Source organism: Acipenser ruthenus, chromosome 2 (genome assembly GCF_902713425.1).
Source record: "Acipenser ruthenus chromosome 2, fAciRut3.2 maternal haplotype, whole genome shotgun sequence".
NCBI lineage: Eukaryota > Metazoa > Chordata > Actinopteri > Acipenseriformes > Acipenseridae > Acipenser > Acipenser ruthenus.
Genome location: NC_081190.1, coordinates 52,866,393 through 53,010,571, shown reverse-complemented (window position 1 = coordinate 53,010,571; position 144,179 = coordinate 52,866,393).

Here is a 144,179-nt window from a genome sequence, read left to right as displayed (position 1 = left end):
AAACAAAGGTGTTGTTCTATAAATGAAATCTATCTATCTATATCAATTTATCTGTCTATCTGACTCTATCATTACATCTTTTGTTTCAGGTGACAAACATACTAGTTACATCTAAGTAGTTTTGTATTTCCTTTAAAATATAATTCTTACCATTTAAAGAAGCAATTTCATTTTAGTATTGGTTATAATTTAAAAGACTTTCACATATGATCATGTCATATTTTATGTATCAATATTTGTAGTGCCAAATTGAATCCCTATACTATGCATTTTGTCCATGCTAACTTAATACACGCCAAATATATCAATTAAACAATAAGAAATGTTGTACCTGAATCAGAGTTCAGTTAAATGCGCAGACATACGAAATTTCATAAGTATCTTATATGTAGACATTTACCATATATGTATCCTTATGTATCCCTGGCAATACACATAAAAGTACAATATAAGCCTTAATTGATACACATATGTTTTATAATAGCCATTCAGAAACTTATATGAAACATATATATATTTTTTCCATATGGGTAGTGTTGACCACTTTCTTCCTGCAGAAAGAGTTTGATAGGTTCAAGGCAAGCAACAAAGTGTTTGAGCAGATTTCCTCAATCAGTGCGGAGAATCCATGACATTCAAATCGCCTGTGTGTCAAAGAAGAGCGGGCAAAGTTTAACAAATCCAACTATTTTGCCCACCATTGCAGGTGCGCCATCAGTAGTGCTCCATGAACAATACTTTCATAGCATTAAGTATGTCTGTACCCGTGGTTATGGAATGCATAGCAGTCAAAGAAAACACTTCTTCCTGAACATTCCCAGAGATACAGTAGCGAACAATTATGGCAAGATGTGGGGAATTGTTAATGTCCGTGCTTTTGTCCAGTGCAAGGCTCATCACATCACATGCTTGCAGGTCTTGAGTCACCTGTTTTCTAACATCAATTGCCATTTCATCTATTCGCCTTTGAACAGTCCTGACCGACCGCAGCATTTCTTGAATACAAGCAATGATGTCTTTCCTATTGGCAAAATCATGAGAACAGTTCATCAGCACAATTTACGAACGTGTCCTTTATATATTCCCCATCAGTAAAACATTTACCTTTCTGGGCAATGGCTAGTGCTGCTACATAACTTGCCCGTGTGGGAAGCGCATTATTAGATAAAAACTTAGAAAAGCTGGCTGTCTGTTTTTCAAATGCATCAACATTTTTTTCTCATGTAGTCGCGCTTGTCTGCTTCATCAACCCTACTAAATTTACCTTCATGTTTCGATGCAAAATGCTGCTGCGGGATACAACACTTTCAGGCAACAAACAACATCATCCCCTTCACATGATCCCCTTTCTTCACAAAACCATATTCCTTTTCCCATGCCGGCTGAAAATTTCGAATATTTAATTTTGCTTTTTTATGATCCATAATTTTAGCACATACATTCAGTAGTACTGTAAAACTTCCAAATTAAATATTATGCCTGTTTTTTTTTCTGTTGTACTGCACGAATGCTCACACGTTTCATATTTATTTTCATTAAACAAAATGTATATATATTTGCATAAACTACATTTGTCACTTTATTATGGAAATCAATGATTGTGTTTTTTTTTTCTCTAGCTTTCATAATAAAATTAAATATGATTTAAATGAATACAATTAACCACTTCCAGAGGTTAAAGTTCAACACAAATAACAGCAGATGATTCGCTGCTTTAGGCATGCATCATCCAGTCACTTGCTAGATGTGGAGAAAATGATCTGCAAAACGCACATATCTATCTGAATAGAAGTGCAATGCAGTGTTTGAGTAGGGATAAACACAGTTTGATTTCAGACTGACACTTCCTTTTTCTTGTAGTATTACGTTCATTTTATTTATTAAGATTAATCTGGCACATTTTTGTGACATTAGACAGCTCGAAAAAAAATCTTGAGTCTGAGATTAGGAGTTTGAAAAGTGTTTGGCGTGCCAAGCAAAGGGGCTTCATGTGATATCTGTAAATCAATTAGAGATATCTAAAAATGAAATAAAGATATCTCAAATTGATTTCAGGTATCTTAAAATAATATGGAAACCCTGTGGATTTTTCTAGCATGGCACGCCAAACAAACACAAAAAATGTGTTTTTTAAAGATCTCTCTAAATTGTTTAAATATATTTCTAAATTAATTCCTGTCCATTTAAAGATATCTCTAACTCATTTGAAGATATCTCAAAATAACCTCCTGCTAAAAGTAAATGAGGGAAAATATTTTATTAACTCCAGTAAAGAGTACAGAGGGGCAGCGTCATAACCAGAGCTGACATTCTACCAAGGTCAAACTTAGGTTTCAAGTTATAGCTGGCAGTATTTATATGAGTGCTCGGTATTTAATTTTCAACCTCCAAATCTATGTTACACGGAAAAACCAACAGAGAAAATGAAGGAGTCTTTTGTACTTTACCAGAACTGAGGATGGCCTCATAGCTAGTTACGGCCATACCGAGGGGGCAAAGGCACTATGGCTCATCGTGAAACACTACCAACAACTCTTGGAACAATTAAAAATACACTCAGCACAGTTGAAAGACATTTTCAAGACAGTTCTATTGAAATTGGAAACAATTATAGACTGTTACAAAATGCAAAAAAACTTTGATAGAATAATTACAATTCTGAACTGATAAATTTTTAAATGGCTTCTGCTATCTGTTGTGTTTAGGAAAAGCAGATAATTCTGCATGCGAAAAAGATAACAAGTTGGGATAAATAAAAATAAAAAAACCTAAGGTAAAACACTGGCAAAAAAAAGTACTAAAACACAATAAATTCCCCAACAACAGAGTGCTCTAGTCATGCCTCTCAAACTATTTTTTCACGCTTTTTCGTCACGCATTTTCAACCAATAAAATGATCGGAAAATGTTCCAGCCCCATCCCATGTTTCATTTGTTGCAGGAAAGGGTCCCAATCACCGCAAGCTTTTTTAAATGGTGAAAAAAAGACAGTAGCTTTTCAGGGCACCTCGAAGAGTTGGACGTACCAGGAACGTCCTAAGAGCACTTTAGCGACATATTTTTAGGATGTGCCAGGTACGTCCTAAGGGCACTGCAGTGGTTAATCAACAGTTTGCTACAATTTCACCAGAATATAACACAACACTAGAAAATCTACAAAAGTTTAAAATATTTTTAATGACAATCAATCAGAAAGACTTGTATAAAATGTATAAACACTCAATTCAATATAACCACCAATAGGAAAGAGAAATAACAAGTTACAGTTACATATAATTAATACAGAAATACACAAGAAGGACCATGTGAGACCACATAATCAGATATATTAATGCACGTGTCTTAATGTAAGTTGACATATATCATAAAAAGGACTTAAGGTCGAATTCAACATTCATTCCATTAGGAACCATAGTTTTTAAATAATAAATCCCAAAAGCTTCTCTTTGTAAAAGTAAAGAATCTAAATTACCCCTCCTAGGTGGTTTAACCTTCTCTATCCCTAAATAACGAAGAGAAGAAACTGGATATTGGACTTCACAAAAATGAGCAGCTATTGGATAGACTATATTTCTGCACCTAATTGTATTATACTACTATGTTAAGCAATTATAGATTTAAGAGCTTGTTTAGTTTTACCTATATAAGATTTACCACAGGGAAATTGAATCATATAAATTACGCCTTGAGTTGTACAAGAGATTATCCTCTTAATGGGAATTACTTTTCCAGTAAGTGGGTTCTTATGAGAGTGACATTTAAAAGTGCTTTTGCATTGTGCGCAAGAACCACATTTATAATTGCCATCACGTATGGGAGCTAAAAGAGACCCAGCTGGAATGGGAGCTGGAGGTAAATCAGCTCTCCCTTAAGTTACCTCCTCGTCTAAATGCTAGTAAAGGTGGTACAGCAAATGAACTTGAGATAGAAAGGTCTGATTTCAAAATATAGCAATGTCTTTTTATAATTCCTTTTATTTTCTCTGCACATGTGGAGTATTTTGTAACATAAATTGCAGAACTATGTTTGAATGTATTAATTTTATAGTCTGTACCTGCTTTTGATTAAACTTTTTGAATAGCAGCATTAAGACATTTTTCTTTATATCCATGAACTTCAAATCTAGCCCCTATGTCAGACAAATTGTAAGACAAATCCGATTCTGGTTTGCAAATATGTTTAATTCTACAAAACTGACTGTAAGGTAGACTATTGTTTAATGGAAGCGGTCAGCAACGCATTCTGGTCCGTATGGTATACAGAGGAGGACCCTCTTTAACAATCCATAAATCAAGGAAATTAATCTTTTCAAAATCAGATTCCATGGTAAATTGAAGATGTTCATTACAAGAATTCAAGAAATCATGAAATAAATAGTAAAAAGTTTGTGAGCATTTCCCTTCCACAAGACATAAATATCGTCAATGTATCTTTTCCAAAGAACAATATAAGATAAGTGCACATTTCAATTCCAGCCACTATTGGTTGGCCAGGAGGGGTCAATCAGACATTTATGAATTTTGGGAAGAGTATAAAGAACAGGCATCTTTGGATATTTAACAACTAAATACTCATATTCCTTTCTTTGTAATTTCACCTTGATCCAACAAAGATTTGAGAACTAATCCTGTGTCATTCTTGCATATTCGTGTAGGATCAGATTCCAATTTTAAATAACAAGTGGAACCTGAAAGTTGTCTATAAATGTCCCGGGTGTAGTTATCTTTATTCTGAATAACTACCCCCCACCTTTATCTGCTGATTTAATAGCAATTCTTTCTTCTTTTTTCAGATTGTAAAATTATCTATGTTGATGTTTATTTTTAAGTAAAACATCAACATCTTTCTCCACAAGCCTACAATAGGTTTCAATAGAGGCATTTCTATTGCTAGAAGGTATAAATGTACTTGTTCCTCTAAAAGGTGTCTATATACGGGAGGGCGTTTCAATAGAAGATAGATTATCAGAGCCAGAGACTGCAACTGGTAGATTGGAATTATTAGCAAAAAACTCTCTAATACAAATATTCCTAAGAAATTTAAACATATCAACTTCAGTCTCAAAATCATTCATTTTGGAAGTAGGGACAAATTTTAACCCCTTATCTAAAATGCTTAATTGTAAAGAAGACAGAATCTAAACACGTTCAGTTTGTCAGTTCGTTGGTATAGGCACATAAATGCATTAATTTTGAGTACACGTTTGTCCCAATTTGGCACAATGGCTTGTATGTATTTATTTAAACTCTGAATCAGAACTATACAACAATTCTCAAAAATGAATCTGCCATATATTTTTTTAATGGAAAGAATGTTGGAATAGATTAGGATCTCATGAAGAATCTTACCCTCAAAGTCACATTCTTCAGGAGATGGTACTAAAAGGTCAGAATCTTCATGTGTATAATTAGCTGGGTCATTCACTTGTGTTGAGGGTAGGTCGTATAATTAAATTGTGACAAAGTGTGGGTCATAATCTTCACTTGTGCCAACAGGAGGTCAGGTCCATAGATTATTGTCATTCCAAAGGGCAAAAAAGTGACCTAAATAAGGTTTAACAGGTTTAACAAATCAGGAGGCACTTTTTTACACAGAGAATTGTAAGGGTCTGGAACCAACTCCCCGGTAATGTTGTTGAAGCTGACACCCGGGGATCCTTCAAGAAGCTGCTTGATGAGATTCTGGGATCAATAAGCTACTAACAACCAAATGAGAAAGATGGGCTGAATGGCCTCCTCTCGTTTGTAAACTTTCTTATGTTCTTGTGTTCTTATGTATCATGTAAAGACCCTGGTCACCCACACCTGTGATGTAAAACACTGGATGCACAGGCCTGTTGTGGTGTTCGTGGAGCCACTTTGTGCTGAGCCAGGAGGAGAATTTGAATCTTGCTGGGAACAAGCTGACTTATTAGATATGGATTGGATGCTATAGAATGAAATACATTGCTAATAGTAATGTTATATGATTCTGTATTTTGTATCCTTTTGAATCCGTCTCTGTAGGTCTGGAAAAGAGAGCTCCTGGTATCAAAAGGTCAGGCCGACCTGCTGAAAGTTCCAAGCCTCCCTTATCGGGCAAAAGCATCTTTTTTTATTAGACTCAGAGCCTCAAAACATTCTGATCCAGCGAGAGCAGAATGGCAAACTCTATGGAACAGAGTTAATATGCCAGAAGCAATCCAACTAGTTTCGATTATAGTAAGAAAAAACAAAAGTATTTAAATAAATAAGAAACCTAATATAATAACATTAAATAAATGTATGAGCAGTCCTAAGTTTTAACCCTTTGCAGTCCTATGTCGGACCACATCCGACATTACAATTTTCCCTTTCTGGTCCAGGGTCCGACATCATCAAAAAGACGTAAAACACAGGACTCGAGTCATTTTTTTTCTCTGGAAAAAGCCAAGAAAACCATTCAATGGCCGAGTGAGACCGATAGGAGCTGAGAGAAGCCAGAAATAAAAGGGGGCGGATCTGAGCAATACACATAGCACCGACACCACAGAGATAATACGGACATAAACTGAGATAGCTGCTTCTGCATCCAGCGCTCAAAGAATATCACGGACATTTGCAGAGCTTTTTGAGATGTTATGGTAATAAAATAATGACTTGGATCACATTATTGAGAAGTTTGGAGATAAAATGAGTGATCAGGAGATGATTTATCGGTATGCACAACTATGAAGAGGTATGTGAAAAATACAGCGAACAAGGGGTGGGGTGGGGCTGGAGATGCAGTACTGAGTGTCCTGTTGATATGCAGTGTCTTTTAAACCTGTTTAACTGTGAAAAAAATACTTTTAAACAGTACTTCTAAAATAAACTGCGCGTGTGAAAATAAATTGGACCTGACGTGCCTGAGATGCGCTGAATAAATGGTCCGCTAAGGGTTAATACCCTTAAAGAGGAAATCCAACTTGAAGGAGACTAGAGACAAATATTCACATTCACTGGACATGCGAAGAGGAAGACACCTCGGGAATTGATAATAGGAGATGTGTTTTATGACTTAGAGATGAGTCTCCAAGTCTGGGAAGCAACCAATACTTACCCCAATGCGGATCTAGAGGTGAGAAAATGGGAAGATGACAGTGTTAGATAGATTAGGCTAGGGGTCCCCCTTCTGGCGTGAACCTTCCCCCATGGAGGACGAAGTCAGTGGCGGCTGGACTTCAAAGGTTGGGAAGTGAGCTTCACTTACCCCCAAAAGAGGACAAATCAGCACCCTGCAACTGCACCACCTATGCAAAACAATGAAAATTGAAAATAAAATAGATATATATTTTTTCTTTTTTTTTGATAGGGCAATTTAAGACTAATCTCACCGGTCAGTGGAGAGGAAAAACACCTTTATTTTGAGAGGAAACCTCTGGTGGTCCCATCAGAGAGATGGCCCCCACTCTGGGCAATCTAACAAACTAAGTTGGGCATAAGATATATCTTGAGCAAAGATATATCAGGGAGGAGAACAAACACACGATTCCGCTGCAGTGGAAGACCTGTTGACCTTGACTGCTGCATCTATATGGAAGGAATACCTACTATGTTTAAATTGAGAAATCTTCAAATAGATATTTTAAGACTATGAAATGCTGTGAATGAGCTGACTGGAAAGCTGAAGAGGAACATGGGAGACCTCTAGCGGCAGAAACCGGCAACTGTTTGACTTGCGACTTGACTTGTTTTTACACATGTTGTTGTCTTGAGAGTTCTTCACTAGGTTTAAAGGAGTTTTTAGGGGATACAAAACTATGTCTCATTTTTACTAGAATGTCTTCTTTACTGACTTGTTGCTGCATGAGTTCTTTCCCTGTCATAACCATTAATTGTATAACTATTGTATTCTTATGCCTGTGTTAGCATAGCCAAACATTGTGTTTCACCATTGCAAAAACAAAGCAAATTGTAGCAAACAAAACTGAAGCACAAGAAGAAAAAAGCTGAACTGAAAAATCACTGTACTTTCTCTTTCAAATGAATTAAAAATAAAAAAACACCTTACAAATAATAAGAAATTCAATACTTTACATTCAGTACATTTATAATCGGCTGATGCAGTAAGTGGGAGAAGTGGCAGGTTCTCAAAGGCCTTGAGTTACACGTGATCTCAGCAAAAGCAATACAGAGACGCAAAGATTTGCATCTGTCAGAACATAACGCTGATATTAATATTAATTCATGGAACAGGAGCAAAGGCTGCAAGGAATAGAGATAATGTGTTTTCCCCTTGGCTCGTGGAAGGCCTCCAAGGCTGGGAAGCAAGCTTTGCTTTCCCCCCAAGGGGAACATGAAGAGAAGGAAAGAGCATACATTTGAGAAGACTACTAGTCGACCCTGACTAACAAGGAAAGCCTACGCAGAGCTTTGTGGGGCAACAGAAATTCTGAAAGAGAAAATGAAATGAACATAAAAATGAAAAAAACATGCAATGAACAAGCGGCCAGAAAGGAACACTGGCATAGTTGAAGCAAGTTGTTAGTGAAGGAGACAGGGTTTCCCCCTGGCTCAGGGAGCATGCATGCTGGCCTCAGGAGGAACAAGAGATAGAAAATGGAGAGCATGTATGCTGCCCCCCAGGGGGGACCTGCAATGATAGAGGTCCCCCTCAATGATAACGTTGCTTGCCCCCAAATGAGGACCCCCAGCTCCCCGCATCTGTGCCACCAATGCAAAAAATAAATACAATTTAAAATAAGGTTACTAAAAGAACATAGGTTAATAAGTGACAATCAATACTGGAGGATTTTTTTTCTTCTTTTTTTTGGGAGGAAACCTCTGGTTGTCCCAGCGGAGAGATGGCCCCCACTCTGGGCAATATTTTAGGAAGTGAAGAACAAATAATTTTATATATGTGTGATTCTCCCATAGGGGACGTATCAGATATCAGATATACAAGGAAAGGATATCAGAAAAGTGGGGAACCTGATATCCTCTCCTTGAACCCATACGGAAAATAAAAATATTTTTAATATATGGAATTATATATTTTTTAATCCTGAAATGTATTTATAATATATTTTCTTAAACATGACATGTTGCTTAAATATATTTATAATATACTATAAATGGATTTTGTAAATCAACATATTCACATTTATACATTTTATTTTTCTAAATTATATTCAAAATACATTGTAAAATATGTTCTAAATAAATATATTCACATTAATATATTTAAAAGTGTATGCAGTGTTTTCAAACAATATATTTATATATTGCATATAATGGGAGACTGCGATGGTCATGCAGCACTAAATTTAAAACAAGAAGGCTTCATAAGTTTATCCATGTACAGCAGATAAAAACACAGACACTGTGATTTTAATTTGGTAAATAAGTTTATTCTTGACAGAGCAAATACGGTCGTTAATCAATCTTTCTGCAGATACCGAAGTGTTACAGATACCTCATAAAAAATAACTGGGCTAAGCCTAGTATTTAGAAGAAGAAAAAAGAGAGGTCAATAACAATCAAGGACACAATAGGCTGTTCATATTTTAAGTCACCTTATATTTAAACTGTATGCCCACCAATATGAAACAAAATGAAATTGTAACAATGTATTTCCAGTTTATTAGTGTTTTTTTTTTACTTTCATAGCTCTATTTTCAGCAACAATTACATAGCTATTAATGAATTTTTAATTGGAAGCAGCAGTTTTTTGTAACGTCTCATAGTTTCAGAAGAACAATGTTAGCAGGTCTACAGAGAAGCAGCCCAAACACCTGTTGTAATGCAAACAGCCTTTTAGCATATGTTGAAAGCTTTTCATTTTTGTACTTGAGTGTTTTATATACACTGAATTTTTTTACAAAATGTTGATATATTCCGTTATGTTTAAAGATAGTAGTTATTTTTAAGTGAAATTGCGGAATTCCATTCCTTTCTTATTTATTTGCTTCATATCTGTTTGGTGGAACACATGCAAAATATGGTGTGTGTCCAGGCACTTTTACAAAAACACATTTCTGTAAAATTACTTGAGCATCAATTGCTACCAGACGATCATCTTTATTAACTGGAATAATGTGTTCCAGTGAGAGCTGAACAATTTGACTTCTACAGAAAATGTATTGAATTGGCTTTAGAAAGTGACCCAAAGCAAAACACTTGGGTCCTTCTCCAAAATCAGTTGCAACAAACTTATCGATGCTAAAGAAATCTCCATCAACTAACCTAACTCCATCAACGAACAAAACATCTAAAGAACCTCTCACAATGAGCAAGTTTCTCTGAATCAATACTTTCACCTAGCAGAATAGCAATTCCTTCAACTAAGAGGCACCAGTGAACATAATACTTCTCAGGCAAAAGACCTTTCAGAATTGGTACACTGTAGAACAATTGCCAAGCCTGCCATTCACATGCTTTCCAGTACTTGCGTATGGTGACTGAGCGTGGTGCACGAGAGATGTTGCATGGTGGCTTGATAGAAAGAAGTATTCTATCAATCATGCAAACCATACTTCCAAGATAATATTTTTCATTGTGGTATTGAGTGTCAAACCACAATTTTGCCATTTGCCTAGTTACTCCTAACAATACGCAGTGCATATAGTCAGGTATAAAATTATCAATAAGGTCAAAACTGGGTATAACAGAGAGTAAACTTGGATCTTTCACACCATTGACTGGCTTTCCTTCCTTGAGAGCATGTTCGGCATTTTCCAATGTTTCCGCAGTGGTTCTTACATAACTGTCCCTGTTGTATGGATAAACTCTTGCATTGCCTTTTCCCTTTGAGACTACTTTACCACTGTCTTGGCAGAAGCCACAACCATACAGACCATTATATTGCACCATGTTCTGAAGCATAGGATGTGCTACACTGTCACAAATAGCTGCAGTTGTAAGAACATTTGAAAATATTTTCTTGCCAGTTGACTGATCTGTCCAACTCATGCCTTCAGTTGAAAGGTTTTTACATTCATCTACAAAAGGCTGGAGGAACACTGTCATATCAGGTTTTTTGCTCCCAAACCACAGTGATGCCAGTAAAATGTGGCTAAACCTTTCTTTGGGAGGAATTTCATTTATTACACAGAGAACAGGCCACACACTGAAAGAGGATGAATTAAATACAGGAATACCATCACAACTGAAACTAAGTGAGATTACATTGCAAGAATCTGGAAGAGTTGAATATGAGGTACGATATTTAGCTCCATCAATTATATCATGCATGGTGTTATCTGAAAATCTATCTTTACAAGATAACACACCACAAGCTATATTGGGATCTAAAAGGAGGCTTTTTAGCTGTTCTGTCATTGGTAAATAGAAAAAGAAATTCCCATTCTTTATACTTTCATTTTCATTTCACTCTTCTGCACAGAAGCAGCATTTTCCGGAACATTCAGTGCCAATGTATGAGTCGCACAGTTTGCAAACATGATGAATCTCAATTACACTTGTAATATTTTCAAATTGCTTTTGAAACATGTAAAGAGTTGGAGGAAGTGTTTTTATACTTATTACTTTTAACACTCTCATTATATCCAGCACAGCATCATTTGTAAGTTTATGCTTCAGCTTCAAGGCCATCAGCAAAAGTCCACTCTGTTCCTGTGCATCCACTTCTCCATCCTAATGGAAATAAAAGCAACATTTGTTATCTGGCCTTAAATGGAAGGGTTACTTTAAAAAACTTTAGATCATGGTTTGCCAGTATTTCTCAGTTTCATATCACATTCAATTATTCAATCACATTCAACTGGTTATTATTTGGTTTGTTTATATTCCCTTATTAGCCATCCTAGCACTGTGGAAAACTACCAGGAAGTAAACAAGGTGGAATGCCACAAGTTTTCTGTGTCAAGAAATTACATCCTTTGCTTAGCAGAATCAATATTATCTTTACATTGTTTGTTGCCGTTGCTTGGATTTCGGGAATCCTGTTTATAGCCAAGGACTGCAGTGCCTCGTGTTGATATAGGCTTTTAGTATTTAACATATCATTAACTTTTCTAATTGATGTTCCTTATTTGGATAGTTTATGAATACTATCTACTGCACATGTGCTTATTAGTTTTGTATTAATGGGCATAGTGTATTATGTATTTCTAAGCTATAGTTTACACCTTTAAATCCAGTCATTTTTTAACCATGCTATATATTTCAAGTAATACTGTACCTCAGATAAAGCTGCACACAAGATTTCTTCAGAATTTTCTTTATTGTCTATGGTTGTGGCAACAGTTCCCATATCTTCATTCTCCTGCTTAAGTATATAAAGCAAAGACACATGTAAAATAGTTTTTATTTATACTTTTTAATGCTTAAGGCATATGATATTAACAAATAAAAATAGAAAATTGCCAAGCTCATCTGTGACAACACTGATGAAGGGCTTCATTCAGCTCTTGTGCTGAACTTTTTAGTGAAATTCATTTTTCTAAATAAAGTATGGAAGCATGATTGCTAGTGTTTTGTGAGTGCTCGGTCATTTTCTACATTTTATGTTTTCAATTTGACCCATTATTAATCCAGTGCTAAAACTGCCCCATGTGATATCCTGCCATTGTGTGGTACACATGGGTATCACTCACCTTAACAGTAACATCATCATCATCATCATCACCATCACCACCATCTGTACTGTGCTGCTGTTCACTCTCTCCAAAATCATGCTCTTGAACAGTTTCAGTAAAAACATGGGATTCTTCTTTACAATCACAGTGTGAGACATCTGAATGCTGAGGAGAAAAAAAGTAAGATGATTTCTAACATCTAAAAAACCTAATCTCTTACATCTACATATTGTAATTTTGTCAAAGTGCTAAACTTAAGCATGTGTAGTAATTTCAAATTAAACTACAAAACTGATTCAAATAATTTAAATATATAGTAATTAACCATTACTATTGCGTGACTAGGGGTAATGACATTAAATTGCTTGCTTATGCTATCCAAATAGATATATGTTTACACTATTTGTAAAAAGAAAACGAAAAGGCAAACATGAACACAAAAACAAACTGATTATTGACCGAAACCTTTAAGAGTTTGACTCTATAAAGCAAGATTCATATCTCAGGTTCTGCTGCAAAAGGAATGTAATATTTTCAGTTAAAATTGTAACAAACCAATTTGTATCAATTAGTCTGTGAAAGAATAAGTTAACTGTTTTCTAAAAGATCGAGTTTTATAAGAAGGAAAATAATTAGCAAAGCATGAGCAACTGTATGATGTTAAAATAAGAACTTGATTGATTGATTTACCTGTTCATTTGCTTGTTCTTGTTCCTCTGTAGAACTGTTTTGTGTTCTTTCTTTGTCATCAACCAGCCTATAAATGAACAGCATGTTTGTAAAGTTATTCAGTGATTATTTATCTACTTTACCACTAAATTCGGTATGCTTGTGCGTGGATGTTGTGTCCTCAAATTTACTATTTTTAATAAAACTAAGCATTTTTGTAAAATAATTTTATTTACCAAGTATGCTGTAAAATGTATTTGTATCACTAAGTAATTTATTTGTATAGCATAATTCATATATGCAGAAATGTAGTTTGAAATCTCACGTAGTTGTAATGTAGGCCTATTGGACATAAGATGGCTTCTGAGATTCATATAAATAGTACTGCTGTTAAATAGATTGAAATAAAACAGTAATTTACCTCATTTTCTTCCATTTCGATCTTGTTCTTCTTGGGATCCTAATTTCCAGATCACTCAAGTATCGTTTATATTTTACGGCCTCAGAAAACCGATGCTGGCGCTCCATCTTTTCAACAGAGACGCTTCCTTGGCGCCCAGTGACGTTTTTCTCGTTATTCTGCCCAACTCTAATGTGCGTTCAGGTCAGGCAGAAGGCATTGTGTAATTTATTTATGTGAATTCGTTGAAATGTATGTTTTAGTTAAGTGGAAAGGAGGAAACGACGTTGGGAAGCTGAGTGTCATACCAGCAACCTGGGTGAAAAATTTCAACGAGAAGGAATTCAAAGAGGACGGGGATGAAGATGAAAAGCATTATGTTGCAGAATGGAGAGCTGGAAAAAAGGAGCCACGTGGAGGATGGGCCGTTTATGACTGTGAAGTACTGAACATGTCTGGTAAGTAAATTAATTATTTAAGTAAGTTAAAATAACTAAAACTATAATTAACATAATAATTATTGTAAAATATTTTGTGCGGAAAGTTACTACAGCAGTTACTATTCTTGGTTTTTTTTTTTTGTCGGCCCACATTTGATTCAAAACGTTATTTCAGTCAGACTTAGCTGTAGAGTTGTAGCGTTACTGTGTAATTTAAAAATAAAATAGTATCTTAACTGTTTTTATTTCCCTTAGTCAGTTTTTACAAGGCAAACATTGCATCTTTGTCTTGCTTGAACTACGGTCTTCTCCACCTATATAACTACGTACAGATACAAATCGGTAGACTTGCAGCATATTGCTTAAGAGTGATTTTATGTACAGTATAACTTCGGTTTTTATTTTGGTCACGTAATGTCCCTTTAAAGTTATATTGAGCCGATTGTGAAACAGGATTACTTTAGTTTTTTTCTCCCATAGCTGGATTGAGACAGAAAAACAGAAAAAAGTCAGCTCCTTATTTAATTCAAAACGAACACAAAAAGCGAGTTCATTTAAGTTACTTTTCCAGGACTGAAACTATGAACGCCTCGTTGCAAAAATGTTATAACGTGTTTTGCAAATAATAGTTTCCTCTTAATTACGATTTAATTAAATCAATTTAACTTCACCGGCTGTTTGCATTCGGTTTGAATTAAAAATAAGGAGCTGCTTTGTTTTTACATTATCGATGAAACACAATCATATCAATCAAAAACTAAAGTGAACATGTTTCACAATCAACACTTTTTGTTCAAGAGTTTAATAGAACGGAGTCAGCTTTAAAAAAAAAAATGGGGGGAGGGGAGGGGGGGGGGGGTCAAAAATTCAAACCGAAAACGAAGTGTATAACTTATGGTCATCTAGAAATAATGCCTTCAACGCGCAAACAGCAAATACACAGTAATTATTTAACACTTTTTTTTTTAAAATGCAAAACATCCATCTTATTTGACAAAGATACGAGATCAGAAAACTATAAATCCTGAGCCTCCTGTTGCTTGTAAACGTATTCCTCAGAAAAACAGAAAGTATGAAGGCAGCTCCAGTGAGACCTGCGTTAGTTCTGACTTGGACACCACAGTAAGTACATTAAGGTTTTGTTTATTGCTCAGGTACATAAAATAACTGTCTCTGTATTATTATTATTATTATTATTATTATTATTATTATTATTATTATTATTATTATTATTAAAAACTGGTTAAGCAGGTTTCATGCATTACGATTTTTTGTACTATTTTGTTAGGATAAAAAGACAAAACCAGCTGAGGCTAAAAGAGCACGGTACTTAAAAATCCATGATGAGGTGAAGAAAAATCAAGAAGATGATGAAAAAAATGATCTCAGGAACAGAATTACAAAGTTAGAGGGAGAAAATACTCAACTTAAGGAACGAATTGTGAGAGGTGAAAGATAATTTAAATTAAATGTTTAATATTTTTGTATTTGTTTTCAAGCTAACTTGTCTGTAAGACAGTTATTTTGAATTTTAAAATAAATTAAATAGGCATGTCATCATCTTAATGTGGCAGTGGCCTTAATGAGTGAAACAGCTGGGTGCTCATCAGTATTTTAACATATATATTTATAGTTTATACTACAGTGTAATGTTAATCTATTTTGAACATCACAGACAGTTAATACCTTGCAAGTGCATCTCATTCCCATCCACCCATTTGGCACCCATTCTCAGGCCTCTCAACAGACTTTGTGCTAAAATTGGTGGTAGTTTGTGATGTGCACAAATGCCAATGTGTAGATAAGTTGAGCTATGAGATGTAACTTTAACCTGGCCAGGCTTCCTAAAGTGGAAACATGAAACATCAGTGATTTAGCACACTGTTCTGCTTGAAGCCATTTTAAAGTGAGTTACTAAGTTTTACTTTTTTTCAGATATCACATCAATACTGTTGAAAATTGACACTCTCCTAGCACAACAGAAGCAAAGATGTGGAGGGTGTGTCTCTCCTCAAAGCAGCACAAGTACAGCAGGCATGTCTACACCCACCACACCTGAACTGGTGACATCACAGCCTGCCACACCAGAGTTCTCAAAGCCATGCTACAACAGTTCCACTGCAAAGGTAACATTCAGTTCCTGAAGAAATATAGGCCTAACTTTTTTTTTCCTTCCAGCATTGATTTTTGCACCATTTTTGTGAGCAAATGAAAAAAAAGTGATAGCACTATATTAGAAAACTAACACAATACACATTTGGTGCATAGAGGGTCAAGAGTTTCACATTTAATTGTGTTCTTTAATGCTTTTGTTTTAGGTGGAAATTTTTGCAGGAAGTGGTGTTTATGGACAAATTGTCTTGGGCAATGGTGAATAAGTGCTCATCAAGCACTTCATTCATCAGGTCTATTACTCTGGCACTTTTTGATGTGGAGACTCTTATTCGCAGTAATTTAAGAGGTGGTGCTAGCAAACACAAGTCAGATGCTGAAAAGAGAGAGGCCCTTGATCCTCAGAAACTCAATGCACTTTATGGTAAGACTTCCATCTTTTTCATTATCAACTAAATCAGAATTTAAAACATTTAACTGTTCTAATTAAGTTTAAAATTTATCAAAATTTTTCATACTTCTGCCCTATTAAGTAAAAAAAACTCTACTATGAAAAGTTGCGCTGTGCTACTTTATCTTTATAGGATCTCTTTCAGGATTGTATGTTGAGATAAGGCCATATATTTTAAACTCATGAAACTGAGCTTTAGCACAACCAATTCAGATTGTGAGAAAACACCAAAAGCCCAGTATGAATAATTTATTTATGTTTTTCAGCTTTTTTTGCATACTAATTATGTCTTTAATTAGGTTAACAGTGGGGGAAAGACAATCATCAAATTTGATTACAGGGTTTTGATGCATAAATAGAAAACAAGGAACGTCCACTATTGGTAGTAATTCTGGTTCAATTTTGGTTCAGTTAACCCTTTGCAGTCCATTGTCGGACCCTGTCTGACATCATCAAAAAAACGCAAAAAACAGGTTTCTAGTCATTTTTTCTCCAGAAAAAGCCGAGAAAGCCATTCAATGGCCGAGTGGGAGCGACGAGCCGAGACAAGCCGTCTCCCATTCTCAAAGACTATGAGTTTTATATGAATAATATGTTTACAAAAATATATTTAAAATATATATTTTTTTAGTATGGGAAACCAAAAGCTAAAGGGAACCATTATCCATATTTGGGCTGTAGGAGTAGGAACTTAATTTCCCAGGATCCTCTGGGGTATAATCAGGTGATTGATTACACAGGGACTGGGGTATATAAGGAAGTGAAACAGTCCTAATGGGAGAGTAGACTGGAGTGGAAACAGTTGTGTGTTGGATTAGAAAGACAAGTACAATTAATATTGGACAAAGAAGAGTATTCGTGATTGTTGGAGGGATTACTACTGTTACATTTCCAAGGTAACCCTGGAGGGGTGGACTATGAAAACGTAAAGGTTTACAATCATTGTCATGCTGGGGGAAATACCTCTGGGGTCAACAGGGGAATGGAAAATCTAAATAAAGCACAGAAGAATACACCAGGAGTTGTGAGTAACAAACACTGGTTTTTATTATTGTTCAGCCAGAAGCTTCTGGAACACTTATTATTGGGTGCTGTAGTCACCTGTGGAATATAAAGTACTGAGTAATAAGGACTGTGTTAACTTACCTGTTGGAATACCGTGTGGAGCATGCAATCTACTTTGCTTTGACCAATAAATATTATAGCCTTGAACACCAAGCCTGGACGGCGCGGTGTTGTAGCGAGACTGTGACCGGTGCATCTTACACCATAAAATAAGATTGTTGTTGTTAGTGTTAAATATAAAGATAACATCTACACCAACAGCATATAAGATTGGACTGTGTACAGTACACAGCGGTGTGTGTAAAAGAGTGTTTAAACTGCACAGGGCTGTGAGTACTGGCGCACTAATTGAGTTGGCAGGCTGCCAGACAAGGGACTGTATATTAGGGTTACCATATGGCTCCAGATTAACCGGACGCTTTGAGACAGACCGGGATTTCAAAATTCCCCCTAAATTGAAAGTAATTCACGTATAAATGAGCTCCACCTTTGCTGAGATTAATCCTGCTGTGGTGGAATTGCTTGGGCGCAGCAAACAATTCACACTGATCAGCTGCTTCTGATCAGATCTTAATGAACGAATAGCTAATTTATCGATAGAGCAACGAGATGATGATGAAATTGTATTTGCAGAATAATATGGGCGATTGAATTTTAACAAACAGAAAAAAAATAGCGTCTGGCTGCAATTCATTCTTGGTATAATACAATTATTTGACGCGCATGCGGGTATTTAAGCACCATTATTAATTGTAGCTAAGGATGGTTCATTTACACCTTCATTTATTTCAATTTAGGGGCAAGTTTGAAATCCGGTTCTGTCTGACAGCGTCCGGTTAATCTGGAGCCACATGGTAACCCTATGTATATAAAGTGCAGAGCTTGGGTAAAAACACACCCTAAGCGTACCCTTGGTTAGGGACGGTCTAAAAATGACCCAGACTGGGCACAAACTCACAGCCTGTGGAAAAGTCGCTGTGCAGTTCCACCGAGAGCCAAACTGTAGTCAGCCTGGAATAAGAACATGATCCCTTTTCTATTTCTCCCTGGAGGAGCTTAACCGAGGGCAGGATCATCAGGTTCACAGCAGGAAGGAAAAGACCTTGGGACCTCAATCTGGTCTTCTTACTACTGTTCTCTAGAATCAGCCCGGCGATGGTAAACCAGGCCTAGGTCCTTGGAAGTATAACTTCTACACAGAACCTGGTCGATTTAGAAAAACAAGTGACTGGCAATACTTACCTGGAAACCAACCATCCAACAGAAAGGGGTCAGCGTATCGGGAGCCAAGCAAGATTGCTGGAAAATCCTGAAACGGAGTTTCAGGGACTACACGGGAGTGTAGTAAATTTACCACAGAATACTGCAGACTGTAGTAGTGATCGTATTTCACTTACCTGGAGTTTACCTCGGGTAAGGCTGAGTCAGGGCAACTGAAGAAGTGAAAGTTAGCGCCCAGAGTGGCAGGTTTTGTTTTATTTTGAGTACACTCCATTGGAGTTTTTGATTTAATAAAACTTTGCTCTTTAACTTTACATTCTGTTGTCCTGAGTGCTCTCTCCGTCTGTCAGTTGGCTACCACATTTTTCAAGTAGAACAAATAGTTCACTATATATATATATATATATATATATATATATATAGTAAACCGTCCATATTCTAAATATGACCCAGCACACAGAAAATTGAGTTTTTATGTGCTGACGTGCTATTTTTTAAATATATATATATATATATATATACAGTGCCTATAGAAAGTCTACACCCCCTTTCAAAATTCTCACCATTTGTTGTCTTATAGCCTGGAATTAAAATGCAGTAAAACATTTTTTTTTTCATTTATCTACACATCCTACCCCACAACTTCCAAGTGAAAAAAATATTCTTGAAATTTGTAGAAAATTAATTAAAAATAAAAACTGAAATAGCTTGGTTGGATAAGTGTCCACCCCCCTTGTAATAGCAATCCTAAATCAGCTCAGGTGTAACAAATCGCCTTCAAATGCTACACCGTGTTAAATTGTAGTGATTCACATGATTTCAGGATAAATTCAGCAGTTCCTGTAGGTTCCCTCTGCTGGGTAGTGCATTTCAAAGCAAAGACTCAACCATGAGCACCAAGGCATTTTCAAAAGAACTCTGGGACAAAGTTGTTGAAAGGCATAGACCAGGGGATGGGTATAAAAAAATATAAAATGAATGGAGCAAAGTACAGAGAAGTCCTTGAGGAAAACCTGCTGCCCTCTGCAAGAAAGCTGAAACTGGGACGGAGGTTCACATTTCAGCATGACAATGACCCAAAGCACATAGCCAAAGCTACACTGGAGTGGCTAAGGAACAAAAAGGTCAATGTCCTTGAGTGGCCCAGTCAGAGCCCCGACCTAAATCCAATCGAAAATTTGTGGCATGACTTGAAGATTGCTGTCAATCAACGCTCCCCAAGGAACTTGACAGAGCTTGAACAGTTTTGTAAAGAAGAATGGTCAAATATTGCCTAATCTAGGTGTGCAAAGTTGGTAGAGACCTATCCCAACAGACTCACAGCTGTAATTGCTGCCAAAGGTGCTTCCACCAAGTATTAACTCAGGGGGGTGGAGTCCCAATATCCGCCCTGCTCTGTGTTACATCATGACTGTGTTGGTTCTGTCTACATTAATTGTGGCAGCATGTATTCACGACTATCTATATATATATATATATATATATATATATATATATATATATATATATATATATAAATATATATATTGGGACTGTATGGCTGCTGCTGAATGAGACAAAGAATGTTGCTAAATGAATTGTCTAGTCAAGCTGCAGCAGCTTGCATAGGGAGGTATTATAAGAACGTGGTGGCATGAGTGTGAAATATTAGCAGCTGCACAGCCGGGCGAACGCGGACAAATCATGGATAGGACCAACAAGCCCATGATTCAATGCACGTATCCCTACAGGTGCCATTATTGGGGCCCACTCAGAGGTGTGGGTGACAAAGCATTGCCACTCCATAATGATTGAACATCAGGATTGAATATCAGGATTGAACAAACAAGTGTACTCATAAGCACACAGCAAGCAGGATAGGACAGACAATCCCACAATTCAGTGTTGCCCCCCCTCCCCCCCTCCCCCCCTGAAGCTGGAGGTAAATAAGCATTTAGACAGACAGCTGAAACTGACCTTTTAACATTTGAACAGAAACAGACCTTTTAATTCTAACCTTGAAAGACAACCCACCGCCAAATTTGCACAGGGAATCACTGGAAGACAGAACGCGAAGGAGTCGTGAATGTATGCTGCCACAATTAATGTAGACAGAACCAACACAGTCATGACTATAATGTAACACAGAGCAGGGCGGAGAGTACACGGATCCAAACAGACAAATATAAATTAAAACAAACCATGGGAACCGCTGCTATAAAATAGTTTAACAACCAAAGCACAAAAAAACAAATATAAACAAAAAACAAAACGCAAACAAATGAAATTAAATTAGGGTGAAACACTCCTATCAAATGTCCTCACAACCAAAGCACAGAAAATGTAACATATAACATGTGACACATAAGGAAATATGGAGCATGGATGGCAGAAATGAAAACAACTAGGGGGGTCTGCAGCGCTGCGGGACAATATGCAAAAGCAAACAAAAACAGACCAAGAATGAGTGTTCGACCCAGGTCTTAAATAGGGGGTTAAATAATTGGTTAATTTACATATTGCTATATTGCTTGGTTAATTAAGAAGAAGCCCTTGCATCTGACCAATGAACAACACATAATGGTTACAATAATGTTCGTCTTGGAGAACGAATATCCCCACACATAATGTGATCTGCAGATACTTAAGACAGGAAACATTTTAACTGCATGTGTTGTAAGCCTGACTTGGATCGCAGAATTTGACAATTTTAATCGACAATACAATCAGCATACTCATTGCTAAGCTTTGCACACATAGCACATTTTGGTGATATCTGTTGTGACCGGGGTTCTGTCTGAATTTTCGTACACATGAATGGTACATTACGGTACCATATTGTGCGCTTTCCCTGAGTCAGGAGTACCAACAGTGACACAAATACCCGTTGACTCATATGTGTTTTTAAAAAGTGCATTATATTGTATGTTTTACCATTTTTTTAATCACCTTGGAAAAGCTACTTAACAAAAATGGGCTTTGTAGCACCGGTATTTGTCATTGTTTTCTTGTCTTTGAAGTGTGATTTTCTGAACTCGTACCATAAGGTATGAAAATTGTATCTTAATTGTGAATTTTCAAAAAAATTACTAATGACGGTTGTTTTATTAGTCATAGAGAAGGGATATGTTGACGCTTACAAAACAGACCACAGCAGCCAGCGCACTGAGTTTCACTTAATTTGAGCTGCTAATCTGTTGACTTGTACATTTAGTTTCATTTATAGCTCGCACTGAGTATCTGCTACTTACTATCACAGCGACACACCTACTGTACCCTTGCGTACCACACTCTCATAAGAACCATGTTGTCTGAAAAATTCACAGCATTTCCAATGTAAATGCAAGTAAATACATAGATTGGCATATGACTTGACAGTCCGGTCAAAATGTACTTGCGGTCCGGATTCGGACCAGTGTCTACCTATTGAGTGCCCCTGCTAGAGAGTTTTCTAACAATACCTCTAATTGCTATCTATGGGGACTCCCCAGTGACTCACCTAGCAACGCAGTGAATCATACAATCAGGAGGCTGCTGTTATGGTGAAGAGATTGAGCATATGCTTAGATTGGGCACTCAGGGGTAAAAATAATATAGCGGACTACCTGGACATAGGTTAGCATCATCAGGAACAGTGATGTGAGTATTTTCTGAGATGTAAACTTTCTAAATATGCTACTTAAAAAAATTTATTGCAATGAAAAACAAATAATCAAACCATTCCATTTTGTTGTAATATGATCATACTGGAACTTAAGTTTTCAAGACACAGTACAGCAGAATATTGTACTTTTTAACCTCCAATTCAGGAAGCTTGTTTTCTATGACTGCCTAGGTGTGGCTGGGGCAAATTAAGTTGATTCATGATTTGGTCATGAGTTACACCTATTATAAGGGTGTCTAGAAACAACAAGTGAATCTAGAACTGTGTAGTTGTGTAAGCTGGAGGGAATCCTGACAGTATGAAATGACAGCTTAGTTAACCCTTTGCGGTCCATTTAGTCAGTGCCTGTCAGGTCCAATTTATTTTACACGTACTGTTTAAAAGTCATTTTATTCAAAGTAAAACAGGTTTAAAAGGCACTGCATATCAACAGGACACTCAATACTGCATCTCCAGCCTCGCCCCACCCCTTGTTCGCTGTATTTTTAAAATACCTCTTAATAATAGTACATACTGATAAATAATCTCTTGATCACTCGTTTTATCACCAAACTCCTCAATAATGCGATCCAAGTCGTTATTTTATTACTATAACATCTAAAAAAAGCTCTGCAAATGTCTGTGATATTCTTTGAGCGCTGGATGCGGAAGCAGCTATCTTGTTTGTTTATGTCAGTGTTATCTATGTGATGCCGGGTCTATCAGTATTCATGAGATACGCCCTTTTTTTCGGTTTCTCTCGGCTTCTATTGGTCTCACTCGGCCATTGAATGGTTTTCTCGGCTTTTTCCGGAGAAAAAACAACTAGAGACCTGCTTTTTGCGGAAAGGGAAAATTGCGATGTCGGACCAGGTCCGACATAGGACCGCAAAGGAAAATCGGTTCCCATTAAATGCTTGGTGGTCATAGTCACCTCTGATAAATACTTTGATATAATTTGCCCAGTCCAATATGAAGGCAGGACACATTGTATTTATAACATATATATATATGTAAGTCGCCCTGGATAAGGGCGTCTGCTAAGAAATAAATAATAATAATAATAATAACACTAAACTGTATTTAAATTCTTCTTTGTATTTATAACTGTAGCAGGGTGGTAGAAAGCACTGCTGTTTAAATTTATTTATTTATTTTTTGAACAGTTTCCCCCTCCGCCCCTGTGTTATTTTGTATTTGTGTATTATGATTTATTTATTCTTGTAAGTGTATTTATTGACGGCGTAGCCTAGTGTTTGTTATTGTTTATTTGTATTTATTTAAAAATGTATTGACGGCGTAGCCGTGCGTTTTGTTTGTTATTGTTTTGTTTTCATTTAAAATGTGTCCTGGCAGAGGCAAGATTAGTGCTTGTCCTCTGCCAGGAATAATTAAAAAACCTTGTGCAGAAGGTGGCCATCTCCCAAGTTAAGTGATTAATTTGTTGCTAATCCGGAGATGGTCACCTGTATATAAACCTGCAGCTCTCTACCCTCAGGGTGGTTGTTCAGAGGAGGAACGAGAGCGAGCGAGGAGTGAGAGAGAAACTAAAGTAAAATGATATACAGGAACAGTGACAGCAATTGCCCTTCCTGACCTGTATTGTTTTTATTATTATTTATTATTTGTTTATTTAGCAGACGCCTTTATCCAAGGCGACTTACAGAGACTCGGGTGTGTGAACTATGCATCAGCTGCAGAGTCACTTACAATTACATCTCACCCGAAAGACGGAGCACAAGGAGGTTAAGTGACTTGCTCAGGGTCACACAATGAGTCAGTGGCATGAGGTGGGATTTGAACCGGGGACCTCCTGGTTACAAGCCCTTTTCTTTAACCACTGGACCACACAGCCTCCTATATTTTTTTGTGTTGGTGATTTTGTTTTGTTTAAATATTTATTTTGCTCTGTGAGCACTGTTTTTCTGTTTAAACCTTTTATTTATTTTTGTTATTTAAATAAACGGCGCGCAGCGTCTCTTTGACTGCAGTATCTGTCAGTGTTTTTTCTTTCCTGACTCTGGCCTGACGTCACCACTGGGTTATTAAATTAGGTTATAGTTTTGCTGAATTTTCTCATTTTAGGCTAAAACAAATTTCTGCAATAATATTTCTGCTTGTTTAACCACTTCAGCTCCAGATGTAAAAATGAAACCTCTTTCCAGGCACCAGATTTTGAAAATAATAATAATAATGTTTTCAGACCTGTAATTGCTGTAAAATGTTAACATATGATGAATAAAACACAAATAAATGACTTAAACTGTGTTTTTCATGAACCCTTTATGCTACTGTGGACTACATACCCATATTCAATATAGAGATAAAAATGTTTTTTTTTTTTTTTTTTAACAATGAAAACAAAAACACTGCTAATAACGATAATAACAATAATAATCAGTAAACCGTAATTATCAAATAAAAATCAAACAACATCAAAACGTGTGCCAGTATCGACTTGCTCTGTGCCATTTATTGAAATGTTCAATACAACAGAACCCGGGGTTGCCTTCGCAACCACTGCACATTTTTCTTTTGTCTTTTCTTTTGTTTTCATTTTCGTAGCAGACCCTGTACCTTTTTTACGGTGTATGCTTCGCTTGTGTTGGAGGGATAGTCACAAATGCATGTACACAGCTACTTTGCGCAGGAATTGTGATGGATCTGGCTGCCGCATTGCCTGTACCCAGTGCTGTGTTTTGATAGTATTTCGTCACAGCACTGCCATTTCAAACCAAACAGCTTCCCGTTTGCAGCTGGCTTACCTGTAAAGTAACTGCATGCTCTTCTGTTCGTACAGTTTGTATTGTTCTTGGCTCCACATCCTCTTCATCATAATCACTGAGTGATAAGTCAGCATCACTGTCGCTGGTATTGAAATCCTCCGAACCAACTTCACTCCCGTTGCTCATTATAGAAAGACCACGTACGTTGCCATATTTAGCTTTCGCTAAAAACTATATAAACTATAACTAAACAAGTAAAACTAATAATAAATAAAAAAATAATAATTTAAAACACTATATATATATATATATATATATATATATATATATATATATATATATATATATATATATATATACACTTGTAAAAGCTGAATGGCTTCCTGCAATATATCACAGCCTTCTAAATGCCCACAGTTAGATTGCAATCGCTACATGACACGCAATTGGATAAAAATGTCACCTGACCTTCCCCCAAATTTCATTGCACATTCCACAGTACTAGCACTGCATTAGAGAATGAATGAAACCTGAAACGCTAGACTGAGAAACCGATCATAGAATAGAATGGGAAACTTGACGTACGCAGGTACGGCATGGTACTGTAAGTGGGTTTGCAATTGACGTACGTGCGTACGCCATGGTGTTGAAGTGGTTAACAATTTCTATACCAGTACAGAGTTTTACAATATGATAATATTATTGCCCAGAATAGTTACTTTTAACAATGGTCTTTTAACACTAGCACCGCCATAGCCGCTTTTTGAACGGCTATTGCAATTCAAATTGAAATATCTCTGCATTTCTGAATATCTTGTGCATGTCCGTTGTACTAAATATTTGAATTAAATACCCATACGGTGTTTCAGCTGCAGAATCGTAAAAATGAATAAGTTATATATGGTGTGGATATACTGGATGAAATGGCACAGCTGTATTCTGTCAAAAGTGGTACTCGCAGATGGCCTGTGGCTGTTTTTTATAACGTTTTGGACCTGGCAGCCATCACCGCTTTGGTTTTGTACAAGGAGTGCACCGGCAACACAATCTCCCAGAGGGACTTCATTTTGCAGCTAACCCTGGAGCTACGGCAGAAACATTTTGATAAGAGACACGAAAGCCGGCTGGCAAATGCCCCTCAACCTTCAGCCCACTGGCACACGGAATAAAACACAATGCCAGGTTGCTAAATGTGGCAAATGCACTGGTACAGTTAAAAAGCGTGTTTTCTACGTAGATTATACTTAGAAAGCTGTAATAGAACTCTGAACAGACAGACAGAGCCTTTAAACTCTGTTTCACTCCAAGCACTTTCACATTGCACTTTGTTATGTTATATTTTTGTTTTATGCTATTTTATAACTATGTTTTATGATTTTATATGTGCATACAGCTTTCTACACTTGTTTACACAGACGTTTATTGTGTAAAGTCTATTTTATTACAGTTTTTCATGTTTATGTACTGTATATGTGCTCTTTTTGAAAAAAATAAGAAAAAAGTTTAATGTTCAATGTAAATACAGTGTTTCTGCTAGGAAAATGTTATGTTTGATGTTCATAAATAAAACTATCGAGTTGTATCCGATTGTTTGTTTTTTCTTTTCATGTCGAAGCCGTTTTAAAATGGAGCCGCACATTTTGCGGGTGTGGCGGTTGTATGTAGTCCGGAATATCGGCGGTTCTAGTGTTAATCACAGTGTCCAGTTTGCATCCAGAATATCAGAGTGCTCCCAGCAGGATTGGAAATCTTTGTCCAGTTCTGCTCTCAGTGGTTCTGTAAAAGCCACCACAGGGTCTGGAATCCAGCGCTGAGCATCCCAAGTGTGTGTGACAGTTTTAAACACCTGATATCTGCAAAAAACCCTGCTAGCAGACTTCCCATCTTTGCATTTTAATTTTCAAAAGATGAGCCCACTTTACATGATGATCTGTATCACACACCATACATTCAATTCTCTTCACATTGCCTGGTTCAACATTCAAATGAGAAAATGGATATCCTTGTACATCATTACATTCAAACATTTATTTGCAATGCTTCACCATATGGGTACATGCAGTACATTGTTGGGAAAATGTATGTTTATTTGTATTGCTCATAAAAGAATGCTGTGGGCTACAGCAAAATTAAAAACTTAGCGCTAAGCAAAGCTCTCCTTACACTTTTATCATTGTCCACACACACCCTTGTAGTGATGTCATTTATGACCCCTCCTCTCTCTCTGCTTCCTGTTTACTAGTGGCTTATTCTGCCTAGTAACCCAGTCAAACCTACACAAAGACATCTGTAATCTATGAGATTCACCCTCCCCCTACTATATGCAGAGGCCTCCTTTGCACCTCAAGCACCACACCCAACTTCTCATTTTGTTTCCTGTAGAAAATAACATTTACAAATAAATAGTTGTTTTAATACAAAAAAAATACATAATTCCTACATGTTGTTGGTTCTGCTTGTGGCAGCCCAGTTCTACACTTCTGACATACACACTTTAAGCTGGATACATGCCTGTCTTTTCAGCTTTTCAGATTGATGTAATGATTCTGGGCTGATTTATGTTGATTATTATGTTCATGCATTTCAATTTGATCACAGAGGTCTGTTTTATTAGGTATACCTTCCATCCAAAATATCTGAGTTGGCCAGAATTCACTATGTTTCATATCAATGGGTTCCCAAGCCTCATTATCATCTCCATCATTAGTGGGGAACCCCCCAAGAAATGAAGTTGGTTCTGTCGAAGGACCATATACTTTTGCACCATAAGCCTTCCATTGAAAAGGAGCTAGCACCTTATACAAGAGAGAAGGCAGGGTTCGACATTAACCATGGCCCGGCAGCCCAGGACCGGTAGAGATCACAGTTTGGCCGGTAGTTATGAAGCGCCACAGGCACGACTGGGCCGGTTACATTTTTAACTGTGTAATAGTATACACAGTGCACATGGCTTGCGTTTCATGAACCCAGGAAAATGGGCCAGTGTGCCAAAAAGCTGAAAAAAAATTTACAAACCTATTTTTTAAAACATAACCCCACCCTCTCCCCTCCCAAACACAGCGTAATTGAACCAATCCGAACGTTCCAAATTTGTTGTACAGTCAGAATCTGAGATTATATACCGAAGTGCTGTTGGTAAGACTCGTTCCCTCGACATGGCAAATTTGTACAGTTCTTGTTTTCTACAACTAAGCAAGCAACTGCACCAATAAGTCAAAAGGAAAGCACTGAAATAATAATAATAATCTTTATTTTTAATATTGCACCTTTCACAATAAAAATTGCTGCAAAGCAATTCACATGAATAAAAACATTGACAAATATTAATAAAAGAATGCAAGAAAAGTAATAAGCAACCTGGCATTCTGTGATCTTATTGGGCGTCTAGGAATATATGGTACTAAAAGATCATTTAAATACGATGGTGCAATGCCATTTAATGCCTTATAAGTTAAAAGCAACACCTTTAAATCTATCCTGAATCGGACCGGAAGCCAGTGCAGAGATCTCATCTCTTAGTACTGGTTAAAATTTTAGCTGCAGCATTTTGTATAAGTTGCAGTCACAATATAACATGGCTATGAGTACCAGAGAATAGGGCATTACAATAATCAATTCAAGAAGATCTTGACGATATTTCTTGATAGATGATAAAGATACATTTTAGTAATATTCCTGATGTGTGTCTGTGACGGGGTGCCCACTCCTTGTGTGGCGTCCGTCTCAGACATGGTAGCCGTAGTAATGAATTACTTGGCTGCCGAGATGGGACTGCCAAACAGGTCCACTTCCGGGCAGGTAACTATGGCTGGAGGAAGACTGCCTGCAGCTTCCACCTCCACTGCCAGAGGGAGTCTATCTACAGCTCCCACCTCTATCACCAGGGGAAGAAGTGGAGCTCCCGCTCCCGCTTGCGTGGCTGGGGGCTCCCCTCCCACTGTTGCTTCCCGAAGGTCCGCTTCGGAGGGCTCTGCTTTGCCTGGGGTCGCCAGCTCTGCCTCGCCTGTGGTCGCCTGCTCGCCGTCGCCTGGGGTAGCTTACTCGCCGTTGCCTGGGGACGTCTGCACGCCTCTGCCGGGGAACGCCGCCTGCGTGCCACTGGCCAGAGTTGCCAGTGTTCCACGGCCCGAGTTGCCACGGGGGGGCCAGAGGAAGCCTCCGTTCCTACCCCAGAACTTTAACAGAGACTTTGGGGGATTTTAAGGGGGGAGGTGGCCATTGGGCCATGTGTGCTGTGCACAAGGCGTGGCGAATGTGATGGGGTGCCCACAGCTTGTGTATATTTATTTATTTATGTATATGTATTATTTTTATTGCAATACTGCTATTAGGCTTCCAGGCCCATATTGCTGGGAAGCCTATTGTTATTGTTGTGTTTATTATTATTATTATTGTTATTATTATTATTATTATTATTATTATTATTATTATTATTATTATTATTATTATTATTATTGTGGTTGGAGCCTTAATAAGGTAATTATTTGATTAATAGGTAATTAAGGCTCCAGCCTCATTGAGTAGAAGAACTTAGGAGAGCTTGAGAGCGCTTAGAAGATGGAAGTAAATATATGTCAGCAAGGCAAATTTAAATTATGTAAAGTAAAAGACAAAGTAAAATTATGTCAGCAAGACAGGTGCCCAAAACATTTACAACCGAGGTGTCACCCTGTTTCAGGGATAAATATAGCTGTGTATCATCAGCGTAACAATGAGAATTAACCCCATAGCTACACATAATACTGCCCATAGGCAGCATATACACAGACAACAGAGTTGGGCCAAGAATTGAGTCCTGTGGGACCTTGCAACCCTGTAACCTTTGACAAAAAATAGGTCTCCTCCTCTCTTTTAACAAATTACAACCAGTTTGAGAGATAGGATTGAAACCAAGACAGAACCCAACCTGACAGTCCTGCAGATTTTCAAGGCGATCAATTAAAACCGAATGATCAATAGTGTCAAATGCAGCAATTAAATCTAATAGAATAAGAACCGAAGGTGTGCCCGTGCCAGAGGATAACAACACATCATAAACCACTCTAATAAGCGCTGTCTCGATGCTATGATAGGGCCGAAACCCAGACTGAAATGTGTCATATATGTTATGACTGCAAGAAATGTGTTAAGTTGCTCGGCAACCACTTTCTAAAACTTTAAATAGGCCTGTAGTTATTAAGAACATTGTGATCTAAGGTAGATTTCTTGAGCAGAGATTTTACTATTGCAGTCCTGAAATAGTTAGGAACAATACCTGATAAAAGGGAACTATTAACAATAATTAATTCTGTGGTATTTATTTTGGAGAATACGTCTTCAAAAAGTGGAGCAGGGATAGGATCTAACGCACATGTAGTGGATTTCATTTCCCTAACTATATTAGCCAGATCCATTTCACTAATCGAAGAAAAATGTGCAGGTAGCATAGTTTGATGACACATCTAAATTTTGGTACGCTGTTGAATATCTGATTCCTTAATGTCAGTAACTTTTTTGTTAAAGTGATTCATGAAGTCATTACAACTTACCAATGATAGAGTGCTTGATTGGACAGACTCTGGAGGAGGATTCGTTATTATTATTTTATTTATTATTTATTTTCTAGCAGACTGACTTATCCAGGGCGACTTACAGTCGTAAACAAAAATACATTTCAAGAATCACAGTACAAGTATTAATACAGTTAAGAGCAAGATAAAATACAATGACTTTGGTTCTAGCAAGTACAAGTATATGACAAAATACGATTCAATAACAGAACAGATAACAGTGTCAGTGATAGTTACATCAGGATATAATTACAATACAAAATACTACAGATTAAATGACACTTGACAGATTACAGTACTCTAAAGTACAGGATTAAATGCAGTAAAATAGGGAGCAGATAAGAGCAAGTAAAGCGCATTTAAAGAAGAGTGATAAGCGTCCAGAGGGAAAAGAGGAGTTCTACAAGTGCTGTCTGAAGAGGTGAGTCTTGAGGAGGCGCCGGAAGATGGTCAGGGACTGGGCAGTCCTGACATCTGTAGGAAGGTAATTCCACCACAGCGGGGCGAAGGTGGAGAAGAGCGGGCTCTGGAGGCAGGGAGCAGGGAACTGGGTGGCGTAGTTGGTGAGGAAGGGTTGGATTCTTCGTATGTTGCTCAGGAAGAATCGGCAAGTGCGTGCCAGAGTGGAGATGTGCTGGGAATAAGAGAGGCAGGGGTCCAGGGTGACTCCGAGGTTCTTAGCTGAGGAGGAGGGAGAGTGTGTGGTAGATTCCAGAGGAACAGAGATAGAGAGATCAGAGGAGGGGGAGGAGGAGGGAAAGAAAAGGAGGTCAGATTTAGAGAGGTTGAGTTTGAGGTGATGTGAGTGCATCCAGGAGGAGATAGCAGACAGACAGGTAGAGGTACGGGAGGGGATGGTGGAGTCAGAGGTGGGGAAGGAAAGGAAAATCTGAGTATCATCAGCATAGAAATGGTATGAGAAACCATAGGATGCGATGAGGGGGCCCAGGGAGCGGGTGTAGAGAGAGAACAGGAGAGGACCCAAGACCCTTGGGGGACTCCTGTTGAGAGAGGGCAAGGTGTGGAGGTTGCTCCACGCCAGGATACCTGGTAAGTGTGGTTGGAGAGGTAGGAGGAGAACCAGGCCAGAACAGTGCCAGAGATTCCCAGGTCAGTGAGAGAGGATAATAGAATAGAGTGATCAACAGTGTCAAAGGCAGCAGAGAGGTTGAGGAGAATTAGGACAGAGGAGAGAGAGGCAGCTCGGGCAGAGTTTAGTGAGTTAGTGACAGACAGGAGGGTGGTTTGAGTGGAGTGAGGAGAGCGGAAGCCAGATTGGAGAGGGTCGAGCAGAGAGCTGGCGGTGTACAGTCCGCTTGAGGGTTTTGGAGAGGAAGTGTAGGAGGGAGACAGGACGGTAGCTCTGGAGGGAGGTGGGGTCAAGGGAAGGTTTTTTGAGGAGTGGAGTGATAGAGGCTTGTTTGAAGGCAGAGGGAAAGAGACCAGAAAGGAGAGAGGTGTTGAGAAGGGAGGAGATGAAGGGAAGTAGAGCAGGAGCAGCAACTTGAAAGAGGTGAGTGGGGAGGGGGTCCAGGGCACACGTGGTGGGTTTGTGAAGGGAGAGAAGGTGGAGAAGGAGGGTGAGTTAGTAGGGGATGCAGTGGGTGTAGGGGTTGGGGTGGGAGGGGGTGGGGGTGCGGGAGAGGTGTTAAAGAGTTTGCGGATATCTGAGATTTTAGAAGAGAAGAAAGAGGCAAAGTCATTAGAGGAGATAGATGACGGAGTAGGATGGGGAGGGTTAAGGAGAGGGGAGAAGGTAGAGAATAGTTTACATGGGTTATTGGAGGCTTGGATTATAGATTGGAAATAAGAACATTTAGCAGAGGAGAGAGTAGAGGAGAAGGAGGAGAGGAGAGAGCGGTAAAGGTCTAGGGCAGCAGATCTTTTCAGCAGATCGCAGTGTGGTTCTTGCTGAGTGGAGCACAGAGGAGAGCCAGGGTTGGGGAGGGGAGGGGCGAGCAGGCTGGGAGGTGAGGGGACACAGGGAGTCGAGGGAGGAGGTGAGGGAGGAAAAGAGGGTGGAGGTAGCAGAGTCTACAGAGAGTTGGGAGAAGGAGTCGATAGGAGTGAGGTGAGAGAGAGAGAACTTAGCTATAGTCTGAAATAGAAATGTAGGATTATTCTTGCTTATTTCAATGAGATTTGAATAATACACTGATCTTGCTGAGGATAGTGCAGACCTATATTTCAAAATATTATCTTTCCAAATTAAATAATGGACCTGAAGTCTAGTCGCTCTCCATCTCCGTTCTAGGTTGCAACACATGCGTTTGTTCATACATGTTGTGTTGTTTTATAAGGTGTAATAGTATCTAAGGTGTTTGTTAGAATATTGTTATAATTTTCCACCAGCTCCAACCGATCCTGACTGAGTAAAAGATGAAGCGGACAATGCCTCCAGAACTTGTTAGTAGTTGATGAATTGAGAGATTGAATTTTAATGCATTGAACCGGGGTTTTTATAGAACCAGGTATTAATACTTCAAAAATAATAGCAGAGTGATCTGAAATTGTAATCTGAAATTGATGGCCAAGTTCTGAATGTTTAGGCCATGACAGAACTAAATCTAGACTATTGCCATGAATATGAGTAGGGCCAGTAACATGTTGAGTGAAACCAAGCAATATCATAACATCTCTTCCATGGGGATCTCGTTCTACATCAACATGCACATTAAAATCACTTAACACCACAATCATATCATGGTTAACAGCAAGTGTCGATAAAAATTCACCAAATTCAGATAAAAAAGATAATTAAGTCTTGGAAGACAATAAATAACTACAACCTAAATAGGAATTTGGCTACAAACTGCAAACGCAAAAATTTAGAATGATGCATAACCGTCCATATTCTCATTCTTAAGAGCAAACTCCTGACCGTAAATGGCAGCAATACCACTGCCTTGTCCTCTAGGATGTGCCGCCTTATAAAAAGAGAACCCATTTGGAGAAGCCTCTACTATCGGGGCATTTTCATCCTGTTTCAATCACATCTCACCCAAAGAAAAAGCAAAACAATAGGCAAGTGTATGTTAATAAACTATAATAATAAAGTAACAGACAAACTAACATTAATAAAACTAAAGCAAAACAACACAGTCAAAAAGCTTTTTTTTTTTTTTCTTACGCTCTTTTTTCAAAAAATCTCTAAAATCAACACCGTTGCACGGAAACTCACAAAACTTGGTAGGGTAGAAGGCACCTAAGGGAAGTTGTGTCAGAGCAAAACTGAAGGTCATAGGTCACATGGTTTGGCAGCCATATTGGATTTTTCGTGAATATTGGCCAATTTAACAAAATCTTCTCCAAAACCTCTTATCGTACAGATGTGAAACTTGGGGCACGTACTACCCGTATGGCCTATATTTAGATTTGTTCAACACAAGTCAATTGGTCACACGGTTCAGCAGCCATATTGGATTTGTCAAAAATATTCAAACGTCGTCTTCTCTGAAACCGTTATGCCGATTGAAGCCAAACTTTGCATATATAGTCTTGGCTAGGTTGTCTATCAAGTTTGTGCAAAGCAACTCGCTACATAAAAAAACATGACCGCCATGAGCCAATCAAATTTCAGCTATGGTGAAATTGCACAGATTTGCACATATTACCTTGCTAAAGCTCAAATGCAAAACTTGTTCAGAACTCCTTTGAGAGTTTAGACAGTGTCATAGTTACTATAGAATACACAAATTAACCCATATATGCTTGATTCAAAAATTAAGTTGAGCGTGACCTTTGACCTGCCCTTAAGATCAAATACAAAACTGACTTATAACTCCTTACAGAGTGCAGATAGGCTCATGGTTACTATGGAACACATATAGGAACAAGAATGCCTTGGAATCCGTCAAGTTGCTTGCAACTTCTAGTTTATTTAGTTTATTATTATTATTATTATTATTATTATTATTATTATTATTATTATTATTTAATTGTGCATTTATCTCTTTATTTGAGTGAGTCTTCCACCCTTAAGGGCTCAGCATATATTGCAATTGGCCGATATCCACAGTGTCAAAGGTATCCCAATATATGCTTCTGTTGCACACATTAAATGGTGATTTCTTGATTCTTTGAAAATATATTTATTCAGGGCTACAAAAGCACAACACAAACAAAGTAGTATGTAACTGTAACAAGCTGAACTGACAGTTTTTGGTTTTAGTTTTAACATTTTTTTATATTAGAAAACAGAAGAATAGGGGGGTTTAGGAATGTACCATCTAGATTTACCATAAATAAATAGGGGTGTTTATAGGAATATACTATATACATGTATTCAACATTAATTGTAGGGTGTTACACTTTCACAAATTAGGGTTTACAAACTTTGGATGACCACTGTATACGCACACATACACGGTATAATTCCTGGTAAGTGACATGTTTGTGTCTTCTGGGAATTGAATTGTAGTTCAGCGTGTGCAGTCGCTGTAATGGTCAGCGCTGTAATGTCTGGCGCTGTAATGTCGTAGCGCTGTTATGGGCAGTCGCTGTAATGGTCAGCGCTGTAATATCCGGCGCGGTGATGTCGTAGCGCTGTTATGGGCAGTCGCTGTAATGGTCAGCGCTGTAATGTCCGGCGCGGTGATGTCGTAGCGCTGTTATGGGCAGTCGCTGTAATGGTCGGCGCTATAATGCCGTAGCGCTGTTACGGGCAGTCACTATAATGGTCAGCGCTGTAATGTCCGACGCGGTGATGTCGTAGCGCTGTTATGGGCAGTCGCTGTAATGTCCGTCGCGGTGATGTCGTAGCGCTGTTATGGGCAGTCGCTGTAATGGTCGCCGCTGTAATGTCCCTCGCAGTGATGTCTGCACGGTCTTGGACTCGCGGTGATGTTGTAATACGGATGGGCATAGCAGTGGATATAGTGCGCATTTCGGTATCTGTCTTGCACTTTTCTTCAGACCCCCCCCAGTTTCACCCTGTATCACATTGGCACCGCCATAGCTTTGAGCAATCACCTTTTCCTTGTCAGATTGTTCGGGGAAAACCACGTCCAGTTGTTCAAGCAATGCTCCAGCATTTGATTTTGCACAGGAGTCTTGTAGCTGACTGAAATACTTTTTCACGACTGCAAATGAGAAGCAGCACATAATTGTTCATTCCAAAAGTTTCTAAGGTGTCTGCTGGAAAAAATTACATCACTTTATTTATGCTTCCTGTCTGCATTGGTTCCATATCCATCTCACAGTGAATCTACACTGTGTAGAAAACATTAGGAACACCTTCCTAATATTGAGTTGCACCCCCTTTTGCCCTCAGAACAGCCTCAGTTCATCGGGGCATGGACTCTACAAGGTGTCGAAAGCGTTCCACAGGGATGCTGGCCCATGTTGACTCCAATGCTTCCCACAGTTGTGTCAAGTTGGCTGGGAGTGGATCTCTACTCCGAATAGCTTATTCCAGCTCATCCCACAGTTGCTCAATTGGATTGAGATCTGGTGACTGGGCAGGCCACTGCAGTAAGCTGAATTCACTGTCATGTTCGTGGAACCATTCCTGGACAATCCTAGCCTTGTGGCATGGGGCATTATCATGCTGAAAAAATCCATTAGCAGATGGATACACTGCTGCCATGAAGGGATGCACCTGATTGGCAATGATGTTCAGATATTCTGTGGCATTCAAACGTTGCTCCACTTTTATCAAGGGGCCCAATGTGTGCCATGAAAACACACCCCACACCATCACACCACCACCACCAGCCTGCAATGTTGACACGCAGCATGATGGATGCATGTACTCATGTGGTTTTCTCCATACCCTAGTCCTCCCATCAGTGTGAAACAGCAGGAACCGGGATTCATCAGACCAGGCAATGTTTTTCCAATCCTCCAGTGTCCAGTGTTTTCGTTCCTTAGCCCACTGCAACCACAGTTTCTTGTGTTTTGCTGAAAGAAGTGGAACTCTGTTAGGTCGTCGGCTGCCATACCCCATTCGTGTCAAGGTACGACGAGTTGTGCATTCTTTTATGGGTCTTTCGGCACCAATGTTGTACTGGACTGTCAGTTGACTAACTGTAGCCCGTCTGTTGCTCTGCACAATTCGTGTCAGCCTCCTTTGGCCTCTTTCATCAATGAGCCCCTAGTACCACTGGCCTGCCGTTGGCTGGATGTCCTTTGGGTGGTGGACCATCCTTGATACACACAGGAAACTGTTGAACGTGAAAAACCCAGCAGCATTGCAATTCTTGACACACTCAAACCGGTGCGCCTGGCACCTACTACCATACCCTGTTCAAAGGCACTTAAATCTTTTGTCTTGCCCATTTACCCTCTGAACGGCACACATGCACAATCCATGTCTCAATTGTGTCAAGGCTTAAAAATCCTTCTTTAACCTGTCTCTCCTTCATCTACACTGATTGAAGTGGATTTAACAGGTTACATCAATAAGGGATCATAGCTTTCACCTGGATTCACCTCGGCAGTCTATTTCATGGAAAGAGCAGGTGTTCCTAATGTTTTGTACACTCAGTGTATTAATCACTAATAACTGAATAACCTGATACCTCTGATTGGCCAGCTGCAATTGGTTCATTTTCCAAGCAGTCAGCCTCAAATAGTTCATCACTGTCCAGAATCTCAGTCTATGTGAAAAGAAATGCATCCTTTGTGTAATAATAATAATAATAATAATAATAATACATTTATTTTGTATAGCGCTTTTCATTACAATTATCTCAAAGCGCTTTACAGGTCAAATAAAAACAATTAACACATATTAAAACAACAACAAACTACAAAAAAGCCAATCGATAAAAATAAGTCTTTAGACCAGATTTAAAAGCCTCAATAGCCTCACAATCCTTCAAATGTCTCTGCAAATCATTCCAGAGGCGAGGAGCCACAGAACAAAAAGCCTGATCGCCCATCGTGCACAGCCTTGTCTTAGGCACAGTTAGCTTGGCACTACTGGCAAATCACAAATTGCGCTTGGGCACACAGTGACAAAGCATATCCTTCAAGTAAGGTGGACCCAAGCCATGTAAAGACTTGAAAGTAAGCAGCAATATCAATTCTGTATTAGAACTGTGCTCACTGCTTAAACATGAACATTTCTGCAAGTATGTTTGCCCCTCAGAGAAATGTTTTTTGGCAGCTCATTTCAGATACAACACTAATTGTCAGGAGCCAGAAATTACTTTGAGATATTAGAGGTGCTGAAACTGTTTCTGTCTAAAATGTCATTTGCCTTAGAAATTTGTTTACAGCACCTAAGTAACATATTTCTCTTACCAGCACAAATATTGCACACACAAATTAAATTAATGCAATTATTAATGTTGTGTTACATACAGTAGGTGTCATAAAACAGCTACATATAAAGACCTGAGGCCTTATTGCAGAACAATTTCCTAACTGGCTTTCCTATCTTATCTTTCATGGCTAGGATAGGATTTTTCCTAACTTGGTATTACAAAAGCATTTCCTAAGTCAGCAGCGTCTACAATTTCCTAAGTGTCTCATCCTATCCTAGCATAGTTAGGAAATCCTATCTAACGCCAATCTTATCCGTAAATGACTGATCGAGTCTGAACAGAGCAGGTTTCAGCTCGAGCTTCAGGAAACTGTCACCAGAATGTACACGTTTTGAATTTATGGCGTCTAAACTCGATTGCAGTTGTTGCAAAGAAGCGTGGGGCTCTCAATTTTACTCTGGAAGAAAATAAGGTTTTGATCGCTGGTGTGAAGGAAAATCTAAAAATGATATTTGGAATATTTTCCACAAGCGTTTCTTTAGAAGCAAAAGAGAAGGCATGGGTTGACATTGCAATGGCCGTTTCAGCTGTCTTTAATAATTCTTGGGCAGCTTATATGGTAAGAAAAACAAAACTTAATCCTTCTTGAGCGAAACCTAAAGGGGCAATGCTGAAAACGGAAAGAGGGAGAACCAGAGAAGGTCCATCCTCAATAACCCCCCTGAAAAAACTGTAAGAAAGGATCCAATTGGTCCTGTGTATACTGAAGGTACATTCAGAGAAAAATCTACAATAAAATCTAGTTAACAACAATAAATAAATGCCGGTATTTTCTATTTTTTTTTTTTTTAAATGAAGCAATACTTATTCATTTGCAGTCATAAACACCACTTTATTTTAATTAGGAATACCGACACACAACAATATCTCACAGGCTAAAATAAAGCTAAAAATAAGAAAAGTACTGTGATGTTTGTGCTTCCGGTGTGAAAGAAAGTGTGTAATATAATTTTGTACATTAAAACTTCCCAAACTTGTATTTTACGAGTTACATTACATATATGAGCCGCTGGTTACAGTTCCTGGAGTGTCTCGCTGTGTAATACAATAACACGACAGAATCAACACAGAATACTTCATATCTTATTCCTCAGTAAAAATGATCATAATGACTGACAGTAACTTGTGAGCGTGTCTAACTCCAACTCCATGCTGTTCCATACATAAAATGAACCACCTTCTCTCACGGCAGGTGGGGCTAAATCTAGATGTTGCACGTAGTTTACTGTTAAAGGTACACATCCCAAAATATACTAATGGATCATTATGGTTCACAATAGAATATGCATAAATGCCCAGAAATATCGGTGCATGTGGCAGGATGACAGAGGTTTGAGGCTCAGAGACAGTGGAAGGGGCAAAATAATGATCTTTATTAAACAAAAAAATAATCAAATAAACAGGCACAAGGGCCAACAAAAAGGTTCAAACAAAATACAGAAATGTAGGCTGGGCATTCGCCTTCACTACAGTTTCTTTTTCAACACTAAACAGCACAGCACACCAACAAACAAACTCACCCCAAAAAAAAAAACTCCTCTCTCACAAAAGGGTTTCACCTGCCCTTTTATAGTCTGTGGCTGGAGCCCAATTAACTAATAATTAACAATTAAACACTTAAGGCTCCAGCCACATTCTCACATGTATTTTACAGGGAGGAATTTAACCCCCTCCCTGCCAATCCAAAACAAAACAAGAATCACAAAAACATAATGAAAACAGTAAAACTAACAATAACAACAAACACATATTTATAGGGGCGAGCTAGCACCCCATCACAGTGCAATACAAAACTTAAAATCTAAAGCATAATAACAATAGATGTACCGTATTTTCTCGAGTAAAAGTTGACCTTGTGTATAAGTCAACCGCCCCCCATTGTGAGGACGAGATTCGGGTATACATTTTTTTTCCCCTCAATATATGTATTAGATATCCTGACGCCGTTTGAACAGCAGATTTGCAAAAATAACAATTTTATAAGCACTTCTACCTAGAACCGCTAGAGTGTTTTTTTTGTATAGCCTGCAATAGTATTATTTTAGAATACAAGCCCCATCCCCACTTCCTTCCTAGCCCACAAAGAAGTGAAGTATGTATTTAAATGGAATGTGGGGGGTGGTGTGGTCTTGCTGTAATTCAATGAAACTGTGTCTGTGTTTTACGTGACAGCTCCTGGATGTAAACAAACCTGGGATTATTTTTTTTTGTATATAGACAATGTCACAGAATTGTTTTTGCCAAGTCTTGAGATTTGCCAAGTCAAGTCGTTTTGATTTGAGAGAAATTAGAAGCATTTACTCTGGCAACGAGGGCAACAAGGAGGTGCTGCTGTTTCTCACAGACGCACTATGCTGCAAGGTCACACAATAGAAAAGGTAACATTGTTGTTGTTGTTGTTGTTACTGTTATGCCCCTTTCCCTCTCTCTGAGTGGTTGAGAGCCGGGCCTTGGGGGATTGCTCGGCCCATAACAACTGCACTTGGTTGTGCATTCGGATGGCCATGACAGGTAAAACCCAGTGACACTAGCTGAGGAAGCGAGCGTAAACAAACACCAGGCAGGAACGCCAGTGGTAGGAGCGAGAGAATAAAATCAGGCAGGCACGGCTGAGGAAGACAGCCAGCCTTAAATAAACTATTTATTAAAATATATGGTTACGTACCCGTGGGGACGTGTGTAGTGATAGGGGAACCTTGGCCACCCCAGTGTATAGTGCACAGCGAAGCATAGGACGGTGACCCGAGCTGACCGGCACAGTGGCAGTGGGGGCACTGCGTAAGCAGCACTTTTGTTTTGTAGTTTTATTACTGTGTTTTATTTTCCCTTTTCATTTCGTCTTTGGTTTTCTTTATTATTTTTGAGGACCTGTGAATGCGCCTGCATTTACCTGTGTTAGCAACCTGTGGTCCTGATTACCATTGCCGGTATACAGCCCTGTGCGGTGTTTTCAAGTACAATCTTCTGTCTCCCGTGTCAGTGAATACCCCCACCCTTCCACACCCCTCCATAGCGTTCATGCTGCCGTTGGTCATCGCAATCAGTAAATATAGGCTTTTACTATAAATTACAGATCAGTTCATACTGTATGTTTGCTCGTCTATTAGTCGATTTTCTGTAATATCAACTCTACTAAAATCAGCACTAAATCGTAGCACACCAAACCGACTAGACAAGAGCTTTGCAAACACTAAGATACTACATACATAAGGCCCTGTGAAAATCACGATTTCACGGGCTATGCGGAAATCGTGACATTCTTAAGAATAATTTCATAATCACATTAACGATACTGTACAGCACTGCTATGTGCCTGCGTGTAATATTCGCCATGCATACAGTGCTGTGCAGTGATTATGCCATGTCACTATACGCAATCTAAGTGGGAAATTAAAATACTACACACTGTAAACAAGAAAATTGATGTCTCTAAAAAGGCTAAAAATGTGTCTGCAGCAGATCACGTAAAGCAGTATCTAGCAGGAGTTTTACACAGCAATGGAGATTAGCTTTACTGTATGTCCTGCAACGTTACTGTAGATCACCACCGAAACTCGTCTGTTGACAGGCATTTAGATTCAAGTATTCACTGAAACAGAAATGCGGAAATTCAGAGCAGTACTTATTAAATTTTGACCTGACAGAGGGGTTTGTTCGCGCAAATGTCCCTTTTGAAAAATTGGACAACCAAAAGTTACAGAAATTCTTCAGAAAGAGTGTAGCAAATGGTGGAGCGATCCCTTCATCAGCCCAGCTGAGACGTGAATACTTACCTAAAGTTGCCGAGTATCACAAGCAGGAGATTATGGAATTGGTAAAACAGTCTGGTTGCTTGTCAGTGGTCACTGACGAGTCGACTGATGCACAAGATCAGTATGGGTTACACATTTTATTTATTTTGCAAGACCTAAATGGTGAACATGCACCTGACATACTGGAACCGAAAGCTGTCCTTGCAGATACACTTTACCTACAGGCTGTTATTACAACACCGTTTCACAAGCTACTGTAAAGTGCTTGAATAACTTTGATGTTAATTTTGATGTCAGTGCATTTATCTGTATATTTGCTTTTTAGAAAAATAATAATAATAATCTGTACACGTAATTTATAACATATTTCCGTGCACATTCCGCAAAATACGACAATTTACCCATGACACTGACGTGAATTTTAAAGAGAATTTCTGTGATTTTCACAGGGCCTTTGTGACACGCTGAATGGTGTGGTGCAGTAGAAGGTGAATGTCCAGACTGAATTCTCCCAATAACAAAAAGGTTTTAATAATTAACAAACAAAAAGATCATAAAATAAATCCCCTTGGAAAAATAAATAATTATAATGATAATAAATAATAATAAGCCCCAGTACCAGCGATGGTACTGGGGCAAAACTCAACTGCGTCCAGCTAAAACAAAAGTAAACAAAACACACTCCAATAACCACAGTCCTCCGTGCACGAAAATGTGCTCTTCTCTTCCAAGGTTTGTGGTGCATGCGCTGTGCTGTGAAGTGCTGTGCAATGAGGGGCGTGCTCTGGGGTATGTGCTGGCTCGCTGGCTACAGCCACCCGTCCTCCCGCTCCTCTGTTAACACACAAAAACAAAACACGTAATCACAGAAAACAAACATCGGCTCTGGCCGATCGCTCTTTAACTCAGCGCAAGGGGAGATACTGACGTTGCTGCTTCCCCTTTGTACCCAGAAAACTCCTCCCTGCAATCAACACGTCGCCTGGTTTCTCCAATAGAGGGCTGCCCCGCAGCTGACTGCAATGGAATCGTCCTGAGTACTTGCAGCTACGCGCCCCTCCTAATATGGTCACTTTCCGGTTTCCACCTACCACCGAGGCAGATCTAGGAGGCAGCTTACCTTCCCCCTTGCACAGCGCCCTTTCTAATCGGGAGGGAGATTTACAGCATCAATCCTTTCTCTCTCTATCACATATCTCACCCCTCAGAGTGATGCCGAAGGAACACTCGGCCAACTCTACATTCCCCAATGGTCCTCCCTGCCTTGAAAAAAAATCTGCATTTTGATGCTCCTTACCCGCACAATGTTTCACTGTATAGTGGAAGGGTTGCAGCGCCAGATACCACCGAGTTATCCGAGCGTTATTGTCCTTCATCGTATGTAACCACCTTAAAGGTGCATGATCAGTGATGAGAGAGAAAGAACGGCCCAACAAGTAATAGCGAAGAGCGTGAGTAGCTCATTTGATGGCTAAACACTCCTTCTCAATGATGGAGTAGTTAATCTCCCTAGGAGCCATTATTTTGCTCAAATAAATAACAGGGTGTACTACCCCGTCAACTTGTTGGGACAGGACCGCCCCCAGACCAGGCATCGGTCTGCAGGATGAACTCTTTGCTGAAATCTGGTGAAATCAGAGCGGGAGCTTGACAGAGTCGCTTCTTTCAAAAGTCCACGCAGAACCGAGTGGAGCCGTCCTTCTTGCCCACCATCACGATAGGACTGCACCACTTGCTCCGGGAAGGTTCAATGACTCCGAGCTCAAGCATATCCTCCACCTCCTTGCGAATAGGAACCCTGCGACTCTCTGGGATCCGGTACGGTCTCTCCCGGACCCTGACCCCTGGCGGAGTAATAATAGCATGAGAAATAACATTAGTCCTACCGGGCAAGTCATTGAAAACATCATTAAACCTTTCCACTAACTGGTAGAGCTCTCGTTTCTGATCCGGAAGTAACTGTTCCCCCATTGGAATATGAGTTGTAGCTGGTGGATTGACAGTAGGATCAAAATCCTCTTCCAAACTGTCACCAGCTACAAATAGGGCCTCCCTTTCATTCCAGGGTTTTAGCAAATTGATATGATAAATTTCGGTTTTATTTCGGCAATCGGGTTGTCTAATTTCATAATTTACTTTACCAATTTCCCGAACCACCTCATATGGCCCCTGCCACTTAGCATACAACTTAGATTCCGATGTGGGAAGTAGCAACAGTACTTTATCACCTGGCCGAAAAGTCCGAATACGTGCTTGTTTATTGTATTGTTGCTCCAGGCGATGCTGAGCTGGTTTTAGGTTCTCCTGCGCCAAACAACCAACCAATGCTAGGCGGTCTCTTAACATAATTACATATTTGACTATGTTTTTAGAGGTTTTTGTTTGCTCCTCCCACCCTTCTTTCACAAGATCAAGGATAACTCATGGTTGCCTCCCATACAGCAGCTCAAAGGGAGAGAACCCGGTCGAACTCTAAGGCACCTCTCTCACTGCAAACATTAGGTAAGGGAGGAGTTTAGCCCAATGTTTTTGCTCTTGGTTGACAAACCGCTTCAGCATCTCTTTCAAGGTCTGATTAAAACGTTCCACCAAACCGTCCGTCTGCGGGTGATAAACAGAGGTTCGGATCGACTTAATTTGCATCAATTTGTAGAATTCTTTCAAACATTGTGACATGAAGTTCGTTCCGTGATCAGTGAGGATTTCTTTTGGAATCCCTACTCTCGATATAATATTCACTAACTCTTTAGCAATGGCTGCGGCACTAGTGGATCTCAGTGGTACTGCCTCTGGATATCTGGTCGCGTAGTCCACCACTACTAAAATGTGCGTATATCCAGAGTCAGACTGGCTCAATGGACCCACTATGTCCATAGCAATGCGTTCAAAGGGAACTGAGATCAGGGGCAGTGGGACCAGCGCTACTTGCTGGCATTCCGGGCATTCTGCTACATATCGCGCCACCTCACTAAACACTCCCATCCAATAAAATCGAGCCAATATTCGTTCCCGAGTCTTATCGATACCTAAATGGCCCGAACAGGGGACATCGTGAGCCAACCGCATGATCTCATGGCGAAAAGACTGGGGAACGAGTAGTTGTGTTACAATCTGACTTGTGCTCGTGTCTTGGGATACTCTATACAGTAAATGCCCGACAGTAATGTGGTGGGGATATGTAAGCGGTCGGCTATCCTCTACATCCTTCCCCTCGATAGACCGAACCTGCCCCCAGATGTGTGCCAGTGAAGGATCATTCTTTTGCTCCAACGCTAGGTCCACATCTCGGTCCCAGAATTTCAGGATATCGAGCGGAGGCTTCCCCCACCAAACCCCAGCCTTGTTTCATTAATGTTCCTTCCCATTTTTCAACCCTTCGCTCTTTTTTAGTTTTTTTTGGGCGAAATCGAGAGTGGAACAAATCAGTGTGCAGCGGGAAAATATTCCCAATAGTTTCCCCCGCTGCTCCCATGGTCTTACCGGAGACTGGCTTTACCATTTTATTAATCATGCTGTCAAAATACGGCCAGTCTCAACCTAAAATAACTGGATATGGCAGCTTCTCTGCCACAGCCACGATTACGCGGCGGGCATGACATCCAACTGTCAAATCTAATTTAGTGAGGGGGTAGTCCTTGTTATCCCCATGAATACAGGAAATGACCACGAACCCTCGTGACCACCAAGGTACCCCCTTCAATAGAGCTTGTCTAATCAAAGTCTGGCCACATCCTGAGTCCACTAATGCGTGGGTGCTCACCTCACCAACCCGTACATTAACAATACAAGGCCCCTCCCAATCATTACCCCTGGTCTTACCTGGTGCTGTCAGGACCAAATGGGAGGTCACCCCACACTCCAGGGCTGCTGGACAATTCCATGCCAGATGGCCGACCTCCTGGCACCGGTTACAAGTGGGGCGAAGGGTGCCCACGGAGCCTGCGTGTCCCGTTGCCGGTTGGGCAACGGGGAGGGGTAGTCTGCTCTTACCCCGCTGGGGGTCGCCCTCGCTCTCCATTGTGTTGGAGGGAGGCCGCCCATGGGGTGATGCTGCAGTGCTGGTCCGTGGGTAGTGGGGGTGAAGCGTGGTGGTGGTGGTGCTGCCGCCGCTTGCGGTTTATTGGAGGCAGGAGCAGGTAGGGCAACCACCGGAGTGCCAGGTAGAGTATCCTCGAACCCTTCAGCCAACCTGACCACTGCATCCAGCGTGGTGGGACGGTGGCGACTGACCCAGTTTCTTGTGTCTGGCCCCAGCACCTTAATGAATTGCTCAATGGCAATGACCTTGGTGACCTGCTCTGCGCTATTGGTGCCGGGGCAGAGCCACCGAGTCACGTGGTCCACCAGCTGTTGTGCCACCACGCGGGGTCGCAGTGGACGCTGGTATTCCCAGAACCGGCGACGGTGGGTTTCCTCCGTGATGTCAAGTTGCTGGAGAATGGCCTGCCTCACTCTATCATAGTTGAGGGCGTCTTCATTGGTTAAGGCTTGGTAGGCTGTCTGGGCCTCCCCAATCAAATTGGGCCCCAACTGGGTAGCCCACCAATCTCGAGGCCACTGCGCTGCCGTTGCCTGCCTCTCAAAGGCTACCAGATAGGCCTCGGGATCATCCTCCAACGACATTTTTACAACCCTTATCTTCGGTAAGGGTGGCGTTGGTTCTGTCGCCGGTCCCATTCCCTCCTGGTGTCTTCGCTCCTGTGCCTCTAATATCGCTCCCAATGCAGCGGCATCCATCCAGAATCCCTCTTCTGAACACCAACTGTGACACGCTGAATGGTGTGGTGCAGTAGAAAGTGAATGTCCAGACTGAATTCTCCCAATAACAAAAAGGTTTTAATAATTAACAAACAAAAAGATCATAAAATAAATCCCCTTGGAAAAATAAATAATTATAATGATAATAAATAATAATAAGCCCCAGTACCAGCAATGGTACTGGGGCAAAACTCAACTGCGTCCAGCTAAAACAAAAGTAAACAAAACACACTCCAATAACCACAGTCCTCCGTGCACGAAAATGTGCTCTTCTCTTCCAAGGTTTGTGGTGCATGCGCTGTGCTGTGAAGTGCTGTGCAATGAGGGGCGTGCTCTGGGGTATGTGCTGGCTCGCTGGCTACAGCCTCCCGTCCTCCCGCTCCTCTGTTAACACACAAAAACAAAACACGTAATCACAGAAAACAAACATCGGCTCCGGCCGATCGCTCTTTAACTCAGCGCAAGGGGAGATACTGACGTTGCTGCTTCCCCTTTGTACCCAGAAAACTCCTCCCTGCAATCAACACGTCGCCTGGTTTCTCCATTAGAGGGCTGCCCCGCAGCTGACTGCAATGGAATCGTCCTGAGTACTTGCAGCTACGCGCCCCTCCTAATATGGTCACTTTCCGGTTTCCACCTACCACCGAGGCAGATCTAGGAGGCAGCTTACCTTCCCCCTTGCACAGCGCCCTTTCTAATCGGGAGGGAGATTTACAGCATCGATCCTTTCTCTCTCTATCACAGCCTTATACATACATAAACACAAGAGACCAATTAAGCAAATAGTTATCCTACCTCATCTGTCCTTTGTGGGATGTTTTCTGATGTTTCAATTTCTAGAAGATCATCCATGCATTGGTAGCGTTTTGTTGTGGCATAACCTAAACAATGTAATCATTACTTTTTCTAGTAAATGAACACAAATTAGAAATAATTTATCAACACTCCTTTAAGTGTATGGAGACTCCTAATTCAATGAACAAAAACTATGACTATACCCCATTTTGTCTTTTATAGTCTTCTACATTTGGATTTTCTGAAGTCCTTGTACCAGTATTTCCATTTGACAATTCTTGAATATGCACCTGGAAAAAATAGCAATGAATACTACTAAATACAAAATTGCAAAAATATTCACCACATTAAGTACAAGACAACCTTCTGGCAGAGCTAAAAGCCAATTCTGCTCAAAGAATTCCACATGTGTAAACTTAATATAAGAGTATACTTATCATTAATGTCATACTGCAAAACAGAAATGAACTGGTTCATAGCACCTTAGGCATTGAGCATTCAGTATAGCACATTCTTTAATGAGCAGCTGTATGATACAGTGGGCATTGGTTTCATAGTATAATTATAATCCTGACGCTAATGAGGAAAGCTCATGCATTCTGTATTTTTACTCCTTGTATGTATTGACATACATTTGTTTTAAATCTTAGGAAAACTAGTGAGAAATAACAGTTCTCATTTGAGGGGTTTAGTGGGGATTTCCAGCAGGTTACAATTCACATTTACTTAGAAATAAAGCACATGATAACTGAACATACATCATGAGATAAAGAATACTGTTAAATAAAAGCTGAAAGTGTATTTCTTGAATATGCTTGTGCTTTAATACTCTGATTTAAAACATGTTTTATGACAGCCAGCAGAAAAATGTATAAATAAAATACCGAATTCTGCTGAGTCACCACCGCCTAGGGAACGTAGATTTGTTCAGGCAAAAGTGTGAGGTGTTGACTCAGGCAAGGGCGAAATTACGTAATTACATTACGTTATTAACATTAGGTAGACAGATTACATTTATAATTAAGCATGCTTAAAATTCAAAGGTAGAGCCCAGCACACAGTCACGCTAAAGAATCAACAAGTGCAGTTAAAATATTTATTGACTGATGAAATACAATTCAAAGTTGCTGCAGTATGTCCACTGTTTTGTCATTTCAAATATTTTCACAAAACAAACATTAAACTTTAAAGCTACAGTGTGCAGTGCAAAAGCACATCATGAAAAACCACATCTGTAGGTGAAAAACGCTAGAATAAAATTCACTACATTTAAAAAATATATAAACATGTGAAATATTTGGTCCACTAAAATAATGGGCTCTACATGATCTCTGCAAGTAAGAAATTGCAGTGTGCAGTATGAAAACACAACACAAAATAATAAATTACCATCCAAAGTAGCACTATATAGCATTAAAATGTTACAAGTTCTTGCAGTGTGAAAACAACCAAAGCATGAAGAAAGCAAAACAAAGACTGATCGCTGGGGGAAAAAAACAGATTTTAGCAATCAAACAAGAGGACAGGACTGTCGTCAAGAACCGTAAATTGATTTTGAAGAGAGTCGAAGACTTTTACAGAAAATTATATCAAGATGAAAAGAGCAACATAGCAGATGAAGAAGACGAGATGGAAAAAACGTAAGCCGAGGAACAAGTCCCAGGCGTTTCCCGGAAGAAGTGAACCATGCTATCAAACATATGAAGACAGGAAAGGCACCCGGAGAAGACGGCATAATGATTGACATTGTTAAAGAAGGAAGTGAAGAACTGACAAAAATACTGTTGCGTATTTTTACAGATTTTATTAAGCAAAAGGCTTATTAATGGGGGATTTCAACTTCCCCCATATAAAATGGGAAAAGCTGGTGGGGAGCACAACAGATGAAATTGAAATGGTAGAAATTTACAAATGACTGCTTCCTAATGCAATTTGTCAATGCACCGACTAGAGGGGAGGCATGCCTTGATTTAGTCTTTTCAAATAACGAAGACAGAATAACTAAGAGGTCAGAGAACCATTAGCAAATTCATATCACAACATGGTCTCATTTGAAGTCATTTTTACAACTCCAAAATTAACAACTAAAGCTAAGGTTTACAATTTTAAAATGGCAAACTATGAAGGAATGAAACAGAGACTAACAGAAGTAGTGGAGTAAAATAGAGAAAACATCCACCAAAAATGTATTTTTCAAAAATGTAGTACTAGAGCCGCAAAACAATTACATCCCAAAAGTAGACAAATCAAAATCTAAAACAAAATGGCCAAAATGGTTTAATAGATAAATTTTAAAAAATATTCAGAGAAAAAAGGCACTTTACAGAGTGTTTAAAAGGGACCAAGAACAAAGAACACAGAAAGAGTACTTGAAACTGCAAGCGCAAGTCAAAAAGGAAGTTAGAAAGGCCAAGAGAGAGATAGAAATGAACATTGCCAAGGGGGCTAAAACCAATTCCAAAAAGTTTTTCCAATATTATAACAGCAAAAGAACATTCAAGGAGGAAGTACAATGTCTATAGATACAAATGGCAAAATCAGAGATGAAGAGAAAAAAATAGCACATTTATTAAATAATTACTTTTCACAAGTTTATACAAGGAGGATACGGACAACATGCCCCACCTGTCGACCTGTTCCTATCAAGTTTTAAATAACTTTAGCATAACAGTGGCAGGCGTGTTAAAGGGACTAGAAGCTCTTAAAATAAACAAATCCCCTGGGCCGGATGAGATCCTCCCAATAGTACTCAAAGAAATGAAAGAAGTTATTTACAAACCGCTATCCAAGATCATTGACACATGGTTGTACCGACAGACTGTACCAGAGAACTGCAAACGTAATACCGATCCACAAAAAGGGAGGCAAAACCAAACCAGGTAACTACAGACCAATGAGCCTGACTCTTATTTTATGTAAACTTATGGAAACTACCAACATGGAAAATTACCTATATGGTAACAGTATCCTGGGAGACAGTCAGGATGGTTTTAGGAAAGGGAGATCAAGTCTAACTAACCTGCTTGATTTTTCTGAGGAAGCATGTGACATAAATATAATGATTCTTGGTTGTAAATCTCCCTCCTGACCTGTGAGGTTGCTAAGCAGTGAGAACAGAGTTCCTTGGATGGGCTGTGTGGCAAAGTGGTTGCTGATTATGTACAGGTGAAGAGGTGATGCAATGCAGGAATAAACAGACAGAGATTTGTAATCCGGTATGGAAAAAATATACGTTTTATTTCAGTTATAATCCAGGCCTGGTGACCAAATAATAAACTCCGGTTATACACAGCGATGCATAAAACACAGAGAACAGTAACAGGGATTGCAGCCCTAAACAATAAACACAGTATCTCTCCCACAATATACAACCACGGTCACCAGTCCTGGGTGCGTGCTGTAGTGCTTGTGGTGGGTGATACAGTTTAAAGAGTGACAAATAGTGCAGTGCTGTTCCGGGTTCAGTGCTGGCTCTTAGTAACAGCTCCGTAATGTGTTAGTCATCTATAAACACACAAGTAACAATTATAGACAAGACAAACAAACAAACACTCACGATACTCTTAATACACAGTGCACGGGTCCTTCCGGGTCTATTTCGAAACCAAAAGCGAAGGAAAAGATTTACAATTCTCCAGCCCCTTTTATGTGATTATGCATGACCCCTTGGTAAATGATTACAGCTGATTCTATTGCCTGCAGCTGCTACCTCATTTACCTTCCAGGTCAATACATTCCAGCACTGGAGTCTCGTCTTTTTCCAGGCTGACTCACTTCCCGACCCAGGGAATGAACTGTCAGGACAACCTGTCCAAAGCCTTTCCCTTTTGCTACTTAGTATCCTCACAGGTCGAGAGGGAGATTTACAACCAGAACTTATTCCCGTCACATATCCCACCGCTCAGATAGGAGCCGAAGGAACATTCGGCTGAATCTATCTTTCCTATTACTCCCCCCTCCCGGGAAAAATAATCTGCATTTTGATGGTCTTTCCCTGCACGGTGTACCATATGATACATGAAGGGCTGCAACGCCAGATACCACAGAATTAATCCAGGCATTGCTGTCCTTCATTGTGCTTAACCACTTGAGTGGGGCGTGGTCTGTGACAAGATCAAATGAGTGTCCCAGCAGGTAGTATCGCAAAGAGTGAGTAGCCCATTTAATGGCCAAACACTCCTTTTCGACTACGGAGTAGTTGCGTTCCCGAGGTAGCATTTTTTTTACTGATGTACAGTATCGGGTGTTCTACTCCATCTACCTTTTGAGACAAGACAGCACCTAAACCCACATCCGAAGCATCAGTGTGGAGGATGAATCTTTTGGTGAAATCTGGTTTGATAAGAGTGGGGGCCTGGCAAAGTCTACACTTAACCCTTTGCGGTCCATTGTCGGACTGGGTCCGACATTGCAATTATTCCTCACAGGTCCTTTGTCGGACTGGGTCCGACATCATTATAGCAACGCAATAAACGGGTGTTTAGTCGTTTTTTCTCCGGAAAAAGCCGAGAAAACCATTCAATTGCCGAGTGGTAGCGACAGGAGCCGAGACAAGTCGGAAAAAAAAAAAAAAAAAAAAAAAAAAAGGCGTATTTCATGAATAGTCATACATGGTATCAGGTATCAGATAATGGGCGTCCATAATAAACAAGCTGGCTAAGTGCGTCAGCGCACTGAGACTATCATGGACATTTGCAGAGCTTTTTTCAGATGTTATAGTAATAAAATAATGACTTGGATCGCATTATTGAGGAGTTTGGTGATAAAACGAGTGATCTGGAGATGATCGATCGGTATGTACGACTATTATTATTATTGTTATTATTTATTTCTTACACAGCTGAACGCTATAGCAAACAAAAGGCTGGGGAGGGGCTGGAGATGCCTAGTGTGTGCTTTGTTGATATGCAGGGCCATTTAAACCCGTTTGACTGTGAAAAAAAATACTTTTAAACAGCGCGTATAAAATTAACTGCGCGTGTGAAAATTAATTAGACCTGGCGTGCCTGACGCGCGATTAATAAATGGACCGCAAAGGGTTAATAGTATCAAACGCCCCCTGACACTCAGCTGACCACTTAATTAAATTTGGAGCACTCTTTTTGGTGAGGTCAACTAAAGGGTTAACCACTGTGGCATACTCGGCGGTAATAACTGGCTAATCCCAGTTGTGACCTCACCTGAGTCTTGGTTTTGGGGATCGCTGCATCAACCAAAGCCTGGATTTAGTGACTACAGGTCTCACCCTTCCATTCCCCATTAAAAATCCCCAATATTGAGTCTCTGTCTTGGCAAATGCACATTTTCTCAAGTTAGCTGTCAGCAGGGCTACCCTTAGAGACTGAAGGACGGCTGCAATCCTAGCCATATGCTCTCGCTAGGTGGAGCTGTAAATGACTATGTCATCAACATACGCTGCTGCATATTCATGATGTTGGTGTAAAACCTGGTCCACCTGGTCCAACTCTGGTGTTGAAAATGTGGTTCTCTATAGAACTGCAGGTTAACGGAATCTGCCGGTATCCCTTCGTCAGGTCCAAAGTGGAGATAAACCTGGCATTACCCAGTCTGTCTAAAAGTTTGTCGACCCGAGGCATAGGGTACGCATCGAACTCGGCAATAGCGTTTACCTTCCTGAAATCCACACAGAAGCGGTTGGTGCGGTCTTTCTTAGTCACTATGTCAATAGGACTGCACCACTCGCTCCTGGAAGGTTCAATCACCCCAAGCTCGAGCATGTCCCATACCTCTTTGCGAATGCCACTTCATCAACTTTCTGGGATCCGGTAAGGTCTCTCCCGCATGATGACACCTGGTGGAGCCCAGCAGAGACCTTGGTCTCAGCCAACTGGGTGGAGTTGGAGGGCAAGGTTGCTGTGAGACTGAAGTCCTGGTCGGGTCTGCTGAAATTGCTTTCCTTCAGGGGCAGGGCTCTAATGATCAACCAACTCATTGCATCGATGCTTTGGCATTGGCTGATCACCTTGAACCCACACCCCTGAGGTGCACACCTTCCGCCTACAGACCCTGCAGAGATACCTGTATGCAGACCCAGCCCCGTAATGGTGTGTGCTGGCCTCCCTCCTCTTGTGCCAGCTGCGCAGCCTGGGCTATGACCGGCAGCTGTTCTGGATCGATCTCCAGGGAATCCATCTCTCTGAGCTGCTGGTCTTTTACCAGCAAAAACCTAAAGTGTGTTATCAGTGAGCCGAGACTGTTCCGACTGAGGGGGAAGCATACCTTCTGGAGCCCCGGCTGCACAGTGGGAAGCCCTTTACTCCCCCTTAGTCCTGAGGAGAACTGGGGACCTAGGATGGAGTGATGCCCAGAGCCATCACGTCAGGCAATGCTCGAGTCCTAGCAGAACGCACCAGAACGGCGTTCATACACTATTTTTGGTAGCCGTAACAGAGTTCCAACATTTTTTTTGGAACCATCTTTTCCAGCAAACTGTTTTTGAATTTGACCATATCACCATCGCCTTGTTCTGGACGTTGAGACAGCAAACTCGCGCTGTTTGAGTGTGGTCACAGACTCACGTCAACCTCTCTGCATGCTCATTGAAAAAAGACAATAATGGTGGGTGGACAATAACAATCAATCTGTTCATGTTTATTTGATCAATCTATCTGTTCAACTCCACCAAACTTTCATTTACCACAACACCACTGATAGTAATGTCTGATAAAAATCGTAATGGGAAACTGTCCTACTTTTTTGTTGTTAATAAGAAGCCTAAAAAACAACTTTGACAGGTAAGTTACATTTCCATATTTCCACAAGTGTACAATACTGTATTTATTAGCAATAAATACATAAACACAGCAGGGGTGTAACTGTTACAGTATGTACACTTTAGCGCTGTAGGGTATTTGCATACTTGTTATATAAATTCATGAAGACCTTTTATTTTTAGTTAATATATGTTTGAAGTCTTACCATATATTAAAGTTAAGAAAAGTAACATTTATTTTGTTTTCACATACATACTGATATGTATGTGCATACAAATAAAAAACAGTGCTTCACTTGTTTAAATCAGTTTTACATTTAATGTACTTGTATATAACACTTCAGTACCGCTGCCAGTAGTGCTTTGCAGAGTGGCGTTATATACAGTGTAAAACTCAGGTTTGGGGCGATTAGAAAAATACTAATTTTTAATGTATGTACGCGTATTGCTGTTTTTGTAAACATCTGAACGCTTATTAATACAAACCACTGCTATGTTCCCCAGCTGTTCGGATAAAGGGGCTTTGACTGTATGTTATTCTTAGATCATTTTTAGCTGTTGTTGAAATGATGCAATTCTGCTGCAATTCTCAACCACCCTGTTTATTTTTGGGCACCCTATTCATGGCTCCAAAAAGGCAAGAAACCTCCTGGTAAATCTGCTCCTGTATCTTGTTAAACTGGCCATTTACAGGGAAGGTCTCTTTGACTGTGGAGCCATGTTTAGGGCCCTGGTCAGATCCTGGATGCAGAGTCCACTGGTGACATGATGGCCTTTGTCGACCAGTTGGTTCTAAATGGCATGCTCTGCACGCTTTATTTTGGTTCTCTGTTAAATCTGAACATTTCATTTACAGGCATTTTACTGGTTCTTTTTGTTAATTATTTGTCCATCTTTGTTAGCATCCTCTTTTTGAGGGAAATTAAATAGGACTGTTGTGCCCAAAAAAAGGGGATAAATGCAGCCAATTACCCCAATTAGCCACATAGTTAGTGTGGACACGGGTGGATGCCGTCAACTCACTTTTTTGGGTGGGCAGATGCTGCACAACCACTAAACTTCACCTACATTAACACCCATGATCACCCTTTTTATACACCTGTGGCTGGAACCATAATTAATAATTAATCATTTATTCAATTTACAGCTGCAGCCACATTCCCATGTGTTCTGACAGGAAGGAATTTAACCCCCTCCCTGCCAACCCAATCCCTCCCCCATGCACCGGCAGGGCTTTCATCCTGTCACAAGCCTATTATGACAGAAACCATTATGCTTCAGGTCTTAATGATTAATTAACTTGTAGTACCAAAACTATTTTTCCAGAGAGCCCCATTTACTCTGAACAGCTGTTTTGTTTAACCTGCTCCTTCTATAACCCCTGACAGGTTCCCTCACACACCCTTGTAATTAAGAAATTAACCACCCCATGCGTTTATACAACAAATAAGAACAGAGACTAATATTTTGTAAATTACAAGTTAAAAAGGAATCTAGACCACCACACCAAAACACAATTTATTAAAATCAATCCTACTTATTCATTATACAATTAGTACATTTTAAATAAATAAATAGTCAACTTTTTTTTTTTTTTGTAAACAAACATTTTGACACCCACTTTCTACTTAACAGAATATTAACTGCTCCTCTTACTAAAAGCTAATTTCTCAACCTGTAGGTTTCCAACGTTGAGAAAGAAGACATCCTTCCTTGAACAGACCACAATAATCAGGTTTCAGTCAGGACAATCTTGTGTTAAATAGCCACCTTTATTATAATACAAAATCTTACAGATTTCCAAAAACATTGAGCCCAAACAATGGGTGAATAAATATAATTAAAAAAAATAGTTGGAGCACAGCCTCATCCTTTGGAGAATCCCAGTGCTGCCTGCTAAAAAATAAACAATAAAATAATAAATCTATGTGACGTGTTCATCCCGGTGAACAAAAATGATTAGGCAGAGGAGCATCGTATACTCCCCCCCCCCAAGGCTGGGTGAGCTGGTGCTGGTTGGGGAGGAGGTGGTAATTCAAAAGCACGGCAATACTGAGTTTGCGAAATAGGTATATACAGTTGTAGTCAAAAGTTTACATACCTCAATGGAAATGTATAATTTCTAGAAATTTCCCAGAATTTGCTTTTGTGGATGAGGGAAAAAAAAAGTTACAAGAAATAGATATCTAGAATTATTTATTTCAGCATTTTTTTTTGCAAAACTCCAAAAATGTGAATTATTATTATTATTATTATTATTTATTTATTTCTTAGCAGATGCCTTTATCCAAAAAATACATTTCAAGAATCACAGTACAAGTATTAATACAATTAAGAGCAAGATAAAATACAATGACTTCAGTTCTAGTAAGTACAAGTATATTACAAAATACGAAATCGGAGAAAATCGAATGGAAAATATCAGAGCAGATAACAGTGTCAGTGATAGTTACATCAGGATAGGTGCACTGAAACGAACGGGGCTGAGTTAAAGCGAACTGGACGTTCCAACACAACAACGATCCAAAGCACACATACACATTTAATTCAGAATGGTTAAAGAAGAATAAAATCAATATTCTGGATTGGCCTAGTCAAAGTCCTGATCTAAATCAGATTGAGAATCTATGGTATGTGTTGAAGAAGGACACTTTCAGTTCGAGAGGGAAGTAAAGAAACCTTGTGAACTACTGCACAACGCAAGCGACGCAAACTACGTATCTTTCTTCTGTAGATAGGTTTTTTTTATTCCTTTGCCTTCCTGCGTGCATTGCACTTAGGCAAAAACAAAAAAACCCTAGAGAAATATAATTAAAAAATAAATAAATAAAAACATACTCCAAAGCAGTTACATTTTTTGTTTACTTTTCAGATGACAACGATGTTTTAATCAGCCTATCAGTGTGTCTGTACTGGCTTTTCTGTGACCTGTACTGTACAGTAGGGGGTGGGACAAAATCAGTACTGCATTGTTTTGATTTAGGTTGCTAAAATCTAGTTTTCAGCATTGTACGTAAAATACCAAAAATGGACGACAAAGCAAAACAAACAAAGTATATTTCGGCTGAGGATTGTGTCAAGACATTTCCCAAAGAAACTGTACATACTGATGGAGGTAATTGTTTTGCAAATCTTGTAATGTGACTTAAAGAAAATACGATCGATCGCTATAACTTCAGAATCACACATTAAAACAAAAGGCTACTACAGAGGCTGCTGAACAGAACGTAAAACAAACAACAGCTTTCAGAAAACAAACTGGAACGTCAGCGTAGACAAAAAAGTATTCCTTTGTTGGTCGTACCCAAGTTAAATCAGAACTACAGGTACAATCAAGCACGCCTACCTCGCTTCAAACAACCCGCTGTTTACTTTTTAAATGCAGTTAGAATTTTAGACCCAAATAGGCACGTTTTCTTTGTTTTGACTTGGTACTGATAAAATAAATTCCTGGATGGGACAAATAACATGACAATGAACGTGCTGCATATATGGACTTTATTAAAGAATGTCAGACACCTTTGGGTAACTGAGTTTTGGGACTGTTTCTAATTGATGTCCACATTTGTATAACTTGGCAAAGCTTTGCCTTACACTTCCAATCAATTCAGTGGATGCAGAACGTGCAGTCTCAATGTATGGGCAAATCCACACCAGAAAGAGAATGACATCAGCAACTGCTGGGGGATGTTGCATGCTTGCCTTTTAACAAATGACAGCACTCTGTTTTAGTAGGAAGCAAGTACCACTATTTTTAGGCTTTTATAGTGCTCTGAAATATTAGGTGAATTTAATGTTTAAACAGGTCCGCGAAATGTCCGTGAAATCCTAATTATAATCCTAATCCTAATTGGATGACTTGACCATGGGCATATGATTGAATCCATTTTTTCCTCCCACTGCGTTCGGTACTGTTTAGTGACAGGCTCGTCAACACCACTAGCCATCATAACACTTCGCCAATAAAACCAGACACACAGGCACACACACACGCACCAAGAAAAACACATGACGCATACCGCATCCTATAACTGCAGGTTAACGTGATTCTTCCCAAGTGTTCGGTTGTAAACAACAATAAAAGATTATAACACCCAAGGGTCTCCTTTTCCCAAGTGTCCGTTGTAAACAATAAAAAATGGTTATACCACACAATGGTCTCCTTTCTTGCTTGTCTATCTCCAAACTGGGAGTATACTGTCATTACATATTACACCTAGCAGTGATTATACCCACCCACTGCGTCACGATAAAGCAGCACAGTTCTTCCACAAACTTTTACATATTAACACACAATGATCGGACCAGCTCGGGCCATGTGTTGCTCAAACTACTCACTCTAACACTGCTTCTCTCCAACACCAGTAATCCTTTCACAGACTTCAATAGTGGCGAGTCTCCCAGCAGAGTCAGGGCTGTCTCCCCACGACAACACCCCTGGCTCTTCTGTGCACTTCCTTAAATACTCCCTGGCCCTGCCCCTTTTGTAATTGCGGTGCTGGGCATTCTGGTGCCTGTAGTTTTTACACTGCTTGATTTCCTTAAATGCCTGGGTTTTCAATGTTTACTCTAAAAATCCAGAAAAATTGTACTGGTCGGGATGCGGGACAAAGTCTCTAATATCGGGATGATCTCAATTTTATCGGGACGTCTGGTCACCCTAATTATAACAGAAAAACTGTTAAGTCTGAAAATGAGACAATTCAATGCCAGCTATGACCTCTTATCAGTAGACTTTCTGAAAAAGCCCTCCCATCTCTGCCTGCATGAGCGGGGCAACTTTGGACATTAGCAGATAGAAAAAAAATGGATTCTGGCATCCAAAAGCAGAATTTACTGGTCAGACACTGTCTTAGATCCAGTACCCTTTTACCATGTATAATCTTTTATACTAAGTAACGGAAGGTACCATATTGTACAAGAAAATGATCTTACTCTCATTACCTCATTATGTTATCTATAAAATTAATGAGAGCTTGGTAGTTGCTTGAAATTAAGATGTGGACCGCTGTAGAGTTACTGGTCCAAGCAGTCTCTTCAATCTAGTGTAATAGATGTAGGAAAGTGCTTACAGTCGAAGTTTCTTATTAATTAAAGTAACTCCGGTTAGAAAGTGGGCCTCTTTGAGTCTTTATCTATAAATTGTCCAAGGACTGCTGGAAAAGGAATTTTTTTTGTTAGAGAAGCCAAGTCTGTTGTACACACACTTGTAAATGAAAAGAAACAAGTTTATTAAAATGTACTGAGAAGTGGGTTTTTACTGTTAAGAAGGAAATATATTTTAGACCAAGGCTGGAATTCAACAGAGCTGGTGTTATATATTAAAACATCTCTCTATATATACTTGTATCTTAATAAATTAGGACTTTATGGTACTGGAAGATATGTTATAAGTTCACCGTGGATAAGGGTGTCTTCTAGGAAATAAATAATAATAATAATAATTACTTCACATATTTTAGAGATTATTAAAGGTAGAGGACATGAGATCATATCCAGTTAATTTTAAAGGAGTTGTATTATTCACTTAAAGATAAGCGCTGCCAAAACAGACCAAAGTTCTATAAAAGCAGAGGCAAGACTCCAGTAAAGTAACATTCAGCTTGGTAACACAAGCTGTTTGGTCCATTCTCTGAAGATCTGTGAAAAAGTTGTTTGCTGGTTGGTCGTATTCAGAAGCCTCTGCCTTGAAGACAGCTCTTGTCTATACTTATATTCTACACAAAACTTCCATATATCAGGAGGTAAGCATAATCCTGAATTTATATCTCACTTGTTTTGAAGCCTTGCTATAGGGATAGGAATTATATTTTAGCTTTAGAGAGTGACATTGAATGCTTTAGGATTTAGCGGTGGGCTTTTTAGCATTGTGCATGTCTGACCTAAGTTGTAAAAAAGTTGTAAAGGCACTAGATCACCCAGATTGCCCATCAGCTGGGATCTGACATGGTCTGTAACCACTTGATCCATTTTAAAACATTTAATAAACCGAAGGAGTACTAATACTGCTCTGATTTTTACTGCTTGATTTGTCTGGATATAATGTAAGTCAGTGCATGAACAATCCACTTACAGGAGTCCAAAACATCTCTGTGTCATCCTTAAACGCCGCTTCTGACTTCTGGAATCTTGGCAAACTGTATGTATTGTTATACTGTTAAACTCAGCACAGTTGCAAAAGGGAGGAGAGATGACATCACCAGATGTTCGGAGCTAGCAGCCATGGAAAGTATTAACCTTTAATCTGTTACTCTGTATTAGGGCTAGTTCATATACTCTAGTAGTATTGAATTAATCTGTATAACCATTTACTTGTATGTTAATAAAACCTGATTACTATAACTTGAAATTGTGTGTCGTGCCTGGTGCTTCCCTCTCAGTCTCAAGAAATATTAAGGAAACAATCTGTAGGCCATGTTTTCTTACAACAATAACCAATCAGTTGTTTCCCATATTGACTGATACACTTTCAGCCACTAATATGCTTTAACCCAGAAGACTGGGGTAAAGTGACCAAGGAAATAAATCAATAACAGACATCCTGGACGGCATTGCTTGAAAAACAGAGATTTATTTAACCTAGACAAGTATGAGATAAAATGTTTTTAAAATAAAACTACATGTTTGCTATATGTGTTTCTTTTAAAGCTACACATTGATACCTACTGTATGTAGCTAAAGGAAATTATGTACACTTTGTTACTGGACATTAAATATGTTATTTAAAGAAAGCTCAACTCAGCATAGCCTCTGGTGTGATTGTAACATATTAAATGTTATATTTGTCTAAAAATATAGTGCATCAACCATTGCTGATAGTGTCACGTGAGTTATTCAGTGTGTTGATATGTAAATAAATCCTGTTCTCCTGCGGGACGTATCAACTTCAACCTCTGTCTCGCTCTCCTGCCTGTCACTCAGCAGTGAATGCAAGCACCTACACAGCAGACGTCTACTCTGTCACAAGCATTAATACCCTATATCTTTCTAAACAAGGGAGCTCCCTAATAAAATCTGAATCTCAAAACAATAATTGTGTGAATATAGTAATTGTTACAGCTGTGTATAATGGTATTTAAAACAGGATTAATTCATCCGACTTTTAACATATCCGCCCTTACTCTGATCCCACCGCAGTCAGATATGCGACAGATTACTGTAATGCATTCTCACCTCCCTGCATTTGTAAACTATTGCATGCATCACTGTCGTGGTATGTAAATATAAACGGGTTTTTTGAAATCTATTTTGGTCAAATATTTTTCCCACCAATTTACAGTGCATCATTGACAGACATGTGAAAGTTTACCTTCTTCCTACAGTATGAAGGGAGGAGACTGTATGAAAGATTCTGGTCCACTGAAAATATATAAACAAATATACAGTATATATAAAAGGAGTCTGTCTTACAAAACATAGTTTAAATTATTTCAAAGGTCACCACACTAGGGATGGGACATTGTGGCTGTGGAGAGCCATTCCATTCTAAGTTTAATAGATCTAATGAAACTGCAGTTTTGAAAGAAGCAAAAGTTATATAACAGGTTTGATTCCAAACAAAAAGCTGGATCTCAAAAAAAAAAAAAAGCAAATGACCCTTACTGTGAAATATTTAACAGTTACACATAAAATGAGCATCATGGCCGAACAGAAATGGGTGTTAGTCATGTTTAATTTATTTGTTGTAATGTAAAACTTCTAAATATGTCAGGGATTATCGTTAACACTGGCAAGTATAACAATTTATGAATACCCTTTTATTCTCCCCTACAAGTAATTTTAGACTTTGAGGTGACCACCCTGACTTTCCCCAATGAATGTACAGGAAACACCACAACAGGTAAGTACATTTCAACAATTTTTATTAACACAGGTAAATAATAGACAAATTTCACAGATAGACAGGGAAACACTAAGTCCTAAAACCCTAAAAACCAAATCCTCATCTCCATCTGTCCCACAGCATCATACTCAGTCTCTTCTTCATGTATGCAAAAAATTGTATAACAATAGCACCTGGGCCCTTGGGGGCCTTGAAAGACAATCCTGTAGACAGTTTGTTGTATGCTCTGTCCTGTTTAATCACTGGCATGGAGACAGGAATTAACATAATGGCCACGGCCTGCATGATCTCCTCCAGGCCCTGGTGGAAACAGTCACCAACACAACAAGATCTTCTGCCGCCTTCGCACCCTCACCGACACACTGTAGTTCCTGTAGAAAAGAGGACATGAACAGCACTTACTCCCACTCCAAGCAGCACTCTGTTTGCTTCCAAACACACCCTGCTTTCGGACCCCCTGCTCTATGAATTGCCTGCCAACACAGCCACTGGTAATTAACGTAGAGTAGGGCCTCACAGTTCGGGTGTGTGTTGTACTGCTGGTATCCGATCTCCTGGGGTGTGCCGTTCACTCCTCTGTAGCAGCAATGTCAGCAGTGCGGGTGCCTTTGAAACAGAGCCAAAAGACATAGGTCATTAATATTGGCATTCGCCAGGCTGCAACTCAGTCTCTGCGTGTGTTATTATCTTGCTGTTCCTGCTCCACAAATGGTCGACTTCCTGTCCGTCCGGTCTCTAGGCATCACTAGCAACCTACACTTTTCCTGTGGTAAGTTTTGGTTCCCCTTTTATAGGGCTGTCAATGATGGTAATGGGCATCTCTATTGAATGCACCTGTGGCTGATTGTGGGTCCTTGGAGCAATGGAGACTAATCACAATCCTTTCCCCATGCATAAAAGAAAATAACAACTAATACAAAAACAATTAAATAATAATACAAAATCAAATCTCCACAACAAATGGGTAAACACTGCAAACAATAATAATCTCACAGCAAACACTGAAAAATAGACAAAGTTAATAATGTAACAAAAATAACAATTATCAATATAGTGCGAAAGAAAAACAGAACACCCCACACACTACAGTGATAATGACATTTATACTGCATCAGAGTTTCTTCTGATGAGCTGCTAAACCTTGTGGTTTTAAAAGGGGGCTTCCATGTTGTTTCATTTTTGGTTATGTTTCTAAAAAAACATGCGCTATCCACAAATCAACAACCAGCAGCAATGTTGCCCCAGGTGCCTATTATTACTTTTGTATGAATCAAAACAAAAACAGTGTACCAATACTTGCCAATACTTGATATCAATAACAATTTGTACAAGGTGACAGATGTCGAAACAAAGGTCAAACAACTTTGTTCAAGCATCTCTTTGGCTGTCATTAAACTCATTAGGTTTACCTTTTGGCTACAGATATGTGCAGTTTCACTTTTCAGCGGTGACATTTATTACAAAGACTAACCATAAACATATTATTGTCACCCGCAAAATAACTTTTCACAAAAATACATGCTCACCTGAGGCCTATTTTTAAGACTTAATATGAACATATTCAAAAGAGAAGGTAAACAGTTCCAAATATAGCACCACTAACAAGGATAAAGAGTACATTGGACAAAAATACATGCAGGTCTGGTCTATTTTCAGGATTCATTATAAATATTCAAAACACAATGTTGAAAGCACCATTAAACATGTTGAGAGCACGTTGTACAAAACGCTTGCTAGAATATTTTTAGAACAGGTGCATCACGACTTCAGTAAAATTACACACAAAACGCCTACAATAGAACAACAATTTCTTAATGACCTGCAAGAATATTTATAAAGGAAGTTTCTGACCATCAAAATAGCTTTATTTGCATTTCATCAAAGGTACAATGGCAGTGGTGGTTGTTTTGAATGCAGCTCACTTCCACGTTTTTTGGAGGAAGATATCAATCTAATGTATCATGTTGCTGTATATTGATATGAATGCTCAATATGTACGATTCAGCAGATTTTAAACTTTCCAGTGAGGAGCACTGTGGCTACTACTACAGGGTTCTTTTAGGCAGGACAAATTGTTTCTTTCAGAATGATAAAGAAACAAAAGAGCCACAACACAGCTGTTAGCTAGGGAGTTCCATGCTGGTTTAACCCCATACTATGTGGGTTTATAATGTTGCAAAATGGAAATATAATTAAATAAATGTGCAAAAATGAAAACGCTAGGCCCTATCTCTTACATTTACTGTAATTATATATAAAAGTTAAGGTTGAAATGTAATTAGACATGTACCTCAAAAATGTGACAGGATGATTCTACATGAAGAGTCTTTCAGTAACAACTACATTTCTCGTCAGATGTCTTGCAGATTTCTGAGTTTCCTTGTGTGTGGCATGAGCAGGGTGATAAATGAACCATGTCTTTGTGTCATACAGTGTGTGGAAAAAAAAAATGTGATCAAGCTATATGAGAAGATTATCACTGTAAGTTGAGTTTAGTTCTTTATGACTATAATCGTACCCCTTTGGTGACAGAGGTAATGGCAATATATGCAGTCCTCAAATACCTGTGACAGCTGCTCCTTCTACATGATTCGGCTATAAGAATCGGTATGCTTGGATTTTGATAATAAATGTTTCCTTAATAATAAAAAAAAACATTTTATTTATTTATTTTTAAAACTGTATCAAGTCCAAAATATGTTCCTGTCACAAAGACGGCCGGAGTGGGTGGCGTCAGACCAGAAGCAGGAAATAAATAAACAAAACGCGAGGTAGAGTTTGGTGGAGCTGAGCAAATGCTTTCGCTCAGCATTTAATAAATAAACAGAACAGAAAATAAAAGGTTTTAAACACAAAACAGGACACGGCACTTGCGCCAAAATAAATAGACAAACAAAACGTACTAAACCCTTAACAAACAGTGCACGGAGAGACAAACAAACACGGCGAGTACAAACACTTCTAGATTATTATTTTACTTCACTTATGTTCTCCTTCTCTCTCACCCGTTCTCCACTCTCGAACACCCAACCCCGAGTGAAAGAAACGTGCATCTATATATACTGTTGTGCTGGGATTCAATTACTAATTAATTATTCACTTGAATCCCAGCACGTGAATTAATTCTGTGCAACCCCGTGCTCACATATTATTACATACTTTAAATGCACGTGAAGTGCAATCCCATGCCTAAATATAATTATACAATTTTAAATCACACGTGAAACACAGACCCGTTTATATCCCGTGTACCAATCTATACACCAATATTAACACACGCAACATACAACACATAACACACAAATGCACACAGGGGTGGGGCACATTGCCACAGTTACTTATTATTTCTTATTATTTATTTATTTGGCAGACGCCTTATCGAAGGTGTGTTACAGGGCAGTACAGTATTACAATGCAAGATTAATTTTTAAATACAGTATAGCTTACATTAAGTGCAAAGAAAAAAAAATGCTTTCTGAATTACAATCAAATATATTTGCATGATATTTCATATATGTGTCGTTTATCTGAGAAAACTCCTTAAAAATGACTCACGGTCTACCTAAGCCCGGAAACAACTTCTCCAAATAAGGACATGCTTCCTGTGTTGGGTTTGTGCCTGCATCCAACTACTGGTACATAATTCTTGTATTTCTCAACTATGCAAATATTAAACAATGCTGGTTAACTTTTGTGTTTCTTTTCATTTCACACCTCGGGAGGTTTGTTCCAACTGCAACTAATACTGGTTATTGCTTAATACATACTTGCCAACATTTGGAAACTGTTCAGCGGGACGCTCGTCTACTGGGACGGGGGGACGGGGGACGGGTCATATGCATCATACACATAGGAGGAGTCATATGCAAAAAACACTCATTATCATATAACAGACGGTTACTCTACCAAAACCATAAAATGTGTTCCTGGTAGCAATTTACAAAGGGAAGCACATGTTGATGTTGCATGATGCCTTAACTACTATGAAAAAGAGCTAATCTCTTATGCATTTGTTCTTATGAATCACATTTGCTTTTTAACCTCATCTCACAGACAGGGGACAGAATCGGTCTTAAACCTCGCTGATCGGCTGCTGCCAATGTATATCCAGGTTACTGCAGCTATGTAACAGAAGCTTTTAACCTCATCTTGTCTCACAACAGAGGACAGAATCCGCAATTCCAGTGCTTCGCACACCACTGCTTGTTACACTGGCACACAAGAAACTGACATAGACACAACAGATGGAGTGCAATTCATGTGTAATATGTCAACTCTTCCCAAAACCCACTCCATGCCCCACTCCTTATGACATGGTTGGCATGCATGGGAGTTTAATACACCTGTACCTGTCATAGCAGATTTGTCATGCTCAGTCAGCAGTTTTGGCAAAAGACATTTGGTTACGCCTTCAATAAACAATTTCTTTGATGGCAATCACAAAGAAATTTAATGAATTCAAATTTATAGAACCCCCTTAGCAAAACATTGGAAGCAGAAATCCCTACAAATACTATATGATCAGGGCTTGAATATTTTTTAATAAACTAAATGTTTATAAAGTTCTCAGGTTTGATCCAAGTTCCAACAAATTAATGTAGGGGTGAACTGTTCAATGTAAAGCTGATTAATGGATTATGCTATGTGAATAATACATATAACATCACATTTGTAGGGTGTTATACTGCTTATCAGCACTAACGTGTCCTTGGCCTGAACCAGTGAATGACGACTATCTTGTTTTATCATCTGTCATTTCTTTTGGTTTTATTTCACCTTTAAGGGCATATGACAATATTATCCCTGATTTTCTCAAATTTTCATAACAAGATTTTTCAAACATAGACCCTTATCGGTTTTTTTTATTTATTATACAGGTATTTTAGTATTTTATTATTATTTATTTCTTAGCAGACACCCTTATCCAGGGCAACTTATAATTGTTACAAGACATCACATTATTTTTTACATACAATTACCCATTTATACAGTTGTTTTTATTTTTTTTACTGGCACAACCTAGGTAAAGTACCTTGCTCAAGGGTACAGCAGCAGTGTCCTCCACCTGGGATTGAACCCACAACCTTCCAGACAAGATTCCAAAGCCCTAACCACTACTCCACATTATACACATGGATGTCAATTAATTTGTATTTTATTAATCAATGCTGTATGGTTTTGCAAGTTGTGTTTTTTATTAGCCAGTCACGTTCTGCCACCTAAAGTCATTTTCTTAAAAAAAGTACTTGAGTAATTAATTTGCAACAGTAGGTATTGGCTCCCTCTTGTGGTCACAGCAAATATAGCAATTATTTCTAAGTACTATATTTTAAAATGTTGTTTCGAGAAAATAATAAACTTGTATTTGACTGGTAAAACCAGTCAAATACAAATGTGGTTAAATATCAACATTATCATCATTAATAGCAATGTAATAGGTATGTTGAAAAAGGTTAAAGCTTTTGTCATTAATAAGTCAATTAGACAAAGCATTTCAGCTGATGCCTCTATTAGTGAGTTTGGTGTCAGCATAGCTGAAATTAATTAATCACTGCCTGTTCCCTGGTTTTGTATTTCCAGGATAATGTCATTTCCCAAATACTTTCTCAGTAGCACAGGTATTACCCATATGACATCAATGGAACTGTTAAAAAAGTAAAATTCACCATGATGAAATCATGTAAGCCCTTTCAAATGTAAAGTCAAGAGTAATTATGCTCTAATGAATGTGTATTTTACTGTAGCCATAATACCATTATAATACAAGCCTTTGTTGTTTCTGCGTGCCATGGGAGAACATAGCAATCATGGGCAGTACTGAAATTTGGATTTGATTCCCATTAAGATTTAGAATTGGAATTTGCACTTCACAAGGCTGAATACAAATAATAAAACACAATGAAGGCCTCCTTGAAAAGTGTCTGTAGGGCCAAATCTGAATTAATACACACATTTCTGCATGCAAGTTCAGGTAAAACTAGGTGATGACTAACAGTGTAACCAATTGTTTGGGGTGTAACATTGCAACTAGGGGCAGTTTGTATTTATAGATGTAATCTTATCAAAACAGATGATGACTTACAGGTGTTACAGGGCAGTAAAGTGTTACAATGCAAGCTTGATATTTCACTATAGTGTAGTTTACACTAAGTGCAGATAATACTACTAAAATACAATATGAACGAGGATGTAACAAATTAAGATTACAACAAGTTATATATGCAATGACATATTATTATTATTATTATTATTATTATTTATTTCTTAGCAGACGCCCTTATCCAGGGCGACTTACAATCGCAAGCAAATACAAATACATTAACATTAACAAATACAATATTAGTAGTGCAATAGTGCAAGGATAGTGCATTAGCTGTGGATCCAGTAACGTGGTGCATGGGTCAGGCAAGTCCAGTGCATAATAGGAGCAGTAGAGCAAGAGATCTACAAGTGCAGTCTAAACAGGGGGAGTTTGTGAAGTGGCAGAAGGCAGTGAGAGACGGAGCAGCCCTGAAGTTCTCTGGTAGCTGGTTCCACCACAGAGGGGCTACGGAAGAGAAGGATCAGGCACGGGAGGATTGAGAGAGGAGAGAAGGCATGACCAGTCGGCCTGTAGAGGAGGAACGTTACTTACCTGTAAAGGTTCAAGAGGCCGTAATCAACAACTAGAGCACAGAAGAATCTAAACATAGCTAGAATTCAAATGAGTAAATTACAGTTATATAATAATGATGACAACAACTTCATGTAGCCTACCCCAACTATTACTTCTATAAAGACACTGGCTGATTTAGCCTATATAACATGTTTCTATTCCAAGACAAATAGAACTGAAGAGCTGCTCCTGAACTTAGGTGAAATCACTAAAATTCAACTTAATATCCTAACAAAGTAAAGGGAACAGGAAAATAAAAACCTAGAACGTCTTCTAATGTCTGACAGGCAAATTAACACTTTTAGCAAAATATATTAAAATCTTAATCTCATGTGTAGCTATAATTATTACTAATGTGTTATTGTCTTGTTTAGTTTTTAGTTTTTCTAATTTATTACTGTATGGCCGTATATGATCTATCTATCTGTGTTTTGTATATATCTTATTTACCTATGTTGAGTTTTTTTTTTCTAAAACCTTAATAAAAACAATTCTAAAAGGAAAAGTTGAGATTACTGTTTCTGAGCAGTGATTACGCTGTGAATTGTGTAAATTGCGTAAACCACGTTGAACTCTTGAAGGAGCTGGAGTCTCGTGGGTTCTCTGGCTGCTGTTGCAAACAAACTTGGCATGTCATCATCACAGGTGCCTCACCTTGTGATAAGATGTGATTTCATTCTTTTTCATTTCATGTAAAAAACAGCAAATAATTTGGTTTAGGAATAAAAACAATGTATTTAACATTTAATCATAATGTGATGTGATTTCATTATTTTTCTTTTCATTTAGAAAAAAAAAGTGTGACAAAGGTCGGCTCAAATGCCTCTTTTTTAATTGGGACAGCTGCTTATTTGGGACTCTAACTCTACAGATAGGTATATATACAATGGCTTGAAGACTTGCAAGATTATTGGTTAAGAAACTGTCCAAAACCCTGGAAACCTGCAAACCTGCACATTATAAACAAAAGTTTTTAGAGACTTTGAGAGACTTTAACAATAATTTAAATATATGTAAGTAATTTAAGTAATTTATGACACAGGATTTTACATAATGGTATCACTGAGTGAAAAAATGTCATTTTTTTACATTCCGTTAAAACAAAAATTGAGTCATCTGGTTGAGTTTATATATGACTATGTTATAATTGAGCTATAAAACAGAATGACTTTCCTAAATTTGCTTTTCTGAATCCAATAAAAAAAAAAAAATCCCAATTTCTTTAATGTCTCGTGTTACTATAGCACTTGAATTTCCTTCTTATTATTTCATAATTTATAATTTACTACATTTGACACTCATATGGGTCAATGGCTGTTATCATATCATCAATTATTTTTATGTTTTTTACCTTAATTATAAATCTTACTTCCTTAAAATTGAAATCCCTATTGTACGCATGTGTAATCACAATAAATCTTGGAAATCTTACAAGTGCAACACACACTGACATTAAATATACTCTGCTGGAGTGTTTTTCCTAACTTCAGCTTGTGTTTGAAGTTGAAGCAGTGTTGTGAAACCCTGATGGTTTACAAATACTCAAACACAAAAGGAATCAGTCTTAGCTAAGTGTTTTCTATAACTAAAAAGTGTGGAAAGGTTGATATGTTGTGTCTCTGTGTTACACTTCAAGCTCACTTCCAACACAAGCATAATTTCCATGACAGATTTAATAAAGGGTGGTTAAACCAACTTTTCCATGTTAAAATATATTTTTTCTAGATTTCCATTACACAAGAGTAGATGTTAAAACTTCATGCTGATTTGAACTCGGCTCTCTCCAGAATAAGCACCAACTAAGACGTAGCTTTACAGTAAATTAATGTGATCCATCTGTGTCTCCATCCATTTGTGTTGCCTTCCATATGATGATGTAGATATCCTTCTGCCTGGTGTTGATGGCTGAAGTGTAATGCTGGCTCCAGGGATCATCTTATTGCCTCCCTAGCGCATCAGCACACACAACGGCTACGATGCTGGCTCCGAGGTCAACCACAGTGCGGTCTCCCCAGCGCATCAGCATGACAACCGTCTGGATTGAGCTAAGTAGGGTACATCTCTGGGGTCTTCAAGTGGGCACCTTCCATCCTCTGTGTTTCGTCGACTAGCCCACGACACCTCAAGAGGGCTAGTAAAGTTAATATGTACAAAGATGTGAACATATTAAGAACATAAGAACATAAGAAAGTTTACAAACAAGAGGAGCCCCTTTAATCTCCATTTGTGACCCCTGGTCCTTGTTTTTTTCAGGTTGAAAAAGTCCCCTGGGTTGACATCATCAATACCTTTTAGAATTTTGAATGCTTGAATCAGATCACCGCATAGTCTTCTTTGTTCATTATTTTAGCCTGTCTGCATACAACATGCCTTTTAAACTCTGGATAATTCTGGTCGCTCTTCTTTGCACTCTTTCCAGAGCAGCAATATCCTTTTTGTATTGAGGTGACCAGAACTGAACACAATATTCTAGATGAGGTCTTACTAATGCATTGTAAAGTTTTAACATTACTTCCCTTGATTTAAATTCAACACTTTTCACAATATATCCGAGCATCTTGTTGGCCTTGTTTATAGCTTCCCCACATTGTCCAGCTGAAGATATTTCTGAGTCAACATAAACTCCTAGGTCTTTTTCATAGTTCCCTTCTTCAATTTCAGTATCTCCCATATGATATTTATAATGCACATTTTTATTGCCTGCATGCAATACTTTACACTTTTCTCTATTAAATGTCATTTGCCATGTGTCTGCCCAGTTCTGAATGCTGTCTAGATCATTTTGAATGACCTTTGCTGCTTCAACAGAGTTTGCCACTCCTCCTATTTTTGTGTTGTCTGCAAATTTAACAAGTTTGCTTACTATACTACAATCTAAATCATTAATGTAGATTAGGAATAGCAGAGGACCTAATACTAATCCCTGTGGTACACCACTGGTTACCTCGCTCCATTCTGAGGTTTCTCCTCTAATCAATACTTTCTGTTTTCTACATGTTAACCACTCCCTAATCCATGTGCATGCATTTCCTTGAATCCCTACTGCATTCAGTTTGAGAATTAATCTTTTATGCGTGACTTTGTCAAAAGTTTTCTGGAAATCTAAATAAACCATGTTGTATGCTTTGCAATTATCCATTGTCGATGTTGCATCCTCAAAAAGAATCAAGCTGGTTAGTTAGACACGATCTCCCTTTCCTAAAACCACGCTGACTGTCTCCCATTGTAGCAATCACCACTGCCAGGTAAATAATGAAGCCAAGGTTAAATGGAATTGCTGTTAAGAAAAAATGTGGTATTTTATTTGGCAAAAGCCCCGGCCTTGCATTAAGAACTAGAGCCTCTTGAGAAGGCTTTGTGCCAAGGGGGATCAATCCACTACACAGACCAGAGAACACAGCCATGGTGACTACATAGAAGCAACACAAACAACCAACACACACTCACACAACACACAGATAGACACTGGGCTAATATATAGAAAAAATGAAGAGCAAACACAATTCAACTATTTACAGTACATAACAGTCTCACGGTCCTTTGCGGCAACTATTTACACATAGGCGGGGTCTTCTGGCTGCTATGCATGTTTGTTTTAAATCCACGGTAACAATAAGCTAATCTGAGTGTCATGCAATATGTGCAATACATATTGTAGCGTACAGCTATTCAGCACCAACTTCCTGAGTGAAGACAGCAGTCCACCTGAAAAAAAATACAAATAAAATAAGAGCACCAGCAACTGTCAAAAGTAGACACTTAACAGCAGATGAGGAACAGCTATAACTGAAATAGAAGAAAACAAACATTGAAAAAAACACTAAAAAAAACTACAGCATGGGCTGTTAATGTACTTAAATACTGGTTTAAAGAAAAACATATGGACATTAATTTTAAGGAAATAACTCAAAAAAAATCTCAACAACATAAGGGAATTTTATGCCAGTGCAAGAAGTTCAACTGGGGACCAGTATTCAGTCTCCAGTTTTGTAACGCTGAGCTGGACTAAATAGATATTTTAACAGTAGACGTTTTAACATCTCTGCTGACAGTGAGTTTAAAACCAGCAAGAATGTATTCCTGTCAGTCATGAAAACTAAAACCAGGTAAAGACAAGACCAGACACCACCCCACAAATTACCAGCCTGGATTTGAAGCATCGGCGGGAAACTGAGGCACTGTCCCCTGACATCGCGGTCAGATTGGTGCATAAAGTCTGGTCTGATCTTCAACTTAATCTGGCACAATTTGCATGTGAGGGTGTCCGACAACAAACAAAAACATCTTTTGAGATCCGAAAGGATGAGAACGGTCTTGAATATGTGTGACTTGCATATACAGTAACTCACCTGATACAGATACAGCTTCAGCATCCATGGCAGCTTTTCCCCTTACTTCCTCAGTGTCATTTGAAACCCCGCCCATCATCAGTGTGTGTTCAGTCCTCTAGTTTTTAGTGAGAAGCCACTTTCAATGCAGAAATTCACAATACATGAACATGTGTAATTTATTTTTAAAAAATAATAGAGATAATTTCCACTGAACTGTATTAGAAGGGGTCATACAAATTCCTGTTCAATTTTTATAAAAAATACATTTTTTAAAAAATATAATTGCAATAAAAATGAATTGCATGATAAATGCATGATTAGTCACATATACAAAATAATGCATTCATTATCCACGAAATTATATTAATAGATAATAACAAAAAATATATTATACTATTAAATTACTTAATTTAACAGTATGTCATATTAAAATGTGTTATTATTAAAGCTATGTGATATATGTCTGTAATGTACATTGGGGAAATATCTTTTTCACATAAAATCTAGCTTTTAATAAAGACTCTGACAACATATTTTGTAAGTTTAAAATACTTTGCTATATTTTACAATTTTATAGTAACAAATTTAAAGCAAAGACAGCGATGTCAGCCACAGACAGATATACAGGGTGTTCAATGATTAAAGTTCACAGATGCCAACTGACGTGAACCCTCCCTTTAATTTCAGAAATTTGCACATGAACAGGAAAGGCGATATCTACTTTTTTCACAATCTACCAATTTCCTGTGACACCAGCACAAAGTCGAACTTCCGGAAGATGCTTTTTGAACGATGCGCATGCCTTTTTTGAATGCGGCTGCAGTTTTTTAGATGTCACTACCCGTTTCTCTGATGTCACCACCTCGTTTCAGTCTTCAGTCGACCTCTTTGCACTTTTCGGCTACCATAGTTTGGCAATTGGACAGCGCTGCAGTGAGTCTGACTCACTGCAATATGTTTAATTAAAGTTGTCATTCAATGAACTGCATATGGAGAAGGGTTAAAATAACTTTTCTTTTATTTCAGAGAGCTGAAGGCTTCTGTTAGTTACCCTTACTACTTGACTCTTAATAGTTCAGTAAGTGTGCTACATCCTAATTCGATATAGCACCATCTACTGGAATGGCAGGGAAACTATATAATGCAGTTCAAATGTTATTTTTGTATAAATGTTATAAGCATTTTTACTGTTAATACACAACTTGCATCCACATTAGGTTAGAAATACAAGTTACAAGAGACAAGTTTTTAAATTAATATATTAAATTCCAAGTCTCTTTATAGGTCTTGCTTGCTTCAGAATTACAAAGATATGAGCAGTCAAAAGTGCATGTCTGGCTGGCGTTTACATCACTATTATTCAGACAGTGAAAAACAGAACAGTCCAATTCAGGTTTGATTTTCCAAACAAGACGAGACAACCTGCGGTATTATTAAAATCATGGGTTAGATTGAGCTGATGTTGATTATAAGAATTCTCTTGTGCATGTAAAAATAAACAATAAAACAATGATAGCATCAAAAGGTCAAATGTTTGAACACAGATGTTCTGATAGAAAATTATATAAGTACATTGGGAATTGAGACCCTAATTAGAAAAGTTTGAACTGAGCCAGGAACAAACACAAGAGACTAAAAAAACAAATTCATTAGTTTCTATTGAATAATGTCTTTCTTTCATGGATAGATACACACCAGTTTTGTAATTTCAGTGCATTACATATTCATATTCATATAGACACAGCCTTCAGAGAGTTAATGCCATGAATGCAGCATGCATTCCTAAGAACTCATTTTAGCTTTGAAAGCTTGACTTATAAGATACCATGTCACACCCTATTAGTAGAACAAAGCAACATTCCTCACTGGCTTGATATCTCATTTGAACAGGGAAACAAGGAGACAAAGGTTACACATACCTGGGAGGGTAACATTCTAAATAAACTCATCAGTTTCCTGTGGTTGCACCTGTTCTCTGCATGCATAATTTATACGTTTGTTTTTACCTTTTTGTGTAATCATGTAGTGCTAGTCAAAGGTCAGAGAACAGACTATCCATATTGTGCAAGACTTCTCTAACACACAACAGACCTTTAGAGATAGAGGGCCAGTTTATATCAAGAAATTAGCAAACCAACCAAAGAATTATTTAAATGTCAAAAGCATTAATTCACTACTACTGTACTTCATTTTTTGTATCCAAACAGGATGTTATATTTGCATGTATGCCAGGAAAGTGTTGTATGCAAATTAATGAATGCATTTATAATATAAAAGTATTGATAACGTTGGCTTACTAAAGTATAAAGAGTGTGTATGAGTCAAATATTTTACTGCTAAGTAAATTATACTTACAAATTAATTTAGAGGTATCTAGACAAGACAAGAAAATAAGCTTTGTGCTTTATGAAAAAAAGATGAATATATGGTTTGTGATCGTTTGGGATTCTGTGTTGTCTTTTGATGACCATCTGCACTCAATCTCTAACATTTCCTTCTGCCATCTGAGGATCATAGAAAGGAGGAGGACAATGCTGTACAAAATGAAGTAGTAATTCAAACTCTGGACACCTCAAGGTTATATACAGTAATAGAGTAGGTGTTGCCGACCTTAATTTGGAGGCTTTAGGACCCTGGGGGTTTAGGGAACATCTACTCCATCTTGAAAAGGGTATCTGCAAAAGGCAGCCATGTTGATGCAAACTGTGTAATTGGTTAATTTAATTGTATGATTTGTTAATTGTTTTGGCAGTTGGCATGCCCATTGTAAATTAGAGCCAGCTGCCCACACTTGTTACTGTGGGGCATATAAGCCTCACAGTTTGTTAATTCAGGGTATGCCGAGTTGGAGGGAGCAGAAAGCTGTGTGCTCTGCTTCCAAACAGTCATGTAAAGAAAGTACAGTGTGTACTGTGTTTCTTTGTAACAACTGTGTGTTGTAGTTTCGTATCGGTAAGCAGCTTAGCTGCCCGATGGTCAGTCAGGGACTGTACTCTGTTTAGTTAGTACTCCTTTGAGGAGTTAGGCTTTTGTTTGGTTTTTATGAATACATGTACAGGCCCTGTCCTGTTTAAATAACATCTGTGGTCCAGTAAATGTTTCTTTTACACACAAGAAGAAAGTGAAAAGGTCCCGAATTGTGGCAAGGCACCCCCACTTTGGTGCATATGGGGGAGAATGCGGGCACAGTCACACAAGAAAGTCTTGGTGTTAAAGAAGGGGAGTGAGTACTGTAGGGATCCAGCGCACCACTGGAAAGACTGCTGTGATCTCCCACTACAGGGATGGTGTGGCCTCTGCGAGAGGAATGGCCACACATGGGAGGAGTGCCCAGAGACAGAGGAGCCAGAGTTGCTGGAGCCGGTCCAGTGCCCAACGCCTTTGTCCAGCTACACAGAGGTGAAACCTGCGGAGGTCGACAAACGGGAGCTGAGGATGCAATGGCTAGAGGAGCAGACCAGGCCCTGAATGGAGCCGTATTCTGCCCTACCTGTATGCAATATGTGCAGGATGAGGAAAACGGCCGACGGGGCCATATGATGTTTATAGGTTTCTATATATGTTCCATAATAACCATGACCCTATCTGCACTCTCTAAAGACTTATAAGCAAGTTTTGCATTTGACCTTTAGGAGAGGTCAGCGGTCACTGGCAAGGGCATTTTTTGATAGAACATATATTGTTTCCTATATGTGTTTCATAGTAACCAGGACCATATCTGCATTCTCTAAGGAGTTATAAGATAGTTTTTCATTTGACCTTTAGGTGAGCTCAGAGGTCGCAGGCAAGGTCATTTTTGGATAGAGCACATATGGTTTCATATATGTGTCCATAGTAACCATTACCCTATCTGCACTGTAAGGAGTTATAAGCTAGTTTTACATTTGACCTTAAGGAGAGGTCAAAGGTCACAGTCAAGGCAATTTTTGAATAGAGCATATATGGGTTCTTATATGTGTTCCATAGTAACCATTAACCTATCTGCACACTGTAAGGAGTTATAAACCAAATACTGCACTTAGTTGGCTGTAGCACACAGCTGCAACAGTGTGTTTTTTCTGGACTTTATTTTATTTTTTTGTATTATTTGTCACAGTCTGAGTAGCACTACGCTGCTCAACTGTACTTGTACCACAAGCTGGTAAAGCAGCATGCTTAACCTGTCCAGTGTAGAGTCACGGCTTAATAAACCACGGAATTCAAGAACCTGAAAAACCCGGTGTGAGTCTGCCTTCATTTCCCACGGAACAATACAATATAAGAAGCCCTATACATACCAATCATTGTCAGTCTCATAATCAAAGAAACACCACACTGTAAAATTCTGCATTATTTTTAGATATGCGCCTGCGTCAGTGTTTCATTGAATTTTGTTTGTGTGATTACTGGGGCTGTCAAGCGATTCATTTATTATTATTATTTTTTTTAATCTTAGTTGATCTTGGTTATTGTATTTAACTTATACAATTACTGCATCCATCTAATTCAAGTTTGTTTTATTACTGATATTATTATTATTATTATTATTATTATTATTATTATTATTATTATTATTACACTATGTAACACAATTTTTGTTCCTGGGTAGTAAGTGTTATTTCCTAATTGCTTATGCCTCAAAAGTATAGAAAATGGCTATTATTCCCCACAAACTTTGCTTTTGTGACCAGGACAGTGATATTTTGAAATTTACCTATTTCCAATGAGAAAACGGGCGAATTTGTGTCTTTTCGTTCACATAAAGTCAGAAAAAAACAACATATGAATCCAAATGAACATGTATTTATACTAAAGTAATACAAAAATGACTACAAAAGATTTAGAAGTGAGTAGTTTTTCGAGATTTATGATTATACTGTAAATCACTTTCACGAATCAGCCCCCAAATGTAGTCTCCCATCATGTTCTCGTTATACTGTCCTTGGTAGCGGCATTCAAAGTCCAGTATATCCTGGTGGAAGCGCTCGCCTTGCTCCTCCGAGTACGCTCCCATGTTCTCCTTGAATTTATCAAGATGAGCATCAAGGATATGGACTTTGAGGGACATCCAACAGCCCACTGTGCCGTAGTTCTTCACCAGAGTCTCAACCAGCTCCACATAGTTTTCGGCCTTGTGATTGCCCAGGAAGCCCCGAACCACTGCGACAAAGCTGTTCCAAGCCGCTTTCTCCTTACTAGTGAGCTTCTTGGGGAATTCATTGCATTCCAGGATCTTCTTTATCTGTGGTCCGACGAAGACATCGGCTTTGACCTTTGCCTCAGACAGCTTAGGGAAGAAGTCTTGAAGGTACTTGAAGGCTGCCGACTCCTTATCTAGAGCTCTGACAAATTGTTTCATAAGGCCCAATTTGATGTGCAGTGGTGGCATCAGCACCTTCCGGGGGTCCACCAGTGGCTCCCACTTGACGTTGTTCCTCCCCACAGAGAACTCGGTCCGCTTGGAAGGGTCCACCATGCAGAAGTAGCAGTTGCTTGAGTGGTCAGTGGGTTCCCGCCAAATTCTTGGGATAGTGAACTTCATGGCTCTCTTTTCCCCTCTGTACCATCCTACAAAAATACATTTATTTCACCCATGACTAATGTGTAAGAGATTCTCGCAGCATTTTTCATATATGATATATTTTTTCAATAACATTGAAAATTGTAAAACATTTTAAAATTAAACATTTTAAAAATTTTAACAAATTTTATAACATAAAATTCCGAGCAACAATTGTCCATCTTACCTTCCAGAGTTTTTTTGCAGTGCTCGCAGGTGAAATGAGGTGCCCAGGGTTTGTCTTGATCCCCGACAGGCATGCTGAAATATGCCTTGTCCTTGCTTCCACGGAGTACTTTTTCGCTCTTGTCTTGATAAATTGGCCACAGATATAGCAAAATGCGTCTGCCGGATGCTTGCAGCCTCTTGATGCCATCTCAGAAAAATGCAGATATGTATCCACTTAGGCAGCTGGAACTAAACTGAACTGGTGGGCTTAAGGCCCCTGTATTTATACTACTATTTATATTACTGGAAAGATCTAGAAAGTTCTAGAAGTTACTCCAAGTTTACTCAGCACTGAATCTATCTGGAATGTTCTGGAAAATAGGTAAATTTCAAAATATCACTGTCCTGGTCACAAAAGCAAAGTTTGTGGGGAATGATAGCCATTTTCTATACTTTTGAGGCATAAGCAATTAGGAAATAACACTTACTACCCAGGAACAAAAAAAAAAAAAATTGTTACACAGTGTTATTATTATTTTAAAGTTCTTCTTATTACCTATAAGGCCCTACATGGTCTTGGACATTCTTATCTTCAAGATCTGCTGACCCTATATGTCCCTGGTTGTTCCTTGAGATCGGAAAATGCTAATCTTCCAACAGTCCCTAAAATTAATTTGAACTCTATCGGAGCCAGGGCATTTAGTTCTAATGCCCCTCGTCTTTGAAAATTGTATTTGTTTGGGTCTGTTTATTTGTAGCTGGATTATATATTAGACACAGGCTTTTTTATATTTCTTTTGTTAAGCACCCTGGAATGCTTGCATGATGAAGAGCGCTATATGAGTGAAATGTGTATTGTTAATGTATTATTATTATTATTATTATTATTATTATTATTATTATTATTATTCAAAAAACAACACAGCATAAAAAAACCTGCTGTCCTATTTCTGGATTAATATTGTTGCCCCTTTATAGTTTTATATTTATTTACACAGAATTATACAGAAAAACTCCAGCATTTGCTGATAAACTGTTTGAACCAACTGCTAAATCACAATGGAGTCAGTGTATTACTCCCCTTAATGTGTTTCTTATCAGTTTCCTTTAAAAGAGTATCCTTTACTGATGTTTTTTTTTTATTGCCGATTAAAATAAAAAAGTATTCTCTTTGATTAATAACTTAAAATTGTCTTAATAAAACAAGGCATTCATTGAGTAACGGCTGTATTCTCCTTAACTATATAGTATTATACTTGAGGTACTTTGCCCCATAATGCAGTTATATGACAAACTTTCTATGCAAACGCCGACTACACTCATTACGTTGAATGCACTCGAGTATATTATTAAAATAGGGCCTCTGGGAATTAATTATGGTATGCTAAGAGGGTCAAAACTGAGGAGTGCAATTGACATGTGTTAAAAAAATTAATCTCCAAAGAAGTTAACTGCGCTTAATTGATAGCCCTGGTGATTACTTACGCTACTGTTAATTTATTCATCGCCATGGCTTAAATGTGAACTTTCAGTATTATAAACGAGATGTACTTTTTAGATATCAAAACAGCATAAAAACATCAAAACACATCTCAAAATAATGCAAAATTCGGCATGACACGTACTTCATACTTTTAGAGGTGTCGTGAGTCAACAATTAGTTGCAGAGCAACTTAAGATTTAATTACTACACGAATGGCTAGACCTTGTTTTTCTCCATGGATATTATGAAGCAAAGCACCACTAAGTTAAAGTAAGTTATTGCTTTTCATAATATCTGTTAATGTATGTTATGTTAATGTTATGCAATATAATTGGCTCTTTTAATGCTCAAATTTGCATATCCCAATTACCCATAATTATATACAATATGCATATCGTTACCCACCACTAATAGGTATGTATGCATGTATGTATGAATGTATATATGTATTTATATATTGTGACAAAGTGGCCGTATGTTGTGCAGGTTTTTCCCAAAAAAGTACTTGGAGACTTCAGTTAGTTTTCCAAAACAACGGTGAGTTTTATTTACAGTGCACAGAGAAACCAAAGCAAACAAAATAAACAAACAGCAAAAACAAAACAAAAGCCTAACTGCCTCAAGGAGCGCTAACTAAACACTTGGTTTTCCAAGTAAATGGTTGGGACGGCTAAGCTGTTTTCCTAACAAAACCTCAAGAGAAAGGTTACACAGTTGAAGCTGTAGCACAGCTGAAACTTGGCAGTTAGCAATAGTAGACCATGGGGAAGGCATGGTATGGTTGACACTTTGCATCAGTGAGGACTTCTCCGAGGAAAACAGTACAGTACAGTACTGCTCATTTGCGGGGGGTTTTCTTCAAAGACATTTACATTGTTATTGTATGTTCATGAAAACTATCTAAATCCATTTACCATTTATCTAAATAAGAAGTAAAATGTAAAGAAGTACAAATAGATTATCATGCATTTCTCTGAGAAGTGAAAGACATAAATGAGCAGTACATTTTCCCTCTGTATTAGAACACTGTTGTGTTCAGATTGAGTGCCTGTAGACATTCTGGGCAAAATTGACAAAGCTATTTACTCCGAATCGTCATTAGCACAATTCTTTCAGAAAGGAGAAACCCACCCAATAAAGCTACCAAACAATAAATAAACTACTATGACTTTTAATTCAGGGACTTGAATGAAGTATTAAGTTGTTGCTTATTTGTTTTAGTTGTTTAATTGGTGTTTTTCCATTCAGAAAAAAATATTACGAAGTATTTGAAGTACACGTAACTAGCTTTGAGAATCTAGCCCTCTAAGATGCGAGGTGCATACCATACCACCTTCTTCACTACTGTGTCCAATATTGCTACAGGCCAAGTCAAGTTATTCAAATAGTTTGCCACTGTTAAGGGCTTAAGTATAATATTTATTTGGCAGGTAACTAAAGAGAATGGAATTTTGCAAATAGGTGGAGGCTAGTCTGTACAACAATAAAACACTGTGAACTGAACAATGGTTCACAGCAGCACATACAAAACCTGTCACCTATAGGTCAGTCCGTGTGGACAACACAATCTTCATGGAAACTCAAAAGTAACAGTAAACTGATTTTCCATTTCAAGGCTATTACACAATGCTTCTGATCTTACAAGGTTACAATTTGCTATTTATTTTCCTTCAGTAACAGTATCATCAATGCAAGATCAGTAGGTTTGTGAGACAACCACTCTATTCATCAGAATGTGTGCTGCATTTACTTGTTTACTTTCAAACAAAACTCCCCTTTTACTCCTGACAGAAATGATCTGTTTCAGCACTGAAAGCTGTAATTTTAAAAAACAACTTTTTCCACCCAGCAACCCACATCCTTGTATAAGGTCATATAACACAGTGATTTTGCCATGCCAAGTTTCTCTTTACAGTTTCTTAGGTGACCACTGAGCTGGGAGCCATGTGACACTGAATTCCAGGTATTGCTGTTCTCTGAAATTACGCCAAGCAAAGCTATTTATGGCACAGTACGATACATGGGTTACTAAGCAGAATTTGTTTTAGAAATCAAAATGTACCAGCTGAGCAGGCTGAGTGAAAACAAGCCTACTACTTTCAGGTAATGTAGGAAAACTATAAAACATTGGTAGTCAATAGAACCCCTGAATATGTGTATCAGAAATCTGTCAGGGTTATTAACCTCTCAGCCAGACTGACAGATTCAGCAAGTAAATTACACAATCTGGGAACATAGTTTAAAAAAGCTCCAACAAACTGCACATGTATCTAAATGAGAAGCAAGATGTAAAGTAAAATAGATTTACATGTATTTCTCCAAGAAGTCATACTGTAAATGAGCAGTACATTTTCCCTTTGTGGGTCTGATCAGCTCCTATCTTCATACCACTGTGTATTTATAAAAATGATAAATGTGCTAAATAGTGCATCTTAATGGAAGTATTTTATTATATCCACAACATTTCAGCTTAAAAAAGTTTCACAATATCTTGGTTAAAAAGCAAAGCATTTTGACTGTCATGGGGTTTGGGGACTGTTACTAATCAATAAAACAATAAAAAAAACAACTTCCCAAACACTCTATTTCACTTGACATTTAAATGACTAAACATGCTCATCTCTATTTAAACCTGTAAGGTTTTGTGGAAAATTATAACTCCAGTGTTAACGTGTGGGTTGGAAAACATTCTTAAAAATTTGACACCTCACTGCCAATATCATCAGCATGGCATTCAGGATTCACTTAGAAGGACTTTACCCACTCTGTCAATACCAGGACTGAATCACAAGTTTCATTACATATACTCACAATTTCCACAAAAACAACTCCATTACTAGGTGTATACACTTGTGACCCTCCATACAGCATACTAAAATTAAACAAGCAGAATATTCACGCAGCAAATTGTATTATTCTTCTCTTCTTGTCTATAATGTTCTGTTTAAGCAATAGAACCTGCAGAAGAGAGCTTTACCATCTGGTAAGGCCTGCCTCATACTGTTATATGTCCCAAGCCAAAGGTTAGCCCTGTGGGCACAAAGTGAATAACCTAAGTAAAGTGAAAGCCCTCTTATGGGGGTTCTAGTGCTATTAGATGCTAGTGCTAATGGATACGTTTTAAAAAAAAAAAGTTATGCAGCACTAGTTTTTGCTGCTACTGAATACAAATGTGTTCCTCATTATTCCATGATACAAACATTTTCCTCAATATTCCATGAGTAATGGGGTTTGGTCAGAATTCTATGTGTGCTCCAGTAGCTTCAGGCTTCCTTATCCCAGTGGTAGATATCACATCATGTGTATTTCCAATAGCCTAAATAATACCTCAATACTAAAAATATTCTACTTACATGGAGCTGTTCTTCAGTTCAGGTACCTCATACACAAAAGCAATCATGGTTTGTGAACTGTTTGTAAAACATTTCAATAAATAAAAGTACCAGTAACTTTTTACTTGTTTATTAGGGGAGCTGCAGTGTCAATATCACACTGCAAAAGCAAGTCTGCTCTAGAATAGAGAAACACATTAAAATTCAGTCTTATACATTGCTTTCTACACAATATCAACCCCCTTTGTTTATTTTATTAACAGCAACAATACTTTAATTCAATACTATAATTATTACAAAGCAGACCGCTCCCACACAACTGCACTTATCTAGCTGGCAGCTCCAGTCAGCTCTCTCCTCAGGACAACAATTTTGTTTCTCTTCTTACAAGGTGTCTGGTTGAACCGTTCATAACCATTCAATTATGGATAATAGGGTGTTGTACAGCACTTTGTACCCTCATACAGTTTACATGGTTCTTTGATTAGGGCACACTCAAAATTGGCTCCTTGGTCCGTACAAAATCTACTCACGCATCGAAAGTTCTTAATTACACATTTCCATAAAGCTTGTGCAGTTGTAACATTACAAATTTGGTAAAAGTAATCAAATTACTAGTATTGACTGTGACGTCCCAAGGTCAGATAGTAAGTTGCTAGCATTTCTAAAGGTGTAGATATCTGTATAGGAACCAGAGGCACTCTTTGATCTGCAGGGGCTTTTCTAACCACACATCGTTCCCTGCTGTCTATTTTATTAACAGCAACAATACTTAAAATTTCACAAAGCAAACTAGTCCCACACAACTGCACTTATCTAATTTAAAACATCCCTTTTGGTCAGCTCCAATCAGCACGACTCTCTCCTCAGGACAGGCTCGCTCATCAGCACAGGCACTCCAATCAGCACGCCGTCTTCATTGGCACAAGCAAGCAAACCCCCAGAAATCTTTCACATGGTATGCACAACTGAGCTGACAACCCATCTCATGCCGATAACGACTCTGCACTGTAATTTTAACATTGGCTTGGTTTACATGCACTTGGAAATCGACTCTACAGTCATGACCGTGTGACATTGTCATGTGAATACATCCTGAAACAGCAAAAGCATGTCCTTTTGGCAGCGTGACTTTAAGGGCAGGGTCAATCGCTTTCTCGCGATAAAAATAGCTGCAAAACCAGTGTAAACCGGAGCAGGAATCGTGCTTGTGGCTCACAAGGTTTCAGCAGTCAAGATCCCGTTTTTTTGACTTGGTATCACATAATCTCCAGCAGAAAGGCCGTACAAAACATAGACACCCCCCCAACGCACACACACACACACACACACACATTTATGGACTACTTCAATACTTGAACAGTCGCGGTTATACTCATACCTACAACGGCTGGTACATTTTAAACACCATCAATATTAAAATGAAAGACAAACTATCAGATACAACACCATATTTAAATGAACAATTAAACATAAAAGGGTTTATTTTCTAACTTACCACATATAAAGCACTACTTCACAAAATGAAAAACTATAATAAAATAAACAATTTCAAAAGAAACTAGTGTGTAAACAGGTATATGCACATACAAAACTGTAAAAACAAAAGTAGTTATCTTGCTTGTCTGTCCCTCGCAGCACAGAATCCAGGTTGAGCTGCTGCAGCCTGCAGCTTTCTGATTGAAATGTTTCTGCTGAAGCGCTGTGGCTAGCTTCAAGATGAAATCTCTCCTACCTTGTACAAAACAAAGGAATTTATGGCTGCCAGGTCCAGTAGAGATAACAACAGGCTTGTATACATATAAAAAAATTGAATATTGTAGGTTATATTCAAAATAAAAACATGTATTGTAAAATGTGGTTCTAGTGTTAATGAAATGTAACTTTATCCAAGGCGACTTACAGAGACTAGGGTGTTTGAACTATTCATCAGCTGCAGAATCACTTACAATTACGTCTCACCCGAAAGACGGAGCACAAGGAGGTTAAGTGACTTGCTCATGAGTCAGTGGCTGAGGTGGGATTTGAACCGCGGACCTCATGGTTACAAGCCCTTTTCTTTAACCACTGGACCACACAGCCTCCCCAATCATAGACAATAGCTATTCTTATTCACTTTATTGACCACAGCTGCCGTTGATTTAAAAGTGAGTTCTGATGTTTCTTAAGAAAATATACAAAGTCCTTTTCTTCAATTAATAATAGGTTTATTATAATACATGCAGGTAATCATGTCCCAAGCACAGAACAGACAGATTCAAAAATTCTTACGACTTTACAAGATGTTAAATACCCTTAAGACAGGGTGGTTCCACTCCCGTCTCTGGCACTTAGCCAATGGTAAAGCGACCTGTTACTGGGTGTTGGTACTTTTACGTGCACCCCCACCCCCACCCCGACTCAGTCGAAGCCTGACACCTTGGGAACCTGACTATCAGGTGTGATCATGTTTTTAACACCTATGCTCAAATCCGCTCTATATTGGGGAAATAGCACCTTGAAAACCAGGATCTTACACCCGAGTTCAAAGGGTACTTTGAATTTCAAAGTAGCCAGATCTTATCCTGTTTCCCCAGACAGACAGGGTGTTGGAGGTGTGTGAGATTACATGGGGAGAGATAGTTAAGGACTTATTCCTTTTTACTATAACAATTGTAAAATGGTTAAAATTGTCTGCCCATGTTGTTGCATGGTGAATGAGGTACTTAAGCATGGAGGGAAAGAAAGTTCAGGTTTCTCAATACACACACAACAACAGAAATTGAAGTTGTGTGTGTGTGTGTACCCCAACTGAGATGTGTTCAAAAGATGCGACTATATGTCTTGTGCTGAGGTATCCTTGAAAATGGTTTGCCAGCAGGAAATTACCAGTTATGTCAACCAGCTACTGTTGTGTTTATTATCTTGAGTGTGTCAGTTTTTTTCCAGCTGCCAGTGGCTGTTCGTTGGAGAAGGTGCCGTTGGCTAATTTAACCATCTTCTCAAGAATATGCAACTTCAGATGACATTACCACTCTCTCCCACTTCCTCTGCTAATCCTGTTACCAGTTCCCTTGCAAAGTGAGGTTGTAGCCTATTTAAGCTGAGTGAATCTACTAGTGGTCAGTCTACAGGTAACCAGTGTCTGAGGCAGATAGGTAAGTGTTTCTGCTTCAAATAATTTTAAATTAACTACATTTAGTAACATTGTAAGGTGGTGTTTGAATTGGGTGAGGTAGTGTGTGATTAGTACCAGGTGAGTGTGGTTAAATTGAATAGAGGTTGATTTGCTATTTGATTGGTTTCCACAGTTTTATATTAGTCAGGCAGGCTATTTTGTGCACCAGCACAAAGCGCCAGCCAACTGAAAAGCCTCACAACAAAAGAGCCGGGAGTCTAGCTGTGGAGTCAAGAGCCTCACAACAAAAAAGCCGGCCGGGAGTCTAGCTGTGGGAGTTCAGCGCGGGGAGGTCTGCGCCGAGACGCTGTTGGAATCTATCCGAACCTAGCTGCACTCTGGAAGATGCCATCTACTAGTCAGGTCTGTACCCTTCCCCTACCACTGTGCCTATTTGTCTCGCCTGTCCTGCTATGACTCTCACATCCTTGTTCTGTCCTCTCGCTCTCGTCCTCTGCCCTCCCCCCTCGCACTCTCTCTGGTGCACTCTGGAACTGTCACTCTTCTGCTAACAAAGCGGATTTCATCTCTGCCTTTGCCTCCCACCTCTCTCTCGATTTCCTTGCTCTCACTGAAACCTGGCTGTCCCCTGATAACACTAACTCCTCCCGCTCTGTCCTCTCTCTACGTCCTTTCCCATACCCCACGTCTCACTGGACGGGGAGGTGGGACTGGTCTTCTCTCTCCCTCTTTACTCTTTTCTGTCCTCTCCAACCTCTCCTCACTTTCTGTTAACACCTTTGAATTTCATGCAGTCCAACTAACCTCTCCCTGTCAACTCCTGCTAATTGTACTGTACCGTCACCCTGGACCTCTCGCTCACTTTCTTGATGAACTCTACTAGCTACTGTCCTACACCCCCACTCGACCTCTCCGCTCCTCCTGCACTAGAAGACTGGCTATAACTCCTCTACGCTCCCCTGCCTCCAGAGCCCGCTCCTTCTCCACCCTCGCCCCGCAGTGGTGGAATGACCTTCCTACAGATGTCAGGACTGCCCAGTCCCTGACCACCTTCCGGCGCCTCCTCAAGACTCACCTCTTCAGACAGCACCTGTAGAACTCCTCTTTTCCCTCTGGACACTTTATCACTCTTCCTTTATGTGCTTTATTTGCTCTTATCTGCTCCCTATTTTACTGCATTTAATCCTGTACTTTAGATTACTGTAATCTGTCACAAGCGTTATTTAATCTGTAGTATTTTGTATTTAATTATATCCTGATGTAACTATCACTGACACTGTTATCTGCTCCGTTATTGAATTGTATTTTGTCATATACTTGTACTTGCTAGAACCAAAGTCATTGTATTTTATCTTACTCTTAATTGTATTAATACTTGTACTGTGATTCTTGAAATGTATTTTTGTTTATGACTAAGTTGCCCTGGATAAGGGCGTCTGCTAAGAAATAAATGAATAAATAAATAATAATAACAATAACAATAATAATAATAATAATAATGAACTTACAGCGTATAGGAGATTTGTGAATTTAGTCACTCAAGTGTATGGAATGTGTGCTGTAAACAGACAGATCATTTAAACCAAGCAGAATATCTGCTGTTATATCTCTTTGCCAATACGAGTTTGAAGATAAGCACAGAAAGATCATATACATTAAGTTAAGCACAGAAATAGAACTTGCATTTTAGCATTATATTCTTAAACTCAGTGAACATGTTAAAACTTCAATATAAAGCTTTATAGATAAATAAAATAAGAAAATGCATTAATAAAGTTATAAAACATTTCGTTTTATAAAATGGGTCTTTTAAATACTCTATCCGGATTGGTCAAAACAGGTCACATGGGGGTGTGAATATTACAGCAAATTCCCACGGGTTGAAAGTTTTTTTCAAAAAGGGGCGAATCACTTATAGATATCCATAAGGCACTAGAATTTTGAAAATAAAAACCAACACAAAATAAACGATAGCCATATTTAAATTTAGATTAATAAACATGACTAACCACATTTAATATATCATTTTGAAAAAACGGTAGCCATATTTAAATTCACAATAAAGATGACTGACAAGGTATATAAAATTTTTATCTTTTGGGAAACCAAACTCGATGAGATTTTGTATGAGTTTGAATCATACACCAACACAAAAAAAGTAATACTGCTAGGCATCAAACTTACTGAAGCACAGCTTCTGGACATAGAAAAAGAAAAAAAAATATATATATATATACACACATAAGTCCACTGCTGGGCATGGGGTGTCTTGTTTATGCCACTGTCCGAGTATTTCAAAATGCAAACATCTTTGTTGCCACTGTGAAGCGGTACCGCAAATCTGGCATGGATACCTCCTGTCACTACTCCTGGATCACAAAGGACGATTAAGAAAAAAAAAATAATAATAATAATAATCTTCCCCAACACTGTCACCTGACACTGCCGCAGGTCTTGTGAGAAAGGTTTGTTTTGATGTGCAACTAAATGTGTCCAGACGTGGCAAAGGTCTGCTCGAAATCACTTGCTGCAGCTCCACCTACTGTTCAAAATGAACATCTAAAAAAAGGGCCTGTAAATCTTCAAAGCTGCAATTTCAAATCTTCAATTTAACATCGACAAATAGGGCTTCTTGTTTTTAATCAGTTCAATGTTCATTAAAAAAATATATATATTTAATTATTATATTTTTGGTTTTATGTATTTATTTATTTATTTTTAAGTTTTATGGACTTTAATTCAAAGGAGGAAGGATATTTAATAAAAATTACTTTTTTGTTAATTAAAACATGTTTAAGTTTTTATATTTTTTATTTTATTTAGTTAGTTGACCCATTTATAAGCGCAATAAGGCACTTCAGGGTGTAGGATATCCTCCAATATCCATTAAAGTATATCCCACACCCTGTCGTGCCTTATTGCTTACTAATATTATAGGCACCTTTTTTTGCCTCTGATGACGATTGGATTTGTATCTTGACTGGGGTGTTTACGCTTCAACCTGTGTAGCTTCGACTTTCTCTTATTCTTACTGTGATTGGCTGCAAAGACAACAGGCTAGCCAGAGATTGGATAATGTTTTGTTGGGCGGGTTTTTATTGTGCAGTTTCCCAGTAAGTGAAAACATTGTATTCTGGGAGATGTAGTTGTTAGTGGAAGTCTTAAGGGAGGCAGACAAGCTCTGCAGCAAAATTGTGTGTTATAGTGTGTTGGATAACCACAAGCTCAGCCTCTAATTAATTGCCAGCCAATCTTCTCATTGCTTTCAATTATGAGACTGTGGCTCAATGTGTAAGTCCACCTGCAAAACCAAGTGCTCAAACAAAACAAAGTCCAGGGATCATCGAAGTGCACATCAAAACAAAGAGTAATATTTCAATAACTCAAAAATAGTGAACAAAAACAACACAAGAAAAAAATACACACGTAGTGATATAAATAATAATAATACAATGTTAATACTTTGCAGGTCTGACAAGAGCACCATGCCTTTGTTATAATTATTATGATATGCTAAAATAAAGTTGCTGAAAGTAATCGGACTGCATCCAGTTGTTTGATTTTTTTCAACTCGTCATTCAAACTGGAGACTAGTTCACTATTGTGGTTACTGTATTGACGCTGACAGCAAAGACTATTTGATTTATTTATTTTATTTCTTAGCAGATTTCTTAGCAGATGCCACTTATCCAGGGCGACTTACAATTGTTACAAGATATCACATTATTTTTTACATACAATTACCCATTTATACAGTTGGGTTTTTACTGGAACAATCTAGGTAAAAGTACCTTGCTCAAGGGTACAGCAGCAGTGTCCCCTACCAGGGATTGAACCCACGACCCTCCGGTCAAGAGCCCAGAGCCCTAACCACTACTCCACACTGCTGCCACCGCACGTACAAGAACAGAGATTTCGTCAAGCAGAAAAAAAAAGGTAAAATACACAAATACTATATTTACATATTTTCCGGTGGACTGATTTGGAACAGTGATTAAACATAATTTAAAAGATAATATTCAAGGTCCTTTTTCCTGGAGAATAAGGCCCTCATAATGACCAATCAGATTAAAGGAAATCTCCAATCCATTTTCTAATATTATTTAAAAGCTTTTGGACTGGATTGCTAAAGCAGCTTGATATGTATGTTGCAATTTGTCATAAGTTTCAAGATTCCAATGATAATATGTGGGGTTTAATTTTACACTAATATTTATAGCTATGTCCATTTTTATATATAATTTTTTAAAAAGATACTAACTAATTGCTGGTTAGTAAACTAGCTTAACCTAATCTCCATTTGTAATATTGTATAGAACAAAGTATGAGCCACAGTACAGTAGATTTGCCTACATTGACAGTTTAGTTAGTATTTTGTATCATGTCAGAGTAAAGTAAAAGATCTGCTTGGAAAAGTCATTTCATGTGAATAACCACCTACTTTACCTTTTCAAAAGCAAACAGCAGGATATGCTAGGGTTATGATATGATTAAAAAAACACCAAAAGGACATTTTCATTGCAGATCCTTTGGAAACATAACTGCCCACCATTTCATTTTTGTCTTTAGCGTAATATTGCAGTGCAGTCCTTTATATAGCAGGCGGCCTTATTTCAAAATGGCAAGAATGCTGACACAGCAGTAACCTTAAAAGGTCTGTAGCATTTTACTTAATTGGCCTATCACATATGTTGTTAACCACAGTGAATGCATACCTCTAAAAATGTAATTCAGGATTTTAAAATAAAGTTGTTTATCTTCCCAGGAATGATAACATTAAAAACGACATAAAAAAAGAGAAAAAAACCAAAACAATAATTTGTTTTTATACAGCTCTTCTCATGGCAAGGTTATCACAAAACACTTTACAGTACATCCAGCAAAAAAAAGCCATGTCACAAGAAAAGGGTACGTTTTTAACACACAAGTGAATCTAGACTGACATATTCAGAACGCAAATTACACAATCTGGGTGCATAGTTTCAAAAAGCTCTGCTGCCCATTGATTTAAGGTGGACAGAAGAAACTGACAAGAGACCAGCAATAACCCAAACACAGAAGATCACAAAGAATGACACGAAATATGGTGCTTAAAAAAGGTTTGTTAATACTATAACAAATATCATACTCTAGATATCCACTTTTTTTTTTTTTTTTTTTTTTTTTTTTAATTTAGTCGTCGCCAATTATTTTTACCCCGGTTTTCACCCCAATTTTAGCATGCCCAATTATTATCTGTATCCCCGGCTCACCGCTCGCAACCCCCCCGCCGACTCAGGAAACGGAGGCTGAAACACGCGTCCTCCGAAACGTGCTCCTTCCAAGCCGTCATTTTTCGCACTGCAGATCCACAGCAATGCTACCAGACCTATAGTGCCGGAGGACAACACAGATCTGGCGGCTCCGCTGCAGAGCCACAGGCGCCCTATCGGCCACAGGGGTCGCTGATGCGCGGTGAGCCGTGGATTCCCCTGCCGACCTAAGCCCTCCCTACCCGGGCAGCGCTCAGCCAATTGTGCGCCGCCCCCTAGGAACTCTCGGTCACGGTCAGCTGTGACATAGCCTGGATTCGAACCTGCGATCTCCAGGCTATAGGGCACATCCACTCGGGAGCCCTAGATATCCACTTTTCACCACTCATAAAAAAGATTCAATAATTGAATAAGGTCATTTCGGTAAGGAGAGAGAGAGGGAGGTTGCTAATGCTTTAAAAGGAGCGATAACCAATGTTTTGAAATCCAGTCAGTCACATGCTTGGCCATTGGAGAGAAACTTAATTACTATAGAAAGTGAATTTGCACCAGGAAGCAGCAACGGTGAATTATGTGGCATTATACTGTATGTATATTTCAAGTATGAAGTATAAAAACAAAACAAATACATATTTATCACAAGAAATGCTGGATATACTAAAAAGAGGGAAGCAAATTGATTGTAAAACCTTTGTTCACTTTCCATTAAGCTACTGTAACATAGCGGGGTATGAGAAACAGCAGGGAGGGGGTTAAAACCTCCCTGCTAGAGAGAAATGCACTGTTTTGATTTGTGTTCTGTTTTGATTTGTGTTGGTTTAATTGTTTTATTATTAATTATCATCCGCACCTGGGCGTTATTGGAAATTAGGCCCAGGTGCGGAGTTTAAAAAGAGAGCAAGCAGTCTGCTCGAGGCTGCTGAATGGAAGGAGGCAGAAAGGAGTGCTCTGCTTCCTGGCAGTCCCAAGAAAAGGTACAGTGCAAACCTGTGTGGTTGAGTTTGTTGGTACAGGGAAACGGCTTAGCCGTCCTGTGATAGTTAGGTTCCTGCGTGTGTAGTTAATGCTCAGAAGAGCTAGGTGTTTATTTTGTGTGTTTTGTTTCGTTTACATATGGTGGCAGAGAGTGTGGGCGCCCCTACGACCCAGAGAAATATGGATTTATGGGAACTGATCGAGAAGATCAATAGAAATACAGCCACTCAAAGAGAGCGAAATGAGAGATGGGAGAGAGAGATGGGGTTGGCTCCAGTGAAAAGGAGGGAGCCAACAGAATTGGAGCGGTTAATCCTGGAATGGGAGCAGGCTAGCGGAGCTCCGCAGCCTCCCGAGCCAGAGGGGGAGGAGCTGCCGCTGCCAGAACCCAGAGAGGAGGAGCTGCCGCTTCCGGAGCCCAGAGGGGAGGAGCCGCCGCTTCCGGAGCCCAGAGGGGAGGAGCCGCCGCTTCCAGAGCCCAGAGGGGAGGAGCCGCCGCTTCCGGAGCCCAGAGGGGAGGAGCCGCCGCTTCCGGAGCCCAGAGGGGAGGAGCCGCCGCTTCCGGAGCCCAGAGGGGAGGAGCCGCCGCTTCCGGAGCCCAGAGGGGAGGAGCCGCCGCTTCCAGAGCCCAGAGGGGAGGAGCCGCCGCTTCCAGAGCCCAGAGGGGAGGAGCCGCCGCTTCCGGAGCCCAGAGAGGAGGAGCCGCCGCTTCCGGAGCCCAGAGGGGAGGAGCCGCCGCTTCCGGAGCCCAGAGGGGAGGAGCCGCCGCTTCCGGAGCCCAGAGGGGAGGAGCCGCCGCTTCCGGAGCCCAGAGGGGAGGAGCCGCCGCTTCCGGAGCCCAGAGGGGAGGAGCCGCCGCTTCCGGAGCCCAGGGGGGAGGTGAAAAGTTTACCTCCACCACAGCCCCGACCACCGCCCCTACGGTCCAGTCCGGCACCGCTGCGTCCAGTCCCTCACCCTTTGCTCCAGGACACCCGGCCGGTCTTCCCGGACCTTCCTGCGCTGGACCTTGAGCCCAGGAGTGTGCAGCACTGGCCACAGCTTTTCCCCTGGTCCCCTGCTCCGCTCTTCCCGAACACCCAGACGTCGCTGGGCTGCTGCCAGACGTCGCTTTTGCTCCCCCTGTTCGCTGCTTCGCTTCCCCTGGGTGATCGGACGTCACTGCGCCGGTTCCCAGGGGAAGATCTCTGCCCACTGCTGCATCCTCCAGTGCCACGGTCTACGCTCCGGTCGCCCCTGTTGAGCCGTTGGGTCCCCTGGTCGCCGGTGCGCGGTCCCTACCTGGCTGAGCCGGGACGTGGACCGATCCACCCTCAAGCCTGCCCGTGGAAGAGGGCAAGAAAGGACATTTGTGGACTTGAGGGTGGGTGGTTATGTTTTAGGGGAGGAGGTGGCCGTCTCGTGGCCTGTGTCTTGTAAAGACAAGGGGGGGGATATGTAACATAGAGGGGTATGAGAAACAGCAGGGAGGGGGTTAAAACCTCCCTGCTAGAGAGAAATGCACTGTTTTGATTTGTGTTCTGTTTTGATTTGTGTTGGTTTAATTGTTTTATTATTAATTATCATCCGCACCTGGGCGTTATTGGAAATTAGGCCCAGGTGCGGAGTTTAAAAAGAGAGCAAGCAGTCTGCTCGAGGCTGCTGAATGGAAGGAGGCAGAAAGGAGTGCTCTGCTTCCTGGCAGTCCCAAGAAAAGGTACAGTGCAAACCTGTGTGGTTGAGTTTGTTGGTACAGGGAAACGGCTTAGCCGTCCTGTGATAGTTAGGTTCCTGCGTGTGTAGTTAATGCTCAGAAGAGCTAGGTGTTTATTTTGTGTACTTTGTTTTATTTACTTTTGTGATTATTAAAAAAATAGCGCGTGAGCGCTGAAAAAAATCCATTTCTCGTGTCTGGGTCGTATTCTTAAAGGGGCAACGAACCCGAGTGGGTCTAATCGTTTACACTACCTAAAAAGAAAACACAATATTGGTTGCATTAAAAACAAGAAATGCTCAAAATGGAATTCCTACAAATCAAGCGTTTAAAAAAAAAAAAAGAAACAAACAAAATGCTGCCTAAAATAAAGTTGTTTTTATTCAAAACCACAAGATCATCTTAGTCAAAAATGATAATCCGACTTTATATACAAATTATTCCCACTGGATATTTGTGAATCACACATATTTAGAATACATTATTAAAAGAATACATTATAAACAAGCAATACTTTTTTTTTCTTTTTACAAAAGTGTTTCTTTAAAATAACACCCATTTGTGTGTGATGATACATTCAATAATATATCAATATATTCAATATATATTAGGTGAGAAACAAGTCAATGTTAAAACATAGATTATATATAAGCTAATGTATAACTGCATACACACAGACATTATATATACACACATATACATATATACAGTGCCTTGCAAAAGTATTCAGACCCCTGACCAATTCTCTCATATTACTGAATTACAAATGGTACATTGAAATTTCGTTCTCTTTGATATTTTATTTTAAAACACTGAAAACTCAAAATCAATTATTGTAAGGTGACATTGGTTTTATGTTGGGAAATATTTTTAAGAAAAATAAAAAACTAAAATATCTTGCTTGCATAAGTATTCAACCCCTGTGCTGTGGAAGCTCCCAGTTTACACCGATGAAAGAAATTGCCCTAACGAGGACACAATTACCTTACCATTGGCCTCCACCTGTGAACCATTAAAGCTGCTGTCACATTTTCTGGATAAAAACCCCACTGTTGAAGGATCATTGGTCAGGCTGTGAATCTGAAGGAAAATGAAGACCAAAGAGCATTCTACAGAAGTTAGAGATAAAGTAACACAAATGCATAGATTATGGAAAGGGTACAAAATAATATCCAAGTGTTTGGATGTCCCAGTGAGCACAGTTGGATCAATAATCAGGAAGTGGAAGCTGCATCACACCACCCAGGCACTGCCAAGAAAAGGTAGTCCCACAAAACTCAGTGCTCAAACAAGGAGGAGACTTGTGAGAGAAGCCACAGGGAGGCCAACAATCACTTTGAAGGAGCTACAGAGTTCAGTGGCTGGGAGTGGAGTAATGGTGCACCAGTCAACCATATCAAGAGCTCTGCATAACACTGGCCTGTATGGGAGGGTGGCAAGAAAGAAGCCGTTACTCAAAAAGTACCATCTGAAAGCATGTCTGGAGTTTGCCAGAAAGCATGAGAGTGACCCAGCTGTGATGTGGGAAAAGGTTTTGTGGTCAGATGAGACCAGGATAGAGCTTTTTGGCCAAAACTCAAAGCGCTATGTGTGGCGCAAACCTAACACTGCCCATGCCTCAAGACACACCATCCCTACAGTGAAGTATGGTGGTGGCAGCATCATGCTGTGGGGATGCTTCTCATCAGCAGGGACTGGGCATCTTGTTAAAATTGAAGGAAGAATCGATGGAGCAAAATACAGGGAAATACTGCAAGAGAACCTGCTTCTGTCCTCTAAAAAACTGAAGCTTGGGAGGAAATTCGCCTTTCAGCAGGACAATGATCCCAAGCACAAGGCCAAAGCAACATTGGAGTGGCTCAAGAACAAAAAGGTGAATGTCCTACAGTGGCCCAGTCAAAGTCCTGATCTCAATCCCATTGAGAATCTGTGGCACTATTTGAAAATTGCGGTCCACAAGCGTCGTCCAACCAACCTGAACAACCTGGAGCAAATCTGCCAAGAAGAATGGGCCAAAATCACTCCGACACTGTGCAAAGCTGGTACATACTTACCCCAAAAGACTTAAAGCTGTTATTGCAGCGAAAGGTGGCTCTACCAAATATTAATGTGTGGGGGTTGAATACTTATGCAAGCAAGATATTTTAGTTTTTTATTTTTCTTAAAAATATTTCCCAACATAAAACCAATGTCACCTTACAATAATTGATTTTGAGTTTCAGTGTTTTAAATTAAAATATCAAACGGAACGAAATTTCAATGTACCATTTGTAATTCAGTAATATGAGAGAATTGGTCAGGGGGCTGAATACTTTTGCAAGGCACTGTATATATATATATATATATATATATATATATATATATATATATATATATACACACACACACACACACACACACACACACACGTGTGTGTGTATACAGTTAAATACATCAACTTTAGAACTTCTCTCTTGAAATAATTGTGAATACACAGAATATGCTGGTATTTATACAAAACATTGTAGTTTCCATTTAAAAAGAAACTGGTATTCTAAATCTGCTATAAAGACAAGTAGCTTATGTAAAAAAAAATGTATATATTCAGTGCATCCTTTTTAGTTTACCCTTCTATAAAGAACGATAGCCATGTTACTGGTATGTTTCACATTATGTGTGTAGATTTTGCACAAAAAATTCCCAAAACAGACAAAAAATTTTCGTGCAATGTGAAAATGTGGGGAGTTACTCTTCTTTACAATTTCCTGTGTTCATTTACCAATGAATGCTAATGCTAAACATGAAAGAAAACAAAATCTAATTTCCGTGTGATGTGATAAAACGTGCATGTGTTTGTATACATCCAGTGTTGAATCACTTAATGAATGTAATCTGCCAATGAATGGAAAAATCACCACCATTTTCATGCACTGTTAAAACTTACGTGTCAATGTGGAAGTGTACTGTTCTGTGCTATTTCAGTGCTGAATGATTTGGTGCACATAACATATATGCTTGCCATTTTATTTAAACATCTTCAGTTCTACTACTTAACGATGCCACGGCTCAGAAACAATGGGCCTGGAGCGTTCCATTCCAAGTTTTTGTCTTGTGTACGTTTTTAATATATGGCTTTCCAGTGTACATACAAGGCAGTCCTCACAACAACTGCTAAGACATATTTTGTAGCTGTTGTGTGCACAATCAAATACACATAAAATAATACATTACAATAAAACTTTTTTTTACAGCCTGGGTTGGAACAAAAGCTTTTTTATAATGGCTCTGGAGGACGTACGGGATAGACCACCCCTAGGTTCAGTTGTACATGTAAGGTGCCATGACTGCAGGTAGGTGTCATGACTATATAGGTAGAATTTGGAAAAGTATGTTAACAAGGTGATTTGAGAAATATAAATACTCTGGACCCTTGGACAGATTATAGTTGAGGACTGGAAATCTTAATTTGCAATTTCAATTTAGAGAAAATAGTCCTGAATATTAGTCAGGTATCAAATCGTGATTAGTTAAATAAATCCAGTGTTCTATTGACAATTATTAAAAGCTGATTAAGTATTACACTGGTAATTATTCTAGACTATTTGGAGTAGAAAAGAGAAAAAGATAGTATTTCTGTCCAAATAACAAGCTCTAATATAATTAGAGCACTAGTCTGCATCACTGTACTAATATCATTAGCTTATTATCTCCATAGGCATATGAATTCAATCCAAATGATTATCTGCATTCTGACCTCAGCCCATAACCTGGTATCTAAGGAGCAAGAGGACATTTTACATCATATTGGTAATGTTGCAAAGACTGATACAGTAGTTGCTCCAAACTTTACTTTCAACTCCAGCTGAACAAGCCTCTACTACATTAACAAGTAGGGTACTTATCTAATCAAACTATGCTAACTTTAAAATCTTTACCACGACAGCTTAATTTTCATCTAAATGGCAGCAATAAAAACATACTTGTAATTGTTTTTTTTCTTTTGCATAACCAATTACAGACACACATTTTGGCACAACCTTCTGTATTACATGTAAAACTGGAATGCAGAAATATTGATAAATCAGTGGAGTTGCTAGACCCTCCCCCTCCCCCAATTAATACAAATATAATTTGTTGCATGTTCACACAGATAAAACATGAAAAACGTGTTTACACCAGAGCAAGGTTTCTAGCATTTTTGTAAAAGAAAAAACTGCTAATATTGCATAATTAGTAATAAACAATTGAAGTGTACTGTATGTATCAATACTGGCTGTTTTAATAACGAATCAGCCACCCTAGCAGTTTTAGCACAGCATAATAACATTGATCGTTAATTAGTTTTTGTTATTTGTTACTTTAAAGTCACTTAAAGTTGCAAAACTTCCTTTCCTTAAATAGTTTACAAACTTTGCACCAGTGTAAATTCTTCAGAAGGTAAATATTGACCTATATGTTTTAATTGAGAATAGAGATTAACTGCACACTGGAATACTACTGAAAGCTATAAGCACCTAAAAGAAACAACCATTGCAGGTGTGGTTTAGGATTAGACAGCAGATACTATTTTTTGCTTGTATTTTTAGTTTCATTTGTAAATGTTAACTACTATTGTATAATATAAAAAAAACATTTTACGTCACTGAATGTTTGATGTTCAAGAACTCAATTATTTTATTGCTTTGAAAGTATTTCACAGAGATAGATTTTAAACTGCTTTTATATTATGTACAGTGTGATTTTTTAAAAATGTTGTTATAATTACATTTATAGATATACATAAAATAGATTTGTGAAAAAGCATTTTTTTTTCTATTAAAAACACAGTAAAATGTGGACAGTGCTAGGTTTTCCAAATTGGGATTTAGTAATTTAAAGATTAAAAAAAAAAATGCTGGCATAGAAAGTGTCCAATCTTGTTTCTATATAGATTAATGTGTGACGTACTCTAACCAATTAACATGTCTATATGAAAGGGGGATGAATCACTCATGAGCTGGCTTCATTGGGGGGATACTACCATTTTTAATAGGGAAGGTTATGGTATGTTTAGCAATGCCAGTTAGGAGCTCTCTAATAAAAGAAGGGTAAAAGCATACATTATACAGGAGGGTGAAGTAATAACACAGCTAGCTGGATTGTCTTGTGGAGTTACATTCTGCAATAAGGACCCTGCCAGCAGGTGTCTTCAGATTGTCCTGGAAATAAAATGAAAAAAAAAAAAAATCATTACCTCTTTAGAAACTGCTGGTCTCTGCAATGTTGGTTCTGTGGGTCACTCCCTACTATGTGCCATGTGAAAAAAAAAACAACACGGAAAAAAGCGATGTACTGAAGACATTATTCCATTGAATCTACAGAAGAGCAATGTACAAGATCTTCAGTTGGCACAGTTAAGGTGGTTCTATACTGGACGCGACTGAAGCAAGCAAATTTCTACATCAATTAAAACGAAAATATACTTTAAGTGTTAAGATGACTTCCTAAAATGAATGTTATCAACAGGGAAACAGTACATATAGCATCAGAACTTATCTGAAGCAGCAGACAGAAGCAGCAACTGGCTCTGGTCGAGACAAAAAGATTCTGGTTGGGGACTTCAAGCACAGTAGAAAAAAAAAACCGTTGATGTAAAGGAAGGTAAGTAAGCTGGGCTTAGCTGAGTGGGGTGATGCTGGGATGCCAGAATCACTGGCTGGGTTTACATGCACGTGTAAAAACCAACGCTACAGTCATGACTGTGTGACGTTGTCACACGAATATATCGTGAAACAGCAAAAGAACGTCCTGGTCAGCGAGACTTTAAGGGCAGGGTCAATCACTTTCTCAGAATAAAAATAGCTGTAAAAACCCATGTAAACCAGAGCAGGAATCGTGCTTGTGGCTCACGAGATTTCAGCAGTCAAGAAGCCGTTTAAATGGCGGAATCTCACATTATTCCTCAGCAAAGTGTACCAAACCACACACAGACAGACAAGAAAGAGCACAAAAGACGCTGCAAATGTAAACCTCTCGTATAGCCTATTATTAATCTTTGTATAAATGCATGTTGTTAAGCACAACTGACCAAACTTTTAGCCTCATATTATTATTAGTAGTAGTAGTAGTAGTCATATTTTTTTTCTATAATTCTTTTAAGATCACCCAGGAACAACAGAGCTCCACCTCATTTTCCACCACACAGAACTGGAATTAATTGTTAGCATCAATTGGCATATTGTGCAAGTAATGGATATATAGTTAACAAAAAACATAAATGTACTGTATCGCTTTAAATAAGTACTTTTGTTTGAATGTTTATAATATTACAAGACATCCATGTTTCATTATAATGTGTGTGCCAAGCGGATTTTGCGCCTGGTAGTTCTACGCAGCTGCAGACCCGCAGTCACTGGCTTCTCGGAGCAGAGGCAGGGTATAGGGACCGGCAGATGTGTACAGGTACATTAGGATGCTCAGCCTGGTACTCCACCTATAGAACTGCCAGTGCATGAAGCTGCTCAGGAACCTTGTATGTATTTTTACATATCCCCGTTCTCAACTTTATATTCATATAGGCCTAAGGATCATACCGTTTGTTATTGTAGTGTAACCCCCCCCCGTGTTCCCACATTTTCCACATATATAATTAAATAAAACTTTTAGATGTTACGCATATCTATTTTTTTTTAAGTAGTAAAACTTAGTAAAAGTTTTATTTTATATACTTGTGTGTGTGTGTGTGTGTTGGAAAGGTAACGAGACACAAACAAGTAATGCGTGATAATTTGGAATGTGTGTGACAACAACTTAATTATTTTCTCTTGTTAATTTTTTTAAATCTTCATGGCAACGCATGAAGCTCTACTCATTTCCTGAAAAGTACGGCAAAAACATTGTGAGGAAAACTGTCATCACTTGTTCATGTAAACGCCGTCACTGTCGAGCCCTCTTAAAGTGTCATGGGCTAGTCGTCGAAACGCCAAGGATGGAAGGTGTCCACTTGAAGACCCCAGAGAAGTACCCTACCCAGCTCAGTTCAGACAGTTGTCATGCTGATGCGCTATGGAGGCCGCACTGTGGTTGATCCCTGGAGCCAGCATTGCAGCTGTTGTGTGTGCTGATGTGCCAGGGAGGCAAAATAGGCTGATCCCTGGAGCCAACATTACATCACTTCAGCTATCAACACCAGGCAGAAGGATATCTACATCATCACATGGAAGGAAATGTAGGTGGATCACATTAGTTTACAGAAAAGAAGCTATGACTTAGTTGGTGCTTTTCCTGGCGAGAGCCGAGTCCAATATCAGCATGAAATTTTAACACCTACTCTCATGTAATGGAAATCATGAAGATCTGGATACGTACAGTGACTGTTGTGAATAGAGCAGCTGACGACAAGGGAATGACCTTGTGACAGCCTGGAGAGACAGCTGACAGGAGGAAATATACCCCATTGGGGCTGGCAGGGGTTAGCCACCCTAGCTGGCAGTATCCAGCTCTGTGTTTTCAAATGGAACAGGATGCTGGAGACACCCGTCCAAGGCTCTAAGAAATGCAAGAGAAAAATACCCCTAGAGTCTGCGAGAGTGGGGGCGGAAGATGACTCAAGGTTTGACAACATGGTTAACGACTTAGGAAAGGAAACAGATATGTGAACAGAGAGTACTTTGCAAAGGACTAGCTCAAGATCTGCAGTTAGTAAAGACATGGAGCTCCAGGTTTGTGTCTGTGGCTGGAGCAAAGTAACAACTGTTATGGGTTTGAAAATTCATCAAGGGAGAATGAAATGCTTGAGGGAGAAGGGACAAGGACCTCGCATTGATCAGTACTTTTTACGAAGTCAGTCAAGGATCGCAGGCTATCAGCACCCCTGTCATAGAGGACTTGCATAAACACAACTAGTGATGAACCTAATGATCCTTGTGAACCTGGTCAGATGGTCAGCGTAGGAGAGAAAATAACCTCAATGGGCACAAGCCTGGAGATAAATGGCCAAGAGCTTCTGAGAAAACAGTGTGGGACAGAGTAAACACAGATTTCTGTTTTGCGTTGGAAAGTTTAGCAGTCAAAAAGAAGCTGGATAAATGTGGGGATACCATCACGCATATGGAAGCGAGAGGTTTGGAGTTGAAAAAAGAAAGGAGAAAGTACAAACTATTCCTGTAGTCTAGACAGCAACAGCAGATTGAACGCTTAGTTAGAGAAAGGAGGCAGCTGAGGAAGCAGTGGAGGAGAGCAGAACAAGGTCAGAAGGAGACACTCAATCTATTACAAAGGGTCATAAAAGATAAGCTTTCAACATTGCACAGAGCTGAGCTCCTACAGAAACTCTGCAAAAAGGAGTGTGCAAGAACTAACTTTTTATAAAGACCCATTCAAATTTGCAAATAAGTTATTCACCAGGGAGAAAAATGGCACACTAAAAGCAACTAAGTTTGAGCTGCAGAGATATCTTGAGGAAACACACACAGATTCAAAAAGGCAGGAGCCTATGTTGATTCCTTCAGACATCCCACCTATTAATCCACCAGAATAACAAATGGAGGTCTGCACACCTAAGTGGAAAGAAGTAGAGCAAGCTGTGAAAAAGGCAAGGGTGTCATCATCTCAAGGGCCTAATGGAGTTACGTCCAGAATGTAAAGAGTGCCCCGGTGTTCTACAAATCCTGTGGAAATTGATGAAAGTAGCACTAGAAAAACAGGATGTACCAAGTGCATGGCACCAAGCAGGTGGAGTCTTTATACCCAAAGAAAAAAAGTATCAGTCAGTTCCGCCCTACTTCTCTCTTAAACGTGGAAGGCAAGATTTTCTTCAGCATTGTTGCACAGAGATTGTCAGTTTATCTACTGAAGAACTGCTTCACTGACACTTCAGTACAGAAAGCTGGTATTCCAGGTTTCCCCAAGATGCTTAGAGCACATCAGTGTGATCTGGCAGCAAATTCAAAACAGCTATAAAAGGAGAGGAATGAGCTTCATGTGACATTCCTAGATTTAGCCAATACGTATGGTTCAGCACCACATGAGCTTCTTTGGGCAGTATTTGATTTCAGTGTACCAAGGACAATAACAAAGCCTACTTCTGAGATTTGCAATTTTGTTTTTCAACTTCAGAGTTCACCACTACATGGCAATGTCTAAAAATTGGAATAAATGGCAGGATGCACCATTTCTCCACTGGCTTTTGCCATGGCAATGGAAGTAATTATTAGGGCATCAAAATGGGTAGTGGGAGGAGAATGTGACTGCCACCAATTAGAGCATACAGAATGAGATGACAATCATGACTACAACAGTAGCCTGCACTAATCGGTTATTGGGCAAATTAATCAATAACACTGAATGGGCACAAATGCAATTTAAGCCCACTAAGTCAAGCAGCATCTCTATAATTAAAAAGGTAAAGTAGTGGATAAGAAGTTCTACATTAACGGTGCGGCAATACCAACAGTGTCTGATAAGCTTGTGGAAAGTCTTGGGAGATGGTATGATTAGGACCTAAAGGACACAGTTCGTGTGGTCAGCAAGTAAGAGAACAAGCAGTGCAAGGGTTGAGAGCAAAGACAGCAGCGCTTAACCAGGCAAACTTAAACTCTGGTACTTTTAGTTTGGTCTACTGCCAAGACTTCTGTGGCCGCTCACTGTGTATGAAGTTTCCTTGACAACAGAGAGAAGCTGAAAGCATTAATCAGTTCATATGTCAGGAAATGGTTACAAGTTCTACGCTGCCAGTCTCAGCTCTAACCGAGGAGTTTAAGTGCGCCATAGTTCCATTGGAAATGACATTGGTAGAGTCACACAACAAATATGTGAGGGAGGCAACACCTGTGTTGAAAACTGGAAGAAAGTGGGCTGCAAAGGAAGCTGTGGAAGATGCAAAGGCTGCCCTTCGTATCAGTGATATCATGGGGCAAGTACAGCATGGAAGAGGAGGCCTTGGTCTCAGTTCAAATCCTCCCTTCACCACAGAACCGTAATCTATGGGTAGGAGGGGATCCATAGTGTCCTTTGTGTTCATCGCCAGCTACATTAAGACACATTTTGACAGAATGCAAGGTGGGTCTTAGCCAAGGTTAGTTTACTTGGCATCATGACCAGGTGCTGCGATGTTTGGCCTTAGCATTGGAAGAGGAGCGCAGCATGACCAACAGGTTGCCACCAATGCCAGCAATATATGACTGTCACAGATGGCTTTGTGTGGCGTGTGGGTGGTGACGTCAGGTTCAGGAACCAGAAAGAAAACACAGGCAGTAGTGCAGGGCAAAAAGACGCAGCGTGCCATTTAAAAACATTTAAAACACTGTGCTCACAGAGCAAAATAAATATTTAAACAAAACAAAAATCACGAACACAAAAATCGAACAGCCAATACAGATCAGGCTGGGCAAATGCCTTCACTGATCTTATACGTTTTTGTTTTGTTTATTTTCGCTCTTGCTCTCGCTCTAGTTCCGCCTCTGAACATCCAACCCCCCTCTGAGCCGAGAGTGGGTCTTTTATATATGTGGCTGGAGCCTTAATTACCCATTAATAAATTACCTTATTATGGCTCCAGCCACATTCCCACAAGAGTTATAGGGAAGGGGTTTTAACCCCATCTCCACCTACTACACATTACAAGACCGGCTCTCTCGCCGGTCTCAAACAGCAAATAATAAAAGACGGACGGTGCTCAACCGCCCACACATAAACACAATAATGATTAGGACGGATGGCTTCGTCCGCCCGCCTACAAATACAATAATAATAATAATAATAATAATAATACTACAAAACATACATATATACAAATAATAATACAGGGGTGGGGTGTACTCCGTCACAATGACATATGAAGAACAACATTCCTTCGTGTAGGGGAGCAACCTCCAAGAAAAGGTATTAAAACCAAAACTCGTCTAGGACAACTGGAAGCTGCTAGAGACTGGAAAGTGTTGGCAGATGTTGGACAATGGCTTATTTTTCCACCTGAGATTGTCACCACTAACCTTTGACTTGATATTGTCTTGTGGTCTGGATCAGCACGCCTTGTTCACAGTGCCATGGGAGGATGCTGTGGATGAGGCGTATGAAAGGAAGAAACTTTGGTACGCTCAACTTGCTGCTGAAGCGGAACAGCGAGGATGGAGAGACCAGGTTTACCCAGTGGAGGTGGGTTGTCGAGGATTTGTGGCACACAAAGGAAAAGATTCTGGTTGTGGCCCTCAAGCACAGTAGAAAAAACATTGATGTAAATGAAGGTAAGTAAGCTGGGCTGAGTGAGGGACAGAGGGGAGTGACGCTGGGACACCAGAATCACTGTTGAGCCCTCTTAAGGTGTCATGGGCTAGTCGACGAAACACCAAGAATGGAAGGTGCCCACTTGAAGACCCCAGAGAAGTACCCTACTCAGCTCAGTCCAGACGGTTGTCATGCTGATGCGTTAGGGAGGCCGCACTGTGGTTGATCCCTGGAGCCAGCATTAAAAAGGGTTTCAGCTCAGTAGATCAGAAGCACGACAATATATTTACATAGTATTTGCATCCCTAAGCCCATAGGTATTTTACATGCCATCTCTTTGTGACCAATTGGTGAAGGGTATCAGGAAATCTTTTTTTTTTTGTAATCAAGTGTTTAAATAAAAGTTAATATACAATAACAACATAACCACATTGTACAATGTTACTTTGCCTGGTCAGTATATATTTCAGTCAAACTGATAAAAGGAAGGAAAACACCTGAAACTGGCTTTAAATGAGAGATATGCAGGCCTAAAAATACAGAAGAGACATTTCAGTATTTCACATTTAGGTAGATTCTGCACAGCACACAGGCTTTGGGAAGCCACATTTTAGTACACTGCAGAAGGCACAAGCTAAAATGAAATAAACAGAACTTTCATGGCATCTATGTGGTTGTAACACCTTATATGGTATGGATGTTTCCAGCTACTTGTGCAATGATAGATGGGATAAAGCTGCCTCAAAAGAATATTAAAGATGGCAGCAAAACCAAACAGAATTTCTATTAAATGTAAGTGACCAGATATCTACTTAGAGGTGGATTTATAAAACAATTACAAATAGTCCCACTTCATGACCTGCCCATTTCCCTATTCAGTGGGGCTATTCAATCAAACTTCCACACATAGAACACATCCAGAATAGGACTTGTCAGAAACTACAGTACTTGGTTTTAATATCTGATGGGTTGTTTACTGCTGATGTGGTTTACATGGTTAGATCTAGATCCTAATTGGAATTTGCCAGTAAGATAAGTTTAATGCTGCTGATCATCTGATAAACCCCATAGTAATGGGGTTGGGGTAAGGCCAACATCATTTTGGTTGTCAGCCGTATTGAAAAAAAGTGGAAAAAAAGTGGAAAAAAACCTTTAGCTGCATCAAATCGAAGGTACTTTAATAGGAGTATTTTGGGCATTATTTTGGGTAAAAATAAAATACCCTAACTAAACTTTATAATCTGGGTTCCCAGTTTTCCATTTAAACATGAGAACACACATTTAAACAAAGCAAAACTCTGTATAGGTTTTATTTATGTGTGTAAGGCAAGCCAAGATGTCAAACATGAATTCAAATACATACTGGTAGCTAATGACTTTGTTCAACAAAATGTTTCAAAATGCAGTAGATCATCTTTTTTTCATAAGGTTTAAGTAGCATGCAAAATGGTAACCCAGTTTTGGATGTACAAATGCACACCAAAATACATTACTATTATCAAAATGAACATACATCATGGGCCACGAGAAAAATCAAGAAATCAAATACAGTATTGCAGTAGAGTTTTGCAGTCCAGCGCAAACAGTTTAAAATCTCTGCCATATGCACCACAGCTGTAATGATGTGTATATATGTAAAGTTGTATAAAAATAAGCTCACCATATTATACAGTGTTCGTCTCCGAAGTTTCCAAATTGACAGCAATACTCTCTTTGTTATCGCTGGGAAAAGTGTTTAGTTTTTCTATTTCTTCACTTTCTTCCTTTTTTTTCCCTGGCTTATGGCACATCTTCTGCCGACTTAAAAAACAAAACAAAAAAGCAGACATTCAGATACAGTTCTGATTTAATAAGTTACTGTAGATTGTACTGATTATTCTATATTTGAACCCTAATGTCAACCCATACCTGTCGAAAGTTAAGGTTATAATGGCAACTTACTGTATTATTCAAGTAAACAAATGTCACGCAATCTGTCAGAAAACTTTAGTTAATCCCTACTATAAAATGGCCTAGACAAATCGATGGAAAAGGATTCCAACCAATGCAAATGTTTTGGTGTAACTAAACTTGTCCATATCTCTTTCGCTTCATCACACTAATTAAATATATTAACTGAATATATACACACAATCATATTTTTATGCAGTCTGTTATAATTCTAAGGGACTATGCATTTTATTTCTAGAGCGCATTACAAGATAAACTAAAAAAGACCTAAGAACTGGGTCCATAGGAGGCTGTGTGGTCCAGTGGTTAAAGAAACAGGCTTGTAACCAGGAGGTCCCCGGTTCAAATCCCAGCTCAGCCACTGTGTGACCCTGAGCAAGTCACTTAACCTCCTTGTGCTCCGTCTTTCGGGTGAGACGTTGTTGTAAGTGACTCTGCAGCTGATGCATAGCTCACACACCCTAGTCTCATATCTTGTAAAGTGCTTTGTGATGGTGGCTATATAAAAATATAAAAAATAAAGATTAATATTTCACTAATTCAGTGAAGTATCTGTAAGGCCTTGGAGTAACAAAAGCATAAATGAGACAAAATAGGTTTTATCTGAGCTATAGGTTTCTTTGGTGTGAAAATGAAGTGCGCAGTTGGACATTAACCCTTCATCCGCGCCAATGGTTGCGTTTAAAATTGTAATATCTCAAAACCTTTGAGGTCTTTGGGGTCACGTTATATATGTTATTAAACAGTAATTGATTACCTCTGTTTTGTTGCCAAGCTTGACTTTGTCTGGACAGGAACAAAGGAGAAATCCTTATGTAAAGAGCATGTGGGATTTTCTGGGATTGGTTTACACTCTCATTATGCTTTCAGGGTCACTAAGAAAATGCATCCTTCACACAATGAACTAGATGAGAAACCAGCCCAGACTCTCTCTGGATGGCAGTATGGATCACCTAGAGGTGTTTGGAGGGGTAGGGGATTTGGTAAGACGGTGTCTTTTCCATTTTTTAACAGTAACATTCTGTGAAAGTGATGAGGCGTCTGTGAGTCTGCAGCGAGTGAGACAGAGCTACAAGGATAGAAGGAGAGAGACTGAGAGCACCCATTTGCACATGGTATCAAGATTCTTTTTTATTTCTTTAAAAAGGTGAGTAGGATTAATGACTGTACCCAACAAAATAATCGAAAAGGACCAGCAAAGGACACCATGGACCAAAAATGCAGAACGTTAGGCTTGAGGCATCACCATGAAAATGAAAATCCACAATGAAAAGCAGTGGGAGCATGTATAAACTAAAGAGCATGGGATCTAAAACTGAAGAAGTGGAACCCAAGGGTACAAATGGTACTGTTAAGCAAAGTATGACCTTAACTATGGAAGGATTGTATCAGACAGCAAAAAAGAATAAACACTTTAAATTTGAAGGAGCAGGATCCAAGACATAGTGTAGCCTTTTATTGGTCAACCAATTAGGTGTTAGTACTGTCAGAAACTCAACACACAGTAGCCTAGACTATAATACACTGAATAGCTGCTGTGAATTTGCCAGATAGGTTCGTCTTGGAAGTGGTCCTGGAACTGAGCCGCAGCAGCAGTAACCTTTAGCCAAGAATTGGATATTAAAGATGGAAACTGGATGACTCAGGCGGGATAACAGCCGCCAATTTCAAATAGTCATCAATCCTGAAAGCAACGTATTCTCTCGTCCAGTCAAAGCTTCCAGTCCAAGTACGGACACAGAAGACTAGTTGATCACATTGCAGGTTATAGTGCAATAAAACACTTGAAGGTTTTGGAGCAATCACACATCAAGCTATACAGGTGTTTGCAGATACCTATCTGCTCATCTACAGTCCTTTAAAAATATTTACAGAGTGCCTTTAAGACAATTATTTAAACTAATAACCAGCAGCGGACACTAATCCAAATTACCTGCCACTTAGGTAACCTCTCCATCTCACGCAGTTACATTTTATTTTGACCTGGACTCTGATAAAAAAAAAAAATGTATCTAAACTCACCACATCTTTTTTTAGTCCCTTTGTCTCTTTGATGTGTTAAATAAGCTTCAGTCTTTCTGCAATATTAATGAAAGCAAAAGCAGGTCTTTCATTGTTTCTCATCCTTCCAGAAAAAGAATCACACCAACTTTTAAATCCTATCTTTCAGTGTCACCCCTCATCAGGAAAACCCTGCATCAATCCTGCAGTGTCTCAGAATTTGTATTTCTTTAAGCACATTGCAGACTTGCCAAGTCTATTCAGTGCTGCCCTGGCTGCCCATCTTGGCCCTACATCCAGATTTCAACACCTGTAACTCATTTATAGATTTACAACACCCCCTCCCCCAATCTCTCCATATTTATCATCTGGATAACCCTGTGCGACGTATTTTATTTGATCCAACACAACAAACAATAAAACGGTAGCTGATAAGTACAGATGGTGCAACATGTGACAGTTTCACACAAAATACATGCTTGTATGCTTGCTTTGTTAGAGGTTAATGGTCTTCTGCAATTTCCTATATTTATAGTTCCTGCTTTATTGCATGCTGTATGTACAACTGGGAGTGGGTAAACCTATTTTTAGCGAAGGAATTTGACATTAACACACCAAAAAGGGTTCTATTCTCACAAATATACAGACACATTGTATAAAAGTTAACGTTTTCTTGCACCAGTAACTTTTGCGCATGTTCAACTGTACTCCAGTTTTGTAGGTAAAGTATTACCTCATTACACCTACTGAGTTAGATTTACATTTGGAGTGCAAAGATTGTTTTTTCTGAAAGTATTCAAAAGCTATGAAACTAGCAATAAATAAATAAAAAACATCAATCTCTCTCAACCTGATTATTCTTCACACAAAATTGGCTAATTGAGTATTAAATCCATAAAATCAGTTATCTGATATACAGTACCTGGGCCTGCATTTTGAGAAGTCTAGTTTTATTTTTCAGGGTATCAAAGCTACATGTTGTAGGAGGTGGGGGGGGTGGAGGCTGTTTCACGGGGTCAGAGGTTATCCATTCCCCACACAGTAGAATGGTGCCTTATGGATCAGGCTGCACAAACACTGATGAAGATTATTTAGAATCTACATTTTCATTAAAACAATATTTAATACTGTACAATTATACTTACTGTGCACATATGCAAATGAATATTATTAGAATTATCAAGAGCACCATTGCTGCAATCAGGCTGGCAATAATAATCTGCTTTTGGTCGCCTCGTTGGTAGAAAAAATCCAGTAATTCACATCTGGATCCAATATAACCTTTTTCACATCTGCAAAGGATATAAACAAACAGTAAGAGATGGCACTACTTATATTACATGAAAAGGGCTAATTGATTACTGAGCGTTAAACAGGCTTTTAAGTAGAGGGATGTTCAAACCAGTTTGTTATCTAGACGTCTACAGTATATGGGCTATATTCTCAAAGCTATTTAGTCATCATTATTTTGTTAAAAGCAAATAAAAAAACTTACATGCACGCTGGCTGTTGCTCATCCACCACATACCGACACTTCCCTTTGATGCAGTAATGTTTGTACTCTTTAGGACATTTGGAGAAGTGCCCTCTTCTTTTTGCATGTTCAAGGACTTCTAGAATGAAAAGAAATGGGATTCAAACACTATAGTACAAGATGCAGAATTAAATTACATGAGATAAATAGCTCAGACATAAAGTCTATTACATATGAAGAGGAGATCAATCAATGCATTTACATAAGCATAAGAATTTCAATATTTTTCAGGTATATATATAGTTTTCCAAAAAGTAATTCCGAAATCAAAAACACAGTTTTCCGAAAACATAACTCTGAAAGGGAGTTTTTGGAAAATATCTAGAATATTCCAATAGTATTCTGAAAACCAACATAATTTATGTCATGTCACAATTGTTAGAAAACGTATTCTAAAAGTGTACTGCACATGTACAACATAGACATAATTCCCATGCACATGATTATTAAAAGCTACTATATTCATATTTCCAGCCAGAAAACAAAACAAACCAAACACAACAATACTAATGATGAAACTGTTTGGACACAGAGACAAGACTTAGTACCAGAACAGTGGGAGTTGGGAGAATGACAGTTTTGTTTTGTCACATTCTCAATATAACAAAATGCTGGGGACTTCGCTATATAGGGCCTACATACTGGTACATATTAAACCATTGCTAGATTGGCACTTGCATCCCAATTGGCTAATGCTAGGTCACATGACCATCAATATAGTAGTACTTTTTTGCATATATTACAACCCAACAACTAAATGTTTTGATTGTAAAAAAACAATATCTAAAAAGCAGCAATACATGAGGAGAAAGGAAAGTATGATAACAATTTTTTTTATTAGTTATAGAACAGTGTCTTGTGTAGGCTACTGTTTACATGGGAACTGTTTAATGATTTTGAATTATATGCTTTTACATTTTGTGTTGTATTTATTTTTCCAAAACAAAACAAAACATTAATTAAATAATTATAAATTAATAAATCAGATTTCAGTGACTGACAAGTTTAGATACATTTGTCTATTTTGGATAAAGTTACATTATCAATTTAAATAAAGTAAAGTAATAGTAATTGATCAAAAGAAAACTCCATTATACAATTATAGTTGTTCACACAAAAATTGCCTTAGAACCACTGGAGCAGCAAATTAATTCTAGCTAGGTAAAATGCATTGAGAATTTACAGTACCATATGTAAGGTACAGTAGCTTATATGCAGAAAAAGATGAACTGTTGCAAGGAGTGGACAGTTGGCACACGCTGGGGAATTAGAACAAGAGAGGTATATAGGATAATAATAAATCTGCTGAATACAGTATAAGAATTTGCAACTTTGCTAAGTCTAAAATATCTGATAATTCATGCCTCAGTTTTACTGCAGACTGAGTCGAGCCCTGTTTGTTCCCATCCTACTCACTACTGCATATGAGCAAATGCTCTACATTTTCAGAAAAATGTAATCCATGTACACAGTTGAATGTATTGGAATTGGAGTTTGATTATCTGTTCCAAGTCATGTAAACAATTAGTGTGTTTACATGAGCATAAGAATTCCGATATTTTTCGAAAAACTAAGTTTTCTGAAAACTAATTCCGATATCAAAAGTCATGTAAACACAGTTTTCGGAAAATGTATCGGAATATTCCGAAAGTAAGTTTTCGGAAAACAGCACCTAGAAATTTCCGATTAAATTCTGAAAACTAACAAAATGTATATCATGTAAACACACTTTTCGGTGCAAACTTTGACCTTCATTCCTGCAGGTCAAAGACTGTAGTCAGTCTGCATGCATCCATTTGTCTAGTTAGGGATAAAGTAATATATTAGTTTTCGGAAAATAGTTGTCGTGTAAACGTACTGAATGAAAAACTATTTTCTAATTCAGTTTTCCAAACGCATTTGTTTTCTGAAAACGTAATCTCATGTAAACATACTGAATGATTTGATTAAAGTAATTCATACCTAGTATCTGTTCAATTAACTAATATTTAATGCTTTAGAGGAATGCTTTTCAACATTTGTTTTTTTAAACATTACCCCTTGTCTGAAAGTTCTCTCTACCACAGTTCCAATAAAAGGCACAATAATCTGATTAAAAATGTGTTTACTTAATATATAATTCATATCACAACAGTTTGGGACTGACAAACTGCTGGGTTAGGACAGAATACCACACAGTAATTCAGTAAGCGTTTAATTACAAGTCTTTGAATGCACCGAATCAAAAGACAATACTTTGGGAATCTCTTTGGAAACACATATATTCACCTTCTATTCGGCAAAGTTATTATAAATAATCCAAAATCGTCTGCACTAAATGTTTACCATGTTAACATTTACTTCCCATCTCAGCATAATTATGTGTGCCACTTAATTTTTACAACATCAAAAACATTAACCTCATGATAAAACTTTAATAACTAACAATGAAAAGCTTTTTATTAAAACATAAAAATGAGGGATTCGGTATAAACTTGCTGTCGATTTGCAATTTCTGTAGACTCTTGTGATTTCTTCATTTGTTTTTCTTTTGCAAGCAAGACATTTTTTGACTTGAGAAACGATACACGGGATAATCTGGATTTACTTTATCAAACACAGAAAACAATTCAACCAGTCGCTATTGCTGTTAGTAAAATGCAGCCACAGCTGAGTAATATCAGGGTGAAAACCCGCTCAATCAAACCCATGCATGGTTCAGGTGGAACCTATTTGAAACTATAGGTCAGACTGTAAACTTTGAGCTGCGATTCAGAAATACCCCCTGCTTTAGGGATATGCACCACGTTGACCTCCAGGTCTACACAGCATACTGTAATTACAGTCTGGGAATCAGTTAGTTTTCATCAGAATACTGTACATCCTACTCCCTAGTCTTTCTCTTTTCCTTCTTTCCGGAGGGTGAACCAGACGTGTCTGTCTGGGTTTAACATAACCCAGATAACAAGGACCCAAGAAGAAAGTCACTGTCTTACTCATACCTTTCATTATTGACTGAGAACCATTAAACAGAGTTGTGTGATCTTCCAAAAAAAACACCTTTATTGGGGGGGGGGGTCTGTAAAACAAATTGAAAACGTCCCAACATAGGAAGTAACATAGTTAAGCAATACGCCTACTCCCAGACATTAGATTTTTCCAGACACCCATATAAAAGATTAGTCTTGTATTGGCAATAAAACACACTGCTTACCAAATGTTTAACAGCTGTGGTGGTTTTGACATAATAAATGGTAGTAGTCTAGACTAGAGATGGTACTGTAAATATTATTCTCCTTAAAAATAATAATAATTGGCATACAACACTGTTTTGTTACATTTCCTTATGACACACTAACATTACTTCTCTTATCAGTTTGTATTTTACCATGAACAGTACTCTTTTTTAATTAACATAATGGACATACTGTAATTTTTCAAATAATGCTTGTTTTGCCCCATTTTACATACATGTTACTAAAATAAGCAGATGCAGGTGGTTTTAGTTAGTACTTATTACCACAGTTTTTTTCCCCTTCATTTTGACCAACACTGATACAACTATGCTCTTCTTACTAAGAAATACAGAATTATTGGTATAAAACAATACAAATAGACTGCGATAACTGAACTCAAAGTAAATGATTTTAAAAGACTACCATGAATGCCTTTAAATTCGTCTGAAAATGTGTAATTGTATATGAGATCATAAGACTCAGCACAACCCCAGTGTCACTTCAGTGGGACCGGTGTGAGGTCATGCACATAACCATAGTGAGGGAGTATAATGGGATAAAATGACAATAGGTCTATACGTACGTGTTCATGTATATATGACTTGTTTTGATCAGATTCACATCTTTATTTTTCCCTTACATTTTATTACAAGTAACTTAAAATACTGAACAAGTTCAGAAAAATAAACCAACTTGAAATATATTATACACTCAATGCAAACAACACTATTCTCTGGCAATGTACGATATGAAATGTAAAACAATGTATATGACAGCTGGCATAAACTGTAAGTTACCTTTATATGTTTTACATATGTTATAACAAGTAACTTATTACAATAACCCTATGGTACGGGGCAGTCGGGACGCAGCACCACGATAGTTTGGACTTTGTGTTGAATGCACTTAGCAACAGACATTGCTGCTTTGTAACTGGCTCTATCACATAGTAACTAGAATGACACTCAGCTGTGTCATCTTGAATGAGTATATAAATCAGTTTGAATGTCATTTTTGTGTGCTGGGGGATTTCCCGCCTATGCTGCAGACAATGTGGGGGAGGGGGATTCCAAAATTTTAGGGGGGAATGGCAAAAGAAAAGGTACTTTTGCATATAAAAAAACTATATATATATATTTTGTTTTTGTTTTTACTGCATCATCATCCACACTGGTGTTGCTTTAAAATAAGCTGCTTTCAGGAGACCTAACAGCATTTGGAAACTGTTCAGCGAGACCCTCATCCCCTGGGGGGGTTATACGCATCATACACATGGTTGGGGTCATACGCAAAAAACACTCTATCATATAATAAGAGATGAATCCCCTCAACTCAACACCGCCCGACCAGCATGACAGTAAACATAGACACAATGAAGCGTTCTTACCTCTGTATACAGGTAAGTTAGTGATCAGCAGATGTGTCAGCCGCACAAAGAGCACAGCGTAAAATAAATGATTTTTTTTTTTTTTTTTTATGTGTAAATATCGGGACTTTCTTCCTATGCTTCGGGACGCGGGACATTTGCTAAGAAATCGGGACTGTCCCGACCATATAGGGACTGTTGGCATGTATGCAGCACTCTCCATTGCCTGACGTGAAGTTTATTTTTTTAAAGTTGCGTTGTGTGTACTGCCACTAGAATGTCTCTACAATGTAGACATTTTGTAACAGCGGCTAGTAAACTTTACAGTTGCATAGAGACTGCAGACTGCACCGTTATTAAACCTCAGCCATCGGTAAATCTTCAGCCAGTTTGGCTGAAATGTACCTTTTTTGTCTTTCCCTTCACTGCTATCGTTTGTACATTCTGCACTGTTTTCATTTAACAGCTCCGGCAAACATTTTTTGCCTGCAGCAGAAGAATCAGCTGCCTCGTCAGTGCAAGGTGCTTTTCTTTTTAACCAGCGTTCCATTTCTCTTTTTTTTTTTGTGAGTCACCTCTTGCATAACACCTAGATAGATTTAATATCATATTTTTTTTCAAAACTGTTTACTTACTGCAGTGTACCGAGTTTCTATAATGCTTAAAGATAGTGGCCGAGAATCACGTACGAGAGAATAGTGTCGCGGCATTTAAAATATCCAGCAATACTTTTATTTATTTGTTTTATCCAGCACTACTCAGAATGCGGCTCATAGTACTATAAATTGAGTGAAAAAAAAATACAGTAGGTTGGAAAGTTGCAGGTATGCGGGAGTAAAATGTGTGATTCCCGCGATCCTGCGCTGAAATTCAAGCCCTGTATATATATATATATATATATATATATATAGAGTCAAACCTGTATTAAGAGGCCACTCAAGGGACAGTTTAATAGTGGCCTCCTACCACAGGTGGTCTCTTAAAAGCAGGCCCATAACTTTTCTATTTGTCTTCGACATGCTTTCCTGTAATTACGTAAGTCTTACATACACTGTAAAAGCCAGATGATGTAATATGAAGAAAAGGAAGTATGTAATTTAATAACATTCATTTAGATAATACATTTTCAAAACAAATTATTTTGTGAAAGTAATGAATGCTTGCCTGTCTCAGGTCACACAAAATGTTTTAAATCCTTTACAAATTTCAATGCCTGCGTCTGCCTTTCAGGTACATGTTTATTCATTGCATCCTGAAACCAATGCCAGCATAAGCATAAGATATTTTTCGATTACCGTGCACATGGTTTTCATACGCTTATAAGTATGGCTTGAATTTTTCTGTGTTTATTTTTTTAACGGTTTGCCATTAAGTCTTAAGCCGCTACATCCTAATTATGAGAACATTCTGTTAAATTAGCAGGAAAGAAAAACACAACACGAAACAGACACATTGGAAGTTACCTAGTTCCCAGGCAAGTGCGAGAACGAAATGCAAGTTAAAGTAGCATCTGGGGGAAGTGATTAATATCATTGCTTGCTCTTGTGTTCGATTAATGAAGAATGTGAAACAGAATCAGCAAGTCAATTATAACATCAAGGTAAAAAGAAGGGACTTTGTTTAGTAATTAACAGTTTAATTAAGATATTGAATTGGGTCAAAACTCGGTCAAGTGAACAAAAATAAAAACTTAAAACTTCAAGCCCTAGTTCTTTCCGTTTCAAAATGCTGTATCTGCGTCTTTTTAGTGCCACATTTTTCAGCAGTTTTTTTCTGGCACTTACTGTCTTTACAAGTTTAATAACTTTAATTCTGTCATCTAGGGACCTTGTGTTCCTCCACGTTTTCTCTTTTCCTTTACAAGAGAGCGCTGTTGTATTATTGATTACAGATAAAAGACCGCTAAAATGGGTTACCGTATTCCTTTGAATTTAGGACGTGCCATTTAAAACCATATTTTTTCTTATAACAATAGTCCTGTGTAAGGGTGCTTAATACAGGTTTGAGTCCGTTGCTGGGTAGAGAATTGCAGTCGCTGGTCGCGTTAGACAGGTGGTCGCTTAATGCAGTTAAATAAAAGCACAAATATCATTGGGAGGAATTTAAAGTGGTCACTTAGACCAGATGGTCGCATGAGCAGGTTTGACTGTATATACAGTATATATATTATATATATATTAGTGACAAACCATCCTCTTGGCTGATGATTTGTCACTCCTTTCATGACCTTTTTCACTGTCTTCTTGTGTAAAATGATGAACAGCACTCAAATAGGTGGGTGGGTTGGTCCATATTCCGGCGCCTTCACCAAGGGACTGAGGACCGGCGACGGGGGACCCAAATGAAGGAGCACAGGCCGGTAACCTGGTGGCTGTAGCTGCAGACAGAGGTGTGACTCTTCACCTCCCTCTTCTCTGTTGCCGGCGGCTCCTTTTTGTCGGGTTCTGGCAATGGCAGCGCTTCTCTTTCGGGTGCTGAAGACAGCAAGGCTTTTCCCCCCAGGCTCTGGAGACAGCAGTGGGTCCTCCCCTGGTAATGGAAACAGCTGTGCTTCTCCTTCTGGAGACAGCAGTGGTTCTCCCTCCAACACTGGTTCTGGAGACAGTCGGGCTTCTCCCTCCAACTTGTTCTGGAGACAGCAGGGCTTCTCTCTCAGAAGAGGAAAAACTACCTGAAGGTTTTAGTATCACTCACAGGTAGCACAGAGCCCTTTGGATCATCTTTCATTAATTCTCTGAGTGACATCACTCCTTTCACATAATCAACTGATATTTTGTATACCATCTGTCACAGGTGTCTTTTGCTTGGGAGCTCCTGTTCCTGCATCACATACATTTACATTAAGGAGAAAAGATGTTCTAACTTGACTGTTTTGGTATACATGAAATGTTTTGGTCAGATATCACTACTATTGTTGTTTTCCTCTTGCATGTTTTTGAATGTTTCATCATAAAAGCAATTCTAATCAAAAGTTTTTTCCACTGCTCCACTGACTCCACACTGTATCTGGATCAATTACATTATGTAAGACAGTCACAATTTCAATACAATGCATGATTTAGGGCAGTGATACTCAATTGCTGGTCCAACAGCCAAATGTGGACCGCAAAGCTCACCTATTATAACTGAATTATTCAATTAGGTATATTAAATCCATGTCTTGTCTAAGAGTGCAAAAAAATAAAATAATAAATAAATACATAAATAAATAAAGTTTTATTTATTTATTCATCACACACCGCCTATCTTGATTTTAGTGGAAGGCTACAGTGTGAATCCCACTGGGTGTTATGCTTGCGCATTGTTCAGCTATGGCTGTATTGCAAAGTTCAAGTTAAAACACAGCCCATGTCTTCTACATTTGGATGAGGAAAATGGCTGCAAGTGGGAGTAAGCGACGTAAAGTGGACAGCGAAAACCATTTGTTTAAGCCAAACTGGATGGCTGAGTTTTGCTTTTTTATGCCATCGCGTCACTTTGAAACCAAGCACAGTAATTTCAATGCAACCTATCCTCCTAGTAATGCTGCAAGGCATGACAAAATGAACAGTCTGAAATCTTCATATCAGACTTCAAATGAAATTCTCACATCGACAACTGTATAGGAAAAAGCAACAGCGGCTTCTCTCCGGTTAATGTGGGTACCAGCTAAAAAGAAAAAAGAAAAAAAACTGCGGTTGGGACGATTTACGATAACTCGGTAATATCGTATCGAACAGAAGTCATGATAAAAAATTGCATTATAAAAATAATTACTGAGTTATAGGAAATGTACGATATTGTATTATTTATGATGATTTTTAATGACAGCTGAATTTTTATGCTATCTACTGTTTAATTATTCCACAAGTAATTCCAAGTATTCCTTCTATTTTAGTAATATTGAATTAGTACATCTTGTAGTGTATTAGAGCAGCCGCCACTTCAGCCCTAATGATGACCCAGTGGTTGGGAGGCTTTTGCGAGATATCGTTGAGAAAAGGCGCTGAGTGAAAGCAGCAGTTAACACTCCTTCAAAACAGCTCAACAAAAAAGAAAAATTCAGTATCTTGGAGAAAATGGAGGTACCCAATGTTCAAAATTGGCTTGGTGAAAGGGATAAGAGTGATAAGGGCAGTGTTGTATGATACACTACTGTCACAGATTCTGACCTGTGAAACTCTATACCCACGAATGGAGATGAGCCTGGCACTTTTGTACAGTGGTTAAGACACACATTTGCTGTGTGCATGGTCACTGGTGGTGTCCAGCCTCTGCCCTGTTACATTTGGTTATTTCACTAGAGCTGCTGTTTCGAGTGATCCATCACAGTGATAAAGAAGGGTCAAAACGAACTAATGTTGGTTCTGTGTAAAATGCAGTGAGTTATAGAATAGCTAATATAGAGAAATGAGGATAGGATAACTATAAATAAATAGTACTACTGCAATATCCTACAATAATACAAAAAACAGAACATGCACTAAACTCTTTCAACACCAAAAATTAAATTATTTAACGTTGTCATCACCATAACACTATTCCAATAATACATGAACGTATATTAGAAAAGTAACTGGATTCACTAATGAAACTGTGTTTCTTGAGAAACAGGGCAAACTGCTGTGTCTTAAGAAAAAGGGCCCCTTGGTTCCTGGCAGACATACTGAACTATGTGACCTACTGATTAGAGGACCAGCGCCTGAACTGGATTAGGCTGAGCGGACAGTTGAATTATGTATAGATAATTCACACGTGCAACAACAATTGTTTTGACGCAAGGAAGACATAAATTAGTGATGTCAACGACCACAAGCAACGAGACTGAGGCCTGGCTGAAAGACGGACTTAAAACTTAGAGACTTATCAGACAAACTAGTCTAGGTCTGCTGTACACCTAAAACCACAGTATCCAAAAGAAACTGTGCCCTGCTACCTGTGTAGCTAAAAGATTCAGCGAAGAGGACAGAGCGGACGGGCGTGGTTGTGGATCCTATACCGAGGATTGAAGACTTTGTTGCAGCTGTTTGTTGATTCTATCGAGAATTGAAAACTTTGGTGCCGAGTTTGATCCAATATAGGATTGAAGACTGTTGTGGAGAGGAGAGTTTTTGTACTGAGTTTCCAAAACAGCGGACCAAAAGTCTAAGCTTCAAGGAACCGTTGAGTATAATTCCAGTTGCATTTTCCTTTCATGGAACTAAATTTATGAATTGTAACACATTCACATAGAATTGAACTGTTAATTATTTAGTTTGCACACTTTGCGTGTGAAATAACTTTTAGTGAAACAAAGTAACTATAAGTAATCTACCTCATATTGTTGTATGAAGAATTTATTTAAAAGTAAACTTGCCATATACTTAATCTATATACCATCACTAAGCTTAATGTGATATATTCGAAGATCATCTGCATCATCTCAGTTGAGGCTGTGTGCTTGGATGTGGGCGTGGGTGTGTGTGTGTAGGCAAGCTACTAGGTCACAGTCTGCTTGCTTGCTCAAGTGTTGGTGTGTGAGGAGACTGGCGGTGTCATATTTCAATTGCCTGCTAGTCAAGTTAAGGCAGTGAGAGTTTTTTAATTGTGTTTTGTGCTTAGAGACTAAGACATTTACTTCCTGACTTTTCTGATTTCTGTTTATTATTTTGTGTACTTAATAAAATACTACTATTGATTAAACAGTCCTTGTGTCTGCATGTGAATGTGTGTTCATAGTAAATCCTCGATCTTTGTAACACAACAATTAAATATTGTTAGTAAGAAAACTAATCAACCCAGATAACCATTAAATAATCAATTATTGAATTGTTCCTATATTAACTGGTGACCCCGACGTGATAAGATTGATTTAGCACAGTAAGTGCCGGGTTTATAAACATACAGGCACAAAAATTTAATTTGTAGTAGTTGTTTTTCCCTTCCAATTGTGTTTAACAAACAGGGTTGGAATCGAAAACCAGAGTGCTGTAAAGTAGTTACTTTTCCCTTCTAACAGCATATAACAGCGTTGTTATAACAGAAAATCACAGTGCAGTAAAGTAATCTTTCCGCAAACCACATTTATCAAATATTGATTGCCGCAGTGTTGATTGATTTTTTGTGTATTTTGAACGGTGTATAACCGCGGGCTATATAATTTTGACTGAAAGCCAAGTTAGAAAGTATAGCCATGTCTGTAGTTTCAGAGTCAGACAAGGATGCCATGGTGGAGATGCCTAGATTGGAAGTTGCTCCCGAGCAGGGGCTATATGAATATTTGGTAGAGGTGATTAAAACGGATACACCGGGGGCTCCTGATCCAGGGGATCTTGTCGTTTCTCCCACAGAGTTGAATCTCAGGAGGGCTCAGGAAAATATGTTTCAACAACTTAAAGTTAAGGCTGTGAGACTTGTCAGCGCAATTGCTACTTTAGTATGCCTGTTGATTAAGAGGTTGGACTTGGCACAGGACAAATGTCAGGTTGTGCAAGAGAGATGTCAGGTTTTGAGGAGCAAAAATCAGGATTTGATTGGAGCGCTTCAGGCTGTAACTGGAGAAAATCAGGCTTTGAGGCGAGAGCATGCTAAGCTTAGAGATAAAACAGCAGCCGAAATTCAAGATCTGAGGATCAGCCTGGATAGGTGTCAACTGCGTAACACAGAGTTTAATGAAGCAATGAGTAGGAATAATGAGGTGAATGGTGGTTTGATCAGTGAGAGGTCTGCATTGAAAAACAGAATTGAAGAGTTGGAACATGAGAGAACAATGGTAAAGGGATAGAACTAAGGCTGATGCCGAGGAGGTTGAGTGTGTAGCACTGCCTCTCCGAAACCCACAGGCTAGCACTCCGGGTTTTAAATATCCCAGAGATATCCACAATACATGCGCAGAGACGAGACGAGCACCAGAATACACCTGGCTTTCCGAACGCAAGAGACCCACACAGAACGCAGTTAGGGTCTAAAATGACATTCAGTGAACTGTTAAGCATGACTGTAAAAGTTCCACAGTTCGACTCGACAAAAAGGGCAATCATAGAAGACTTCATCGCTATAACTAGAGGTTTTGTTAAGTTGGCTGGAACTGTAGAAGAGGAGCAAAAGTCATTTTTTCTTAAACAAAGGTTACTGCATGCTGCTTGGGTAAATAATTTACCAGAGGAAATGCAAATTAACTTTGAGAAATTATGTCAGGAGTTAATAAAGAAATACTCCCTTTTCCCAACCCAGGTGTAGCTCTAACTAGGGCGTACAACATGAAATGTAGGGAAAAGGAAGATCCTCGTGATTTTTACGATGAGCTTAAGCGCACATACCAAGCAGGTTGTGGTCCAGGTGAGGATCCTGACAAAATGGTACAGTTTAGACCGGTGTATTTTAATAGCTTGCATCCAGTGACAGGAAAGTTAGCAAGTTTGGTTGTGAACTCTGCGTCCCCAGTGGATGTGATAGTGGATAAGGCAAGAGAAATCTGGTCCCGTAAAAAAGGGAGTTTCCATAGGAAAGACACAGCAGCTGCAGATATGCAGTAGCAAGCGAGGAGCCATCCCTGCAGATAGAAGGATCAGAGGGATCAGAACTGCCAGCCGCTAAAACAAATAAACAAACAAAGAATAATTACAGTAACAATTCACCCAGCAGGAACCAAGCTAACCAGTGCGGGGGTAAATAACAAAGAACGCTATAAGAATAGAAATAACAGGGGTAAGTTTAAAAACACTTCGTACCAGGAAGAGAACCCTCAGGCTAAATCAGATGTTAAAGAACTCAGGGAATCACTTAAGCAAATTCAGGAAACTGAAACTACTAAGCAGCCCCCAAGTGACTTGGGTGTCAGCACTACCCAAAGACAGAACACACAAGTATCCAAAAGAAACTGTGCCCTGCTACCTGTGTAGCTAAAAGATTCAGTGAAGAGGACAGAGCGGACGGACGCTGTTGTGGATCCTATACCGAGGATTGAAGACTTTGTTGCAGCTGTTTGTTGATTCTATCGAGAATTGAAAACTTTGGTGCCGAGTTTGATCCAATATAGGATTGAAGACTGTTGTGGAGAGGAGAGTTTTTGTACTGAGTTTCCAAAACAGCGGACCAAAAGTCTAAGCTTCAAGGAACCGTTGAGTATAATTCCAGTTGCATTTTCCTTTCATGGAACTAAATTTATGAATTGTAACACATTCACATAGAATTGTACTGTTAATTATTTAGTTTGCAAACTTTGCGTGTGAAATAACTTTTAGTGAAACTTGATGAAGTAACTATAAGTAATCTACATCATATTGTTGTATGAAGAATTTCTTTAAAAGTAAACTACATACCATTACTAAGCTTATTGTGATGTATCCTAAGATTGTCTGCATCATCTCAGTTGAGGCTGTGTGCTTGGATGTGGGCGTGGGTGTGTGTGTGTGTGTATGTGTGAGCAAGCTACTACGTCACAGTCTGCTTGCTTGTTCCAGTGCTGGTGTGTGAGGAGACAGGTGGTGTCATATTTCAATTGCCTGCTAGTCAAGTTAAGGCAGTGAGAGTTTTTTAATTGTGTTTTGTGCTTAGAGACTAAGACATTTACTTCCTGACTTTTCTGATTTCTGTTTATTATTTTGTGTACTTAATAAAATACTACTATTGATTAAACATTCCTTGTGTCTGCATGTGAATGTGTGTTCATAGTAAATCCTCGATCTTTGTAACACATCAATTAAATATTGTTAGTAAGAAAACTAATCAGCCCAGATAACCATTAAATTATCAATTATTGAATTGTTCCTACAATGAACAATTAATATTTATTTGATGAATACAACCATATTACCTGTGCAGTTGTCATCTTCCAGGTTGTCACAGAGCACAGCACCAGTTTCTGATTCCGTGGTCGCATTCCAGTCAGCATGTGCATATTTGCACAAGGTTAAACCTTAACACAAACAAAGCACAGTTACATAAAACAAAAAAAGGCAACATCAAATGTATATTCAACAAAAAAAGCCAGAAAACATTAAGAGGAAACAATACAACTAGAGAGCCAGTGTCTACCATGACTTGAATTTTTATTTAGACATGAACTGGAATAAAAGCTAACTATCAGTACATTTCCTATATGCATAAGAAGTGTATGAAACAAGAGTGCAATTTCCAGTGTCACCAAATCACAATATTACAGCAGTCTATCATACTTCAGTCTCCAAAACAGCAGTGTCTTGGCTGTTTTACTTTCAAATGTATACATCTATTGAACCCATGAAAGTGCAAATAATGTATGCTGAAAAAGGTAGCCCTATAGGGAATGCTACGGACACAACTAACAGCACACATAGCAGCACACATTTAAAACAGACAGAAGTCCAAGAATAAAAACTGTTGTATGTATACTACAAAGCGGTATGTAATTCAGTATGTTAACGGAACATTATTCAGCAGGTTTTATTCGACTTTATGAAGCAAAATCTTTTAATTCTATAGAGTGCTGCAAAATGTTTGGCCATAGCTGTAATGTGAGAATACCAAGATTTTTTTTTTTTTTGTATTAACAATGTCCTGTTGATCCATGAATTAAAAAAAAAAAAATGGTATCAATTAATGCACAGCAAGCAATACAGCAAAAAGGTGTAACTGTTTCTTTGTAGTGAGTGCTGAAGTTTTAAAATACTGTTAAAAACAAAGTGTTACTTAATAATTAACTTCTGTAAAACAACAAATTAGTTTGAGTCAACAGTGCGGTAACTGGAAACGTTCTTCCGAATCACAGATTAAAGTCTTGAGCCTTATAAAGTGTCTCTTCTTTGAAGGTCATGCTAATTAAATACAATATGGATTTGAGATTCAGCATTACCTGGCAAGCATTTAGCCAGATTAAACCTTTGACATCCTCTTTTGATCTTTGATTGATTCATTTTGCAATTCAATTCTACTGTTCAAAGAATCCACATTTGTAAATTGTTCCGTTTCTAATTTGAAACTCAGTTCAATTATTAGTGAAAGCAGTGGACTACCAATGGTACTTTGATTGAATATCAGCTGATAGATGTTTTAAAGTGGGATAAACAATGTAATAGTGTTCAAATACACAGTGGATTAGTTCACTGTTTCACCATTTGTCATTACAAAATAAATGCTTAAAAGTGGGGATGGGAAGTGTTGCCAGACCTTACTCAACCCCTTGCTTACAAAGTATCTTGGAACCTGTTCATACTGGTTCAGCAGTGTGGAGTAGTGGTTAGGGCTCTGGACTCTTGACCGGAGGGTCATGGGTTCAATCCCAGGTGGGGGACACTGCTGCTGTACCCTTGAGCAAAGTACTTTACCTAGATTGCTCCAGTAAAAACCCAACTGTATAAATGGGTAATTGTATGTAAAAAATAATGTGATATCATGTAACAATTGTAAGTCGCCCTGGATAAGGGTTTCTGCTAAGAAATAAAATAATAATACTATCACTGAGGGACACCTGACTCCAATCTGATAGATCAATATACTGTCACAGATACTCCTTGCATACAGTACATATACAGTATACTATTCACATTTAATACAGGTTTTATTAGATTTCAACATCTAAAACAAGTATTTTAGTGACATAGCCTACACACTCCACCAGGGCTGTACATTTAAAATAAACCTACATCCACTGTAAACAGACTTCCAGAATCTGATAAGTATCAATAGTGTGCTAAAGAATGTCTTCAACACACACAGATTTCTCCACTACATCCCTGTTACTGGAGATAAGCATCACCAGCAGGTGATAATTGCCAGTTTTATGTGCACACCACCACTTTTAGATACATTTTACATAATTTGTTTACTTTGAATTTCGACCTTTGTTTAACAAATTTCGGACTTGAACCTGAACTGGTGTGAAACATCTTACTTTTATGATGAGAAGATGATTATAGTTGTTATACAAAGATCTTTTGTAAGCAAGAGATCTGTTCTACAAAGATATTTTGTATGCAAGAGATCTGAAAACAGCCCACTCCAGCAGTTGTTATGCTGTTGAAAATATAGTAATACTTAATATATAACAGGACATGAACTAAAACACGTGAAACAATTACACGGTTTAATTTAAAATATAGATGTTTAAAATATACCAGATTTGTGTCTGTGGTGATATCTCAGAAAGAAAACAGGCAGAATAATGAAATAGGCTAATGGTGTACCATACCATTTTTTTCTACGCAGTACATTCATCTGCGCTGACTTAATCGTAAGCAATACCTTACAAATCATCACTTCCAGCTCATGCACAGAAGCAGAAATATGCACATAACAACCCAATGTGTGTAATCTGTTCTCGTTTCCATTCAATTTTTGAGATACTGTTGTAGCTCAACTAAGTTAGTAGTTTAAAAAAAGCTTTTAAAATTCTGAGTTACAACAGTAAAGAAAGCAAAAAAAGAAAAGCCAGATCATTTTCTAGCATATCCACTGCTGTAATTAGATCAAAGGATACCGTCCTTCCGGTTAGAAAGTCGCTCTCTAAACAAATAAATTCATACTGGACAGGTGGCTAACGTCCAGTTTGAACAGAAAACGTGTCGGTAGAATAAAACTAAATAACAAAACAGTTTACCTAGTAATTAGTAAATTAAATATCTTAAACAATATCCACTAAAAGTTAAATGTATTGCTCAGGTGACATTTTCATAGTTAGTGTAGCCTACCTGTTAATATTGCCAGCACCTGTTTGCAAATCCTTATGGCTCCCATATCGTATAATTCCGGCGAACACAAAATGTCCAGAAATGTTGTCTTGAATTAATTAGTTTCTAGATGCGTCAGAGTCTTCTGCTCATCAATTTTCATATTCAAACTATAGCTGTGCAGCGATTCACCGTACTCGAACTAGTATATTTGACCGGTTATGTATCACTGGGATAGAACGTTTTGCTTCCAACCTGTCTTTGAACTGAAGACGATTCGCATCAAGTAACATTTCAAACTTTTAAAACACGTTTTGGCTTTTGCAAACCACACAGAGGGGGGAAACTACTCTTTTACTGACGTCATTGTAGTACCCCTCACATCTGCCACCGACCTGAAAATTGGTCGCTAGGGATCGTCTCTAAACTCCGTCGCTGGATTAGGGGATGTGTCCAAACTACCAATTTAGTGGCTATGTGTTCAGTCTCTGTCTCAGCCACTGGAATTCACATATTGCAATAAGCAACTTTAGTCTTTAAAAAGGTAAATACATAATCTTATTCTTCCCTGCAAACCAATAAAAAACAAAATGCATCATTGAGGATGTTTAACTACAATAAAGAGGTGTAACTCGTTGCCATGATTTATTTTGCACATATCTTGTACACAATATATTAGTATATAGCGCATTTCATAGCAATTAATTGTTATGTTCATGCTTATTTAAGTTTTTTAAACAAGATTTTTCTTGAATGTACAGGGCGTGCAACTTTTGAAGTAGTCTTCAGACAAAAAGATTATTTTTAAAATCTTGGTGTGCTAGATCTGGTTAATCAAAGGTAAATTCATGCAGCAGTAGGAATTGTTTGTTTAATATAGCCAAGATACATCAAGATGTAGTGAAGACTGCAATTTAATTTCAAATTTGTTTAATTGATTTGAGCTTTTTGCAAATGTTAAGTAATTTTGTTTTGAGGAATGTTGAGGGCTAATGTGGCATGAGCTGGGCTGATCGTGTTCTAGTTTCAGTTGGCACAGGACACATTTACATTGGCACGGAGGCTGAACTTCCTTCTCATTCTCTTAGTGAAGGGTTTTTCCAAGTTATTAAAAGCTGCTTTCTTTTTAATTAAAAAATTCAAAGCTTTATTTCAGTATAATAGTACAATGACATATTCATTTAATAAAACAATATTTTGACCTCTACCCAGACAATATGTACACAAATTGATAACAATTGCTAAAATGATATTAAAAAAAAAAAATCTAAAATGTATAAATTCAGCCAATACATTAATAAGTTTAACACAGCTAGTGCTCCACCAAGTGGTACAGTTAGATCGTATATTACCTGAAACCAATGCAGTTTAAAGGAATGCCGCCAGTTCTTGTTTGAAGGTCTTTTGGTTCTTTGGTTATATTTTGTCATTTAATTTGGTACTTATAGATTTTTTTTAAAGCATAACACTGTAAAAAAAAAAACATTCTCCCCCCAGTATCCATCCACTTCTTAGGTGGTTGGTCACATACCTGATTGTAGCATTAGAATATGGATTGAAGATTTCCTTTAACCTGATTGGTCAATACGAGGGCCATAATCTCTCGTAGACCTCGAATGCAGACCGATCAACTCTCCCTTGCTGGTGTCACAGGAAATTGGTAGACCGTGAAAAAAGTAGATATCGCAAATGTCTGAAATTAAAGGGAGGGTTCACGGCGCCAGTCAGCATGTTCTATCAGTGAACTTTAATCGTTGAACACCCTGTAGATCGCCGTTTTTGATTTAAATTGGTTACCATAACATTGTAAAATATAGCAAACTGTTTAAAATTTAAAAAATGTTGTCCAGATCTTTATTAAAAGCTACATTTAATGAGAAAAAAATAGTTTGCTAATGTACTACGAACATAAATATAAACATAAATCACATTATTTTAATAATAACTCTTTTATCGGTAATATGACACTTTTTAATATAATAGGTAAACTGTATGTTTTGTTATTATCTGTTCGAAATTTTGTTCGCTAGCCAGGAATTCGAAGATAGTTTTAAACCTTCAAAGGTTCGTCAGGTGGTATTCACACACTTTTTTTCTTTTCTTTTTTCTCTGTTAACAGAAACCGTTTGACAATGTGTGAATACTAGAAATCACACATTAAATGTCACTCACATGCAAAAATGTGATCTTTTGATATGTATAATGCTTTGCGACCACGAAACTCACAGGGTCGGATGATCTTGAAAAAATCCAACATTTGTCGCAAGCCAGTGAAGCGCGATAGAGCAAGTTTTTGAGGAACCCAATAAACATGAACAACAGAACAGGATTTTAAACTTGTTTTGTTTACTGTTCAGATGACAACAATGTTTTAATCAGCCTATCAGTGCGTCTGTACTGGCTTTTCTGTGACCTGCTGTACTGTACATAGCAGGTGGGACAAAGTCAGTGCTGCATTGTTTTGATTTAGGTTGCTAAAATCTAGTTTTCAGCATTAGACGTAAAATACCAAAAATGGATGACAAAGCAAAACAAGCAAAGTATATTTCGTGTCAAGGGGGATCGTGTCAAGACATTTCCCAAATAAACTGTACATGCAGATGGAGGTAATTGTTTTGCACATCTTGTAATGTGACTTAAAGAAAATACAATTGATCGCTAGAATCACACATTAATCACACATTAAACAAAAGGCTACCACAGAGGCTGCTGAACAGCCTTACACATTCCAGCCTTACACATTTCAACCAATTCAGTGGTTGCAGACGTGCAGTCTCAATGTATGGGCAAATCCAATGACAGCACTCTGTTTTAGTAAGAAAGCAAGTACCACTACTTTTAGGCTTTTATAGTGCTCTAAATATTAGGTGTATTTAATGTTTAAACAGGTCCGCGAAATGTCTGTGAAATCCTAATTATAACCCTAATTCTAATTGGATGACTTGACCAAGGGCATATGATTGAATCCATTTTTTCCCACTGCGTTCGGTACTGCTTTTTAGTGACAGGCTCGTCAACAACACCAGCCATCATGACACTTCGCCAGTAAAACCAGACGCACAGGCGCACGCACCAAGAAAAACAGGTGACTGCAGGTTAACGTGATTGGATAGCCGCATAGATGCAATGCAAACAACTCACTCAAACAACACGCCCTAAACCAGTAGAGTATGTTGTTGCACCGCGAGACAGTATAGCAGCCATATATATGGAATGTCCTAACGAGAAAATAAAAATTAAGTATCCGCTTCTCAGATTCAGCAATGTGAACCATAACAAACCAGTCACCAGGTCCAGGGAATTGTCGATGCAGGGCAGAGGGTACAAGTCCTTTCATGTGACCTTGTTCAGCCACCGGTAATCCACGTAGAACATTCACTCTCAGGACCATCACTACTGGCACTGCCCAGGGACTGCCAGACAGCTCTATCAGGTCAACCTCCCTCATCTCTCGAAGGACCTTCTCTGCCACAGCCTGTTATGCTAGGGGAAGGCGATGGGGATGCAGCTTGACAGGTGCTGTGTCCCTGGTGTTGATGTCGTGTTGGACCAGGTGTGTCTGACCTGCCTCTTCTGGTCTAGTAGCAAACTGTGGCAGTACCTCAGCAGCAGCTCCCGCAGCTAGGCCTGCTGCTCCAAGCAAAGCCCCTCACAGCTATGCCGCCAGACTGCGGTTGCTGCTGCCAGTGCAGCGTCTTCAGAGGCCGACCACAGGTGTAGCGACAGACATGCAGGCTGTTGGCGTTGGCTGGACCTTCTGGAGCCCGACGGCTCCTGCGGGTCCCCCGATTTGTCCATCACAGGAGCTGGGCCCGGTTGTCAAAGGTTGGTGGATGGCGGCTGCTTCTGGGGCTCCAACTGTGCTGGTTGGAGCTGGCAGCTGGTTGTTGGGGCCCAACTGCTCCAATGGGGATTCCCTGGCGCGTTGGCTGGGTCCCCCGGTTTAGCCACCATAGGAGCTGGTCCCAGCTAGAGGCAGCTGGTGGCTGGCAAGTGGGTTCCTCTCCCCGCAAGGCTTCCCCGGGTGTTTGGCTGGTTCCCGCATGTGGAAGGGTGGTGGGTGATTCACTGACACACAGGAGACAGAAGGTGTACTTGAAGCACCGCACAGGTGCCCAGTTTTATTGTGTCGGGTGTATTTTTTTCTTTTAGCCCGCAGAGGGCGCTCTTCACCGTGGTCTGCTTACCAACGATGGTAAAAACAGAACCACGAAATACCAGATGCGGTACAGAACAAGTGCTCAAACAATAATTCAAAACCAAAGGCGAAAGTAAAAAGGAAAATAAAACACAGTAACAAAACTACAAATAAAAGGTGCTGCACTTCGGCAGCGTTACCCCAGCCGTCGCTAGCCGCACGGCCCGGGTCTCCGTCCTACTCTGACCGTCTCCTCAGTCTACCCTAGAACTACACAGGGGGTCTGCCCACGGGTTCCCCACTAATATTAAGTTTCTTTTCTTTCTCTTTTTCGTTTTCTTTTTGGTCCAGGTTTTCTCTCGGTCCCGGCTGTTCTCAGCTCTCGACCCGAGCTCCCGTACTTCCCGGTACGTCTTTTAAAAGGGCAGATCTGAGGAAACACCAGAGTATTATTTTATAGGGTAAACAATCCCATTAAAGCCAGCCTCCCAGCCACTCAGAGAGGGGGAAAGCGCACACACCCTCTTCCCCACCTCTCCGTGTCACCGCCATGACTGGCAGGCCGACCCCACGGGACTGCCGCCCCCTTCCTGCAGCATCATGCATACGTCAGACGGCCAGTCCAGATCTCTCCCTGTTACACCGCAGTTGAGCCATAGTGAGTGCTGGTCCCCACTGGAATGCAGGAGTCCTGCTTGGAGGTCCAGTGCTCATGAAGTCCAGGCCCAGGATGTAGGAGTTTTGAACAGGGGCAAACCACACTGGATGTTTCACGGACTTGTATCTTCATTGTTCCCTTCCTCCAGCTCCCAACAACAGCAACATCTCCCCGGTTACAGTTTGCAGCTGCACTGATGTGGCCTCCAGCTGGATCTGCGTGGCTTGTAGGACATCAGGCCGAACCAGGGTGATTGAGTGGTGCAGTCCTATTATGATGGTGCTGAAAAAGGACGGCTCCACTCGGTTCTGTGTGGACTTTAGAAAGGTCAATGCCATCTCCAAGTTTGATGCATATCCCATGCCCTGGGTCAACAAGCTCCTCGACCGACTGGGACAGGCGCGATTGATCTTGACTCTGAACCTGACAAAGGGATACTGGAAAATTCCACTCACTCAGAGCTCACAAGAGAAAACTGCTTTCTCTCCCCCTGATGGCCTGTTCCATTTCCAGACCATGCCCTTTGGGTTGCATGCAGCACCAGCCACCTTTCAGAGACTGATGGACCAGGTCCTGCACCCCATCAAAAGTATGCAGCCGCATACATTGATGATGTGGTGATTTTCAGCTCTACCTGGAGAGATCATATTAGACTTTCAGACGTCCTACAGTCTCTGAGGGAAGTGGGGCTGATGGCTAATCTGGGCAAGTGTACATCTGGTGAACAAGAGACATAATATGTTAGACATTTTATGTCTCTTGGTAGGGGTCTGCTTAAATCACGGTAAATTTACGTATTTTTCGCGGGTAGATTATGGAATAAAATTATGATTTTGCTGACATTTCATGGACCTGCTTAAACATTAAATAAACCTAAGTAGACAATATTTCAGAGCACTATAAAAGCCTAAAAATAGTGGTACTTGCTTCCTTACTAAAACAGAGTGCTGTCATTTGTTAAAGGCAAACATACAATATCCCACAGCAGTTGCTGCCAACATTCTCTGTCAGGTGTGGACTTGTCCATACATTGAGACTGCACGTTCTGCATCCACTAAATTGGTTGGAAGTGTAAGGCAAAGCTTTGCCAAGTTCTACAGAAAATCGATCGAAGCAGTCCAAAAACGCAGTTACCCAAGGGCATGTGGCATACTTTAATGAAGGCAATGTATGCAGCACGTTCATTGTCATGTTATTGGTCCCATCCAATAATTTATTTTATTAGTACCGAGTCAAAGCAAAGAAAACCTGCCTATTTGGGTCTAAAATTCTAAGCAGCAGGTTGTTTGAAGCGATGTGGCTGTGCTAGGTCATACCTGTAGTACTGAATTAACTTGGGTACAACCGACAGGAATACTTTTTGTCTGCTCTGACTTTCCAGTTTGTTTTCTGAAAGCTGTTTATTTTATGTTCTGTTCAGCAGCCTCTGTAGTAGCCTTTCATTTAATGTGTGATTCTGAAGCTAAATAGTGATCAATCGTATTTACCTCCATCTGCATGTACAGTTTCTTTGGGAAATATCTTGACAGGATCATCAGCCGAAATATACATTGCTTTTTTTGCTTTGTCGTCCATTTCTGGTATTTTACCTCCGATGCTGAAAACTAGATTTTAGCAACCTAAATCAAAACAATGCAGCACTGATTTGGTCCCACCCCCTACTGTACAGTACAGGTCACAGAAAAGCCAATACAGACACACTGATAGGCTGATTAAAACATCGTTGTCATCTGAAAAGTAAACAAGAACATTAACCGCTTTGGAGTATTTTTTTGTAAATGTTATTTGTCTAAGGACTTTTTTTTTTTTTTTGCAATGCACACAGGGCAGCAAAGGAATAAAAAAAGCCAAGGAAAAAAGCCTACAGGTGAGATCGCTACTGGGGTTAGCCGGCTATTATCGCCGCTTTATCCTCGAATATGCCACCTTAGTTAACCCCCTGGGACCGTATTCACAAAACTGATTTAAGTCTAAAACTGGTCATAAGTCGTCAGTTTGGACTTAAATCTTATTCACAAACAAGTCTTAATGGAATTTTGGTCTTAAGTATGGTCTTAACTTTAAGACTACCCTGGAGGAGGCTTAAGTCCAAATGTGCTATTGACCACAGCTATTTTTAACTAACATGGCTCGACATGATACTGTATGATTTATTTGAAGATCACCCAGATGTGGAAAATTGCCTACGGGTGTTTTTTAAACAGGGAAAACCTGAACTGGGAAGTCAATACCAATTCAATTGTGTTTTGGGAGACACAATTGAAACTAATAAATCTTTTAAATACAGACCTTTCTCCCTCAACCAACAGAAGCAATGCAATTTTTATTATTATGATTTCCATTACACGAGAGTAGATGTTAAAACTTCATGCTGATTTGAACTCGGCTCTCGCCAAGATAAGCACCAACTAAGACGTAGCTTTACAGTAAACTAATGTGATCCATATGTGTCTCCATCCATTTACGTTTCCTTCCATATGATGATGTAGATATCCTTCTGTCTGGTGTTAATGGCTGAAGTGTAATGCTGGCTCCAGGGATCATCTTATTTTGCCTCCCTGGCGCATCAGCACACACAACGGCTGCGATGCTGGCTCCGGGGATCAACCAAAGTGCGGCCTCCCCAGCGCATCAGCATGACAACCGTCTGGATTGGATTATTACATTTCTTAGCAGACACCCTTATCCAGGGCGACATACAATTATTACAAGATATCACATTCTTTTTACATACAATTACCCATTTATACAGTTGGGTTTTTATTGGAGCAATCTAGGTAAAGTACCTTGCTCAAGGGTACAACAGCAGTGCCCCCCGCCCCGGGATTGAACCCACAACCCTCCGGTCAGGAGTCCAGAGCCCTAACCACTACTCCACACTGCTGCCCTTTCCACCTTTGTTACAGGTAAAAAAAAAAGCACATTACTATCTTAACAATCACTCAAACTTATTTAAATAAATTAAAGTGTGAATTTTAGAGCATAAACAAAATGGTACAAATTGTTAACTATAAAAACATACACAAATGTTCGCAGTACAAGACTGTAAAATTAAAAGAAAAGCTACCAAATTGTTTTATGCCGCAAGCTAGCACAGCACGAAAACACTGTATTCAATAAAAATAAACAGTACCGTAAATGAAGGGACACACAGTAAAACTGCACATAAATGTGCTTCTACGCAGCAGCAACAGCTGTAGGGTCATTTCTGGAAAAAAAAAAAACATGGCAATTTCAGTGATTTACAGAAATCACTGGCCCTAGATATCACTCTTGACTAAAACATTTCGAAATTTAGTTTCAATAATATTGTATATGTACAGTATTTCTATTCAAATAATACTGATCTTGACATTTTAACGTTTAAAATATAGATAGATGCACTTGGTTAAATATATCAAATTACTTTTATATATAAAAATATATTTTCTGATACAATTATATTTCTTCCCTTATAATCCCAGTGAAGGAGCCAAATTGATAATTTTCCCTCAGGCAGTGAGCCGCTGATAGTGAAGATACATGGCGCGAGGACAGAAACACACTCTAAGTTAAGACCCCCAGAAAATCACTTTGTGAATCAGACTCGGTCTTAAGACCTTTTTTTGGTCTTAGACTTAAGTCAGCTTTGTGAATATGGTCGGGACAGATCTCACCAAGAAGAATAGTTAAATGGACAGGGGAGTGTCAGGGGGCTTTGCCAGCCTATGCCAGGCCCCAGCTCTGATTTCACCAGATTTCAGTAAGGAGTTCATCCTCCAGACTGATGCCTACCAGATTGGTCTGGGGGCGGTCCTGTCCTAACAAGCTGACGGAGTAGAACACCCGATTATTTATATGAGCAAGAAAATGTCATTCAGAAGGAGTCATCAAATGGGCCACCTTCGCTAGTACTTGTTGTGAGGTTTTTTTTCTCTTGTCACGGACCACGCCCCTTTAAGGTGTTTACATGCGATGAAGGACAATAACGGCAGGATAACTCGGTGGTATCTGGCGCTGCAACCTTTCCAATACGTAGTGAACCATCGTGCAGGTAAGGAGCACCAAAATGCAGATTTTTTTTCACGAGAGGGGGGCCAGTTAGGGAACTTAGAGTTGGCCGAGTGTTCCTTCGGCATCACTCTGAGGGGTGAGATATGTGACAGAGAGAGAAGGTATTCAAACTGCAAATCTCCCTCCCGACCAAAAAGGGCGCTGTGTACGGTGGGTAGTATGCTTCCTCCTAGACTGGCGGACTTGACGGTAGGCGGAAACCAGAAGTCGGCTATCTTGGAGGGGGCGCGCATCGGTCCATATGCAGAACAACCTAATTGCGATCAGCTGCAGTCCAGGCTGCAATTGGATAAGCCCTAGCACTGGACTGATCGAGGGGAGGAGTTCTGGTAGTACAAAGGGGAAGCAGATGGGTGATCACTCCTCCTTATCCTGAATGAGCGCTGTGTTTTGTTTTGTTTTGAAATTGCTGTTTTTACAGAGTACTGAGAGCCAGGGAGCTGTAGCCAGAGAGTCAGCATCACCACCCACTGCACGGGAACCAAACTGCACAGCACAGAACATCAGCACAAAACCACACTGGCAAGTACATTATGGAGAAACATGGGGTACTACTATAATTATTATTTGAGGATTGCAATCCTGCCGTATACCCCGATGCCATTGTTGGTAGAGGGGCAATTATTATTTTTGTTGTTTAAAATGTCCCGTTTTCTAGGAACATTGTTTGGACTTTGTTTTATTACACACAACACTCACATCCTAACAATCCTGCACAGTTTTTAGAATTCCTGTAGGAGCAGGAACAAAGGCAGGACGCTCAGGAGAACCAACACCAAATGCAGTTGGCTATTTAATCAGCTGGCCGAAAAGATGGCCACCACATTAGTGACCTGCTTGGACGCTGTTATCGCTCAGGCTTTGGTAGTCGCACCAAAGCTGACTAAAATACTCTGGAGTACAATCCGGATGCATTTTTAGTAACTTTTGAGAGGGTCGCAGAGGCGGCTCAGTGGCCCAAAGCAGTTTGGGCAATTAAAAATAGCCCCGTGCCTGACCGGGTAAGCCCAAACAGCCTATCAGGCGATGGTGGCATCATAGGCCCAGTATTTTGGTCTTGTCAAGCAGGGCACCCTCCATCAGTTTGGGATTCCAGAAACGTACCATCTCTGATTCCAGAAATTCCAGATGGAGGAGGGGATGCTTCCACAAGTGGCTGCGCAAAAGATCCGCCACCTGTGCCATCGGTGGCTGGAGCTGGAGGACAAGCCTGGACCACAAGTGGCTGACCACATCATCATAGAGCAGCTGCTGGAGGTGATGCCGAAGAAGGTCAGTGCTTGCGTGGAGAAAGGCTTATTTTCCCACCTGAGATTGCCACCACTAACCTTCGACCTGATATTGTCTTGTGGTCTGGATCAGTGTGCCTTGTTCACAGTGCCATGTGAGGATGCTGTTGATGAGGTATATGAAAGGAAGAAACTTTGGTACGCTCAACTAGCTGCTGAAGTGGAACAGTGAGGATGGAGAGTCCAGGTTTACACAGTGGAGGTGGGTTGTCGAGGATTTGTGGCACACTCCACAACCCGGTTTCTCAGAGACACTTCAAGGTGCCCACTTGAAGACCCCAGAGAAGTACCCTACTCAGCTCAGTCCAGACGGTTCTCATGCTGATGCGCTAAGGAAGCTGCATTGTGGTTGATCCCTGGAGCCAGCATTGCAGCCGTTGTGTGTGCTGATGCGCCAGGGAGGCAAAATAGGCTGATCCCTGGAGCCAGCATTACACTTCAGCCATCAACACCAGGCAGAAGGATATCTACATATTCAGATGGAAGGAAACGCAGATGGATCACATTAGTTTACAGCAAAAGAAGCTATGTCTTAGTTGGTGCTTAGCTTGGCGGGAGCGGAGTCCAATATCAGCATGAAGTTTTAACACCTACTCTCATGTAATGGAAATCATGAACCTGCACTCAAATCCTAATTAAAAAAAAAAAGTTACTAGTACTTTTATTCTTTTACATGTTTTACTACAATGACAAGAGTTTACTCATAGTTGGCCTGTTCTAGTTCAATACCACAGATTTGGTATTTGATTCGCACATCTTTGAGACCAGCATGTTATATTTATTAACATTACATTTAATTTGCAGTAACTTCAATTTTACCTTCAGCGAGCTGTATATTTGTGTTTATGTAATGTATTCCCTGCTGTCTGTTTGTGTTTGCATGCTGTGTGTTATTCCCTCCCTGCTGTATTCCGCTGTATTCCGCCATTGCTTGCTTACCTTATGTGTGTGTATCCCTGTGGCAATGTGCCCCGCCCCTGTGTGCATTTGTGTGTTATATGTTGTATGTTGCGTGTGTTAATGTTGGTGTATAGAGATGGCTGCACGGGATATAAATGGGTGTGTGCAGCACAAGTTATTTAAGATGTAGAATTGTATTTAGGCACGAGGATGGCACATCACTTCACGTGCATTTAAAGTATTTAATATGTGAGCACGAGGTTGCACATAATTAATTCACGTGCTGGGATTCAAGTGAATAATTCATTAGTAATTGAATCCCGGCACAACACTATATATAGATGCATGTTTTACTCACTCGGGGTTGGGTGTTCGGTGAGTGGAGAACAGGTGTGGAGAAGGAGGTAAAATAAACAAGAATAAAAATAATAATAATAACAACTGTTTAAACTCACCGTGTTTGTTTGTCTGTGCATCCACCGTTTAAGTGTTAGTCTGTTTTGTTTGTCTATTTATTTTGGCCTCAAGTGCCGTGTCCTGTGTTTTGTTTTGTTCAAGCCTTTTATTTTACAATAAAACGGCGCTAGCAAGCGCATTTACCATTTCATCCACCGTCTGTCTGTGTACTCCTTTCTGGTCTGACGTAACCACTAGAGCCTGCTTGTCACAATCCCATACAATGTAACCCGTTGCAGCAGCACTGAAAGATGGCGGTCACTGGCAGCACAGCGCATGGGGCCCAGCTGGGTCCTACAGAGCGCCGCACCGAATACCCAGAGCCAAGAGAGACCACGGGCTGACCAACCTGACGGCGGCAACAGTACAGCAGGATGGCTCGAGAGGGAAGCCCGGCGGGCATACACAGATGCTGCCGCCCAAGAGCAAGAGGAGCAAGCTCGGTTCCAGTTCGTGGAAGCCATGTGACCGGGTGAACTCCGCAAGTACCTGCGCCTTGCAAAACCTCGGTCGCTGCAGACCGCCCTCCAATTCGCCCAGCAATGGGAGGACATGACCCGAGAGGAGCACAGCGCCTGGCCACAACCCACACTCCGACAGGCCGAACAGGAGGAGAGCGACGTCGCCCAGAGAATCGCGTCACTGGCAGAGCCCCTGTGGGATATCGTGGCCGTCCAACAAGCCATGATGTCCAGACCACCACCGCCCCCAGTCCACATCTCTGCTGGGGAAGCGGGCAGCCAGGTCACATCCACTTCTACTGCCCTCAGCAGGAGCCGCGGCCCAAAACCAGCCAGTGACCGGCAGGAAACGGCAAAGGGCCGACGAAGAATGGGAAACATCGGTCTGAGTCTCCAGACCCAACCCCCCCCCCCCAACACAACAGTCTTCACAGAAACTGGTACATGCCAGGGCTCCTGCAAAGGGCGCAAGCCAAGAGCAGGGCATCAGCAGATTGCAGGAGCTGCGACTGCTGCCAATACCATCCCCCAGATCCTGACAAGTGCTAGCCCTTTCAAGGGCTTCTGCAAAGGATGCAAGCCAAGAGCAGGGCACCAGCAGAGCACAGGAACGGCGATGACCACCAGTATCACCACTGGATCCTGGCAAGCGCCAGCTCTTTCAAGGACTCCTGCAAAGGGCACGAGCCAAGAGCAGGGCACCAAGCACTGACCTAATTAAGCATGCAAGCACTGACCTAATTAAGGCTTCGTTAATCAGGGATTTTATTCAGGATTGCAACATTGATATTGTCTCTTCAACTGAAACATGGCCACCAGTACCACCCCCCAGATCCCGGCAAGTGCCAGCCCTTTCAAGGGCTCCTGCAAAGGGCGCAAACTGAGCGCAGGGCACCAGCGGAGTGCAAGAGGTGTCCCAAAACATGTCGTATGCTTGCAGCTTCTTCTGAACACCACCGCTAGAATTCTGACTAAAACCAGGAAAGGTGAACATATTATCCCTGTTTTGGCCTCTTTACATTGGCTCCCTGTGCAGTATAGAATTGATTTTAAGATTTTGCTGTTAAGCTACAAGGCCCTGAATGGATTAGCACCTAGTAATTTGCAGGAGTTACTGACCTCACTCTGAGATCACAGGATGCGGGGCTGTTGGTTATTCCAAGGTAGGACTTTTTCTTGTAGAGCTCCTAAATTATGGAATGCTCTGCCTTCGACTGTCAGGGAAGCTGGGACCGTTACAGTTTTCAAGTCAAGACTAAAACCGCACTTTTGTAAAATGGCTTTCTTATCTTTGTGGGTTTTAATGTAACTTTAAAATTGCTGCTTTTGTATTATGTGTATAATGTTATTTAAATTGTCTGACTGTAGCAGTTGCATGTGTGACATGCTATACAAATGTATTGTGTTTTTTTCTTTTTTCTGCTATGTACTGTACAGTGCTTTGTGATACTTTTGTATAAAAATCGCTATATAAATGCAATAAATATATAATAGGCTGCAGACAGGGTGGGGTAAGAACCCTACCCACTCTCGTCAACAGCTCTGAGAGACCTGACTGCTCAGCTGTCCTTGGTCGACATCTGGCGATGGCAACATTTGGACGCCTCTGCCTTCACTTACACCCGGGTGAGGGAGGAGCAGGTGTCTCAGTCCCCTTCTACATTTCACGTAACCATGCACATTGCGTTTGCTCCTCTGACATAAGGCCTGCGCCGTTCATGGACCTTGTACGGTGCTGCTTACTGGCATTTCAATAATGCCTTTATGGAGGATGAGCGCTTTGTGCAGGCGGAGGGACTCACAGATCGAGCAGCTAAAAAGGGAGCTGCTCGAGCTGGAGAGCCGCCTGGCGCTCGGGGACCAACTCACACCGAGTGCATATGAAGAGAAAAAGAGCACCTTGCGGCACCTGCAGCTCCAACAGTCCCGGGGGGGCATTTGTGCGCTCATTGGTCCAGTTCCTTTGGGAGATGGACCACGGCACACACTTCTTCTATGCATTGGAGAAAAAAAAGGGAGACCAGAAGAACATCACCGTCTTCTGGCAGAGGATGGCTCCTGACGGATCCAGAAAGCGTGAGTGAGAGGGCCAGAGCTTTCTACTCTGCTATATTCTCTCCGGATCCCATCGACCGACGCATGCAGGGTCCTTTAGGATGGGCTTCCCACGGTCAGCCGGGGCGCCAACTGACTCTGGCTGAGCTCTCTGACGCCCTCCATCTGATGCCTTACAACAAATCGACGGGCTGACCGTGGAGTTTTACAACAAGTTTTGGGACTTGCTGGGGCCTGCCTTTGCGCAAGTCCTGGCGGAAGCCTACGAGACCGGAGGGATGCCCCTTTTGATGAGAAGGGCTTGCTGCTATGCACAGACTATAAAATCGTGTCCAGGGTCACCTCCCTGAGGCTCAAGGCTGTGCTGGCAGACGTGATTCACCCAGACCAGTCCTACACGGTCCAGAACCAGACGATATTCGACAACATCTTCCTGGTTCGGGACCTGCTGTATAGCAGGAGGAATGGTCAGTCGGTTGCCTTTTTGTCTCTCGATCAGGAGAAGGCATTCAACCAGGTGGATCACGATTATCTCTTTGGAACCTTGCAAGCATTCAGAGTCAGGCTGTGGTTCGTCGGTCTCTTCTGAATACTGTATGCCTGGTATATCTGGTAGTACACTAGGTTAAAGAAATAGTTGTTAGTGAAAAAGTCCCAATTACTTTTTTTTTTGTACTGTTGTTACCAACCAGCTGTTTACCGTAGTGACAGACATGGTTTTCAAGGAAGTGAAACAACAACACTCTACTTAAAAGTAAGGCAAACACACTGAGAACTTTTATTTAACGTAGTATACTTCACATTTGAAACATATCTGAGGAAATAATATAACATTTTATGCACATAAAATATCTACTTTCTAACCAGCAGGTGTCAGCAAATTCTCACATCAACTATAAAAACGGAACCATCACTGTATATGTACCTAGTAGTATCCAAAATGGGTACTTCATGTGATGCCTTTCAGGCAATATCTTCCATTACAATTTGTAAAATATGAGTGCTGACTCCATCCATATGGGTTAGCAGTTAGTTACATACTTTAATTTAATCACAGATATATTATATGGAAGTAAACAAGACGTTTTAAAATGCCTTATTACTTGTCTGCCTAGTACCGTACTAACATACTTTTGAAAGACATTGGGGTCTATTAACTTTATCTAGACAGAGGCAGTAAATAAACAGTGGGGGATTGAAATGTCGCCACTGTGATGTTTTTTATTTATTTATTTATTTAAAAATATAATTTCACTTTATATTAATGATATAATTGGAAGCAATGTTTAGATTTGTCACCTTTTAGATCAATTGTACAGCACTGTATGTGTACACCAAACTGTACCTCTGAGAGCGCACCTGAAGCCTGACTTGAACCCTGCCCGAGGCAGATGCAGTAAACTGTGCCATATTGGGTGGTGGTTTTGTGATGTAAACTAAGTCGAGACCACCAAAAAGCGGCAACATTAGCCCCAATGTTCTCGTTTAACATTTTCCTTTGTATTGATAGAATTCCACCTTCATGTACTACAGTATATGTTTTGCTTCTTCAACAAGAGATTGTTTCTCAATTGTTTTTGTTCTCTGTGTGTGGTGATAAGGTGTCTAGATGAGTTGTCTCCGTTTATTCTAACTTGGCTGGAGTTATTACCACTGAACCATTGAAAGACTTGCCAGAAACAGGCTGGAGTGGAGGAGCTTCGTCGCTGCCCTAAACGCCAGAGACGTAATGGGTAGTAAGTAAGTAAGTAAGTAAGTAAGTAAGTAAGTAAGTAAGTAAGTAAGTAAGTAAGTAAGTAAGTAAGTAAGTAAGAAAGAAAGATCAGATTTTAGGCTACATGATATTTGAAAAACATTTTTATACGGGAGCAAAGCAAATGCTAAATGGGTGGTGACGGGGCTTCGCAATACAGTCACATTTCCTTCACATTTGATAGCAACTTGACAGAGGGGCGTGTTCCCAGCATGGGGGGTGAGGGCGGGTTACATCTTCGTGTCCCTATGTAGTTGTCAGGAAATAGGCGTGACTTACTTGAAACAGACCCGTCTGCACTAATATCGGGTTATTGTCTCATTAGTACTGTACAGTCAGTGAATGTTGCAAAATATCCAGGGAATTATTTTGATAACAACCAGTGTAGAAACAAAGTGGCAGGAAAGCTGACGTAAGGCGCTTCTCAACGGAGTTGGAGGAAAGAAAGAATAATGTTCTTCAAAATGATATTGACTTATTTGGTGCTGACAGCAGGTATGTTATTACATATTTTCAATCGAAAAAAAAAACATATTGAGTCTATATTGAGAGAACGTTGAAAATGATGATATTTTTCTTCACAGCATGATAACACTTACTGGTATACAAATTAGGATATATAGGACTAAAACTCGATAGTGCGACTTTTATTGAATCGGTTGGATTCTTGAGTATAAGTTCGACGTGTGTTTGCTGTTTGTAAATTTGTGAATGTAGAAATTAATAACGATATCAGATTTTTTTTTTAATGAACAAAAAGAGGATAAACATAGTGACCATAAATAAAAATGTAGGCAAAGTAATATATATATATATATATATATATATATATATATATATATATATATATATATATATATATATATAAAAATAGACGTTGACGTTGAATACAAAGCATTTCAACATGTCTCGAGGTGGTTTGACGCACATAGCCTACTCAAGGGTTGATAATGTAATAAGTGTATTTATAACTTGTATATTTATATCCTACATAACAGTTTATTAATAGCACTAAAATGTTTCAGATGAGATCAGCTAGCCATAGTGCTGTTTTCCTAAGACACGACGTGTTAAGT